Source organism: Cupressus sempervirens, chromosome 2, assembly GCF_028749045.1.
Source record: "Cupressus sempervirens isolate cs-2001-9-10 chromosome 2, ASM2874904v1, whole genome shotgun sequence".
Lineage (NCBI taxonomy): Eukaryota > Viridiplantae > Streptophyta > Pinopsida > Cupressales > Cupressaceae > Cupressus > Cupressus sempervirens.
The window spans coordinates 303,485,445-303,629,623 of NC_143119.1; the positions used below are offsets into that span (position 1 = coordinate 303,485,445).

Here is a 144,179-nt window from a genome sequence, read left to right on the forward strand (position 1 = left end):
GGACTAAAATTTTTAACCTTCAACACACCTAACCATTAGGAAATCTATTTCTATTAACATATATTAATAGTTTAATACTGTATTGTCAAAGGTTTACATTTCAAAACTAATTGTTATTGTACCAGAGATAGTTATATCACCCTACATCACACAGAAATATGAACCCTAAACAAACTTGAAGGCCTACTATATAAGCCCTTAATATCTAGGAGCAAAACAATAGTCTAATAGTAGGAAACCAAAACTTATATACAATTCTACTATTTCCATGAAACCATAATCACTTCTAGAACAGAGTCTAGAGCATCCATAACCACATTGGGAGGGAGTACGTAATCAACCCTGAGTCTGCTCAAATTTTTTGCGTTAAAGATGCAGAATTCCAAGGCATTGAGGTCATTGAAAACTACTCTTGGGCTCACATAGGATTTAAACAGATTGACATACTTGACCACCCACTCTAGATTCTCTTTTGTCCTAATCCCACGCCAGTTCAAAAGGAAATTCACATTTGCTTCCATACGTGGCCATGCCCTAAGAAAGGCCAAATTATCCCTAACCATTAGACATTATCGTCGAGGGGTAGTCTTTAACTCCTCCACACCTAGAGGGAGGCTCATGTATTTATCAGGGTGAGGGATTCTGCCCTTGTCATCTATATTGAGTATAGCCTTCTCTAACCCTCTCCTCTAGACTAGATTGAAAATATCCAAATAAAGCCTAACAATCTCTTCTCTTTCAATTGTTTCCCTTACCATCAACCCAATGAATGATCCAATAATGGAGCTATTGGTTCTCCAGGTCACCCTATAGTCAAAAGCATCTTCCCCTATCACCCTACTCACAGAAAAATGTGTCGTATCGTCTGCATTTCTTAGGAGATGACTCCATCTTCCTGGTTTTACCTTCCCAAGGAAGGCCATCTTTCTATTCTCTGTCACATGGAATACAGTCACATTAGTTTCCATCATTACGATGAGCAATCACAAAGAAATGATAAAATGTATCCCTCTTAGTCAATTATTCCCCTCAGCACTGATTTCCATTTAACAGAGGAAATCCATCATCATTCAACCTAGCCTATGTAACCCTTAATCGAGGATACATACTTAAGATTAGTAGTGACCTCAGCTGCTCACACTCGACAATGAATGTTTGATCACATGTTGCATAATCTTACCTTTGTAATCCAAGTGGCAAATTTTGGACTCCCTCCATCCTAAACTCATAAGCATTACTTAATAATGACCACTCTCTGGACCTAAATTTGTAATAATTACCAAGATCTACGTCTAAATGATAGTTGGAAAACATGACACAACGAACTAAATAGGAGGTGGGTTAGGTTAGGTTCAATTTAGTAGATAATCTCTATATCTTTCTAAATTAGAAATACCAAATGCGTTATTCACTTGGAGAATCTTTATACTAAATCAGTCCATCAATCTTAAAGGAGGACAATAATGAAAGATTTTGGAGTAACTCCTCCGTAGTTGCCGTAGGATTCTAATCTAGGGGACTTTAAATGGGTAGAAAATCTCCGGAATGAAAGAAATATTAGTACAACTACAAATATTTTAATAATGGAAGGAATTATTAAATATTAATAATAAGGATTAGAAATGAATTGTTCAAATATATCTTAAATACTTCTCCTATCTATCTTTATCTTTCTTACTTTATATTAAATTATTAAGTATCAAATAATTTATAATTTATAATTTTGTAAACATAAATTCTAGAAAAATCTTAATATAATTTATATCTATATATACAAATGTATATATATATATATATATATATATATATATATATATATATATATATATATATATATATATATATATATATATATATATATATATATATATATATATATATATATATATATATATATATGAGTCTGCATACTTATGTAAATATACATTAATATGTAAATATATATATTAATAATGAAATATATGAATGAATCTGAATGAAAAAACCCTCAAGAGACTACAAGGGAGGAGGAGACTCTAAGTTGTATATCAGTACCGATTCTCCATCTGCACCCCTATTTGCAAGTCTGTCAGCAAATGTGTTACCTTCTCGATAAATATGGGTGATCAAGACATCCTCAAAATTTTCCAATAATAGCAACATTTCTTGGAGTTTTTAATTCAAGGCCCAATTAGGTGTCTTTTTTTTCCTAATGGCATTAAGGACTACTTGAGAGTCACCTTCAATGACTGCTTTAGGAAGACCTAATTTATGGCAGAGTTGCAGCCCTTTCTCCAGCACTTCAAATTCTGCTACATTGTTTGAAACTAGGGGTAGAGGCAAGGCTAACTTAGCTATCCACCAACAATCCTCATCATTGATGATACATCCTATACCAGATATACTGGGATTCCCTCTCGAAGCTCCATCAAAATTCAATTTATGCCATCTTAGGGGGGGAGGAGCCCATTTGCAGTTGGCCCTTGCCTCCTTATTGTTGGTTGCATATATTAGAGGAGGGTTGATCAGGTTGGACCATTGTTTCTTCATAATACCATCCCAGAATGAAAAAGAGCCTTCTTCATGGAAAGATTTCCTTAGATTGGCATTCAAAACTTCAATAATAGATATTTCGAGTTTTAGCAGAAATCTGTCTAAATTTTGCTCTTTATTTTGGAAAATGTGATGATTTCTTTCTTTCCATAGTTCGCATACCACTAGGGATGGGAAAATATTCCAAATTTTTCTATATTACCCACAAACCAAATGTGTGGGCCAGGAACTGAGGAGCCCCTTAAGGGAATTCTGAAAAAGGGTTTGACCGCTTTAGTCAGGATTTAATCCATTCCCAGCAATTTTGAGCAAAAGGACAGTTAAGGAAGAGATGGTCTACATCTTCATAACTATGTTTACACATGACACACCAATTGGGACCCAAGATGTCAAATCTAGCTAATCTATCCGCAGTCAAAACTCTATTCTGAAGGGCCATCCATAAAAAGAAACCTGCCTTGGGAAGGCAAATTGAATCCGAGCACAATTTTAAGGGGATGTCCACAGTGTTCCATTGCTGCGAGTAAATAATAGATTGGTATCCAAGCTTTAAACTATAGATACCATCCTTTGATCCAGCCCATATGAGTTTATCTGACCTTTCAAATTTTTTTAATTTTTTATTCGAGATTATCTTTTTGAATGCTACAACTGAATCCGTTTCAAGTGCTAGATCATCGATAAAGTGCCATTTCCATCGCAAATTCCCATCCACTAACTCTTTAACTTTATAATCTTTGACCTTATTACCCCACAATGATTTCAACTTAGTCATGAGGTTCTCTAAGTTAGAGGATGAATGAATAGGAGATTGCCCATCCCAAGAGTCTTCCCAGAACAAAGCTTTATTCCTAGCCACCACATCCCAAGTTAGATATTTGCTAATGATTCCCCGGCATTTAGACATGAAATTCCAACATTCTGACCCTTTAGGTAATTTTTCCATCCTGAACACTGATTCTGGGTCTGTTGGATCTAGATATTTATAATATAAAATTTTGGCCCATTTATGTTCATTTTCTTGATATAACCTCCATACAAGTTTAGCTCCTAAAGCCTCATTTTGCCATTGCGATTTCTTAATTCCTAAACCCCCACATTCCTTGGGTTTGCATAAATTGTCTCACTTAATAAGAGCAAGTTTCTTTTCATTTTCCTTATCGTTCCACAAGAAATTTCTAAGTTTAGATTCAAAAATTTTGGACATCCAATTATTGAGAGGAAGGCATGCCATGGGAAAGATTGGAGTGGCTGTAAGGACTGCTTGGATCTTGGTAATCTTTCCTGCCTTAGAGAGCCACTTATTCTTCTAGCTGCCAATCCACTTCTCCACCTTATCGATTGTGTCCTTCCAAACTTTTTAATACCTTGAATTCTTCTCCAAGGAGATACCCAAATATTTGCATGGGAACACCAGAATTCTACATATCCTATTTTCCATTCCAAGAGTGGTATTTAAGAAAAAAAAAATTAGATTTTTCTTTATTCACCTTCTGACCTGAGGCATCCATATATTTTTTAATAATACTTTTGAAACCCATGGCCTCTAGGACTGAGCTCTTACCAGCTAAAATGGTATCATCAGCGTACTATTGATGTGTTATGTTAGGGAGATTCCTGGTAACCAAAACATCAGAGATCCTCCCTTCCTGATAAGAAAAGGAGACTACTCTCCTGAAGGCTTCAACCATTAAAATGAAGAGAAAGGGGGATAGTGGGTCTCCCTATCTAATACCCTTGGATATATCAAAAGAAACCCTCAGGTGTTCCATTTATGAGAATTAAGATCTTCAGAGTAGAAATAAATTTAAAAATTAAATTTACGCATTGGTGAGAAAAACCAAATGTTTCTAAGACTTTACAAAGAAAATGTGAATCTACCATGTCGTAAGCCTTTTGGATGTCTAGCTTCATAAACATACATGCTTCTTTATCTATGACAGTCGAGTGGATGGCTTCCTAAATTATAATTATACCATCCAAAATAGATCTTCCTGGAACAAAGCCTGTCTGCTCTTCTGAGATCAATTTTGGCATGATACCCTTGAGTCTATTAGCTATGACTTTTGAGAATATTTTATAGATAGTATTGCATAGGGCTATAGGATGGAAGTCTCCAGGGTGTTCCGTGCAATCCTTCTTAGGGATAAGTGTGAAGAAAGAATAATTAATTTCGGCCAACAAGGATCCACCATTCCTGGATGCTTCAATTGCTTTCCATAAATCTTCCCTTATTATATCCCAACATTTTTGAAAAAAGAAGGCTTGGAACCCATTTGGGCTTGGAGATTTCTCTGGACTCATATTAAAGACCATAGTCCGAACCTCTTCCAGAGTTATTGGTTTGTTTAAATTGTTGTTGTCTTCCGTAGTGACCAATTTTCATATAAATTTGAGCATTCGGGATTGTGCCTCCTTATTAGACCCTTCATAATTATTAAGTAGATTCTTAAAGTCAGAGACTATTGTGTCTACTATTTCAATTGGATTTTTCATGTAAGAGCCCTGTGGAGTCAAGATTTTAGTGATTTTCTTAAGTGATCGATCTAACATAGTCAAATTATGAAACAACTTTGTGTTCCGATCTCCCTCATCCAACCATTTCTCTCTAGACTTTTGTCTCCATAAGGTTTCTTCTTTGGATAAAATAACTTCTTGTTTCATGAGGAGATCTTTTTCTAAAGCATATTTCTCATAATTCATACCATATTTTATAACTTCCTCATTTAGGTTTTTCAGTTTTTCTTCAATTTCCAATTTTTCTTTAAAAATATTTTTGAAGTGTTCCCTTTTCCATTTCAAAATATTTTCTTTCAAAAATTTGAGTTTGGATATGAAAATGAACATTTTGGACCCCACGAAGTCTTCTTGAGTCCACCATGTCTTTACTAATTTCATGAATCTCGGATCTAAAAACCACATCTTCTCACACTTAAAAGGATTTATGGGCGGTTTAGATGGTTCCGTAATCTCCAAACATACAAGGAAGTGTTCTGATCCTACAAAAGGCAGAATGGAGGATTGAAAATCCTTGTTATAGGAAAAGAGATTTCCTACAATAAAGAATCCATCTAACTTTTTTGCAATATAATCATTATCCTTTCTTCTATTATTCCACGTAAATATTCCATTACTTGATGGAATTTCTAATAATCTGAGTTTGTTTATCCATATTTTGAAGTCTATAGATGAGAGCGACAGGTGTTCAGTACCCCCTATTTTCTCATCTAGACTTAGAATCGAATTAAAATATCCTCCTAATATGATTGGACTATCTTTGTATTTAGAAATAACCTTACTTAATTCGTCCCATACAATTTTTTTCCTAATATTACTGTTACGACCATACACATTAATAAGGATGAAATTCATCTCTGATTTTAGACTCTGTATACTAACACACAACCAATTATTATTATTTACCAAATATGTTAGAGTTACTTTCCTAGAATTCCAAATAATTCCTAATCCACTCGAGGCACCTAATGCCTCTATAAAGAGAGAATCCCACAATCCCAACATCTTGCTAAATTTATCTCCTTCTACCTTATTGAATTTTGTTTCTTGGATTAAAATTATTTCTGTGTTAAATTTTTTTAAATGTTATTTTAAGAACCTTTTCTTACTAGGAGCATTAAGGCGCCTAGCATTCCATGTTGTTATCCTCATGCTGCCTTAGGAAGGCACTTCCCCTTCCCTATGTTAATCAGCTCATCAATTTTCCTCTATTTCCTAGCTAGTCCTTCTGTTTCATGTAGTTCCTTCAGAGATCTCCTACCCCTTTTACCTATAAGCTTACCATAATTTGGATAGGTTATACCTTGCTGATTCATATGTATACCAAGTTCTTGCTAAAAGATACCCAATTCTTGCTCTATTAGTGCAACACCTTCCTTTTTTCTGTCAAATTCTTCCATCTCCAATTCCTTGCGAACCTGATTTTCGAGACTATCCTTCTCCAATTCTTTATTCTTTAATTCTGTCAGCTTTCCCAAGTTTTTTCTATCCATTTCTTGTTTGCCTTTTGAATTAAGCCCAATTTGTTTATCTTGCTTCAGTACACTGTCCTTCTTCTGTATCTCTAAAATGTCCCTTTGGAGATCCTCAACTGTATAGTCATCTCCTCCTAATTTGATGATTTTTTGTATCATCTCCACTTTTTGGGAGGTAGTACTCTTATCTATGTTATCATAGTTGAAGACCTGAATGAGTTCTTCTGCTAACTGTTCAAGTCTGTTATCTTCAAACTCTAACACTTTGGTCTTTGGTGTAAATTCTAGCTCCTCATTTAAAAAGTTCTGAATGTGTTTTACAATCAAAGCTTTTGGACTCTTTCCATTAATCCATGTTTGTGACTGATCCTCGATTGGGCTGAAAGGCAAGGAGGGTTGCCCACCTGGAGTTTGCCAAAATTTTGAAATTCTTCTGGTACCATCAAGTATCGGAGTGGTTGATTCTACTTCAGGGGGTCTTTTAGTATTCCTTTGCTGAATTTCCTATTCTTTTGATCCTGCAACTGCTTTTTCTGACCAACCCTTGGGTGAAGAGAAAAGCATATTATTTTTAGCTTCTTCAATCTCTGGTATCTTCACTGATTCTATAGTACTATTTTGTATCTCTTCATGTCATTCCTTTTCCTTATTTTCTTCAAGCTCCTTCTGATATATGTATAAAGAAGACCCCTTTATAGTTTTGGTTTCCCAATGATTCTCTTCCTTTCCATTTTCCATATTACTTCTTCCTTTGTACTCTATAATGGCCTCTTGTTTTTTTGTGTCTTGTTCTAGATCTTGGTTTATGGTTTTAGTGGAAATTGTTGCACTCTTTTTTGGGAGTTCTTTGTCTCTAGTTGCCAACTATTCTATTGAGGGATTAGACTTACAATTCTCCTTGTTATGTTCCACCATATCCTTTTTCTTTTTTCCTTTCTGTCTCTTAGAGCGATTTCCCTCCAATCCGAGATCTGAGTCCCTTTTAGGAATGGAGACTATAACTGATTTAAGTCTTCTATCATTAGGTACAACCTTGTCTGAGACTTTATGAATTTTCCTTTCTTCCTGCTTTTGGAATTCTACTGGATAAATATGATCTTCTTGTATTTTGTTCTTCATATCTCTCAACCAAGAAAGTTGACTGTTGATATCTGAGGTAAGGGGGAGGATTTTGGGCATGATTTTATGTAAATCATCAAATCTTAAAATGTCAACTATTCTTTTTTTATATGTCTGAAACTTGATATCATATGTTGTTTTGCTAGTTATAAATTTTTTTTTGAATTCCAAAGGATGATTAAACTTTACACTGATTAACACTTTGGCACTGTTACAACAATAGAAAGAAGCATCTATGCCTCTGACCTCTCCTACCTCCGACCCTATGGCTTTAATAATATCTTTGTGACAAAGCTCTGGTGGTAGGGATGGCAGGTCAAACCAAGAGGGCAACTTACAATCTAAATTTTCTAATTTAAAATTTTGTGACCAATCTATAAATTTAACACAGTGACCATTAAAAAAACCTTCAGACCATAATAAGAACTCATTTTTGATAGATTCATCCAAACATTGCAAAAAAAGTATGTTATCTGAAAAAGTGGAAATACTTACCTGGTTCTCGCATGACTCCTCCAACCAGTCGAGCAATAGAGGGAATTCATCCTGTGGACCATTCCATATAGCAAAAATACCTTTCTTTAATCACTTGTCCCATGATGATTCAATAGTTATGCTTGAAATTTTGGTTGGTTCATCTAGTGCATAGCTCAAAGATGACCCGGAGAATGGGCTAGGGTTCACAAGATGACAAGACTTTTGTGTTCTACGATGAGGGGGAATGTAGGATCCTGGAGAGATAGCATAGGGAAAAAAATTTCCTGCCTGAGGTGAAACTAGTTGATCTAGCTCCGGATCCTTAACTTTTTTTATCTTCGGATGAGCATATTTCGTAAAATTAAAAAATACGAATTTGATTATCCAGTTGTTCCACCATAAATATCTGATGAATCACATTTTTTCATACCTCAGAGCTAATCGAAGAGTTTTGCGATGGAGGGTTTTGGACATGAATCTCCTATTTTTTATTGCTTTTCCCCCATCTCTAGCTGCAAGGATCCTCTGCATCTCTTTTGAAAATCTCAAATCTATTTGCTGTGCTTACTGAATATCTTTGATCGTATGTATTTTGTGGCTTCTTCTGCTGCCAAATCGGCCCGACTCTTCTTGTGTTTTCTTTTTTTCGCAAGAATTTTTTTTGAGGTTTTGCAGGTAGATAAGGGTTCGATCTGTTCACAAAAGTAGAGCAGAGCACCATCTTTATTATTTTCTCTCTTTCTTTAATATTATTATTATTATTTAATATGATATATTATTTAATATTAATATTAAATAATATATCATATTAAATAATAATAATATTATTATTAATATTATTTAATATTATTATTATTATATTATAATCATATAATATTCTACTATAATAATAATATTATAATGTATTATATTACAATAATATAATATAATATTTAATATATTATAATATATAGTAATTTAATATTATATATATAAGATATAACAAAAAAGTATAATTTATTATAAATTATAATAATATAATATAATACACTATAATAATATAATATAATAATATTATTATTATATAATATAATATTTTATATTATAATATATAGTAAATTAATATAATATATATAAAATATAATATAGAAATATATAAAATGTAATATATATTATATGTTATATGTTATGTATTATATGTTATATTATATATATTATATGTCATTATATGTTATTGTGGCCATATCGGATATCTGATACCTGCGCATAGGATAAAATAAAATCACAGACCTGCGGACCCTCATTTCACGTTAATTTGGGGCTAGTATTACCATTATCCATCGGATATCAAATACAAGATCGGATATCAAATATTCAAGTATGTTTTTTTTTTCCCAACTCATTTTTAACCTAAATTCAATAGATTTTACAATGATTTTTTTTGTTTTAGTTGAATCTAGGGTTTTTTTGACAAAAATGGTTAAAATTTAGATTTTTTTTTAATATATATTACGTTTTGCAATTCAATAGGAATAGCTAATCAGAATGATGACACTGAGGCAGGGAATAATATTCCTCATAACCCACCACCAAATGATCCAGTACCCCCACAAAATCGTCCACCAAATGATCCTCTGCCTTCTCAAAACCCTCCTCAAATCGAGGATTTGATAAATGAAAATTTCACCGAGTTGAGAGGTTTGCATAGAACATATAATAATGTACCTGTAGTGGCTCCTATGTTATACATGTTAAACACCATAGTGGATAACATTGAAACCCTTACGAACCAACAAAATGTTGCTCTTCATTGGCATGATAAAATGCACCAGATGTTTGATGATGGTTTGGATTATGATGAGGTCGCGGCCCTCAACATAACCAAAGATGATTTGGCTAGCCTTTTTGCTAACCCAAAAATAGGTATACCAGTTGACCCAAAAAAATCTAAACTATCGATTAAATGGTGCACAAATGATGCCATACATGCAAATTTTTGGGATCGTTGGTGGATGGTCTTTGATATCCCTCCACATGGAAATTTAGACATAACATTTTATTTCCTTAGAAAATTATATGCAAAATTTGTGTTGAAACTTAAAGTGAACTATTGGAGCATGAAGCCCAACATGGGCTTAGGACTAGGAGCTCCTCAGGATAGACCCTCTTCCCAGTGGAAGAAACTTGGCACTTTTTTCCCCCCCACTGATATCTCTCCCCCTCCTCGAGTGCAGCATCCAGATATTATGGTAGAGGCTAGCTCTTAGACCTTCAGAGCCATTCATAGGCTGAGTAGCCTAATGATATCTTAGGCTAGGTCAGTCCTGCCTCCTCGTGTTGATGATGTTGTGCTAGTTCATCATTAGCTAGCTCATCACACATTTGTGTGCCTCACACTTGCATTAAATGCAAAAATATTTTCCTGGGTCCCATAGGTGATCTTCCTGAGTATCATTTTGTATTAGATGAGGATACACTAGACACACGTGTAGAGGCTATAGACCTTGATGCGAGAGAGGAGGGGAGTCCAGAGGCATGGACTCCTTCAGTGTCGGTACGTGTATACTTTTTTTGTTATGAAATATGAAATTTAAAGTTAATTTTTATAATAGAGTAATTTTAATTTTTAAGGCATACTGACTTTTACATGTATGTGATCTTATTCATGTTTAGTTGATGACTGAGGAGGAGCTCAGATAGATAGACAATGCTACACTCTTGGCCATTTCATTTGGCCTTGAGACATCTACGATACATTATGTTGTGTTTGCATTTTTTTTTCTATTTGATATTGTAGCATATATGGTTGCTAATCTTTCTTTTATCTTGCAGATACCAGCTTGCCCAGGGGGAGAAAGTGCTGGGGGTGAGCTAGCATGCACTGACAAAGGAAAGGTAATTAGATGTTTTCTATTTGATTAAATATTGATGCATTCTTGTAAAATGTTTGTGGTAATCCCATTAAATTACATTCTTTATTGTATATAGGGTGTGGCTACTAGTGATGAGCCTATACAGATTTGGCATCCTAGATCATCAGGGATTTCCATTCACACAGAGAGCCCCATTGTATGTATAAGTATCATTTATTTTTTATTTTTCTTATTGATGTAGAGGAAAGTATGATTGTTGCTCCATACAATTTCTGTGATTTTTTCCGTACCAATAATGATTCATGTCTTGCATATGTTCATTACAACTTAAATAGGCTTCTATGCACCTGTCCAACCAACCAAGTTGTTATTACAAAGGTTTATTTAATCAAACAAATACCAAATTACTACTTTCCCTCCAAAACTAATATGACCATTTGAATTTGAAATTAAAATTTCAAACTATAGTTTTTATGCATTCCCTAACTTTCTAAACTATTCCATTGACTCAAAATTGGTCATATGGATTTATTAAATGAAACTAAGTATGAAACTATCCTAAGACTACCCCATATGGCTCTTTTGGCCATTTTACATCATGTTGCCCTTAGGTCCTTACTAGGACTTTTATGACTTTTGTCTTTCAAAGTACATTGTTTATTACATGATTCCATTATTGGTTTTAATATATCCCAATTAACAATCAATGATGTCTTTGATCCTCTATCTTCATCTGGTACCAAGGCTCTCTTAGATGATTTAATAGGTGCCCCTGCACCAAACACCCCACCTTCAAAGAAACTCTTGTCCCAAGAGTTGAGGGGTACTATCTTCTTTCCTCCCATCCTTCTAGAGGGATGTTTGCAACTTTGCACCTACAATGTATTACCTTGCACACCTGTATACAAATCATTAGAAACAAAAAGCATTGGATCCTTGCTACCAATCATGGTAACCTTACTGTCTGCTAATTGTGAACAATCATGTTTTATCCTTGAAAAAGGCTGAATAACTTGTTGTCTGAGGTCATCCTGACCCTATCTCTTATCCTCCATGGATATGTTCACTTCTTTGTTCACTCTTGTCACCAAAGGACACCATACTATTCCTATCATCACTCCTTTTGTTGTCACTATCTACTTGTAAGTAGAATTCTGAGTTTTGTCTTGAACAATCTCATCGTTCATAACCAAAAGAGATGTAAAATGGCCAAAAGAGCCATATGGGGTAGATCTATCATATCATGTTTACTCTCCCTCTGCTCCTGCAAGTCCACAAACTCTTTCTTGCCAAAACAAATAACTCTTTCCTCATCATGACCAGTCAAAGGATTTAGCTTAAACTTCACACCATCTTTTTTGTACTATATAAACATTTGATGAGCCAAAATGAATAGTGTTCCTTGAGGCTTGCCAAGGCCTTCCAAGGATTACATGGCAGCATGTCATTAGAATGACATCATGTATAACTTGATCTTTATATTCTCCTATAGAGAAATACACTATTGCTTGCTCCCTTACAACAATATTTTGTGCATCACTGACCCAAGATGCCCTATATGGTCTATCAATAGGATACTTCTTCAATCCTAGTTTATTTACCATTTCATAGGACACTAAATTATCAAAGGAACCAGAGTCTATTATCATCTTACAAATCTTACCATGGCTCATGCAATTTGTCTTGAAAATGGATGGTCTGGTCTCCATTTACTGTTGCATTTGTGGTCCTCTTCTCACCATAAAAGATTCTCCTTCAAGTTCAGGGTCTACATTATCATACTTCTTTTCTTCCTCTTCTCCTTGGGTCAAGGTGACTCTCCTCTCCTCCTTCCTAAAATCCACACCTTTCCTAGGGTACTTGTAGGATTGATTGCCTACTCCTCCACATGTGAAGCATTTACCTATGAAAACACTATTACCTCTTCCACTTCCAAATCTTCCTCCCCTAAAACTTCCTCTTGTCTCAGATGTAATCTCTTTTCCTTTATCTTTGTCTTGATTGTTTGAAGTGTCAAACTAACTTCTTACACCTCTTCCTCTCATTGTTCCACCTCGTCTCTGATTTTCTTGCCTCTCATTCTTTCTTTTCAACTTCTCCTCTGCCTGGATTGCCAACTGAAAACATTCTCCAAGTGTCCTTGTTACATTCAATCCTATTTCATCTTGAATATTGTACTTGAGGCCATTAATGTATCTAGCCACCTTCTCATCTTCATCTTCTAGTCCTCCCCTAATACTCAGGGTGTGGAATTTCTTAGTAGAGGACATGACATCCATATCCCTTTGTTTCAAATTGTTCCTTCTTATCTTTATTTGGATTACTAAATCAGATGGCAAGAATTGATTTCTCACCTTGGTCTTCATTCTCTCCCAATTTGAAATCTTATTCAATTCCCTTTTCATGGAGAGTCTGCAGCAACTACCTTCCACAAGCCAATAAATGGCTATCACAATCCAACTTAGGATTCTAGGACTTCTCACAAGTCCTCTTACCCACTCCAGGTATACTCTACCTCCAAGCCAAACAAGTCAATCCCACTTCAAAAGCCTCACCAACTATCACCAAAAATGGAGACAATCATGGACATACTGTTCCAACCCAAAAGCATCAATTTGTTTGGTTCCACCAAACTCTCAACACACCTTTGCACTTCTAGGCCTACAAACCTTGTAGCCTTCCAATTATCTTCTTTGCACTTTTCTCCCAATATCCCTTAACAGCATAGGGACTTCTCCATAGGTCCAAACACCCTTCTTGGCACCTACTAAGAATCCAAAAGCTTTTGGGCTGATCTTGCTCTAGCACCCTCTGAACTGCTTCTTGATACCTAGGCCTAGTTGATCAAGTTAGGCTAGGGCTTCAAGGAAGAATGGGAAAGGTGGGTTCCCAAGACCCAAAACACTTAAGGCAATCTCCAACACACTCAATGCATCCAACTCCAGCACTCAAACTAATCAAAAGTGCTTGTAACCATGACTGTCACCAATTACCTTGCAAAAACCGGTCACATGGGCTTGCTTGACCTAGGGTCGACTTGGAAAAATAGTTTCCCTTCTCTCCAGTCCTCTAACCTCTTGCATTATGTTGCCTAGTCTCCTAACTTGCATATCCCTCAGTTTCAGAGGGTGCCTCCAGTGGGAATGCAAGTTAGGGATGCATTTGTCGAAGGGTCTAGGAAACAAGGCTTTTTAGACCACCTACTAAAATGCAAATAACTTTTAAACCCCAACTCCTTTTTGAGTTAAACCAAAACCAAAAGTTTCCTAACTCACCCTTGCAACTATTTCATACACTTAGCAATCAGAAAAGTTCCGTACAGATCTATACCAGCGTATTAGCCGAGCGATTACCAATAAATTTCCAAAAAATTGAAGTTTTTATTATTTTTTCTCCAAACCACCGTACACTCTGATCTCCCCCTTTCAAATGAGATCACATATGACATATATAAAGGTCTACATGACCATTGGAACAACCATATAGGCATTCCCAACCATAAAACAAACAAACAACCACTTTTTGCTAATACTGTTTAGATTCTAAATACCCTATTCTAAGGCCTTTTGGTCCCATGGAGTCACTTGGTTTATAACCACACCAAAATGCTTGTGGGCCTTACATGTGCATTTATTACAAAACATAGACCAACTTGTAAAATATGGACCAAACCTTTATTCCAACTTCCTAATCTACTTGAATCCTCACTTTCATGGAGTGGCAAGGTATCCCACAACATAGATACGTGTTCCCCCCTACCACATAGGTTAGGTGCCCTGCACCACCTTTCCTCTCTCTCATTCTAAACACTAGTCCACCAAGTGAGTGTTGTTCCTCTCAGTATTGCTTTTGCTACTTTTACCTTCTTATCTACCTCTATATCTTCAAGATCAAAGTAGTTCTCAAGGGCCTCTATCCACCATAGCACTTCTTCACTATCCATTTTACCCTGGTATATTGGAAAATCAATATGGTTCTTCCCACCATTACCTTGTACTACCTTAATGATTCTCATAAATCTCCTTTCTTCAGGATCATTTTTTGTCTCATGCTCTTGCCTTGCATTACCAACCTCTTCTTCTTCATGGTTCTCTCCATGATTTCTTCCTCTAAGCTCTTCTCCTCTAGGTTCTTCCCTTTCCTTTTCTAAGGATTATATCCTTGCAATAAGTTGCAGCCTCTCTCTTCTCATCGATCTTTCTACCCTCACTCTAGATGCTTCAAGTTCTCTCCTCTCTCTTTTCTCTCTTGCCAACTCTTCTCTCAATTCTTCAAGTACTCTAGCCATTTGATTTATAGGAGGCATTTTCACAACAAGTTTTCTTCCTTCCCAAGGGCCAACTCACTGATTCTTTGTCTTTCCTCACCAAGAAATCTCTAGACACCACTTATGTACCTTTCAACTCTGGGACACACAAGGAGGAATTAGACACTCCAAGGCTTCAACAAAGGGACTAGCACACTAAGGATGACAAAGACTCCTATGATGACGAAAACTACAACTTATCTACTCTGAAAAGACCTTGTTGATTCTTTGATACCATTTGATGTAGAGGATGGAGGATCTAACCACAAACTTGAAAATTCAAGCACAATATGGACCCAACCCCTATGTTTCAATGGTGTTCCCAAATGCACACAATGCAACCAAAGACTCCAAACTTGGATTTACATTCACCAAGTGTTCCCTCCACTTCTACACACCTTAAAAAAATTCAACCAACATGTTTGTAAGGTTTCCAAACCCACAAATCTTTAGTAGATACAAAAGAGACCGGTTTTGCCCTTTACTAGGCTATTCTCTTCTTTGGATCAGCAGACACTATTTTATTGATTTTTCTCCCAAACTTTCTAGAATACCAAGAAAATAAACTAGCTTTTCAGATACCCTTTTTTGAGTTTTATAACACATCCAAAAATCAGATATCACTCCTTTGGAAAGATTGTATGGAACAGGGCAGTTTGTCTCAGAATTAGGCCTAATTAGACCACTTTTACAAAGCAACTACCCTTCAAACTTGCAATCTGACTTAATCCTTTTTAATAGTCTCTATTAATGATCTAAATCAAATTATTTTCAAGATTATAGGTCTTGGTCACACTCCTAAACACCCAAACTTCAAAACCCTCCTTAAAATGGCTTAAAAACCAAGGCCTGCTTGTTCAAACCCCAAAACTCAATTCTAGAACTTCTCCTTCAGTATTCACCATGAATTTACATATCTAATATTATATTACCACTCATTCCAATATTAGAAAGCACTTAAAAAAAAAATGATTCTTTAAGTTGCTCTTGAAAACCAAGCACTTTCATTCAATTTTCTGAGATAGTCCGTAAAAATCTAACCCTCCAGGCCATACAATCACAATTTATAAGTTTCAAGGGATGGTTAGTAACCCCCTCAACCACCTCCAATTAGTTTCATTTGTTAACTCTTCATAAAATTTAAATTATGGAGTTCCCCTCCAAAAAACACAACCATTACTATTCAAATGTCTAACTATTAAACTATGCTTTTAATGGGCTTATTGAACGTTTTGACTTGTCTAATGACAATATATGATCATGACAACCTACATGAACCTATAAAATGACTCATCTACCATATGAAATCCTAAAATCCTATCTCATGCCCAATTACAACTTTTTCCAACATTATAACTTTTTATGCTTCCATGAGCCATAATTGGTGCAAGGATTGCCCAATTGACTTCAAGAGATGCTCCATGACCTTTGTAATGCCTTGGATCTTCAATGTTCCCCTGATGAGAATGGGATGCTCCTACATCACTTATCTTCATAAATAAATTCAAAACTAATTTATGTGATATTAACAACTACTATTTTGTATCTCATAGGAGACTCCTAGTGCACATGAGATCCGACAGGAGAGTTATGTAGATTTGATGATGCGGCCACTCTCTCCTTAGGTAGAGCCTACAATAGTAAGTTTTAGTTTGAATTCATGATTAAATATGTTATAAATTTAGCATTTATGAGTTATAATGTTATAGTTTAAATTGTAGATTGATCTGACAAACGTATTTGAACATATACAACACACAATCAGCAAGGTACCATCATTGCGGATGGCATATGAGAGGACTCCTAACTAGCATAGGAGGTCGATGAGAGAGGTATTTATTATGAAATTTTGATAGTATAAATCTGCATTACAAAAATGATCATTATGCATTTGAGTAATTCAATGTTAGATATAAAGAATCATATAAATTTAGTAGTCTAACTTTTGGTTTTCCTTTTTTGTTTATGTAGGAGGCATCCAATCCACCTAGTGCAGCGAAGAGGCTACATTTTGATCATCCACCAGCACCCTAGGATAGTATAGTTGTTGTAGGATGCATCATGAGACATTTTGAGATGCCATATGCCACATTGTATACAGAAACATTGATATTATACACATTTTGATGACATGATCAGCCACATTTTGTATATGGATCTATGTATTTTGATACATATTTGAGTACTTTGTCTATGGATACATGATCTTTCATATATATTTATGTAAAAAAATTTCTATGGATACATGTATTTTGATATATATTTTTTTCATTTATGTGCACAATGATATACATATTAATTTAGTATCTAGTAATGTTCAATTTATCGTGGATCATGTGCATTGTTCATGTTTATGGAATATCACTAATTTTGATTATGTTTGTTATATTGGATTCAAATGCAATAATTTTTGAATAACATTTTAACAACCTTTATTATCAAATTTGGATGCAATGTATAATTTGAAGTGCTATCATAACATAAACACACTTGTTAACATCCTACACAAGGTTCAGATAACCCCAAATCTGATTTTAAACTCCACCTTCAACCTTGAAACTAACTCTTGGCTTCAAATATAATCTCAACATAGTTAACGACTCCACTCCTCAACCATGGATTCTATTCTCAACTACCAAGTCATTCATAGATTCATAATCTTTGATAACTAGCACTTCACTTTGTTACTATCCTCATACTACAACTTTTCAATTTCAACAAAACCTCAAAATATATCAACTTAAGAGACTTGATTGGATGGTTCATTGATAGCCCTCATGAGCTTTGATTTATTTTAGGCCTCAACATCACCGTCCTGTAGCATTCAATGGTTCATCAATAGCCCTCACGAGCTCTTAGTTATGACCCTTGAAAGATTGACCTCAAAACACACTAAGAGCACCTTGGAGACTCCTTGGTATGGGATGCCTGCGGATGATGGATGGTCTCCGTGGCTAGAACAAGGCATCACAAGGGTTCACCCACCCACCTAGAGCTAATGGCATTGACGATTCGATGCCAAGATCAGCAGTATCAAAGTTACGTTGTGGTGCACCTATGAACTGAGGCACACTATGAGTTTTGGCATCGAACGAGATCACTGTGCCGAATCCAAACAAAATATGATCTCTCAAAAATTAGATAGGTTATTTTAGGTCTCAGCATCATCATCCTGTAGCATTTGACAGTTCATCAATAGCCCTCACGAGCTCCGAGTTATGACCCTCAGAAGATTGACCTCAAAACACACTTAGAGCACCTTGGAGACTCCTCAGTACGGGGTGCCCACAAACGATGGATGGTCTCCATGGTTGGAACAAGGGTGTCACTAGGGTTCACCCCCCCACCTAGAGCTAACGGTGCTGACAATTTGATGCCAAGATTAGTGGTTTCCAAGTTACGCTATGGTGCACCTATGAACTGAGGTACACTGTGAGTTTTGGCATCAAGCGAGATCACTGTGCTGACTCCAAATGGAATGTGATCTCTCAAAAATGAGATAGGTTATTTTAGGCCTCAGCATCACTGTCTTGTAGCATTCAATAGTTCATCAACAGCCCTCACGAGCTCTGAGTTATGACCCTTGGAAGATCGACCTTGAAACACACTTAGAGCACCTTAGAGACTCCTCGGTACGGGGTGCCTGCAAATGATGGATGGTCTCTATAGCCAAAACAAGGATGTCACTAGGGTTCACCCGCCCACCCGAAGATAATGGTGCACCTATGAACTGAGGCACACTGTGAGTTTTTGCATCAAGCGAGATTGCTGTGTCTAATCCAAATGGAATGTGATCTCTCAAAAATGAGATAGGTTATTTTAGGCCTTAGCATCACTATCTTGTAGAATTTTACAATTCATCGATAGCCCTCACGAGCTTCGAGTTATGACCCTCGGAAGATCGACCTCAAAATGCACTTAGAGCACCTTGGAGACTCCTCAGTACGGGGTGCCCATGGATGATGGATGGTCTCTGTGGCCAGAACAAGGGTGTCACTAGGGTTCATTCGCCCACTTGAAGCTAATGGCACTGACAATTCAAATGGTTCTAGCCATTAGAAGTTAGATTTTTAAAAGTTGTCAAGAAAATTGCAAAAGTTACTAAGCAACTTTTTGCAATTTTTGCACTATGACAAGTTTTATTACAAATTTGTTTGCAAATGGACTCTACAAACTCCTAGGGACCCTAATAATATTCTAAAAATCTAGACTTACCTAAAAACATGGAATTTATCAAAAATCCACTTTACTGGACAAATTGATGGCCAAGGCTTATAGTTGCACAATGGGGTCTTGTGTCCATTACAAATGTGGATGGTCACAGGGATATCATTAGATCTATCCCTAGACCTTATTACATCAAGACAAGAAAAATGATTAGGTGCTTTGCACTAGTGTTCCATGTATTGATGTGATAAAAAAGTTCATAGAATGGTTAGTGATTGTGCATACCTCATGTATGCGTTACTTGATTTATTTATTTATTATGAGATGTGGTTGGTATGTGATCGATTAACAAGCTTTTTGGTGTAGAGGATAGGGTGACGGACCCAAGTAACCACCCAAAATGAGCAAGATTGTGGTTGTGTTCCTAGTGACCCTTCTAGGTCCTTATAGGAAAATCCCACAAACAGTCAACTCTAGGATGTTTTTAGGCTTTAATAGGTTTGTTCTAGCCTATCTAACATGTTCCAAACATCATCTTCAAGTTTCAACACCTCTGGAGAAAAAATGCATAGCAAGCCAAAATTTTGTCAATGACAATTTTCAATTTCTATAACAGTAGCAAGGTAAATTGGAAAATATCTTTTGATTTTCCCAAGTGACTCTCTGAACCAATGACCTTTTCAAGTACCCTTTATCCTTATACAAAACATATGTCAAGATTGGATGGCTTCCTTTGGCAAAAATCAAAGTTTCTTCACAATGACCTTGTCTTTATTAATGGAACAACTAGTGCATTTACAAAGCAACATATAGCAATACTTAATGTATGGACTTCAAACTTTGTATAGGCTCATTAAATGCCTTCAATTAGACGATTACACAATCAATTTTAGTCTATGGCTTCATTAGCCCCAAAAGCCCCAAATCATGCATTCAAAATCGTTGTTTCTAGAGTATACTCAATCTCCCACGTATAATGCCTTACTTGACCAATTCAAGTTATAGACCTATATGTTTTAACACCATAAACAAGATTCAACTCTCAAACCCTGCCCTCATTAAGGCAAATCATTCCCACTATGACTGTCCCCTCAATTTCACTATGTTAGGGCTTGGTGGCCACCTTTTATTGTAGTTAGATGATGAATTCATGGGTAGAAATATTTATCCATGTCAGAGATAGTCCATACAATGATAAGGTACAGGTCGTACCAACACAAATTAGCCATAGGGGTAGATTAGAGATAGTTTCTTATTTAGATGCATTTAATTTGTGTACAACTAATCCATGGGATGGAACCTATAGTGCTAACATGTCTGATTAACCCTTAATATGCAAGAGGAATGAAGATCTATAGGTTAAAGCGAAGAATATGCAAGTTTGAGTGGTGAAAGGATTGATTTGGGTACTCAAATGAGTGCTAACTATTACACAACCGTACATTTGGCTAAATGAGGTATACTTTTTATTTGATAACCTTTGAAGATAAGTTGAATGAATGGTGAATCCTAAATTTTAGGTCTTGGAAGTGAGTGATTGACCTAGATTGATGATACCCTAGGATTTGAGGGTTTTAAGGCATGAAATTGGGGGTTTTGTATCAAAAGACCTTATAGAGAAAAATTGGTGGGTGATTTGTCTAATTGCGCATGAAATATGATGATTCCATGAATTTGGTGGAGTTTGGAGAGCTATTGTGCATAGTTGCTATGTAAAAGTGGCCTAATTAGGCCTAATTATGAGACAAACTGCCCTATTCCATATAATCTTTCCAAAGGAGTGATATATGATATCTAATCCATACAAGCCTATTTATTTTCTTAGTGTTTTGGAAAGTTTGGGAGAAAAATCAAGAAAACAGGGTTTGTTGATCCAAAAAAGAGAATAGCCTAATCAAGGAGGCTAACTTGGGGTTATGCATGAAATTGGTTTGGGGATTGTAAAACCTATTTAAACATGTCATTTTGAGTCTAGGAAAATGCTTTGTGGGGTTGGAATAGTTAGTTGAAGGTATATTCCAAAAGTCTACATGCGAAGCCATTAGGTGCCTTGAAGAAGCCTAGAAAACCTTGTGAAATCATTCAACTTTGTGAAGTTATTTTTGTTACCTCCTTGGCTTTACATTAGACTCCTTGACCATGGATGATGCAAAGATAGCACAATGGAAGAAAGGATCAAGCCAACTCCTACACAACCTCCAAGGAGATAGGAGAACTAGATACCAAACTAGGGTACACACACACCACACACAAAACAAAATAAGATACACACAAGAATATACACAAACCAAGAAATGTCATTTTCATTCCCAAGCCTCACAATGACCTACAATTGTCAATAATGCACTGCTTCAACAAAACAACAATAAACACCATTTTATCAAGCTTGCACAATAGACCACTCTAAGGGCCCAATAAATAGAATGAAGGTGTGCCAAACCCAAGTGGAGAAGCCAACAAATCACCAAGTATCATGCCTTCACAAGGCTTCAAATTCCAAAAAAACAATTCCATGCCTTCACAAGGCTTCAAGATGCACATATAATTATTTTCACAAATTCTCCCCTTATCACCCCAAATGTAAAATAAGTTGTGGCACATGGAGACCATACTTCGTTCTTTTTCCCTCTTCCCTCCAAGGGAAGATACTCTACACTTATGGGATGGCCCAACTAGCCCCTTCACTCATAAGGCCACTACTTCCCTCCCAAGGGTGAGTGACCCCTTGAACACCCATAAAAACACACAAAGAAGAAAACAACACCCATAACAATCGACAAGAAAAAAAAAAAACCACAACAACACATAAGGAAAAATAATGAGAAACAAATGTCATCCAAACTACCCATTATAGGAAAGCAACAACATTTAAAATACCAATTTTTTAGTAAGAACATCAATTACACAACATTAGAAGAGAACCAACCTTGGTCCAAGTTATGAAAAGATGGTTGATGAAGAGATCCCTTCCAATTCTCCAAAATTCTTTAACTCCTAAGCTTTTCTCCCAAAGTTGGAGAGTGGGCAATGATTTTTCCAACCATGGAGAAAACCCCTAAAAGAGATCCACACATTTCTTATAATCCTCTTGGTGAAAGCGTGAGATCTCATTGGTCACTCTTCCCAAACCCTTACAACTTCTAAGTTTAGAAACTAGAAAAATGGCTTTATAAAGGAAAAAAGTCTTTGCACAAAAATGAAAGGTTGTCTAACCAAGGTCATGCTTCCAAAAGTTGATTTTCGTCCATTTTGGAAAACCAACTTTAGGGAGACCTCTCAAGTCAACAAAGGGTTGTCCTGTTGTTAAAATTGACCCTTACCATAGGTATACCAAGTGGGCTTGGTAAAATAGGCCTAACTTAGCCCTAGGTGCTCATATGACCCTCCGAAAACCCAGCTAAAGTTTACATACAAATTTGTAGATATTTAACCCATCCTAAGGCTCTCTAACCAAGTGGATATCATATGGGAAGTCTAATAGGATAATATGGTCAAGGTAGGGTTCACATGTTTTTTTGGTGGACATGTCACACATACACATCACATATGTCAAGTGGCACCACAATTACACATCACAACACACATGGCATTGTCCACGTAGGAGTTACACATTTACAAATAATAATTAACAACTACACTAATTCAATAATACATGTAAGAATAAGACACTATTAAAAATGAGGTCTTGTCTCTCAATATACACAACCTTGGCTAACTATTTCACTTAAGTTTGGTTCTAATTCTCCTAATTTAATTCCATGGATTTCCCTGCACAACTCAACTCAAGTATCAGTATTCCAAGATGTTCTATATAAACTCTTTGGTACTTTCTAAAGATGACTTATAGCATTTTAGGTGCACATTTTTCCAATAGGACAAGGAATTGTACATGAGATTCTCCTTTTTCACTGGTGATGTCATGAGAATTGTTCACATGTCTGAGCAAAGTGACCTTGCTCATAGAAAAATGGGAGAGTCATGTGAATAAATAGATGACAATTTTAAGAACTCAAGGAGAGGATTTAGGGAGTGTTTGTAGCATGTAAAAAATTTCAAGGTTTCCCTATTTATGAAGGACATGAATATGGTTTTTGGGTGAGAATTTTGATAAGTTTTTTCTAGTAGGAGTAAAAAATTTGGTCACTCTTTCATCTGGGTTTTCTCTCCTTTTCTTTTTCTCCATCTAGATACGCTACTTTATGATTTCAATATTGTTTATTCCTTTGAATTTTAGTATAGAATATGATATGCCTCTTTTTTGGTGCTAATCATGAGCCCAATGGATTTTAGTATCTAGTAACTATTTAGGTTGGATACAAAGTAAGGTGAACATAAACTTGTAAAAGTCAATTATCCAGTAAAATCCTCATAACCTTTGCTATGCATCTCTTCCAAGATAGTCGAATTCATAAAATAGTAAAAGATTGTAATTTAACAATCAACAACTAATTTTATCATATCACGACTAACATAATGGTTCACTTGAAAAATTAAAAATCATACATAATTTCAACCATGGAACCACTTCTTGACCTAATAAAATTTGCATTTACTATTTTATTAATGCTTCTTTCATGTCCTAGAAACCATATGCATATAGCATGTATATATATGATGGTAAACATCAACTAGCAGATCTTAGCATTTTCTCACCACCTCTATTTTATCAATTCATAACTCACCCAATAGAATAAATTAACACCTTGCTAAGGAACTCCCACCTAAACTTACATGTACATGTAAGTGACTATTGAGTATCAATTTCTAATAACATTTTAGCATAAACATTTGGATTAAATACCTTCACAAAATTTCATGTTTCATCAACACATGACCCATAGTTCATTTTCACAAAATAAATTCCACATAATTTACCTATAAGATGAGTATATAACACCTGTCATAACATAATTTCCAATTTAAGATAGAGTCAAAGCTCAAATTGCATTCTCATAGGACCCAAAACACTACAAAAGGTTTCTAGACTTACCTTCCACAAGTACGACCCAAAACCACATGCACCCAATTCAATGCAAATATGACAACCTCCCTCAAAATGGGCATAATGAGGATTTTTCTGTTAGGAGTTACAATTTTTATTGCAAATTTGCTTTTAAATGGATTCCAAAAATGCGTAGGGACCCTACTATTGTTATAAACACCTAGACCGCCTAAAAAACATAAAGATAACAAAAAATCCACTTTATTGGACCAATTGATGCCCAAGGCTTATAGTTGCACCATGGGGTCTTGTATCCATTACAAAAGTAAAAATAATAAGTAAAATATACAAGGGAAACTTGACACCATAAAAAATAATGAAATGCATTGATAAGACTTGTAGTAAAAGGCTTACATGTACTTGTAATCATAAAATCACTTTTTCTTTCAATGCCTCATTGCGAATGAGTATTCAAACTTATTGACACATTCCCCAAATTATTTTTTAAGAAATCAAGCATTCTAATTGTTCATCTATTTCTTAGATTTTTCTTATTTGATTAGTTTGATAAAAATAGTTTTAATAATCATAATGTCACCTCTATGTCAAATAAGAAAAAAGCCAAACTTGTAATAAGATATCCGCAAGAAATTATCTTTCAAAGAGTTATAAATGCTCTTAAAATTGTCCTTATAGACTTGTATCACATGCAAATATGATTTGCAAGAACTTGTTCAATATCTTCCTCTTATAATTCCTTATAAAGAACCTACCAAAATACAAATTACAATGTGCAACTAATTTAACCTATCTTTTTTGTTATTACAAAAATCATATACAAAAAAAGTTCACATTTTACATCACAATACATCATAAATCTTATGAATTCTCCCAAACACTACCCCCCCCTCCCCAACTCTTCATGACGTACCTACATTTCAATATCATAAAAAAAATTAGTAACTTATTGTATTAAACAAGATAATCATCAATTCATTGAATCATTATGAAGAAAACAACACAAGAAGTAAATATACCTAGTCGAGTGTTCTAGTAGGGTCCTCTCTCTATTTTAGGGTCTCCAATAGGGCTTCATGATCAGCATTAGCAATAGTAAAAAGTTCTTTTACTTTTGGTCTTCCTTGATGCTTCAACAAATTTACATTTGTTGCTATAATAAGATATGAATATATGAGAATTATTTTGTGCTTTTGATAGTCTTCAAATGCAGGAATTTCTTTCTTTCTAAGCATGTATGTCCATAGCCATGTTCTAGTGACAACCATTGAACCAGTAGGATATGTGAATCCATCATCATCTATGATCGGTTGTGAAAGTTTTTGTTCACCTCTTACACAATGTGCTAACCAATAATCATATTTCTCATCATTCCCCTGTGGTGCAACCAATGCAAAGACATGTCCTAGCTGAAGTAGATCTGATAGATGGTTATGCTCAAGTGAACTTTCCATGTCATCATTTTTGATAGAGGGTATGATAGAAAATGGAGTAAGATAATGTGGAGCCCATATTTCCACCCACTCACTTGACTCACAATGATCCAAATCACACTGAAAACAACTAGGACAAAAGCAAGCTAGCTGTCATGTCCAAATGGTCCACGTACTAGAATCAGAGCTCCGGAATGAATGCATTTTTGATAAGTCTCTCACTATAGCACAATCTGATCTATTAACTATGGACCCTTCCTCAACCAACCAAAAGAACCTGTGTACCACTAAATCAAGTGTCCTCATCTGTGATAATGCTAAACTACACCAATCAACAATGCTACGAGCATCAAGAAGCTTTGCTACTAAAACATTCAGTTGCTCCTTAACTAGATCTCTCTTTACACATGCACCTACTCCATCATGTTCCCCTTTTCCATGGTCAGACTCAAAAAAACTCCAAATATGAGGCACCCCTCTCTCTACGTACATCCTACACAACCAATAAAACATGCAAGCATTCTTGAATTGACCTGTATAGTTATCTAACCAAATGATATGTCTATCCATAGCAATTGCATGCTCCTGTAAGAAATCAAAATAATTCTTGAAACAATGTTGCACAAACTCGTGAGAGTGAGATCTATCATCACTCATATAAAAATGATACTCTCTAATAATCTTTTGATTATATTCCACACTATCAGGGGCATGGCTATATGTTATGTGAACAAAAATAGCAATCTGAATGGAGTTGTAATACTGAGATTGTGTCTCATTTTGAGGTTGCAATGTGTAGTTCTCAGCAAAATCAACAACTGATACAATAGTGCGAATGGAAAAAGTATCCTTACACATTCTAAATTGTTGATCCAACCACTGAGACCTGTGACTATATCTTGCATACTTGTAGAAAAGATTTTCCTTGAAATCTGAAATAAAACTAGCCACACTGATATCTTTTCCAACCAATTCATATCTAGAGCTCTCACCCCCACTCTTCAATATGTATTTCACCATTTCATATACCTTCTTTTTCACTATTGTCTTTCCAAGATCTTGTTTGCACCCCTCATGGAAGTATGTGTCAAACTTGGATAAGCCACCACATTGTGAACACTTCTCATTTAAGTAAGTATTTTTATAAAAGAAACAACCATCAACTCTACGACATAAAAGTTGATCTAGAAAGTCTCTTGATGATTTTGGAAGCCCACTAGCCCCACAATCCTCCAACATTTCTTTAGTATGCAAAGTATAACAGATAGAGCGTAATAGTTCATGGTGCATAGAAAACTCAACATGATATTTGCAACAACATGTATTTTGAATTTTGAGTGGCACACAATAAAATGGCTTCAAAGATTCAAAATCCCTTTGTGATATGTGAAGACTTGGATGAATCTCTCTAAATTGTTTGAACAACATAGTTTGACTTACCTCCAAATACTATTTAGGATGTGGCGTGCAATCTCTGATGCCAATTCTCAACTTTAACACGTCTTTAGCATTGGGTGATACCCATGAGTTAGAGTGCCAAAACTATGTAATTTCTTCCTTCACATCATCGGATAGCCTCTTATCAATACGTGGAAGTCTCCCACCAAATGCCTTTGTTTCATTTTGAAGAGGATCATCAATTTTCTCTCGTCGACTAAGTGCTCTTCTCAAAGTAGTACAATTTAGATTCAAATCAATACAAGTTTGTCTCATATATCTACCCTTTCTCAAATGATGACTTACCAAAGAGGTTGTAATAACCCTTCGAGTAGCTCTGTTACCCTTCTACCTTCTATTTTTCTCAATGCTATTGACAGCACTAAAAAGATTCTTCACAATAATGGCCTTTCTTTCCAACTTTTTATTGACATGAATCTTCAATTTGGAAAGCACAGGTCTCATCTTTTGCATCTTTAATAAGTGCATGAAAAGCTGACAATGCTCCACCACTGTCTTGTTGCCAAAGAACATGTTATATAGTCTTGTAGCCCATAATGGAATGGTTCTTTCTGATTTTTTCCCTTCCAAACTGGTAATAATCGTTTCATCAATTTCAATTATCCATTTTGGTGTTCTAGAACCTTCATTTCGATTATAATTAGGAGATATGTAAGGTTCTTGTGCATTAGATTCCTATGCATTGTCATGTTCGACATGGTCAATTATGCAATTTGGATTATGACTTGGTAGCATTTCATCCTCAAAAATTTTATTCTCTAAATTGTCAATTTCGGTATTATTATTTTCAATAGGTACATTTTCATTCTCCAACTGTACATATTCATTATCTGACTCTATGATCTCACCTTTGACTAATTCATCGTCAAGTTGACTGATATTTATCATACCTTGTCTTTTTCTTTGGTGTCCTATTTTGTTCCATTCCCTATATGTTGTAATGTCTTCATTGGATAACTTCCTTTTGCATTTAGCCTTTCGACGACTGTTGCTCCCCATTCAGATGACAATATCAGACACCTAAGGTTGTATTTTCGAATTTTTTTCGATTGGTTAGGCCCCAAAACATGACTTTTTATAAAATTCATGAAAAAAAAGTCAAAAAGTGATGTTGTCGGGTTTGCAGGGACAGCGAATAAGTTGAAATTTGATGCCAGTAAAATCGGATATCCGATCCAAAATCGGATATCCGATATATCCAACACGAAATTTTGGAGGGAAAAATAGTTTGTGATAGTAATTAAATATTTTTATATATGTATTTATTAATATAAATACACATGTTTATGTATTTATATTTGCTTTATATAAATACATATATGTATTTATTTTTAAATTTATATTTATATTAAGAAATATATAAATATATTTATATATTTGTGGCTATATATATGTACACTTTTAACGTTGTTTATAATTTATATATGCTCTTTTTGCTTTAGTATATAGTAGTATATTATAGGATGTTTTTGTGCATCATATATATACATATATATACATACATACATATATATATATATATATATTTATATATATATATATATACATATATACATACATATATATATATGTATATATATATATATATGTATGTATATATGTATATATATATATATATATATATATATATGTATGTATATATATGTATATGTATATGTATGTATATATGTATATGTATATGTATGTATATATGTATATATATGTATATATATGTATATATGTATATATGTATGTATATATATATATTTATATATTTAAGTGGGTAATATATTTGTTCTTATATTTATATAGTATATAATTGCTTTATATACATAGTATATATTATATATATATACATGATATATTTTATATATATATATATAATGACGTTTAAAGGTAAAGATATAACATATTATCTATTAATATATAATAATAAATTATATTATTCTTATTATAATCTATAAATATAATTTATATTATTATTATTATGAGCTATGTTAATAATATATAATAATATATTATCTTATTAGTATTATAATCTATAAATGGGTCGAAGGGGGTCATAGGTCAACCTATGACCCCCTTTGACCCATAAGAACAATTCTGATATGTCCCTAGGGGCCCTAGGACCTCTAGGGACATGTCATATTTAAATAGGTCAAAGGGGGTCATAGCTCAACCTATGACCCCCTTTGACCTATAAGAATGATTCTAATATCTCCCTAGGGGCCCTAGGACCCCTAGGGACATATGTCGTCATTAAATAGGTTGAAGGGGATCATAAGTTGACCTATGACCCTCTTTGACACATAAGAATGATTTTGATATGTCCCTAAGACCCCTAGAGACATATTTCACCATTAAATGGATCAAAGGGGGTCATAGATCAACCTATGACCCCCTTTGACTCATATGAATGATTCAAATACATCCCTAAGGGTCCTAGGACCCCTAGGGACATATGTCGTCATGTAATTTGTCGAAGGGGGTCATAGGCCAACCTTTGACCCTCTTTGACCCATATGAACGATCTAAATACGTTTCTAGGGGCCCTAAGACCCCTAAGGACATATGTCATTCTTAAATGGGTTGAAAGGGGTCATAGGTCAACCTATGACCCCTTTTGACCAATACGAATGATTTGAATATGTCCCTAGGGGCCCTAGGACTCCTAGGGACATATGTCATCCTTAAATGGATTGAAGGACCTATGACCCCCTTTGACCCATATGAAAGATTTGAATACATTCCTAGGGGCCCTAGACCCCTAAGGACTTATGTCATTATGTAATGGGTTGAAGGGGGTCATAGGTCAACCTATGACCCCCTTTGACCCATGTGAATGATTCAAATACGTCTCTATGGGTCCAAGGACCCCTTAGGACATATGTCATCATGTAATGAGTCAAAGGGGGTCATAGGTCAACCTATGATGCCCTTTGACCCATATGAACGATTTGAATATGTCCTTAGGGATCCTAGAACCCCTAGCGACATATGTCATCATTTAATGGGTCAAAGCGGGTCATAGGTCACCCTATGACCCCCTTTGACTCATATGAACAATTCAAATATGTCCCTAGGGGTTCTAGGACCCTGTGACCCCCTTCGACCCATATTACACATTCGAATATGTCCCTAGTGGTCCTAGGACCCTTAGAGACATATGTCATCATTTAATGGGTCAAATGGGGTCATAGGTCACCCTATGACCCCCTTTGACCCATATTACCCATTGGAATATGTCCCTAGTTGTCTAAGGACCCCTAAAGACAAATGTCATCGTTTAATAGGTCAAAGCGGGTCATAGGTCACCCTATGACACCTTTTGACCCATATGAACGATTTGAATATGTCCTTAGGGGTCCTAGGACCCCTAGCAACATATGTCATCGTTTAATGGGTCAAAGGGGGTCATAGGTCACCCTATAACCCCGTTTGACTCATATGAATGATTTGAATATGTCCCTTGCGGTTCTAGCACTCCTAGATACATATGTCATCATTTAATGGGTCAAAAGGGATTATAGGTCAGCCTGTGACCCCCTTTGACCCATATTATCCATTTGAATATGTCCCTAGGGGTCCTAGGACCCCTAGGGACATATGTTGTAGTTTAATGGGTCTCCTATGACCCCCTTTGACTCATATTACCCGTTCGAATATGTCTCTAATGGTCCCTAGGGGTCAAAGGACCCCTAGAGACATATGTCATCATTTAATGGGTCAAAGAGGGTCATAGGTCACACTATGATCCCCTTTGACTCATATGAACGATCTGAATATGTCCCTAGGGGTCCTAGGACACCAAGAGACATATGTAATCGTTTAATGGATCAAAATGGGTCATAGGTCACCCTATGACCCCCTTTGACCCATATGACCCATTCGAATATGTCCCTAGGACCCCTAGGAACATATGTCATCATTTAATGGGTCAAAGGGAGTCATAGTTCACCCTATGACCCCCTCTGACCCATATGAATGATTTGAATATGTTCATAGGGGTCCTAGGAATCCTAGGGACATATGTTATCATTTAATGGATCAAAGGGGGTCATAGGGTGACCTATGACCCCCTTTGACCATATGAACAATTGAAATATGTCCCTAAGAGTCATAGGACCCCAAGGGACATATGTTGTTGTTTAATGGGTCAAAGGGGGTTATAGGTCACCCTATGACCCCCTTTGACCCATATTACCCATTTGAATATGTCCCTAGGGGTCCTAGGACCTCTAGAGACATATGCCATCATTTAATGGGTCAAAGAGGGTCATAGGTCACCTTATGACCCCCTTTGACCCATATGAACAATTTGAATATGTCCCTAGGGATCTTAAGACCCTTTGCGACATATGTCATCATTTAATGGATCAAAGGCGGTCATAGGTCGCCTTATGACTCCTTTTGACTCATATGAATGATTCGAATATGTCCTTAGGGGTTCTAAGACCCTTAGAGACATTTGTCATTGTTTAATGCGCCAAAGGGGGTCATAGGTCACCCTATGATCCCCTTTGACCTATATTGACCATTTGAATATGTCCCTAGGGGTCCTAGGACCCCCAGGGACATATGTCATCATTTAGTGGGTCAAAGGGGGTCATAGGTCACCCTATGATCCCTTTTGACCTATATTACCCATTCAAATATTTCCTTAGGGGTCCGAGGACCTCTTGAGACATATGACATCATTTAATGGGTCAAAGACGGTCATAGGTCACCCTATGACCCCTTTTAACCCATATGAACAATTTGAATATGTCTCTAGGGGTCCTAGGACCCCTAAAGACATATGTCATTATTTAATGGGTCAAAGGTGGTCATAGGTCACCTTATGACCCCCTTTGACCATATGAACGATTCGAATATGTCCCCAGTGGTCCTAGGACCTCAAGGGACATATGTCATCATTTAATGTGTCAAAGGGAGTCATAGGTCACTCTATGACCTACTTTGACCCATATTACCCATTCAAATATGTCCCTAGGGGTCTGAGGACCCCTAGCGACATATGTCATTGTTTAAAGGGTCAAAGAGGGTCATAGGTCACCCTATGACTCCCTTTGACCCATATGAACGATTTGAATATGTGCCTAGGGGTCCTCGGACCCCTAGCAACATATGTCATCATTTAATGGGTCAAAGGGAGTCATAGGTCACCCTATGACCCCCTTTGACTCATGTCCCTAGGGGTTCTAGGACCCCTAGAGACATGTCATTATTTAATGGATCAAAGGGGACCTGTGACCTCTTTTGACCCATATTACCCATTCGAATATGTCCCTGAAAAAATTTTGTCATTTAATGGGTCAAAGGGGGTCATAGGTCAACCTATGAACCCCTTTGACTCATATTACCCATTCAAATATGTCCCTAGGGGTCTGAGGACCCCTAGAGATATATTTCATCATTTAATGAATTAAAGAGGGTTATAGATCACCCTATGACCCTCTTTGACCCATATGAACGATTTGAATATGTCCCTAGGGGTCCTAGGACCTCTAGAGGCATATGTCGTCGTTTAATAGGTCACCTGTGACCCCCTTTGATCCATATGACCCATTCAAATATGTCTCTTGGAATCTTAGGACCCCTAAGGACATATGTCATCATTTAATAGGTCAAAGGGGGTTATAAGTCACCCTATGACCCCTTTTGACACATATGAATGATTTGAATATGTTCCTAGGGGTCCTAGTAACCCTAGGGACATATGTCATCATTTAATGGCTCAAAGGGGGTCATAAGGTGACCTATCATCCCTTTTGACCCATATTACCGATTCAAATATGTCTCTAGGGATCTTGTGACCCCTACAGACATATGTCATCATTTAATGGGTCAAAAGGTGTCATAGATCACCCTGTAACCCCTTTTGAGCCATATGAAAAATTTGAATATATCCCTAGGGGTCCTAGGACCCCTAGGGACATATGTCATCATTTAATGGGTCAAAGGGGGTCATAGGGTGACATATGACCACCTTTGACCCATATTATCCATTCAAATATTTTTCTAGGGGACCTAGGACCCCTAGATATATATTTCATCATTTAATGGGTCAAAGAGGGTCATAGGTCACCCTAACGACATATGTCGTCATTTAATGGGTCAAATGTTTGATCCATATGAATGATTCCAATATGTCCATAGGGGTTCTAGGACCCTGGAGACATATGTTGTTGTTTAATGGGTCAAAGGGGGTCATAGGTCACCTATGAACCCGTTTGACCCATATGAACAATTTCAATATGTCTTTAGGCATTATAGGACCCCTCGAGACATATGTCATTGTTTAATGGGTCAAAGGGGGTCATAGGTCACCTATAACCCCCTTTGACCCATATGAATGGTTCAAATATGTCCTTAGAGGTCTTAGGACCCTTAGAGACAGATGTCATCGTTTAATGGATCAAAGGGGGTCATAGGTCAGCCTATGAGACCTTTTGACTCATATGACCCATTCGAATATGTCCCTAGGGTTCCTAGGACCGCTAGGGACATATGTCATCATTTAATGGGTCAAAGAGGGTCATAAGTCACCCTATGACCCCCTTTGACCCATATTACCCATTTGAATATGTCCCTAGGGGTCTTAGGACCCCTAGTGACATATTTCATGATTTAATGGGTCAAAAGGGGTCATAAGGTGACCTATGACCCCCTTTGACCCATATGAAAGATTCAAATATGTGCCTAGGGGTCCTAGGACCCCCAGGGACATATGTCATCTTTTAATGGGTCAAATGGGTTATAGGTCACCCTATGGCCCCCTTTGACCTATATGAATAATTCGAATATGTTCTTAGGGGTCCTAGGACTCTTAGGGACATATGTCGTCATTTAATTTGTCAAAGGGGGTCATAGGTCACCCTATGATGCCCTTTGACCTATATTACCCATTCAAATATGTCCCTAGGGGTTCTTGGACCCCTAGAGACATATGTCATCGTTTAATGAGTCAAAGAGGGTGATAGGTCACCGTGTGACTCCCTTTGACCCATATTACCCATTGGAATATGTTCCTAGGGATCCTATGAACCCTACTGACATATGTCATCATTTAATGAGTCAAAGGAACCTATGACCCCCTTTGACCCATATTATCGATTCGAATATGTCCCTAGGGTCCTAGGACCCCTAGAGGCATATGTCATTTTTTAATGGGTCAAAGGGGTCATAGGTCACCCTACGACCCCCTTTGACCTATGTGAACGATTCAAATATGTCCCTTTGGGTCTTAATACCCATAGGGACATATGTTCTCATTTAATGGGTCAAAAGGTGACCTATGATCCCCTTTGACTCATATATATTAATAATACTCACACACACACACACACACAATGTTATTATATTTAATAAAAATATTACATTATTATATATATTAATAACATATATATATATATGTATTATGTTATTATATATATATTAATAACATACATATTAATATAATAATATATAATACATATTAGATTTAATGAAAATATTATGTTATTATATATATATATTAATAACATACATATTAATATAATAATATATATAATACATATTATATATTTATATTTAATATATTACGTTATTATATATAGTAAAAATAATAATACTATAAATTATATTTATAGATTGTAATAAGATTAATATAATATATTATTATATATTACTAGATTATATCTTATATCTTTACATTACGTTATTATATATATAATATATTAAAATACGTCTTTACATAGTAATATAAGTGAAATAATTTATAAATAATAAGTTATAATTTTTAAACCCAATTTTTCCTCCAAAATGGATTGGGATTTAAAATTTTTTGCCCGCAGCATATCGGATATCCGATTTGAGATCGGATATCTAATTAGGTTTGGTATTTACCAAGCCTACCCGATCAATCCAAAAGATGTGTTTGAAGAGGGTTTTAGTGATACTTCAACTTCGGGTAGCCGTCTAATAATTTTATTTTGATCGAAATTGAATGAAACAAAAAATGTTTTTTAATATCGCTCTCTAGATTCCATCAATATAATTTCTGTCAAATTCTGAGTTCGATAAGTATTTCTTAGTTAATTATCAATGAAGATTATTATAAAGTGTTGATTGACATACTGATTGAAAAATAGCTATAACTTTCAAATGGTATAACAATTTTTAAATCTAAAAGTTGCATCACATTCTATGCTTCACTAGTATAAGAAAAAAAAAAATTAAATTTGGTAAAATTTTCTATTAGTTAGGGTGGTCAGACACGAGAGACCTTTTTTTCCGAAAAAGATTTGGTAGAAAATTGATATTTAATTATTTCTTTGAAATAAAAATACAAAAAAATATGCATCACATACAGGCATGAGTCTAATTTTCATATCTATAATTATATTTAAAAAATATTATGATTTGATTTTGATTAAGGTGGTCAGACATACACCTACTTTTTATTTTTGCACTAAAATTTTCTTATTACTGCATTAAAATTCAAACTTTTGACCAATTAATTATTTTTTTCTCCTGATAAGGCCTAGTAGTTTAGAAACTACATTCAATTTCTTACAGATTATTTTCGTACAACTTTTTGATATAAATTCCATAACCACTTCAAAATTATGTGTCAAGTTGACATAAACCTGATTTGTTGATTTTTCACTACCACTTAAGGCCATAGTTTGGTACACCATGATCTTGCACATACTTGAGTGTCAACACACTTAGGTTATTTACTTAGTTCATGCCGAACAAGTAACATATACAAAACAAAACATAGATCATGTCAAGTCATAGTGTGTGTTGAGCCACTCATGTGCTAAGTCACTCAAGTGTCAACTAGATAGTATATGTTGAGTGACAAAAGAGCTAAGTAAGCAATGGATGCTGACCAATGTAGGTGCTGAGTCATAATAGAAAAATTAGTACATGCCAAGCATTAGAGACTTCAGATGTCAAGTAACACAGTCTTGCCATTTTTTTTGTAATGTCACAAACAACTATGTAAACCTTTTTTGAGCTCACATAAAATTAAAATTTGATATTTTGGAGATAAGGATGAATCTCAAGTTGGATTCCCTATGAAATTACATACAACCAATAAAAAAATGAGAAGGATTAAGTGGCAAAAAAGGATGAATCTCAATCATATATTCATACCTAACCTTAATTCACTAAGTCTTCTTAAGGAGGACAAAACCCTAAACTTACTATGAGTGTGTAAGGAATTAGAGTGAAGAGAAATTTTTGCATGAAAAATTAGAGAATTCATGGTTGTTTAGTAGTTATGAAGTGAGATTGAATTGCAAAATTAGTTAGAGAAAAATAGAGCATAGAAAAGAGTATTTAGCATAGAGACATCCGATCAAGAAGCATCAAGAAGACATTGTTTAGAGGTGATCTATTATCAGGAAAGCATTGTGCTAACTATAGGATCAATGTTGAAAAATTCTAACACGTGATTTCAATCAAAATCTCTTAATAGAACTTAGTCCTAATAGGCTACATGAAATCCTTTAATAGGGTACTTAATTAATTGTATGTTAAAGTCTTTTAACAAGGCACAATTCTAACAAGGTGTCAAAATCCTCTAACAAGGTGAGACCTAATAGTCTTTGTAAGCCTTAAATAGGGTAGACCTTTCATAGCGTAGATCATGACTCATGATCAAAATAGTGTAACCTTAATTGGATACACTTTATTACTACAATAGTGAATATTTGTGGGTATCATCACCACCTTAGTTTTACCTTCTCACTTGGAAGATTTATGGGTAATCATATTTGGTGTTATTTGTGTGAATACTTACATGCTTACATGATTTAGATGTATATAATTTACATGTTATTTTTAGTTTACTCATTGAAAGTATAAAATAGATGTGTGGTGAAAGTTTTATAGGTCCAAGTTTAGACTATTGATTCACTCCCCCGCCCCCCTCTTAGAAGTTCACCTTTCTTATTGTATTTCCAACAATTGGTATCAAAGTCTTGTTCTCTAAAAGAAAAATTTTACAACTTTGAGGAAAGATCTTGAAATGGAAGTCTAAAAGTTGGAAAAGACTATTGAGAACTAGGAGATTAGAATACATCTCATACTACATCAACTAAATCAACTGATAGAAGACCTAAAAATTTATTTGAAGAGAAGGAAAGAAATTGGCATTGCATAGAATGACACACAATACAAAGAGATAGACACTACTAAGCTATTTGCAAATGGAGAGGCCAATTAATTTGATGTAGCAGTTGCAGATCTAATGGAAAAGAATAGAGCCCAAGCTAAGGAAATTAGAAATCTCAAATTAGAGCAAGAATCACAATCTATACTACTATTGGAAATGGTTGAACAAAAGAAGAAAGCCATGGAATACAAAGCCATGATTGAAGAAGACAAAAAGGTTTTGGCCAACAAACTGGATGAGAAATCATCTCAACTAACCAAGATTTCCAACATGTAATTGCATACTCTAAGTCAAATGATGAATGCCAACTATGAATTGTCAAGGACATTGAGGTAACTACATTGAAGTTGCAGAATGAACAATTGTAGAGTGACCTCAAGAGGGAAAATAAATTTTCTAAAAGTTTTAAAAAAACCAAATGAAGCCATCAAATAGTTTGAAAAATTATTGAGATCCAATAGTGATACATATGGACTGGGTTACACAAGCAATAAAGAAGGAGAATCATCCAAAAGTGCAAAAGAAAGGAACAATAAAGGTAAGAACTCCAAAGCTACTTGTCATAATTATTGTAAGAAAGGAAAAACTACTAATGTGTGTAGGAGCAAGACTACAAATCAAAATGTCAATCATAAGAGCATGGTTCACTACCGTAAGTGCAACAAGAAAGGTCATTAGGCACTTGAATGTAGAACCAAGATCATGCATACACAAAGATTTGAAGGATATAGCTAAAACTATCAAAAGTGTGGACATGGAGCTTTTTAATGTAGATCAAAACCCATGTGGTCATCAAATAGGCAAACAAAGGTAAGGAACAATGGAAACTCTTATAACTAGGATTACAATACAAGATATAGTTGTCATTATTTTCAATAACATGGACATGTTCCTAAGAATTTTATTAGGACACACTTCAGTGGTAACTATCAAAGGTGGTTAAGTCAAACTACATGTTTCAACTATTTGAAAACTAGTCACATCAATACGTACTGTCCAACTAGGTCAAAGACACCAAGCTATGAATTTGATAAAGGCAAAGGCAAGGTAGATGTTGAACACATCGAAGATGAAATGAAGAAGACATGGAAGAGAAAGGATGATTGTAGCACATCAAATGGAGAAGGGATCACTTCACCTAATGGGTCAGGTGATCACACCTCATCAAACTAGGCAATCAAAAGATATGTGGAACTAATATTTAAAGGTTATATCATACATCAATTCCAAAATTACTTAGCAATAAAAAGACTACATCAACATGAATAAAGATGCAAGATATTAGAAATTCAAGATGAATCTTTGAGTTTTTCATGTTGTTGATGAGCATGAAATATTTCCTATGTGTGCTAAGTAAAAATAGAAGATGCCAAGCTAGTAATCTGGCTAGTTGACACTAAGCTCATAGTAGTTGTCAAATGATGGAAATGTCAATGGATGTTAAGTTAGCCTAAAATTGGTTGATGTTGAGCTTACAATTTTGTAAGCATTCAACATTAATTTCAAGATTTTCAAAGGGTATTTGATCAATTTTTTCTTATTTTCCATCATTTCAAATTTGAGAAGGATCAAGCAAGGCAGAAGGTGATCTAAAAATCCATCCAAGTAGTTGTAAAAAGATCTAAGTAGTGATTCTATGTCAGTTTCTTAGATTTCACAAGGTATTTATCAAGAGCCAAGCTATGGAGTTTAAAATTTCTTAAACCCTAGTTTCTCATTGTGGCATCTAGTTTGAAGAATGTAGAAGGGAAGAATGTTTTGAATGTTTAGTTAGTAAGTAATGTGGTAAAGCTACCCAATTTCAAATCCATTCCTTACATTGCGTATAAGCAAGACCCTTCTACTGCAAGATGTAAGAAAATGTTACAACTGCAAGATTGGTATCATTGGTGACATGGAGATTAGGGAGGCATATAACAAACTTTGTGATAATGGTGTTTTGAAGGAAGAGTTCAAAATTGTTGAGAGAAAGTGATTAACATGAGCCCTAGATTTTCCAAATGTATTCAAGATAAAGTGGATTAGGATAGTGCTTAGCTGAATCCATGATGGTTCATTATGGTTGGATAATGGACCTATTAAAATAACTAAGAGAATAATCCATAGGGTTATTGATTTCCCAACCCTACATCAGCCTAAGATAATAAGAAGTGATTCTAAGGAGGTGATTGAGAAGAACACTATAGCTATCTAAAACAAGAGAGGCATAACAATTAATACAATCACTAATCCATTGATTGATTTTGTTGTAAGAGTAATATCAAACAAGTTCTGTCAACCTAGTAGATTAAATAGTGTGTCCTATATAGTTTTGGATGTGGAATATAAGATTTTAAAGAAAGATCATACATATGATCTAGTAGAGCTAAAAGTGCAATAATTGATGGAGAACCTTGGAGCAATCAGGAAAACCAAGAGTTCATAATGAAAATTTGGTTCAATTTTGATTTATATATTCTTCTATGTGCAAAACACGTGCCCCCTCATTTGACACTATGGTATGGAGTGTAGAACAAGAATTAGTATGCAAAGAACATTAACAAATAAAGTAAACATTCACAAACCAAAAACTAAATTCACATATATGCTTAGACAAAGAAAGCAAACAAGAAGTGCACACCTCACAAGAGAAAACACTCCATGCTTTCTTGATTCTATAGATGTGTCCTTTTGCTGTAGATGTATGCTCAAGATGCTCAAAAGCTGCTTCAATGGAGATGGGTAATGGAAAATTGGTAGCTTTGTGAGCTCTCAATTTGGCATTATAAGGGTAATATTGATGGCTTTGGTTCTCAAAATAGCATGGTAATTTTAGTTCAAAGATTGTTGATGAAATGGCTTGGGATGGGATTCAATTTATAGGCTAAGGGGTAGAGAGATGGAGGGCTTAGATGCAAGGATGGATGAAGGCTTAAGGAGGGCTAAGATGCACTCAAAGGGGAGAACATGGATTGTGCTTGTTTAGCACCAATGGGAAGGTGACACTTGTCACAAGGAGGATGAGTGTGCGAGGGTAGGGTAAAGGGTTGGTTAAAGTCATGATGAGTGGGGTTGAGTATGTAAGAGGGATGTAAGAGGAATGAGTGTGGAAGAGGGAAGAGTGTGGAAGATGGGTGTAAGAGTCATGAGTGGGCTTGTAAGAGTCTTTCATGTTTTGTAAGAGCACTCATGACTTAGTGGTTGGGTTTTTTGAGGGGAGACTTTGGTTTGGATTAGGAAAGTCTTAAACTTGTTTAAGGAATGTGACAACATTAGGGGGTGGATTAGGCTTGGGTTTAGGATTATATTAGGGATGTTAGAGATGTGCAAGTGGATGGCATTAATGAGGGTGGGTGAGTTAGTGGCTAAGTTTGGTTAGTATGGGTGGATGGGGTGGATTAGGCTAAATGGAGGATTAGAGATAGGTTAGGGGTTTTTGAATTTGAGGATTACATTTATCAAATAGATTTATTTAATAAATGGGGATTTTTGGAATTAGATAGAAGAATAGGATTTAATTGATAAATAATAGATTATTTGATTTATCAATTAGGACTATAGATGATTAATTAAATTAATCAACTAGGGGATGACAAAGGATTAATTAAATAGAAATTTAATTAATAATGCCCTTTTTAGATAACTAAATAGGATTACTAAAATAGTGTAATCAAATTTAGGTGTCTACATTTTGCCCCTCTTTGACATAGTGTTGAGATAACAATATTTCAAAGAAGTTTGAATGAAGATGGCACGAGGAAGACGTTTTAGCAACAAGGTTGCCCCAGTCTCGGATAAGAAGATGAGAGACTAGACTTAGATGATGCCCCCTCAAGAAGGTGGCGGGGAGAGAAATAAGGGTTGAAGACTTCTCGAAAAGTACAAGAAATTGAGATGAGCTAAGACATAGGTTGGCAAAGAGAAGGGGTTGAATTAGCTCAAACTCTCACTACGGGAGAATGATAAAGGGAAATCAGGGGCACAATAGTAAAGCAAGCTTAAGACTTTTCAGGATTGGGGGGGGGGAGATGGAGGAGCGGAGCGCTATAAAAGGAATCCATGGTAGGGAGATGGATGATAGAATGATAAAGCTGATGCAACAGGATTTCAAAGAGTCAGATTGGCAGAAGATGGGTTTCGGAGATCCCTAGGACTAGGATTGTGGATCCCTAAAGCTAAGCGTGAGGAGTTATTCAAAGAGATACTGATGCATAAGATGGGGTAGGAGCGATAGATGTAGGATATGGATGGGGGATAATGGAGATGAAGGGAATCCATTGAAGCTTTTTGAGCGGGGGGATACTTCAAAGAGAAGTACCACCATGTAGTTGAGCACTAGATTTGCTATAGGACTATTGGTTAATTGCCAAGGTTACCAAGAACATCAAGGCTTTTTCACCAACCGTCCAAAGGACTAACGAACTGACTCAAAACAAACACACAGGGATTGCCCCAATATCACACATGAATTCAAGAGGAAGCAGTGTGGAAACGACACTAGGTAACCCACAAGCAGAAAAAGAAAACAAGCAAAAGACCTGATCAAGAGCTTACGCTCTAATTGCCCCATTCACAGCATACCATGATATGGAAGATCATGGCAACCTTGAGGAGGGAACAAGGAGATTGCTTGGAAAAGATATTTCAAGACCCAAAAGGGAAGATCCCAAATCAAAAGAAAGCGAAAATCCAAAAGAGAACTGTTTGCCAACGAGATGGATAGGATGAGGTACTAACGAACCAAGATCAGACATGAGGAAAGCTATATCCTGCAAGGATCTATCAGAGAGCATAACACTTTGGTGATAGGAGATCTAGCTAAAGGATGCATTGGAATATCTAACCAAAGTGTGCGATGTGTGCAAGATGTTGACCAAGGATGAACTAACACGAAAGCCGGATAGATACAATGATACTAAGCTAAAGAGGATGTACAAGCTGACGGACCAAGATATGTTACAAATGTACAAGTTTGTTCATGTTTTGGTTTTTTGTGAGATGGAAATGTTTGTGAAGGATGGGATGTCTATAATAGTTGATAGGTGGATAGGTAGATGGTTTGTGAAAAGCTTAAGGAAAATGGGATTCTGTGTGTGCATGTGATAGGATACAGGCTAGGATACAAGATTATTTACAAGCTGGAATATGGTACAAGATTTGGACAAGATTCGAATATATACAAGGTATGGTACAAAATTTACAAGGTATAATACAAGCTTTGGTACAAGATTTACAAGCTGCACAGGAGGTATTGACAAGCTCCATCAGATTTTGGATATTTGATTGGAACACCAAGGGAACAAGCAGGTGTTTTATGGGATGGTGGGTGGATGGATGAGGGATATGATAGTGATAGATAATGGATTAGTCTTTAGCACACAAGGTGCCTGAATTACAAGGTTTTCACCAAGGTACCTATCCAAGGCGCTTGAATTGCCAAGTTTTCACCATTGGACGCTTATTTCTCTTTACTATTTTTTTTTTCTTGTATTTTTCAAAAGCTGGGTATACCAAGGATCTTCAAGCATAGAACTTCTTGAGATGAATGATGTTAGTGGGATCATTCAAGAGTTCTCCTTCCGGTGTAGATAATTGATAGGCTTCAGAGCCAAAGGAGGCAATAACCACATAGGGACCAAGCCATGTAGGTTCAAACTTGCCTTTCTTTTCTCGATCTGCTTGGACTTTCATATTTTCTTTGAGGACCATGTCACCTAGCTAAAAGTGTCGTGGGAGCACCTTCTTGTTGAAATTCCTTTTGAGACGAGTTTGATAGACTATGAGATGGTCATAGGCTTGTTGTCTCTTCTCATCTAAGAGATCTAGCTGGGTGAGTCGAGCTACTCTGTATTCTTCATCTGAGATTTGCCCTCGCAAAGATATGCGTAGTGAGGTAAGTTCAACTTCTATAGGTAATACCACTTTGGCACCATAGACTAGGGAGTATGGAGTTGTGCCTGTGGATGTATGGAAGGAAGTTCGATAGGCCCATAGAGCCGGATTTATTTGAAGGTGCCAATCACGGCCGGAATCATTGACAACTTTCTTTAGGATTTTGAGGAGGGTTTTATTAGTTGCCTCTGCCTGGCCGTTACCTTGTGGGAAACATGGGCTAGAAAAGTGGTGATGGATGCGGAGGGAAGTGCATAATTCTTCCATGTTGAGATTTTCAAAGTTACCTCCATGTTCCGTGAAGATGGTGGATGGGATGCTGAAGCGGCAAACAATGTGGTACAAGATAAACTTGGAGACTTGGACTCCTGTAGCTGAGACTAGGGGGACTGCTTCCACCCACTTAGTGAAATAGTCTGTAGCTATTATTATCCACTTATGTCCATCAGATGAGAGAGGTGTGATAGTTCCAACTAGATCAAGGCCCCAACAAGCAAAAGGCCAAGGTGGTGCAATAGGTTATAGATCCTGTGCTGGAGCATGCACAAGATTTGCATGCTGCTAACATGGGAGACACTTTCTGACAAAGTCACAAGAGTCTTCTTCAATGGTAGGCCAATAGTAGCCTGCTCTAAGGATTTGTCGTGTTAGGACAATACCACTCGTGTGGGCACCACAAAGTCCAGAATGTACTTCTTTTAATGCCATCGCGGCCTCATTTTCATCTAAACATCGAGAGAGAGTATCGTGATAACCCCGACGATATAGGGTATTTGCTATGATAACATAGCGGGATGATTTTTGGATGAGGTTCTGGCGTTGGGTACGTGTGAGGTGAGGGGATATGATACCATCATTAAGGTAAGCGTGAATTTCATGGTACCAAGGGGATTGGGGACCAACCAAGATACAAACACGGTTTGAATCCTCATTCGCATAGGCAGGTGTGAGGAGCTGCTCAACTAAAAACTCATACTGCATAGCTTCTTGGGGAATTTCCAAGAGCGAGCCGATAGTGGCCATGGCATCTGCTGCCTTGTTCTACATTCGAGGCACTTGTGTAAACTGAAGCTTTGTAAAATGCGGGGTCAGCTGATCAACTAGCTCTTTGTAGGGTAATAGCTTTTCATCTTTGGTTTGATATTCATTTAAGACTTGTTTGATGATGAGTTGGGAATCACCAAAGATTTGTAACTTAGTGATATTCCATTCTATAGCTATCTTTAATCCTACTACAAGAGCTTCATATTCTGCTATATTGTTGGTGCTAGGGAATTGTAGCTTGAAGGCTTTTGGAATGTAATCTCCTTGAGGTGTAACTAATAACATTCCTACCCCTGATCCATGAGAGGTGTATGAGCCATCAAAATAAAGCTTCCATGGGGGTTGTTCTTCAATTTGGCAGATATGCTCATCTGGAAATTTTGTGAGCAAAGGATATGCATCTACTAGAGGTGCATCAGCTAGGTGATCTGCTATAGCTTGCCCTTTGATTGCCTTTCTGTCCACATACTGGATGTCAAAATCACTTAGTAGCATAACCCATTTGGCCAAATGGCCTGTAAGTGCTATTCTGGAGAGCATATACTTGAGAGGGTCAATCTTGGAGACTAGTTGGATGGTATGACTTAGCATGTAGTGGCGAAGCTTTTGAGTTGAGAAAACAACTGCCAAACAAGCTTTTTCCATAGGAGTGTAATTGAGTTCATAGCCAACTAGGGTTCTACTGATATAGTAGATGGCTCTCTCTCTGCTATAATCATCATGTTGTGCTAGAAGTGCCCCTAGAGCAGTAGGTGTTGCTGATATATACAAGATCAAGGGATGACCAGGAACTGGTGGAACCAAGATAGGGGGATTGGTGAGGTACTGCTTGAGCTGATCGAAGCTGCGCTGACATAAAAGATCCCACTTGAAGTTCTCATTCTTCTTTAGCAAGTGTGAAAACAGTGTACACTTATCTGCAAGTTGGGAGATGAAGCGCCAGACAGATTGAAGTTTTCCCTGAAGAGAGCGAAGCTGTCGCAGTGTTTGGGGAGGAGGCATGTTTAAGATAGCCTTGACCTTTTTGGGGTCGATCTCTATACCTCGTTTAGAAACTATGAAGCCTAGAAGCTTGCCAGATGTGACCCCAAAGACACACTTCTTGGGATTTAGCATGAGATGATATTGGGCCAACCTATCAAAGACTTTCTCCAGGTCAGCAAGATGATCCATGAAGGTGTGATATTTGACTAGGATATCGTCCACATAATCCTCCAAAATGCTATGGATAAGATCATGGAAAATGGCTGTCATAGCTCTTTGATAGGTAGCCCTAGCATTCTTTAGGCCAAAAGGCATCATGGTGTAGCAAAAGGTTCCCCAAGGGGTAGTGAATGTTGTCTTATGCTGGTCCTCTTCGGCAATCTTGATCTGATTATACCCAAAAAATCCATCCATAAGGGACAGAATTTCATGTCCAGCTGTAAGATCTACAATCATATCCATGTTGGGCAAGGGAAAATCATCCTTTGGACAAGCTTTGTTAAGATCTTTAAAATTAGTACAGATTCTAATGTCACTGGAAGGCTTAGTGACAGGTACCATGTTGGAGATCCATTCTGAGTAGTCGATAGGTCGGATAACCTTAGCAGCTAACATTCTTTCTAGTTCAGCTTTGACTAGTAATGCCACCTTGGGGTGCATTTTTCTAAGCTTTTTTCTGACGGGCTTGATCTTTGGATCGACTGCAAGATGATGAACTACAAGCTTTGGATCAAGTCCTGGCTTGTCCTGATATGACCATGCAAATCGGCCAATGTTCTCTCGTAAAACCTCAAAGAGGAGGTCAGCTTGGTCTTGTGATAGGGATGCAGCAATGTGAACAATTCTAGGGATCTCTGAAGAACCAATGTTGACTTCTCTAGTATCCTCTATTAGAATAGAAGACAGCTCTGGTCGATTATCTTGAGGAGGCAATACTAAATCCTCATGTTCTGCTTGTGGCTCTGGATTTTCTTGCTGGGGGGTTCTCTTCGCTGCCTTAGCTAGTCCCAGATTTACCTTAGTTCCAGTTTTGGGTGTATCGAAACTAGGTTGGGAATTTTCTCCAAAATACCCCTTGGGATCTAGCTTGTAGATGTAGGCAGAATCTGGCTTTGTCTTCTTATGAGGAGTTTTAGCTCCCATGAATCTTAGAAGTGCTTCCTCTGATGTGAACTCATCAATATGTATGACACTTGGTTGGTCCCAATCTATGAGTTGTGGATGAGCAAGTGGTAGGTCAATGAGATGGATGGATAGTTCTCAGAGAACAGAGTCTCTTAGGAAGATTTGGTCTGGGATATCGTCGTAGGCTCTCTTTTCAACTTCCTCAGGAATGTCTTCGATTTTGACAAGGTTGCGGTGGATGTTCGAAAAAGCATGACCGTTCTCGTTGGTGCCCCCAGTTGTGGGTATGCCAAAGCCAAGTCCTGAATTCGTTTCCCAATTATGTGCTTCGATGGGACATTGCATGCCCCTTTCTTCTGGTCCTAGTCCACCTCCTTGATAGTTCTATTTTTCAGTGATGAGCTTATGTTGCTGGGGATACTTTTGGATGAAGTGATCAAGGCGTGCTTGATTTTTTGGAGGTGCATCCTTATGTAACCAATTGTTGATATCTGGAGTGAGCTCTTCATGAAGAGGGGTTTTTGAGGACATAAAGGTGGTTGGGCCAAACTGTTTGTATCGAGGAGGTGGAATCTCCCTAGCTTTGTGATATGTTAGTCATCCATGGGTATGTGGATCAAGTGGGATTGCTCCAACAGCAAATGCATCTGACAGACTATATTCTCCACAACCTTTGTTGTTGATCTTTACGGTAGATAGGGTGGAGGCGAGGATGGTTTCTGCGTCATTACAAGTGTGGGATGAGCTGGTGATGGCTGTGCCGATGTCTATTCTAGGGCAATGGTTTGTATATGAAGCTTCAACCATATTGCAGTAAGCAAAGGGTTCTGGATCGGCATGGATGGTTACCTCAGTGCTCTGATGCGGAAATTTGATGCACTGATGGTAGGTGGATGGAACGGCCTTCATAGCATGAATCCATGGGCGACCGAGGAGGATGTTAAATGGTACGTTTAGATCAACAACATGGCAAACTGTCTCTTGAATGACTGGCCCAACCTTGATTGGTAGCAAAATAGTCCCTTCTGTGGTGCTTTCCAAGTTGTCATAAGCTTTGATGGTGATAACCTCACTGATCATATCTGCCTCAGTATACCCAGCTTATTTTATAAATTTTAGGGTGCAAATGTTCAAGGCTGATCCATTATTTATCATTACTCTTTTCATGGCAAAACTGGATACCATGATGGCTATGCGAAGCGGAAGGGTGTGATCTGGCTCAACCGCGGGTATGTTGGTGGGTTTGAAAGATAGGGCACATGAGGATGAAAGGTGTCCAACAAGATTATGAAAATTAGTAGCATTGATATCAGAAGGAACACGGGATTCTATGAGAGCACTGTCAAGGATGTCTTTTTACACAGGACTAGTGTGGAGAAGGTCTAAAATGGATATTTGGGCTAGCATGTTCCCAAGGTGTTCCAAGATATTGTACCGGCTTTTTGATGGAGCTGATGGTGTTGATGAAACTGGTGGGCCTACGATGTTAAATTGCGCTATTCGAGTGGTGACCGCACACTCATTGTCTGGTCCTTGGATATTGATAACATTGACAAAAGGCTCTTTCTTAGATATACAACCTATAAGGCTACCATAGTCTATATAGGATGAAGTGTGGTCATTGTTCTTCCCATGCTGTTGGTTTGGCTGGCGGTTGTTGGTGTTGTTTTGGATAGGTGCTTTTCTAGGATTTTGGTTGTTGTGTGGAGGAAAAGCATTTTGATAAATCTGTAAGCCTGCATTGGGAGAGGTTTGGGCACCAACAGTGATTTCCTTCCGATCAATGAGGTCTTGCACATAGTCTTTCAATTTCATGCATCTGAGGGTGGTGTGACCGTTTACCCTATGGAACTTGCAATACTCATTGTCCTTGTACCATGCAGCTTTGGATTATCTTGGATCAATTTGCTGGGTAGGAGGAAATTTGATGAGGTTTTCCTTAGCCAATTTCTCAAAAGTAACATCCAATGGCTCACCAAGGGGTGTATAGTTTCTAGGTGCAGGTTGGAATCTGGGCTTTTGCCCTGCAGCTACATTGATGGCATTAGCTTGATTGTTAGACCCTTGAAAGTTGGGTTTTGTATTGTGGTTTTGATAGCTTTGGTTATTTCGTTGCTGGTAATTGATAGCTTGTAGGTTGTTTGTTTGATATGGTGGGTTAGACTGGTTTTGAGAAGGACCAACGATATTCACATGTCTGGTATCAGTAACCCCATCTGTTGCAACATGCTTGTTTTTGTTCCAATACCTAGACTTGTCATTAGGATGTGATTGATTTTGGTTGGCCTCTTTGTAAATCTTTACCACACCATCTTTGATGAGTCCTTGCTCAAGAATCATTCCTTTCTCTTTGATATCCTTATAGGTCTGTAAACAGTTCATGGTCATGTGGTGAGCCAAGCTGGGATGTGCATTATCAATAAAAAATTTCACCACATGGTGTTCTGGCAAGGTGCAGGATATGCGGGTGGTAAAGGTTTGCCATCTTTGCAGGTATTCGGCAAGGCTTTCTCCACCTTTTTTCTTGGTGTGGACAAGATCAACTATTGATAGCTCTGTTTCAACAAGATGAGCATATTGGGCTACAAATGCCTCAGATAATTCAGCAAAGTTTTTAATTGTGCCATAGGGGATTCTATAAAACCATTCAAGAGCTGGTCTAGCCAAGCTTTTGGGAAAAAGGCGCAAGAGGAAGACATCATTGTATGCCACGTCCTGGTAATGCATGTAAAATTCTTTGATATGTGTGACAGGGTCTCCTTTTCCTCTGAATTTGTCAAATTTAGGTACCTCAAAGTGTTTGGGAAATGGTGTCATGGTAATGGCTCTGTCAAATGGGTAAGGACACACATTCTCAAACTTGAATGTCTTTGGATCATTCCCTTCTTGGATGGCTTTCAGAGCTGTCTTCATTTGCGCCCACTCTGAATTGATAGGTGATGGTTGGGGTGCCCCCAATGTAGGAGTGCCTTGAGGTAGGTATGTGCTGGATGGGGCCACTGAATATGGATGGCTGTGAGGGATTTGCTGATAGGGATTGTACATTGTTTGGGCAGCTGCATGGTGGATGATGGGTTGTTGAGGGGGAGGTGGCGCATATTGCTGCATGTGCTACGAGGCTTGTTGTTGATATGGGATTTGAGGTTGGGATTGAGGAACATAAGCTGGCTGTGGGATAAATGGATTGCTTTGTGGAGGTAAGGTATAAGATGGTTGTGAGGCTTGGGGAAAGGATCGGAGGGCTTGTGGGGTTTGACCAATATATGTGGGTTGTGCCCCCATTTGGGATGGTATCTGCAAATAATTGGTGGTTGGCTGGGGTGGTGGATTACCTCCTAGAAGTGGCATTGAAAAGTAGTTGGTAATTGGAGGTAATGGATTAGTTGGTGGTGGAGGTGGTGGGAATTGAAAGCTTGGGAATGGAACTGATGGGGTTTGATAGCTTTGTGGCTGGATTTGGAAGCTTGGTAGAGTGGTGGTGGGAGCTGGGGTCACTTGGGAGCTTGGTAGAAGATTGGTAGTAGCTTGTGGGTTTTGATAGCTTTGTGGAGTGAAGGTAGTAGCTTGTGGATTTGTGGCTGGTGGTATTGAGCTCCCAAGACTTAATGGAAATGATGGGATTGTACTTTGGGCTGTGGTGAACAAGCTGGGGGCAATGAAAGGTTGATTACTTGGCCCCATGGGTGGCATCCCTATTGTATATTGCTGAGGTTGGCTAAAGATACTAGCACTGATTTGGGAGATGGGTGGATTTGGAAGGCTGGGTTGGGGAGTAGCAGCAATAGTGAAGGGGGTGAACGGTGAGGTGTTTTGAGTAAAGGGGGTTTGGAGTGGAGAGGTATGAACCAAGGATGGAGTGGTGGTGGCTGGGTTGGCTTGCAGCATGGAGATTTCAACTTGGGTGGATGATGGTATGTTTGGGTCTGTTGGGTCATATGGATTGGCTGGAGGCTCTTCTTTTGGAATATATTGAGGATAATTTGGATCATAAGAGCCTATGGGTGGTGGCAGCTGCCCAAACAATGGGTGAGATGGATCTGATAATGGAGGGGGTCTTCCAAAGTCAAAGGTTCCTACATTGTCCCTTCGAAAATTAGCCATGATTGTCTCTTTGTTTTTGTCTATAATGGCGTTTACCAATACTGCATTTCCTGGTTGGTTCATGAAAGCTTCAATGTCAGTAGGTGATGGCATAGCTTGCTCTGGGCTGAAGGATGGCTGAGTGCTCAAGGGGGGTGAGGTTGTTTGATCCAAATGATAGGGCTCCATTTTTTCTTTCTTCTTGGCTAAGCGAGTGATGGGTGGCATGAAAAATGCTCCTAGGGATGAGATACAATAATGTTGATGGATGCAAAAAGGGGGAAGGCTTTTCTATGCAAATGATTTCCTAGGTTGAGGCAAAGCTATATGACAAAACCTAAGGAGGATTGGGTTGGGGATTCTAACTTCAAAGATATGTTGTCAAAGCACAAAAGGTCTTCTTTCCTATGTGCAAGCTTGGTGGTGATTGTGTCAACTTAAGGATAGACTGATGATCCTTTAGGAAGAGCACGAGATTGACCACTTGTGGATCCCAACCTTTAGCTCAAGGTGATGAGGGATAACAAGTGACAAAGCTAGATTACCCTAGACAAAGCTCTGTCAAAGGGATAACCTTGGTGAGATTGGTGGATTTGGAAGATTTTAGGAATGGCAAACTTTTAGCAAGGTGACAAAAATTTTGAAAGCTTAGATGTGTAGATTTTTGATTGCTGGCTAGATGGTTTGATTCTAAATGAGATGGATGAGCTAATAATGCTTAAGGGGATAACCTAAGATGGCTAGCTTTTCTACAAAGATGACTCTAGAGTGAAGCTTATCCAAGAAGATGTGGAGAAACAAGGGTGTCTAATCATAGAAATCATGCCTAGTTGGTAAGGCATAAGCAGGATTAACTCCTGGATTTTGGCTAAATTTGATGGTGCGCTCTAACCAAGCCTCTTGACATGCTTCGTCGGTAGCTTTGTCCTCTGCTTTGTGGAGTTTGGAAATTCGTGGGCTTGGTGTTATTTCTTTTCTCTTGGCTAAAAGTTCTTGGTATGCTAGAGATGGCTTGAGTTTGACCTTGTGAAACTTCTATTTGGGTTTGGGTTGTTCCGACATAAATTCTTGATTTTGCTTGGCTTTGGGAAAAATCTCATTTGTTTTGCTTCAACTTGTTCAACTTCCAAAATAGGCAGTGACTACGCTAAGTGTGCCCTAAGCTAGGATTGACCAAGTTTGGCAAACATTCATTCAACAAGTAAAATAAAAACAAGCAATAGATAGGAACACCCAGATAGAAATTTGTGGTTCTCAGAATGTGATACTTGCACCAAGGAGTGTGTATGTTCTACAAATGTTTCGATCAGTCACTCCAAACACATTAACATCCTAGATGGTTTTCTGCAAGGCAGACAATTGGTTTAGCTAGGGAGTCCTCGATATACGCAAGGTACGTGAGGCCCAAATCCGTAGATGAGACCAAAAGGATGTCACATAGCTGAGAGGAGCGGTAACCCACTTCTCCTCTTTCACTTCTCAAGGGTATAAAGTTCCTTGAGGCTTAGCCCGAATGACAAAATCTCGATCCCAAGAGAGGTGTCTTTCGATTCACCTCCTGATTCTTATACTCCACCGAAACGCTGGAGTTGAGGTCGTCCAAGGGGTGATGAAATCCCCAAGCAGGCCTCCTAAAAAGAAACAAGGTTTTGGATCCTAATCTTATGCACCCAAGATGGCCTTGAAAGATAACAAGGGGAGAGAAGACTCGGATGACCTTGGGCTAAAAAACACGCTTGTTCTTTTACCAACTGACTCTTATGTGTGCTAATCTAGACTTTGCAAGCACTCATGTTTAAGAGATAATGTTCAATTCCAACTTGAAGCGCCAACAAAAGTAAATCAATCGAAGAATGCAGAAAATAAGAAGAGTTAGGGTCAACAAAAGCAAACTCGCGCGCTCGGAAGCCCTCCACGTCAAGTATCGATTAATTTTCTTTAAGGCATTCAAGATTGAGTGTGAGTTTGTTTTAAGCCCAAAACAAAAGTGTGTGAGATTCGATTTCAAGCGCGCGCCCGGAGGCTCTCCGCGTCAGTTGTTGTTCAATTTTAGTGACCAAACTTGAAGTGTGATCGATTTAATCTAGAGTTTTGGCCATTTAAGAATTTTGATAAAGTTAAAGCAAACATTCAAAGACCAAGTGAGTGAGTTAGCTTGTGGAACATTTAACACCTTTTTTAGGTAGACCCATCCCCATAAATGGTGCTGAGATTGCAACCAATGGTTAATATTTGATGGGTGATTAGAAAAGAGGTGAGTCCAAGGAACTACTCAAATTGATTTTTGTAAATTTGTATTTTAACTTAACAAAGTTTCTTAAATGTCCAAAAATCAAACTTTACCTAGATTGCATGTGAAAAAGAGATTTGTTTTGTTCAATTTTAGAAGCTCCAAATGAAGTGTTTGATATTGTAATGGTTAATTGATCCTTGGCATTCAAGATTGGATTTTTTGTTTTAAGCATGCATTCCAAGGAAAGTTGATTTTAATCCATGACATTCAAGAGTGTGTTTTGAGCAACATTCATTCAATGGAAAATGTGTTTTACCATTCAAGTTCATTTTTTTAGCAACATGCATTCAAAGACAAATGGTTAAACATTCAAGTTCATTTTTTAGCAACATGAAAACCTGCAAGAAACATGGTTAGTGGTTCCATATTTTCTCCAACCTGCAATGAGACAAAAAAAAAAAAGCAATTTAGTTAGTTAGCCAAAATTTTCAAAAATGAGAGCTTAACTATGGGAAAAAAATTTTAAACTTTTTTTGCTATTTTTTCTACGCGTAAAAATGCTTAAAATGGTCTAAATCCTACGGAACCACTAAATAATAAAGCAGAAATGCAACATAAGCAAGCAGAGAAGACAGTCTGTCAAAATATGAAGACGCTGAAATACAGAGACGCCAAAATACGAAGACGCTGAAATATAGAGACGCTAGTATTCGAAGAGGACAAAACAGATTTGTAGCACAGAACATAGGTGACAAGCAGAGACGTCGATTTGCGCAGATGCAAATTTTTGCAGACGCAGATTTTCGCAGATGTCGATTTTCGCAGACGCGGATTTTCGCAGACGTCGATTTGCGTAGACGTCGATTTTTGCAGATGCGGATTTTCACAGACAGAACAGGTTGCAGATGCCAAAACTGCACCAAAAAAGTTGAAAAACGTGAATTTTTTTTTTAGATGGTATTTCTTCTTCCTAAGTGCGTTCTTTAACCTGCAAGAACAAGCAAAACACCCTCACAACACACTCAAACAACAACACACATTAGATGGTCAAAAAAAAATGACATATAGATGAAAATAGATGATTAAATGACCCATAGTGGGGTCCCACCGGGCGTGCCAAAATGTAGAACAAGAATTAGTATGCAAAGAACATTAACAAATAAAGTAAACATTCACAAACCAAAAACTAAATTCACATATATGCTTAGACAAAGAAAGAAAACAAGAAGTGAAAACCTCACAAGAGAAAACACTCCATGCTTTCTTGATTCTGTAGATGTGTCGTTTTGCTGTGGATGTATGCTCAAGATGCTCAAAAGCTGCTTCAATGGAGATGGGTAATGGCAAATTGGTAGCTTTGTGAGCTCTCAATTTGGCATTATAAGGGTAATATTGATGGCTTTGGTTCTCAAAATAGCATGGTAACTTTAGCTCAAAGATTGTTGATGAAATGGCTTGGGATGGGATTCAATTTATAGGCTAAGGGGTAGAGAGATGGAGGGCTTAGATGCAAGGATGGATGAAGGCTTAAGGAGGGCTAAGATGCACTCAAAGGGGAGCACATGGATTGTGCTTGTTTAGCACCAATGAGAAGGTGACACTTGTCACAAGGAGGATGAGTGTGAGAGGGTAGGGTAAAGGGTTGGTTAAAGTCATGATGAGTGGGGCTGAGTATGTAAGAGGGATGTAAGAGGAATGAGTGTGGAAGAGGGAAGAGTGTGGAAGATGGGTGTAAGAGTCATGAGTGGGCTTGTAAGAGTCTTTTATGTTTTGTAAGAGCACTCATGACTTAGTGGTTGGGTTTTTTGAGGGGAGACTTTGGTTTGGATTAGGAAAGTCTTAAACTTGTTTAAGGAATGTGACAAAATTAGGGGGTGGATTAGGCTTGGGTTTAGGATTATATTAGGGATGTTAGAGATGTGCAAGTGGATGGCATTAATGAGGGTGGGTGAGTTAGTGGCTAAGCTTGGTTAGTATGGGTGGATGGGGTGGATTAGGCTAAATGGAGGATTAGAGATAGGTTAGGGGTTTTTGAATTTGAGGATTTCATTTATCAAATAGATTTATTTAATAAATGGGGATTTTTTGAATTAGATAGAAGAATAGGATTTAATTGATAAATAATAGATTATTTGATTTATCAATTAGGACTATAGATGATTAATTAAATTAATCAACTAGGGGATGACAAAGGATTAATTAAATAGAAATTTAATTAATAATGCCCTTTTTAGATAACTAAATAGGATTACTAAAATAGTGTAATCAAATTTAGGTGTCTACATTTTGCCCCTCTTTGACATAGTGTTGAGACAACACTATTTCAAAGAAGTTTGAATGAAGACGACACGAGGAAGATGTTTTAGCAACAAGGTTGCCCCAGTCTCGGATAAGAAGAGGAGGGACTAGACTTAGATTTAGGTGTCTACATGGAGAACCAAAAAATGAGTAGCAATGCAGATTGTTGAGCATATTGTGCAGTTAGGAGAGAATTTTGAGTCTCTAATGACAAGCTATTTTGAAGACTTCAAGAAGTCAATGAAGGAAAGATTAAGAATACCAATATCCTTAGTTGAGAAACACTATATAATGATGTATGTTTTCTTGTGGATGCTGACTATACATTTGTGCAAGCTACTATACCAAGAGTAAGATGATTGATGTCACTTGGTTATGAAATAAATGTGGATGAGGCCTCTGCAACCATCACAACTTTACTATCAAAAGAGGTGGATAAAAGTGCAAAGGTATTTGGAAACTAGGATATGGTAAACTCCAAAATTACCATGGAATTGAAGACTACTTTAGCTTTGAAGAAAAAGGAGAAGATAGTAAAGAAGTTGAAAGCTAAGTTTAGAGAGGGTGTTGAGGAGGAAGAAGCATAAGAGGATGAAGAGGACGAAGAAAGTCAAGCATAAGCACCTCTAGTTTTTGTATAAGCCATGGGAGAAGATCAAGAAGAGGAGGAGACTAAAGGTGCCAAGGGAGAAGAAGTTGAGGAAGCACCTACTCCTGCCGAGCCAAAAAAGAGGAAGGTCAGGGCACAACCTATGGCAAGGGCTAAGAACATTGTTAAACCAAGCCAAGCTAAGCCCACTACATATACTAAAAGAGCCAACATGCATGAAACTACACAAAAGGCCAAGGAAAAGACAAAACAAACTAACCAAGGAGGTCAAGAGAAAAAGAGATCAAGAAGAAAGTATGTGGCACAAGTAGAGTCTGATGCAGAGAAAATAGAATTAGATAACAACAACCAATTTGAGGTGGCAAGTCATAATCCTCTTTTAGATTTCAATAATTTACATGAAAATGTTAGAAATTTTGTAGACCTATCAAGATTTGGTCATGTTAATTTTGATAAATTGGGTAAAGTAGAGAAAAATCAAGTGGAAAAGGCTATATATGCCATGATGAAAAAATTCAAGACAACTCCACTAGAGATTTTCAACTCAATGCCTAAAAGTCTATATGACAAGGTTGAGCAAAAATAGCACTATTTCTAAACTTGGAAAAAAAAAAAGAGAAACATCTCTAGCTCAAGTGATGCCATAACTAACAAAGGCACAAATTTCTAAGGGTGTGAAGAAGTATGTAGTTAGGTTTATACCTAAATACAAAGCCTTCAACATTTTTCAAAACAACATTGAGGATGTTGTCAAGAAGACCACTCAGATATGGAAACTTACTTATGGGTTGATAATAGTTAAAGAAGGAGACAAAGAACCCATTGAAGTAAAGGATGATGAAGAAGATGGGAAAAGTGACAATTGGAGGGACAAAAATTCAAGAAGATGACAAGGCAATAGCTGAGCTAGAGTAGCAAGAAGAACATAGTATGCAAGACACACAATTTCCAACTGTCAGTCCTCCACATGTCATAAGTGAGACTACTAAGAAAATAAATGTCAAGGATGTTTTTAATCTATCAACTCAAAACATTAATCCCCTCACTAAAGATAATTTGAAGAAGATCTTAGATTAGTCTACACTGTAGGCCAAACTTTGTGACAATCCTATTTTAGTCAGTGTGGATGAGCTATAGAAGTCAGTGATTGATGTTGCAGGGGAAAAGGTGAGTCCACAAGAACCACCTTCTATCATCCCTCTAGTTACTAATGTACAACCTCTAGTAAAGATAATAGAAGTCATATCAAATAAGGTTGATACAATTGCCAAGATTGATATTTTAGAGAAGAGCACAATGGAAGCATAAGTTGCTACTATAGAAATAGGTTAGATAGACTTATCTACACCTACTACACAAGGACAAAGTGCAAGTTATATCATTTTGGTAGAACAAGGAAAGCTTGAAGAGAGTGAGATGACACCACAATTGAAGGAGGAAACTACCATCCAACCCCTAGTAACCTTACCAATATCTGACACTCCATCAAATCATACTCTTCAAAAGTTGAGCATAGATGCTACTCCATTTAAAATCTCAGTGCTGAGCTTGAGTTTGTCAAAGGCTAAAGAAGTAATTCAATATGTAGATGTGAGCCTTGATGAAGAGATGCTTTTACCAAAGTTTTATTTTTGATGCAATGGCAATAGAAAAAATGGGCATATTGTAGTAGGCCCTAGCAAAGAAAAAGCATCAAGAAATATGTAGAAGGGAGCATAGGCAGAAGTAGGCAATTCAAGAAATCAAATGCATCTATTTAGATGCATTTAGTCTACCAAATCTAGTTGAGACCAAGCCACTAATGGACCAATTGACAAATAAATTGGAGAAGGTCAGAAATGAAGACTTGGATACAAATTCCAGATTACTTGAATGGTTAGAAAACAAGTCCCAAAACAATGTGAATGAGAAAATATATGGTGATATAGCACTAACACAAGTTGCAATGGAAACTAAGATTGGAGATGTGAAGAAGGTACCTAAGAACATATTCTCATTGTACACAAAATTATGCAATGCAACACTCTTCACCTAAGAGACTAGGATTCACATTCTGAATCTAGAGAGCCAAATTTCTACATCATGTGCAAGATTACCAACAAATTTAGCTTAGAGTGAGAAGCATTTCAGGACATTGTTTCAAACATAGAGTCAGTCAGTTGTATTGATAGTAGATGAGGCCAACATAAGGGCTAAACTAACTAGTATCCAAGAAATCCTCACCCTACATATGGAAATATTACACAAGGAGCTAGGCTATGCTGAAACCATAATGAAGAAAACCCCAATATTTCTACCTTATATGGTCTAGTTCACCTTTCTGCCAATCTTGCAATCCAAATAAAGTTAATGGATGTAGCATGTGAGAACTAGAATGTAGCTCTTAAGCTGATATTAGAAGTCCATAAATCTTTTCTAGACAAACACACAATCAATTTATAGCCCATTGACATAAGTGTCAAAAAGAGGGAGATATATATTTTGGGGGGATAATAAGATAAAGAGGGAGACATATTTTTGAGAATGAAAATGACATAAGAGGGGCAAAGAAAAGCCAAAATTAGCTAAGGGAGAGCAAGCATCAAAATAAAAAAAGTATCAAATGAAAGAGAATTGGCATGAAGTCAAAGTGTATCAGTAGAGACACACTTACTCAATATGCGTACCCAATTTTGGATAGAAAATAGGCATATCAACTTAGGGGGAGTTATCAAATTTTAAGGTATCTAAGTTATTGCAAAAATTTTTAATTTTGATGTTTTGTATATAAGCCAAGTTAAGACATGTTATGCTCATAAGATTAAGGATGATAATGTATACTCAAGTGTTTTTGATGCTCATGTCAAAGGGAGAGATTGTTGATCTTAGATTGGTTTTGACAAGTGAGTGTCAACACACTTAAGTTATTTACTTAGTTCATGTCAAACAAGTAACATATGCTGAGAAAATAATAGATCATGTCGAGTCATAGTGAGTACTAAGGCACTCATGTGCCAAGAAAATAGTATATGTTAAGTGAAATATGAGCTAAGTAAATAGTGGATGTTGAGCAATGCAAGTGTCGAGTCACAATAGAAAGATTAGTTCATGCCAAGCATTAGAGACTTTAGATGTCAAGTAAAACAATCTTGACATATTTGTTTATAATGGCACAAACAACTATGTAAACCAATTTTGAGCTAACCTAAAATTGAATTTTGATATTTTGGAGATAAGGACAAATTTCAAGTTGGATTCCCTATACAATTACATGCAGCTAATCAAAAAATGGGAAGGATTAAGAAGCAAAATGGATGAATCTTAGCTTTACATTCATACCTAACCATAAGTCACTAAGTCTTCTGAAAGAGGACGAAACCCTAAACTTTCTATGAGTGTGTAAGGAATTAAAGGAGAAAAGAGAAAAGTTTGCATGCAAAAATAGAACATTCATGGTGGCCTAGAATTTATGAAGTAAGATTGAATTTCAAAATCAATTAGAGTAGAATATATGATAGAGAAGAGTATATAGCGTAGAGACATTTGATTGAGAAGGATCAAGAAGATATTTTTTAGAGGTGATCTATTATTCGGAAAGAAAGTGCTAACCATAGGATCAATGCTAAGACATTCTAATAGGTCATTTCAGTCAAAATCTCTTGACAGAGTAGTCCTAATAGACTGCATGAATTCTTTTAACAAGGTGCTTACTTAATTGTAAGTTAAAGTCCTTTAGCAAGGCACACTTCTAATAGGGTGTTGAAATCCTCTAATAAGGTGAGACCTAATACTCTTTGTAAGCCTTTAATAGTGAAAACCTTTCACAAGATAGATCATGACTCATGATCAAAACATTGTAACCTACAATGGATACACTTTATTACTATAGTAGTGAAGATTTGTGGGTGTCATCCACACCCCAGTTTTACCTTCTCACTTGGAGGGTTTCTAGGTAATCATATTTGGTGTTATTTGTGTGAATGCTTACATTCTTACATTATTTAGATGTATATTCTTTACATGTTATTTCATTTTACTCATTGAATGTATGCAATAGGGGTGTGGTGAAAGTTTTATGGGTCCAAGTTTAAACTACTGATTCACCCCGCCTTAGAAGTTTTCCTTTCCTATTATATTTCCAACTAAGGCACATTCTAATTTTGAGGCTAGTGTACATGAAAGAGATGTTGAGCTACCTATCAAAGATGTACATAGTGATTCAAAAGTTGAGAGACCAAGAGAAGAAATCAGAGCAAAACCAAGATTGTCTATGTCAAAAGGCATCACCCTGCTACAAAAATTATTGGAGATAAAAATACTAGACCAATGACAAGGAACAAGATGAGAAATGATACATATTTTCTAAGAAATCAAGAACCCCAAATAGTGAAAGATGACTTAGAGGATGTGGACTAGAGTAAATCCATGGAAGAAGAGATTGGACAAATTGAGAAAAATAAAATATGTAGTTTAGTTCCTAGACTAGAAGATAAAAATGTGATTATTACCAATTGGGTATTCAAAAGCAAGTTAGATGAAAATAGTGAAATCACAAGGAACAAGGAAATATTAGTTTGTAAATGATCTATGCAAGAAGAAGGGATTGACTATGGAGAAACATTTTCCCCTATTGTAGGATTGAAAGGAGTATGAACTCTACTTTCTTACTTTGCATAAAAAGGTTTCAAAGTGTACCAAATCAATGTTAAGTCTACATTTTTGAATGGTATATTAGAGAAAGAAGTTTATATAGAACATCCAAAAGGATTTTTTTATGAAAACAACAAGAACATTTTATGAAGATTACACAAAGCTTTATATGGTCTGAAGCAACAACCAAGAGCATGGTATGAAAAGATTCATAATTATTTTGTAAAGATTGGATTTGAGAGCACTGATGACAAAAAAATATGTACTCAAAGATAGAGAAAGCCAAAGCTATTTTACTTTCTAAAATTTTTTGTTGATGAGATTCAAAAGAAATTAAGAAAGAATTTGAGATGTCAATGTTTGGAGAGATCAAGTTCTTTGTGGCTTTGCAAGAACATTAGATGAAATGTGGTATATACATCACTCACTCAAAGTATGATAAGGAAGTATTAAATTTTTTTGGATTGGAGGTTTCTAAGCTAGTAACTACACCTTTGGTGACAAGACATAATTTGTCAAAGAATGATGATTCAACTAGTGTGAATCAAACATTATACAGGTCTACTATTGGCAAATTGCAAGATGTAGCAGATAAAAAACCTAATATTACATTATACATAGGGATAGTTGCAAGATTCTCTAAACCCCTAGGAGAATCATTTAATGGAAGTAAAGAGGATAATAAGATACTTGAAAGGAAAAGAAGACTATGGTCTATACTATAAGAAAAATGAGAAACTTGAATTGAGAGCTTACATTTATGCTGATTGGGCTAGAAATAATGATGAAAAAAAGAGAATTAGTGGAAGAGCATTTTCCTTAGGCAAAAGAATAGTTACATGGACTAGCAAGAAATAGAACTATATTCTCAATCTACTATTGAAGCTGAATATGTTGCTAGTGTAGTCAATTGTAAAAATATTGTATGGGTCAAATAGCTACTCAAAGGTATGAACAAGGAAATCATTGATAATACAAGTGTTATAAATATATCAAACAATTCTATGATGTTTACAAAGACTAAGAACATTGCAATCAAGTATTATTACTTGAGATAATTAGTTCAAGATGAAGAGGTGAAGATGGAATATGTTAACACAAAAGAGAAAATAGTTGATATCTTCACAAAAGAATTACCTAAGGATGCTCATGAGTATCTAAGAGGTAAACTAGTGGTGATTTTCCTATCAAAGACTATGTAAGAAGCATGAGGAGTGCCCTACATAAAAAAAGATTGATTGATATATGTTACACATTAATGCAGTGGATCTTACTTTAGGAGTGACCTGAAGTAATCAAAGAGCTAGAGTTGCAAATTAGTCACAAGCTAGATGATAGAGGGAGAAACTAAAAAATATTCATATCTGCATATAAAGATGACAAGTCTCTGACATTTTTATCAAAGAGGGAGATAAAGACATTCAAAGAAGTGGGAGATAGTTTACCAAAGGGAGATATTGTTGAGGGCGATGAGGGAGAAATCATGATCCTCCTGATTCTTTTGAAAGTGATAGAAGATACAGATAGAAGATATATGGAAGATCTACTCAGAGGGAGAAAGTGTACCTGTTGATTACATTTAGCTAGTAAGAGGGAGTTAATGTTAAAGGAGATATAAGAAGTGATCAAGAGGGAGTCATAATGATGAGTGGATTTTTTTCTGTTCATCAGAACAAAATTTTGTAAGATATCCAAAAGATGAAAGTTGTTGATAAAGGGAGAGATTTCAACACAAAGGATTATTTTCTTTATGGTATTTTGTTGTTTGCACTAATTAAGTTTTGTTAGATGGGTTTTCCATCAATTCCAAAGAGGGGGATTTTTGAAAATATATTGATACAAGGATGAATATATGTTTCATTCATTGTTTTGTCATTGATGTTAAACCTGCTATTTTCTTGTAAGGCAATTTATTACATGATTTGAGAACTATCATTTGTTTGATTGATCAAGAGGATTTGATCAAATAAGGAAACAATAGCACCTAGAGGAAAGGTTGAGTTGTTATATGGAAAAGGAGAACAAGGATTAGTTAGGATTTTGATATTATAATGGATTGATAATCTACTTAAAGTTGAAAAGAATGGTTACATTGATTATGTTAAGAAGAACAACTCAAACAAAGTTTGTCTACCAAGCTTAATAATTTGCATAGTATGTGTCAAGCAAGTTAGTGTAGCTGAAGCAGAAAATTAGTTGGAGCTAAGAAAAGACAATATCAGTGTAAGTTGAGTGACATAGTATAAGCTAAGTAAAGTCTAGTTGATGTCAAGTTCCAGTAAAGTTTAGATCATTCTAAGTGATTTGTTATTGGGTGCTGAGAAATGCAATATGTGTCGAGCATTAGAAGTCATTTAATGTTGAATGTTAGCATTATGAGAAAGACCAATAATTCAATGAATTTGAGTTGACAAGTTTGATTTCTTGGATTGTGTGAACTATGTGAAAGATAAGCTTGATGAGGTAGAGGCACAAAATTCATGGTAAACCATTTTGAGATGAATTCAAAGAGAATTGAGGGAGAAGCTTCTAGAAGGGGATGAAATGAAAAGAAGTTTAGATTCATTGAATCCTACATGATCTAACCTAACCCTAAAATGGATGATGGAGGATGAATGAAAAAAAATCTTAATTTTCTATTTATAGAGATGTCTTGTTAGAAGAAAAGGTTGTCAAGTGTGAGAACCTAGGGAAGACAAGGAATCTAGGGTATTGCTTCATTTAATGACCTAAGAGAAAAGACTATATTGGAAAGAAAAGCAAGAAGGCTAAAGGGTATGGATACTTGAAGGGTGAAAAAACTATTAGAGCTAAAGCATGTGAAAGCCAAGTAGAATGGAGGACTGAAAAAAAGATTTGTAATTTGCATGTGTGTTGTAAGTTATTTTTAGACTAAGCCTTACTGTTACTTTCTAATCATTGTATTGCTCTAGGGTAAATCCTTTGAATGAAGGTTGACCTAATAGTCATTTTTAAATCCTTTAACTGGTTGAAATTCCAAGTGAATGATCTAAAGTGCTCTAATAAGGCTCACTCCTAATATGATGATTGAAATCCTTTAACTGGGTCACATTTAAAAGTGTGCATTGTAACTTTTAATAGGGTTGGCCTTTCACATGACATTGCTTCAAAAGGGTGAGAATTGGTAGCATATTACTAGTGGTTTTTCCCAAATTGGGTTTCCACATTAAATCATTGTATTAAATGTGTTATTGAATCTGTTATGTTTCATGTTTACATTTTTGCAAGTTGATTTGACAGTAACCTACAAGTTTAAGTAATTTCATAATCTAATGGATGTATGCATGATGAAAACGTTTTATGGATATGGGTTCACTAGGTTGTGAAAAGTTTTAATTGTACATCTAGACTTTGGATAACTCATTCATCCTCCCTCTTAGTTATTCTAAATAATTTGAACAGTATGAAGCATTTGAAAGAATGGCTTTCTATGGGATTGCCTCAAATTATTTCTCTCTAAGGTATTCTATTGTTTCTATTTATTTGCAATCATGTTTGATTGAGTTGTTTATTTTGCATCAATGTCTTGGTTCACATTGTAAAATTCATCATATAAATAAGAGAAAGATATTAGAAAGCATGATCCAATGTAAATAACATAATTAAAGAATTTAGCTTGATTTCTTCTGAATTGCTTACAAAATTGATGTTTTTGGGATTTATCTCACTTCATCTTACTATTGGGCAAACAAGAATTGAAAAGATTTATATATTTGAGAGCTTAGGAGACTCTTTCCTTCCATATCCAAAGGAGGAGGCCTCAAAAGAAGGAGATAGTAGTGTTGAGGAGACTAAATTTTTTTTGATACATAGAAAGCTCATGTTTGTAGCTTCTCATGAGACACCATTAAAGAAGAGGTTGACAATAAATGACGTTGCAACTAGTCATTTTTCTTAAAAGGTAAAAAAAAAATCTTGCATATTCAAATGGAATAGAGCTATTTCTATAATGGAAAGAAAATTAATTGATCTTTTCCTTTCTTATTTTGATGTAGGGGAAGCTTCCTCTTATATCACAAGATGGACTTCATCAACTACATATCTTCATTTTTGTATCAGAAATTTCCCATGTCTTGTCTTGCATTGTAATTATGACACTAGGATGGAAAAAGGTATGAGTCACTAGGCTTTCCTCCTCCTATTGTTATACTTTCCATTTTCTCATTGAATCATTGCATTTGATAAATTTTGCTATAAATTGGGAGACATGAAGAAGAATTTGAATAGTGGAAAAAAATGATATTAGATCATTCTAAAGTATATATTGATTCATGATATATTTTTCAAAATTTTAAATGAATCTTGTCATACAAATTAACTTCATATGTGAGGAGGTAGTAGACTTAAAGTGAAAAAGAATCTTCTCGGGTATATGAATACACCATAATTTGCATGTTTGTGCATTCTATTTTTTCATGGTGTTCTCATGAACTCTTATCATTATTTCTTTTGAGTGTGGTGACATGTTGAATAAAATTACAAGGAGAAAGTAGAGGATCCTAAAGTCTAGTCAAAGATTTATCTCCAAAATATGGCCAAAATAGAAAAGGAGGCTACCACAATACACCTTTCACTTGAACCTATGTTTCATTTTTTTGATAGTGGAAAACACTAGTCCCTTTAGAATGGATTCAAACTATGCATTCTATATGACATGTAATGCTTAATGGAGAAAGCATGTAACATTTATAATTTCACAATTTATAATAGTTGTTTCAAATTACAATATGAAAAAGTTAAACTTCATTAGCTACATATTTAAATTGGTATATGGTGCCTATTGATTTGAATTTTGAATTTTACTTTCAAAATTGATGAAGGGTGCTCCCCTTACTACTATAAACCATAATAGAAAAGAAATAAACAACAACAAATGTGAGAAACAATTATGGACTTCTTATTTTCACCCACAAATGTGGAATTACAGAATTCACAAGTACAATATGCTAACCCACATGGGCGCCTTTAGTACAATAATCTACAAGACAAGTTGCAAACTATCACCCAGAGTTGTCCTAGACAATATTCAAGCCTTTCTTAAATAGGCAATTTTATGCGGCTTGAGAAGGTTCTAGACATTAAAAGTTAATACCTAGGACCAACAGACCCTAAAAATACATATAGAGTCAGCCAAATACATCTTTGACAATTACTTTAGAAATTTTGAGTAGCCCAACTTCAGAAAGCCATAACTCTAGGACTATTGCTACAATTGGCTATTATAACCATTTTTCAAAAATACTAGCTCCTGATCTATAGGCTCAAGATTGGGTAAGCACCCTTCTATTGAGTTTTTAGACCTAATTTAGAGACTTTAAGGTCTCCAACAATGAGCGTAAACATTTTTCTGTAAATTTTTCCATTGAAAATCCACAATAACTTCTCTGATACTTAAGCTAGAGAAATAGGATTTTTATGGAAGCCTTATAACTCTAAAATGAACCTTCATGTAAAAAATGAGGATATTACGAGCTCGTATTACAAACTTACTAAAAATAGTAAGTTCCTATAAATAGTAACCACCTTGTCTACTAGTCCTTATTAAAATTGAAAACACTGAAAAGAAAAAATAAAGTGGATGATGCAAGATTTCCCTTACACCTACAATGCTCCTACGTCAGACACCTTAGTCAATTTGAGAAGTGACTCCATCACATCTCAAGTGTTTAGAGGAAAATGATGATAGTTAACCTCCTCCCTTGCTAGCCATGATGAATCCTTTACTAGTCTCCCTTTCCATTTGACTAGGTATTCTTCATAAATCTTATTTCTTGTACTTTTTCCAATACAACTTTCTAGTATCTCCTTAATCTCCTTTGTAGCCAAACAAGCTACTAGAATACTCCACTGTGCTTTGGCAACTTCATCTTCGTTACCTCCTTCACAATACTTTATCAAATTTGAAATATTAAATACTAATGAAATATTCAATTCAGTCGGCAACTCCACTTCATAATCATTTTTAGAATCATTCCTATCACTATCTTGCATGGTCCAAACTTCTTCATCTTCAACTTATTATATGTACCCACTAGAAAACACTCCTTTCTCAAATGAACCATGACTTCATCTCCAATCTAAAATTCCTTATACCTCCATTTTGTATCTTCCTTAGCCTTGTACTATTTATTCATTTTTATGATGTGCTTCCTCGCCTCCTCATGGATGTTCTTCAAATGCTTAGGAATTTTTTTTTCTTTAGCACTACTTACCTCTCCTTTATCCAACTATTATAATTTAGAAGAATTTATGTCACTATTCCCATATATAATCTAAAATGGTGATTTACCAATACTCCTATTGATAGAATTATTATATGCAATTTTTTTCTATAGTAAAATTAGATTCCATCCTTTTGGCTTGTCTCCAACCAAACATCTCAACAAGTTTCCCAAAGTGTGATTCAAAACTTTTGTTTGTCCATTAGTCTGTGGATGATGTCATGAGTTGAACTTCAACTCTATCTTTAATTTATTCCACAATGTCTGCCAAAAATACCCAATAAATTTGGTATCTTGATCTAAAACTATACACTTGGGCAGACCATGTAGTCTCACAACTTCTCTAAAAAATAATTATGCCACGTGAACATCATCACTAGTCTTCTTGCAAGGAATAAAATGTGTCATATTTTAAAACCTTTCAACAACAACACAAATAGAATCATACCCTCAATCTATCCTCAGTAATCCAAGAAAAAAATCCATGTTGACATCCTCCCACAGTTTCTCTAGTATAGGTAATGGCTAATACAACCTCATATTCTTTTTTACTCCTTTTTCCATCTGACATACTCTACAACTCTATACAAACTTCTTCGCATCTTGCTGCAACTATGGCTAGTAATAATTCTTAGCAACCAAAGCTATAGTTTTATCTCTACCAAAATATCCAGCCAATCCTCCACTATGTTCTCCTTGATCAGATTCTCTCTCATTGAACTTCTAGGAATGCATAACTGGCTTCCTTTAAATAATATACTATCCTAGATTATGAAATCTAACCACTTTTTCATATCAAGTATAATCATTTTTGTACAAGCCTTCCATGATTCACCAAAATTAGGATCATCTGGATACAAAGCACTGAGCTCCTTGAACCAAACTACCTCTATCTACATTTCTGTCAGAAAAAGTTGTCTTCTACTAAGAGCATCTGCAACTCTATTAGACTTCCCACTCCTGTATTTTAAAATAAATGTATAACTCTAAAAGAACTCAACCCACTTCAAAGTCCTTTGGTTTAATTTTCCTAAAATATTCAAATATTGCAAAGCTTCATGATTAGTATACAAAAAAAACTCCTTAGGAAGAAGATATTGTCTCCACTTCTTGAATGCTTGAACTATAGGATAAAATTATTGATCATAAACAAAATATTTTCTTTTTGCATCATTCAACTTCTCACTAAAATAAGAAATAAGTCTACCTTATTAGCTCATTATAGCTCCTATTGTAGTACCACTAGCATCACAGTCTACTTGAAACACCTGGTTAAAATCAAGAAGTCCTAAAATAGGCTACTGAGTAACTTTCTATTTCAACAAATTAAAAATCTTACTACTCCTACAGTTCACTTAAATTCTTTCCTATTCCCTCTCATTGTTCTAGTCAAGGGTCCACAAATATTGCTAAAGCCTCTTATGAAATTTCTATAAAAACTAGCCAATCCATGAAAAGATCTTACCCCTATCACACTCCTTAGAGTAGGCCATTCAAGGATAGCCTATAATTTTTTTGGGTCCATTTTCAGACCTTCTACTGAGGCTAAAAATCCCAAGCACACCAACTCCTTTACAAAATTGCACTTCTGTAGGTTTATGAGAAAATTTTCTTCCCTCAACTTATCAAACACCTTGTGAATATGGATCAAATGCTACTCGAATGTCTCACTAAAGATCAAGATATCATCTAGGTAAATAATGACAAATCTACTTAGAAACTCCTTTAGTACCTCATTCATGAGCTACATGAAAGTGCTTGGTGCACTGGTTAGCCCAAAAAGCATGGCTAACCACTCATATAGTTCATCCCTTGTGTTGAAAGTAGTCTTCCACTCATCACCTTCTCTAATACAAATCTAATGGTACCCACTTTTCAGATCTATCTTTTCGAAATACTTAGCTCTACTCAAACATTCCATAATATCATCCATCCTTGGCAATGGAAATTTGTACTTGATTTTGATCTTGTTGATAGCATGAGAATCTATGCACATTCTCCATTCTTCTTTGGTGATAATACAAGTGGTACCACAGATGGACTCAGACTCCCTTGAATCAACCCCTTCTACAACAACATGTGAATTTTTCTATTCAACTCTTCACTTTCTGTTGGTGTCATTCTATGCGATGCCTTGTTTGACAAACTAGCTCTAGGAACCAAATCCATCTGGTGACTGATCTTCCTCATTACGAGAAAACCATCAGGTACATATTTGATACAATATCAAAAACTCTCCCAAATATCTATAACTTTTGTAAGAACCTCCTCTACTTCATCTTTAGTGTCTTTTGGAATTATAGAAAAACACATATGTTCACACTTTATACCATTGAGAAAATCTTTTCCATCAACAAAACATATTCTAGCAACACTACATACCTTTTTTTTCTTTATCTTTCAATGGCCTCAATGTATGCTTCACTCCATCCTTGGTTAGAGTGTAGGTATTTTCTCATCCATCATGTACAACATGCCTATCAAACTACCATAGCCTACCCAACAAAATATGACATATGTCCATAGGCATGATATCAAATAGTACCTCATCCTGGTAGCTACCAATCTTGAACTTTATTGAGAACTTCTCATTGACCATGACTTTGTGGTCATCTTGCACCCAAGCAATATGGTATGGATGTGGGTGTTTCTATCTTTTCAGCTTTAATTTTGTGACCATCATTTTTGACACTAGATTGTTAATATATTATATCAAATTTATTTCAAATTTTTCATTCTTTGAGAATGAGCACTTAGCCTATGCCTCTAGAGATATTTCAATTATAAACTTCCTTTTATTTATATTACAATCTCAATTTATCTCTCCAATCCTTGGGCACCACATGTCAAATCCCTATTGGTCAAACTACCTCTCGGGAGACCCACATCTTTTCAATCATAAGTTCAGAACCTTGGATCTCTAACTTCCCAAACTTATGATTCTCCTAACATCTTAACTCTCAAAATTAAACCTCCCAATGATATGTTATTTTTGTAACATCATAAGGATTAACCTCTCCACCTCCAACCATATAAACTAGTTCCAAAAATCGTAAGCTCTCCTCCTATGACTATACAAATTGGTTCTAGAATTTTCCATGTGTCACTACCCCTTTCTACATGTCACATTTTTGTGCCTTCAGGGCCTTAACCCTTAACTACACCTTAACCCAAGTGATCATGTGATTGACTCATTTTTGCATTGTTGGAGCTTTTCCTTGACTATAGGTTAACCAATGTGACCATGCAAAAAGGGCTAACTTAAGCTATTTTGCAACTTTGTTACCACTTTTCCTATGTTTGATCTATGACATTACACTTCCCTTTAATCACCACTTTGAAACTATGATTAGTTCTTTTTGTGCTCTATGGCTCCTTTTTAGTTGTTTAACATTTCAATTTACTAATTGGTGTGACCCAACAATGACCATGAAACTTACTACCTCACATCTTCATGGTGGTTTAGAACTTAACATTTATTTTACTTGTGATGTTGTGATGCCTTTATCTTTACCTTTCTCTCCCCTTCTTAACCATAAAACATGAGGATTTCTCTAATATTGTGATGTTATGATCACTATAATTCAGACTCCTATGACAACCATCTAAGGTTAATTGTTTTCTTTCATCGTAAAATCTCTACAATTTAAGACTTATCATTTCTTTTACTTAAAAAAATGCAATAACTCTTTCTTTACCTTTGTTGCCCCTTTGCAACTACCAAACACAAGGCTTTCTCTAATATTGTGTTGCTACAATCACTATTTTGATCAATCACCACTTTACTTTATAGATTCACAACCAAAGACCTTAACTTCAAATCAAACCTTGCAAAAGTACGATTAAATCATTTCACCACTATGCTACTTAGACTAGAGGTTGAATTTAACTCTTTACGATGCTATGACTACTTAGATCTTAACATGAAAATAACTTACCCCACCATATCCACATGTCATCACATCACTTTCCCACTTTAGCTAAAGTTTGAGCATCTTCAAAATGTGGGGAACCAATGATCATCAATCTTCTTTTGATCAACGATCCTAAAGATTCTTGTTATAGCTATATTTCCTCATGAATTGAGACCCACTAAGACACATGTTGAATGCTTTCATTCTTTCTTTGGTTATTCTTCAAGTAACTTTATCAATAGAGAATGCAACAGACAATAATATTTGAAGATCTAACAATTATGATCAAGAAATACTTTTCTTTATGCTTCACATTTGTAGAAAATTAAAATTATCCACTTGGAGCCTCTTATGGATAGCAACCTTAGGTAACTCATAGCATAGGTTGACCCTAGAGTTTTCATGTGTCTTTACTTCACTTTCTAGCTTTGGCTAATCTTGTGCATCTCTATAAACAGATAAAGTGATGATCATCAATTTGCATTTGATCAATGGTTTCTATAAAACTAAAGTTCTTGTGTCACCGTCAGTGCCTTTGACTAACCAAAACTTTCCATTCTAACAACTCATTTTGACATATTTTCTTTTTGGAGCCCATAGTTAAGTCTGCTCCCACCATGTTCATGTGTTGATCACTCACATTCTTTCTTTAGTTATTCTTCATGCAACTTCGAAAAGAGAGAAAGTGACAAATGTTGATATGTATTTAATGAATGGCTTTGAAGATGCACTATTTTTCCTTGTGGTAGAAACCAAAGAAGGGCCCACATGGATAAGTGTTAAGTGGTTGCTTTCTCACTTTAGTTAATCTTCATGCACCTTTGGAAAGTGATGATCATCGATCTACCTTTTATCTACAATCACAAAAGTTACTCTCCTTGGGTTAAGGACTTAACAATAAAACAAAGTGTAGTCTAACCACAAGCAAACCTAGGTCAAAGAAGAGTCAAGTACTAGGGTACGAGGATTTTCACAAAAATATATAAAAGATTTTGCAACAATTATTCAATAAAAGGATTTTCAAAGGTTTTAAGGCTTTATTTAAAAACCTTGCAGTACATATTTGAAAACATGAACAATGTAAACCAACTCTTAAGAACCTAGGGCACAAAAGACATTAAGGAAACAAAATTTAGGGATTTTTCTAGGGAATATTCAATCAAAAGATACAAAAACCCTTATTACACACTTTAATCTATATTTTTATAATATGTTCTTAGAGCATTTAATCATGGTGAAAATATAGCCCAACAATGGCTCTATCTAGAAATGCATGTCCCTTGTGGGCATGGGAAGGATTCATATCTCTGGAGGAAGTAGACCACTCCAAAACTTTGTGTTAAACAACTTTATTGAAAACAAGAAACCTACTCCTAAACTATACAAGTGATGGCCCTGGGCCACCAAAACCTCGACAAAATTTCTTAGCTCTGTCATATCTATAATTTTCATCTTCATTTTCATGAGGTAAGCTGGAAACATCATTCTCATCAGTTTCACTAGCAAAATCAACATTATCTATTAGTTATTTTGGAAAAAATGAATAACTCCCTTCAATCTCATATTGCATATACCAATTTAAATTGACTTCAATATCATGCTTACTATGAAAAAGTGAAACAAAATGCTCATATAAACTAGAATCAAATTGAAAAACTTCATCCACATATGACTAATGCATGCTATCAACCAGAAACATGAAGTTTTTGTATTCTACTTCAGTTAAAAAATTTCAAGTGTCAAGAGCTTGCAACTCACCTTGTGTAACCAAATATGAAGGGGATTTAAGAAAGTGTTCATAGCAATAGCACCTTGAGGAATGGTTGAGTTATGAAAAAGAAGCTACAATGGACATTTGATTAGATGAAGTTTGATGAGACAAGGTGATTTTTTATATCAAGAAAGTTAATCTAAGCTGAGAAATAGATTAAAAGGTTCAGGAATGTCAAGTGATGCTAGTGTCAACTGAGCCATAGTTAGAGCCAAGAAAATCTATTGTTGACCAAAAATCACTATCGACCAAGAAAGATAGTTGATTTTGAGCCAAAAGTTTTACAATAACTAAGTAATTTAGTGATGACTAAGTGTCAAGAATTAGTAATTTCCAAGTAACAGTGTTGAGAATGAATTTTAGGAAATCATGAATTCTAGCCAAATCAGTTGATTTATTGGGAGATGTAAACCATGTTAAAGATAATATTAATGATTTGGATTATTAAATTGAAGGTGAGGATTAGGTAAACAACAATATACAAATTCCAGATAATTTTTAGGAGGATGATCAAAAAGGTGGACGGATAAAATGAATCATGTTGAACCTAATTGTAAACTTGAAGATCTACGGTTATCATGAAAAATGACAAAGTAAGAATTTCTTATTTAAAGAGGTATAGAGATGAACTTAAGATGTGTGTGAGTGAGTGAGAGAGAGGAATGTATAGAGAAAATTGGATCATATTCATACAAGGTTGAACACAAGTGTGTGAGAGTGAATATGAAGATAAAGGAGATTGCTTGTGCAGATGCCATTGATATTGATAAGTGAATCTCAACAGATGGCTTAAGTTTTGTTGAAAGAAGAAGATTTGTTTCTTTGAGGGTTGCCAAGAGAAACAAGAACAAAGATGACAATGGGAATTCTATCAATGAATCAATACATGGATTGAAGAGTGATCCGAACCTACAAAGTGAGTTGTAATCATAAAAATCAAAACCATACTTTTTTATCTAATCATTGTAAATAGTTTGTATTGTACTTCATTTAATAGAGGTTGACCTAATAGTCATTTGAAAGATTTAATAGTCTATGTAAATCCTTTAACAAGGTGACATATTAAATGGAATCATCAAAATTCTTTGACAAGGCCAAACCTAATAGGGTGATTAAATCCTCTAACCAAGTCAGATTTAATAGTGTATATTGTAAACTTTTGATAGGGTTGGCTTCTAATAGAGCTCACTTTTAAAATGTGAAAAAGTGGTGACATGTTGCTAGTGGTTTTTCCTAAATTGGGCTTCTAGGTAAGATCCTATTGTCAAAATTATGTTGAATATTTTATATGCTTTCCATTTGATAAATTTTACATTCAACAAAGTATGTTGTTTTTGAGATAGTAATTTTGTTTATAATTCCAGTAAAGACCAATAAATAACATGATAAGAAGAACAGTGAATTTTTTATGTTTAATTGTTCAAAGGGTACTTATGTACATTGAATATGAAATTCACCCCCCCCCCCCAATTATTCTAAACATTTATAATATATATAAAATTTGAGAACTATTTTTTATAACAAAATCTCATTATTAACTGTTTCCATTTTTCTTTCAATTAAATATATCACTCCTATCAGCATTTTTTTTGCATGTGCAACAACGAATTATTTTTTAAAATATAAGAGGAGTAATTGAGAGGGTAGGGCTGAATTAGTTACCACAAAAATAAATCCCAGATCCCTTAAATGTCAAAATAAACTTTATTGAAAATACTAAATCTTTGTAAACACAAAGTCACTCAATTTACACTAGCAAATGTTGTAACTCAGAAAATAATGAAATAACTTAGAAATTTCTTAACATGAAAATCTTAAGACATTGTCTATTATTAATCTTACTTAATTCCATACACATAAAATAAATAGCATGAATACAAGTGATAAGAAGATTTGATGTCAAAACCCAATTTGGAAAAAACCACCAATTTCAACTAGTTACTGATTTTAACTTTTCTAAAGTGAGCCTTGTTAGGAGCCAACCCTATTAAAGGTTACAAAATACACTATTAGGTATGACCCTATTAGAGGATTTGATCAACCTATTAGGATTAGCCTTGTTCGAGGTATTTAGACACTTTAATCTAGAAATGTGACCTTGTTAGAGGATTTACAAATAGTTGTTAAGCCAACTCTATTAAGAGATTTAGATCACTGCTACAATGGTTAGAGAGCAACAACGAGATGAACTAATTTTTGATGCAACTAAATTTTTGATTATAGATCTCAATTCTTTCTTGTATACTTGATCTTTTCTGATCAAATGTATCTTTGTAGCTCAACAAGGATATTCTACTTATCCTTCTAATTTTCTTCCTCTAAGTATCTTCAAATCTTCTATTACTTTTTCACACTCAATTCATAACTTGACCTTATATTTATATCTTACACATTGTTAAGTCAGCTTGAATATAACTTAGAATAATTAATATTCATCTCCTCAGTCAATTAGAACTAACAAAAAAATCAATTGAACTTAATATGACAGAACAAGAAAATATTTTATTAGTTGACCCTACTCATTAGACACTAACTCAAAAATGATTTTCCTATGTTAACCAAGTAAAATTAGTCAACACTAGATATTCACATAATTCCTTTGGTAACTGAGTGAGTTTAGTTAACATCGGTTCCATCCAACATTTCCTTCATTAACTGAGTGAGCTCAATTAACACTCAACTTTTGTGAACTTGCCTTTGATGCCTGAGTGAACTTGGTAGATACTATCTTTTGAACTTGGTAAACTCTGAAATTCTTGGTAGACATAGGAAACTATCTTTATCACTCGAGTGAGCTTAACATACACTAACTAGCAATGATATGACATTTTATGTAACATCAAAGATAATAAACAATTATCCAATTGTTTTCAACAATCTCCCTCTTTGGCATTGGTGGCAACACAACATGTCATAATAAAATGAAATTTCAAAGAAAAAATAAATTAAGGAAAATATCCTTAGTTTGATTCTGATTCTCATCCATGAGAACTCCCTCTATCAATGTAAACTCACTTTGCCTTCAATTTCTTCCTCTATCAGCAAAACTATGTCTTCAACATTTTCTTCTAATGGAAAACTCTCCTTTGATATTAGACCAAGTTCTCCTTCTTTAACATCTCTAAAAATAATAATTCTTTTATAAATTTCTTTTTGAAATGTTTACTCTCCCTCTTTTATGAATCTTTTTGTGAGATTTGACTGTAAACTCTCCCTCTTTTACATCTCATGCAAAAGATAATATTTAGTGAATATCAATGTACCTTATGTAGTGATTCATTTGCAATGTGCCCTTGTCAATACTGCATGAACTGGTTGATCTTCAACATGTTCTAGTTTATGCATCACTAAACATCATTTATTGAGCTTCAGATAGGAGAATGACGTCTAACTTACCTCTTAGATCTACAAAAAAGAATCCTTAGGTAATGGCTTAGTGAATATGTATATAATTTGTTCTTTAGTATTCACATATTCCAATCTTACCTCTTTATCTTGTACCAATTCTTTCAAAAAATGATATTTTATATAAATATACTTGGTTCTAGGATGCATCATAGTGTTCTTTGATATATTAATTGCATAGGTGTTATCATAGAAGCTAACTACTAGATCCTTGATCTCTACCTTAATATGTACCAATAGTTTCATGAACCAATAAAAATTAATTTAGAGAGTGCTGACTAATTAGGAAAGTATTGTACATACTCCATAATTCCTCAACAAGGCCACAACTATTTGGGGGTTTGGGGGTGAAGCCTCTAAGAATTTTTTTTGGGCCAACATGTAATTACTAATTATAACCCTAAAGTAGTAAAAATACTTGTATAAGAGGGCTTAGGGTTAGGGATTGTTTTGCTGTGGGTGATGCAAAAATTGGTTCTTGTGGTGAAATTGAGTTGTAAGGGATTATGGATTGTAATTAGGTTGTAATCAATGGATCATAATAATATTGGACTTCTTTTTTGGTGGATGTAGCCCATGGATTGGGTGAACCACATTAAATCTTGGTGCATTGTGTTCTTTTCTATGTGAACTATTATTTTCTTATATTGGTTATATTTGCATGTAATTTTTATTTCTATCTCAAGTTTAAATCCTAACAAGTGGTATCAAAGTGTGGTTGCTTTTTAAGTTATCTTTTCCAAGAATGTCTCATGGTTGAGTGAAAATGATGGCAAATGAGGGTAAGTTGAGGGTTAACAATTTTAATGGGTAGAGCTTTTAGTTATGAAAGATGCAAATGGAAGACTATCTTTATCATAAAGATTTATGGAAGCCATTAGAAAGAAAAATCAAAAATCAAGAATCTGTGATAAATGACGAATGGGATCTTTTAGATAGAAAGGCAGTTGTAAGCATTCAATTATGCCTAGTACCATCAATGGCATTTAATATTGCAAAAGTAAAAATGACAAAAGAGTTAATGAAAACCCTAGAAAATTTGTATGAAAAGCCCTCCACTTTAAATAAGGTATTTCTTATGAAGCATTTATTTAATATAAAAATGACAGAAGGTGGATCTATTTTAGATCATTTAAACAAGTTTAATACTCTTACTAGTTAGTTATCTTCTATGGGTATTAATTTTGATGAAGAAATTAGGGCTATTTTGATTTTGTGTTCTTTTCCTGAAAGTTGGAATGGCTTGGTAATGGTTGTGAGTAATTCCATTTCTAGATCTAATACTCTAAAATATGATGATGTGATTGATGTTATTTTGAGTGAGAAAACTCATAAGAAATCCTTAGGTGGATCTACATTGTGAAGTTCTTTGAATCCACAAAGTTGAGGTAGAATAATTGAGAGAGGAAGTCATGAGAAATCAAGAGGAAATTCAAAAGGAAAGAGATCTCAATCGAGAGGACCAAATGACTATTGGTACTATGGGAAACTAGGACATAAGAAGAAAGATTGTTGGACTTAAAAAAAAATGAAAGGGAAAAGCAAGATGGAGAAAAGGAGGAAAATGTGGTAAGTAACAAATCCAAAGAGGATGCTTTCCTTCTATCTTTAGAAAGTGTTGATGATCCACGAGGTTTAGATTTTGGTGCTTCATTTCATGTTACACCTCATAGAGGTTATTTTATTGATTATGTCCAAGGGGATTTTGGGCTTGTTTATTTGGGGTATAATTAACCCTATCAAATTGTTAGAAAGGAAAAAAGTTAAGATTAAATTGCAAAATGAGAATCATTGGATACTACATGAGGTAAGACATGTTCCAATTCTGAGTAGAAATTTAATTTTAGTAGGGAAACTCGATGATGAGGGTTGTGTAGTTACTTTTAATGATAAAACTTGGTAGGTTTCAAAAGGTTCACTTATAGTATAAAAAGATGTGAAAGTAGGCACCTTTTATTTTAGAGAAAAATGAATATTTGGGAATAGTTGTTGTAGTTGAGCAAGGAGAACAAATAGCTATTGTAGATTCTAATACAACACTATGGCACAATAGACATGGGCACCTGAGTGAGAAAGGTATGGAAGCATTTCATTCAAAGAAAGTTTTACCATGTCTGAAATGTGTTAATATGGACTTCTATGAAAGTTGTGTGTATGAAAAACAAAAGAGAGTGAGTTTTATGAAAACTGAGAAGGAAAATAAAAGGGAGAAATTAGTACTTGTACATACAAATCTATGGGGACTAGCTTAGGTATCTTCCCTTGGTGGCTCTCATTATTATGTTACATTTATTGATGATGCAACTAGAAAAGTATGGGTTTATTTTCTTAGAAAAAAATATGATGTATTTAAAACTTTTAAGAAATGGAAATGCTTGCTTGAAAATGTGACTGGTAAGAAATTAAAATATCTTATATCTAATAATGGTTGTGAGACTATAGTCATGAATTTGAAGATTATTACTCTACTAATTGTATTGGTAGATAGAAAACTATTCCAAGGACTCCACAAGAAAATGGAGTGGCTAAATGCATGAATAGGACTATAATGGAGCATGCAAGGAGCATGTGGTTGAATGCAGGGTTGCCCTTAAACATGTGGGTGGAGGTTGTCAATATTGTTGTATATTTGATTAATAGAGGTCCATCTACTCCTTTGGGTTGTCATATTCTATAGGAAGCATGGACTAATAAGAAGGTGAGTTATTCTTTTGTCAAAACCTTTGGTTGTGAAGCATTTACCCATATAGATTCTGAAAATAGAACCAATTTGGAAGCTAAGTCAAAGAAATGTGTATTTTTTGGATATGGCATTAATGAATTTGGTTATAGGATTTGGGATTTTTAAAATTGTAAAATTGTAAGAAGCAGGGATGTCATATTCAATGAGAAAGTGTTGTACAAAGATATTTTGCAGCAACATGAGAAGAAAGAAGATGATTATGTAGTATTGGATGATACTCCAAAAGATGATGTTCCAACCATTCCTCATGATGTGCAACAACCACAACAAAAAATACAATACACACTAGTGAATGTTAGATGGTCAACAAGGCTAATTAGACCTCTAGAAAGATTTTCTCCTTCCTTGTATTCTATTTTACTTATTGATGCTGGTGGACCTAAATTTTATAATGAAGCTATGCATTTGAGTACTAAGGTTCATCGAGAGTCTGTAATGAAAGATGAAATGTACTCTTTGTTGAAAAATAAGACATGGGATTTATGCAAGCTTTTTGCAGGTAAAAGGGCTTTACAGAATAAGTGGGTTTATAGGATGAAAGAAGATAAGACATGGGATTTATGCAAGTTTCTTGCAGGTAAAAGGGCTTTATAGAATAAGTGAGTTTATAGGATGAAAGAAGAGGATGGAGGTAAGAAAGAATTTAAAGCCAACTTAGTTGTAAAAGGATTTGCGTAGAAAAAAGGCATTGATTTTCATGAGATATTCTATTTGGTTGTTAAAATGACATCTATCTATATTATTGTAAGCATTATGTCTACTAACGATTTGCATTTGGAGTAGCATGATGTTAAAATAGCCTTTCTTCATGGTGATTTGGATGAAGAGATATATATGGATTAGCCATAGGAATTTAAGGTCAAAGGTAAGGAGAAATTAGTCTACAAATTGAAAAAAATTTATATGGCTTGAAGCAAGCACCTCAACAATTGTATCTAGAATTTTACAGGTTTATGCATGAGGATGGATACAATAGGTGTCATTGAGATCATTTTTTTTATTTTAAGAGGTTGGAAGATGATAGCTACATTATTTTATGTTTATATATTAATGATATGCTTGTAGTTGGGTCTAACATGGATCACATTAAGGGGTTGAAATTCCAGTTAGTACATGTATTTGTTATGAAGATTTTGGGGGCAGAAAAACAAATTCTTGGTATGAAGATTTGCAAAGCTAGGAAGAAATATAAATTGATGCTATCTCAAGCTATTTATGTTGAAAAGGTGTTGTAAAATTTCTCTATGGAGAATGCTAAATCTGCCAGTGCACCTTTACCTAATCTTTTGAAGTTGGCTAAGGAGATGTGTCCCAAGACACAAGAAAAGGATAATATATCCAAGGTAACCTATGCTTTAGTTGTAGCAAGCTTGATGTATACTATAGCTTGTATAAGGCTAGATATTGCACATGTAGTGGGGGTCATTAGTAGGTATATGAGTCATCCAAGAATTGAGCATTGGAATGTAGTCAAATGGATTCATAGATATCTAAGAAGTACATCTAGTAAGTGTTTACACATTGAAGGCTCTACTATTAATTTGCAAGGATATGTTGCCTCAAATTTGGTAGGGGTTATTCATACTAGGTAGAGTACTATAGGCTACTTATTTATTGTTGCTAAGGCAATCGTAAGCTAGGTTTCTAGGTTATAGAAGGTTAATGATTTATTTGTTGCAGAGGTAGAGTATGTTGCTACTACAAAGGCAACGAAGAAGATGATATGGATTTAGTTCTTCTTGGAAGAATTGGGACACCCTTAGAGGGATAATTATTTGTTTACAGATAGTTAGAGTGCCATTCATCTTGCAAAGAATTCAGCTTTGCATTCAAAGACAAAACACATTTAGTTGCAGTACCATTTCATTTGGTTAGTTTTGGATGATGGATAGTTAAAGTTGGACAAGATACATATAGATGAAAATCCAGTAGATATTTTTACAAAGGTAGTAACAAGGGAGAAGTTGAACACCTCTTCAGCTTTGGTTGGTCTTCTAGACTAAAAAGGAATAAATGAACAATAGAGTCCAAGGTGGTTTAATCTAGTGAGAGCCTCATGGAGTAGTGGCATAGCTACAAGATTAGACTCTAAGTGGGAGATTTTATTTAGTGTGGAGCTTGATTAGTCCCCAAGTGAGAAATTGTTAGATTGTGGTGACTAAACAAGGAAGTACGATACATACTCCATTATTCATTAGTGAGGCCACAATTGTTCGAGGGTTCGGGAGTGGAGCCCCTAAGAAATTTCTTTTAGGCTGACATATAATTATTAATTATAACCCTAAAGTGGTCAAAATACTTGTATAAAAGGGCTTAGGGTTAGGGATTGTTTTATTTTGGGTGATGCAAAAATGGGTTCTTGTAGTGGTATTGAGCTATAATGGATTACGAATTGTAATCAGGTTGTAATCATTGGATCATAATAATATTGGGGTATGTGCAGGATCATGGTGTACCAAAAAGTGGCGATCTAAAAAATGTGTAGTTCTAAAATATCTCAAAACATTTCAAAATCTATTCCAACTTTTTTCCCATGCACCTTGATACTACATGAAAACAATTAATATCTTTATAAGGTCTACTATATCTTTTGATACCAAATCTATATGCTCAACTTTAAAAACATCCTTAAAATGTGCTTTTGGCCTGTTTTTATGTGAATTTTTACTTCAAGCATGTAGCTGAAAACTTTTTTTCACCAAAACTTGATGAATGAGAAGAGTTTCTTAAGAATGTTCTTATCTTTCCATAAATGTATGATTTGTCAAATTATGAGTTTAGTAAGTAATTATTATTTATTTTCTAATGGAGTTACATATAAACTATTGACACACTACTTGAAAAACAACTATAACTTTCAAATGGTACAACATTTTTTAAATCCAAAAGATGCATCACATTCTATGTTTCTTCTACTAAAAGGAAAAAAAATGAAAAATTGAATTTTACAGAGTTTTGAATTAGTTAAGGTGCTCAGACATGAGAATTTTTTTATTACAAAAATACTAAAGTCAAAAATTAATTATTTATTATTTATTTAGAATAAAAATATCCAAAAATATGTATCACATCCAAGCATGAGTCTACTACTTATATCTAGAATATTATTAAAAAATATTATCATTTGATTTTTATTAAGGTGGTCAGACATATGTCTACTTCTTATTTTTGTTCTGAAACTTTTGTTATATTGCATTAAAATTCAAAATTTTGACCAATCACTTTTTATTTTTTTGAAATAAGTCCTAGTAGTTTAAGAACTAGATTCATTTTGCTAGAGATTCTTTTCTCTCAACTTTTTGATATACAGCTAATAACGAGAAGAAAATTGCATGTCAAGTTGACATAACCTTGATTTTCTAATTTTGTATTGCCACTTAAGAGCATAGTTTGGTTGACCATGTTCCTACACATACCCATTGGACTTGTTGTTTTGTGGATGCAGCCCAAGGATTGGATGAACCAGATTAAATCTTGGTGCCTTGTGTTCTTGTCTATGTGGTTTATTATTTTTTGATATTGGTTATATTTGCATGTAATTGTTACTTCTATTTGAGGTTTAAATCCTAACACATTTGAACAATTAACTCTTGTTGTCACATATTGATGGGGATACAACCCAAGCATAGAATAGACACAACAGGAAAAGGGAAATTGTATTAACTGTGGAAATAAGCTAGTACATTCAGTATAGAGAAAATAGACTTCAAAACATGCCCTAAGAGCTTACAATAACATAAATCTGGAGATAATTTCTCCTTTCAGTACCTCCTCTCAAACTCCACTCCGAACTTCCTTTTACAATGCTAGAAATGTCCTTAAATAGACCCCAGAGGGTTAAGGACTAGGAATACATTCTAGAAAGTGCTAGTAGGAATCCACCGACCAAGTAGAAGGCTCCAGAAGCCACCTTAGAAGTTGGTACAAATCTAGAAGAATCCAAAAATGGTAACTAAACTTTTGGGAGGCATAACTTTTGAACCGTAACTCCGATTGATGAACTGTTTACATTTTCAGAAAGCTCTCGAAGTGCTCTATAGCCGTATGGACCAGCTTTTCTCATCCCCCATTTTTTGGCCCTTTTTGAGGTCATTTAATTCCCCTGACCTAAATTTGAAGCATTCTTAGGAGGTCTCCAAAACTCAAAAAACTGCGATAACTTTCAAACCATGAGGCCTTTTGACCTGATTCTTTTTTCGAAATGCTCTAAATTACAATTACATTCATCTAGCCAATTTATGCCTCCTAGTTCACCAAAATGATGTCTCAATTACATACTCCTATTTTCTCAACATTTACACATATCCCAAGGTGTTCAAATACTCTATCCTAGAACACTCATAGTGGAACTATGAGAGTTGGAACCTTTATTTGACCCAAATGGGTATCCAGAAATGAAAACACATGAAACAGAAACTAATTCTAAGTACTTTTTTTGGGTGACACAGGATTGCACTTATACCTCTAGATGCTCCTGCATCAGACACCTAGAGCAGATTGAAAGGTGACCCTATCACTTTATGAATGGTAGAGGAAATCCCAAATGGGAAGCCTCAGTTGCTGAAATCCAGGTTGAGTCCTCTATTGGCCGTCCTTTCCACTTGTCCAAATACATTTCATATTGCCTGTTTCTGGTACTTATACCCACACGATGATCTAGAATGTCTTTTATCTCCTCCTTAGAAGCGAGAATTGGACATTGCTCTAACACCAACTCCTCATCTGCACCATCATCATATACTATGTTAAGTCTGCAATGTTGAAAATAGGAGAAATATGAACACCATCTAGAAGCTCAACCTCATATGCATTTCCTAAGTCATGTTTCTTTAGAATTTTGCAGGGGCCAAATTTCTTCATTTTCAGCTTGTTGTAAGTACCGGCTGGAAATCTTTCTTTTCGTAAGTGTACCATGACTAAATCCCCTACATGGAATTTCTTATGTCTTCTCCTTTGATCAGCCTTAGCTTTATACTCTTGATTCATCTTGGTAATGTGTGCTTGAACCTCCTCATGTAGATGCTTGATATGTTCAACAAATTCTTCAGCTTCAGCACTTGTCCTCTCCCCTTGCTCTATCTTCGTCAATTCTAGTGTAGTCCTTTGGCTACTTCCATATACAATTTGGAATGGTGATTCTCCAGTACTCCTATTTATAGAGTTATTGTAAGAAAACTTTTCTTGTTGTAGAATCAAATCTCACCCCTTGGGCTTATCCCCAACTAAACATCTCAAAAAATAGCCTAGACTTCTATTCACCACTTCTGTTTGGCCGTCAGTCTATGGTTGATGTGTGGAACTGAATTTCAAGTCTGTTCTCAACTTCTTCCACAATGTTCTCCAGAAATAACCCACAAATTTAGTGTCTCTGTCAGAAACTATACTTCTTGGAAGACCATGTAGTCTTACCACCTCTCTGAAAAACAAGTCTGCAATATGGATAGCATCATGAGTTTTGTGGCATGGAATGAAATGTGCCATTTTGGAGAACCTATCAACCACCACAAATACTGAGTCTTTACCCCTTGGTGTCCTCGGCAATTCAAGAAAAAAATCCATACTTATGTCCTCCCATGGCTTTGATGGAATGGGTAATGGTTGATATAGTCGAGTATTGTGGCTAAATCCCTTGGCAACTTGAAAAACCTGGCAACTTTGTACAAACTTCTTCACATCTTGTGAAATTTGAGGCCAAAAATAATGTTCTCTAACAATGACAATGGTCTTATCTCTACCAAAATGTCCTGCCATGCCTCCGCTGTGTTTCTCCTTAATCAGATTTTCCCTCATGGAACTCCTTGGAATGCACAATTGACTACCCTTGAACAACATGCCATCCTAAATCAAATAGTCTAATGACTTGGTTCTATCTACAGAAATAGGCTCTTTACAAGCTTTCCATGCTTCAGCAAAATCAGGATCTTTAGGGTATAGATTCTTGAGTTCATCAAACCCAACTACTTCAACTTACATTACTGTAAGCAACAACTGTCTCCTGCTTAGTGCATCTGCAACTGTATTAGATTTTCAATTTCTATGTTTCAACACAAATGTATAGCTCTACAAGAACTCTACCCACTTCATATGCCTCTAATTCAATTTACCTTGGCTATTTAGGTATTGTAATGCCTAGTTATCAATAATCAAAACAAATTCATTTTGCAACAAATAATGCCTCCATTTCTTTAAGGCCTGAACTATTGCATAGAACTCTTGATCATAAATAGAATACTTCTTCTTTGCATCATTCATTTTTTCACTAAAATATGCAATAGGCTTACCTTCTTGGCTCAATACAGCCCCAATAGCACTGCCACTAGCATCACAATCCACCTGGAACACCTTTCTAAAATTTGGAAGTGCCAACACAGGTTGTTATGTCACCTTCTTCTTCAGTAATTCAAAACTTCTCGCAACTGTTGTAGTCCATTTGAACTTTTTTCTATCCCCTTTTATTGTGTCAGTTAGGGCTGGACATATGCCACTGAAATTCTTAATAAACTTCATGTAAAAACTAACCAGACCATGAAATGATCTTACCTCAGTAGCAGACCTTGGAGTAGGCCATTCCAAGATGGCTTTTACCTTCTCTGGATCCATTTTGAGACCTTCAGGTGATATAACAAGCCCCAAATAGACTAACTCCCTTTTTGCAAAGATACACTTCTTCATATTAATTAATAGTTTCTCTTCCCTCAACCTCTCAAGAACACTACGAATATGCAATGTTCTTCCAAAGTCATGCTGAAAAAAAATATATCATCCAAATAAACAATAACAAATTTTCTCAAGAACTTCTTAAGTACCTCATTCATAAGCCGCATGAAGGTGCTTGGGGCGTTTGTCAATCTAAAGGGCATGACTAACCACTCATAAAGACCCTCCTTGGTCTTGAAGGCCATTTTCCACTCATCTCCTTCTCGAATCCGTATCTGGTGATAACCACTCTTGAGATCTATCTTTGTGAAGTACTGAGCTCCACTCAAGCAGTCCTTAAGATCATCCATTCTCGCAAAAGGAAACTGATATTTGATGGTTATCCTATTTATAGCTCAAGAGTCTATACACATCCTCCACTCTCCATCCTTCTTTGGTGCCAATAATACAGGTACTGCACATGGACTCGAGCTCTCCCGAATCAAGCCCTTCCTCAATAGCTCCTGAACCTATCTATTTAATGACTGATTTTCCTTACTGGTGGAAATCTTTCTGGAACATTATCAAAGATAATATCTCCAAACTCACCTAGTAAATCTAAGATTCAAGTGGTATTTTACTACTACCTTCTTTTTCTTTCCTAGGAATCAAAGCATAGCACATACACCGATGTTTCATTCTATCTAAAAACTTTCTTCCATGAACAAGACAAATCCTAGCATTGCTACATACCCTTTCACCTTCCTTTTTCATGGGCTTCAGTTTGTGGTGAACTCCATCCTTTGTTAGAGAATATGTGTTTGCATGACCATCATGTACTGCATGTCTATCAAACTACCATGGTCTACCCAATAATAGATGTTAAACATCTATTGGAATAACATCACAGAGAACTTCATCATGGTAACTCCCAATTTTGAATTTCATGAGACATTGTTCACTTACCAAGACCTTATGATCATCTTTCACCCAAGCAATTTGATAGGGCTGAGGATGTCTCTCCCTCTTGAGCTTCAACTTAGAGACCATCTCTTCTGATACCAAGTTATCAGTGCTACTACCATCAATGATCACGTCACAACATTTATCCTCACACTTGCATCTGGTATAGAACAAACTTGTCCTTTGTCCTGGTTCAATCTCACCACTTAATAGGACCCTTTCATTCACCAAGGCCTCTCCTCTTTCTGCATCCTCTGAATTTGATGATTGTGCATCCTCATCTACATGAGAAAACCCTAGCTTAGCCCTCAGCTCTCCTATCTGTCCTTCCTTGTCATTGAGGGCATTCAAAGGCCCAATGACCGTCTTCATTGCAATGGAAATAGGTACCACGGAAGCCTCCTCTTCCTTGTCTATGTCCTCTACCTCTTCCTCTCTGATTTCCAAAGTCTTGATCATGGGAGCAGTTGAAACCCTGATTCCTCTGGTTCCTGCTAGTACCCACATCTTCATTTTTCTTTTGGGTTTCATTTCGACCTCCAGATGACCTACCACTTCCCCTTCCTCATTGACCATGCCCTCTTTGTCTCCCTTCAAACCTCTTATTCAGCTTCTCTTCAACTTGTAGGGCAAACTGATATGCCTCTTCAATGCTGGTGATTCTTACCAGACTTAATTCCTCCTAGATGTTAGGTCGTAACCAACTAATATAATGAGCAACGTTCTCCTTATTTGCTTCTGCATGCCCTACTCTAATCAAAAGTCGATAAAACTCCTTTTTATATTCTTGGACTGATCTTCCTGCTTGCTTTAGCCCATGCATCTTCTTGAATAAATCAAGCTCGTAATCTAGAGGAATCAACTGCTTCTTTAATTTGTCCACCATGCGATCCCACCTTGTGATCTTCTCCTTTCCTCTTCTATTTCTTTTCAATTGAACCTTTTGCCACTAGATTTTGGCATGGCCTTTTAGTTTGGCCTTTCACAACTTAACCCTATCTGGGTCCCTGATATCCTCATACTCAAAGTATTCTTCTAGTTCATTAATCCAGTCGATCAACTCATCTGGTTTCAGATTTCTTGAAAATACACCCACATCCATTGTAGGTCTTTTCTCAAATTTAGTAATGGCTCTAAAAAGCCTTTCCTCTATCTGATTCAAAACTTCCCTGTCAAATTCCCCTTCTGGTCTAATTTCTTCTTCTCCATTGTCATCCTCACTATCATCACCTATGGCAACATTTGTTCCTCTACGGAGCTCCTCCTACAATGCTTGTACCTGCCTTTGGAGGGCTCTAACCTCCTCAGGATTAATAGCTCCAGCCCTTCCACCACACTCTCTTCATGGAGGCATCTTCTTAACTCAAACCCACAACCACATAGTCCTGGTGCAAACTACCTCACAGTCGGCGCTCTTTGTACACACTCAAGAAAACCAGCTCTGATACCACCTGATGAGGACACAACCCAAGCACAGAATGGACACAACAAGAAAAGGGAAATTGTATTAACTGTGGAAATAAGCTAGTACATTCAGTACAGAGAAAATAAATTTCAAAACATGCCCTAAGGGCTTACAATAACATAAATTTGGAGATAATTTCTCCTTTCAGGACCTCCTCTCAAACTCCACTCCGAACTGCCTTTTACAATGCTAGAAATGTCCTTAAATAGACCCCAGAGGGTTAAGGACTAGGAATAAATTCTAGAAAGTGCTAGTAGGAATCCATCAACCAAATAGAAGGCTCCAGAAGTCACACTAGAAATCGGTGCAAATCTAGAAGAATCCAAAAATGGTAACCAAATTTTCGGGAGGCATAACTTTTGAACCGTAGCTCCGATTGAAGAATCGTTTACATTTCCAAAAAGCTCTCAAAGCCCTCTATAGCCCTACGGACTAGATTTGTTCATCCCCCATTTTTTGGCCATTTTCAAGGTCATTTAATGCCCCTAACTTGATTTTGAAGCATTCTTAGGAGGTCTCCAAAACTCGAAAAACTGCGATAACTTTCAAACCGTGGGGCCTTTTGACCTGATTCTTTTTCTGGAATGCTCTAAATTATAATTGCATTCATATGGAAAATTTACACCTCCTAGTTCACCAAAATGATGGCTCAATTACATACTCCTATTTTTTTGGCATTTGCACGTATCCCAAGGTGTTCAAATACTCTATCTTAGAACATTGATAGTGGAACTGTGAGAGTTGGAACCTTTATTTGACCCAAATGGGTATCCAAAAAATGAAAACAAATGAAACAAAAACTAAGTTTAAGTACATTTTTTTTGGTGACACAGGATTGCCCTTATACCTCTAGATGCTCCTACATTAGACACGCAGGGTAGATTGAAAAGTGACCCTGTCACTTTATGAATGGTAGAGGAAATCCCAAATGGGAAACCTCAGCTGCTAAAATCCAAGTTAAGTCCTCTATCATCTGTCCTTTCCACTTGAACAAATACTCTTCATACTGCCTGTTTCTAGTACTTCTACCCACATGATGATCTAGAATGTCTTCTATCTCCTCCTTCTTAGAAGCAGGAATTGGACATTGCTCTAACACCAGCTCCTCATCTGCACCATCATCATGATACTCTGTTAAGTTTGCAATGTTGAAAATAGGAGAAATGTGAACACCATCTAGTAGCTCCACCTCATATGCATTTCCTGATTCATGTTTCTTCAAAATTTTGCAGGGGCCAAATTTCGTCATTTTTAGCTTGTTGTAAGTACCGGCTGGAAATCTTTCTTTTCGTAACATGACTAGATCCCCTACTTGGAATTCCTTATATCTTCTCCTTTGATCAGCCCTAACTTTATACTCTTGATTCATCTTGGTAATGTGTGCTTGAACCTCCTCATGTAGACGCTTGATATTTTCAACAAATTCTTCAGCTTCAGCACTTGTCCTCTCCCCTTGCTCTATCTTCCTCAATTCTAGTGCAGTCCTTGCAATACTTCCATATACAATTTGGAATAATGATTTTCAAGTACTCCTATTTATAGAGCTATTGTAAGAAAACTCTGCTTGTTTTAGAATCAAATCCCACCCCTTGGACTTATCCCCAACAAAACATCTCAGCAAATTGTCCAGACTTCTATTCACCACTTCTATTTGGCCGTCAGTTTGTGGGTGATGTGTGGAACTGAATTTCAATTCTATTCTCAACTTCTTTCACAATGTTCTCGAGAAATACCCCACAAATTTAGTGTCTCTGTCAGAAACTATACTTCTTAGAAGACCATGTTGTCTTACCACCTCTCTGAAAAACAAGTCTGCAATATGGACAACATCATGAGTTTTGTGGCATGGAATGAAATGTTCCATTTTGGAGAACCTATCAACCACCACAAATACTAAGTCATTACCCCTTGGTGTCCTCAGCAATCCAAGAACAAAATCCATACTTATGTCCTCCCATGGCTTTGATGGAATGGGCAATGGTTGATATAGTCCAGTATTGTGGTTAAATCCCTTGGCAACTTGACAAATCTGGTAACTCTGTACAAACTTCTTCACATCTTGTGAAATTTGAGGCCAAACATAATGTTCTCTAAGAATGGCAATGGTCTTATCTAGACCAAAATTTCCTGCCATCCCTCCACTATATTTCTCCTTAATCAGATTCTCCCTCATGGAACTCCTTGGAATGCACAATTGACTACCCTTGAACAACATGCCATTCTGAATCAAATAGTCTAACCACTTGGTTCTATCTACAACAATAAGCCCTTTACAAGCTTTCCATGCTTCAGCAAAATCAAGATCTTCAGGGTACAGATTCTTGAGTTCATTAAACCCAACTACCTCAATCTACATTACTGTAAGCAACAACTGTCTCCTGCTTAGTGCATCTACAACCCTGTTAGATTTTCCACTTCTATGTTTCAACACAAATGTATAGCTCTACAAGAACTCTACTGACTTCATATGCCTCTGATTCAATTTACCTTGGCTATTTAGGTATTGTAATGCCTGGTGATCAGTATACAAAACAAATTCCTTTGGCAACAAATAATGCCTCCATTTCTTTAAAGCTTGAACTATTGCATAGAACTCTTGATCATAAATAGAATACTTCTTCCTTGCATCATTAAATTTTTCACTAAAATATGCAATAGGCTTACCTTCTTGGCTCAATACAGCCCCAATAGCACTACCACTAGCATCACAATCCACCTGGAACACCTTTCTAAAATCTGGAAGTGCCAACACAGGTTGTTCTATCACCTTCTTCTTCAACAATTCAAAACTTCTCATAGTTGTTGCAGTCCATTTGAACTCTTTTCTATCCCCTCTTATTGTGTCATTCAGGGGTGCACATATGCCACTGAAATTCTTAATAAACTTCTTGTAAAAACTAAGCACACCATGAAATGATCTTACCTCAGTAGCAGACCTTGGAGTAGGCCATTCCAAGATGGCTTTTACCTTGTCTGGATCCATTTTGAGACCTTCAGGTGATATAACAAACCCCAAATAGACTAACTCCCTTTTTGCAAAGATACACTTCTTCAAATTAATAACAGTTTCTCTTCCCTCAACCTCTCAAGAACACTATGAATATGCAATAAATTTTCTTCCAAAGTCTTGTTGAAAATTAAAATATCATCCAAACAAACAATAACAAATTTTCCCAAGAACTTGTTAAGTACCTCATGCATAAGCCGCATGAAGGTGCTTGGGGTGTTTGTCAATCCAAAGGGCATGACCAACCACTCATAAAGACCCTCCTTAGTCTTGAAGGCCATTTTCCACTCATCTCCTTCTTGAATCTATATCTGGTGATAACCACTCTTGAGATCTATCTTTGTGAAGTACTGAGCTCCACTCAAGGTGTCCATAAGATCATCAATTCTTGGCAAAGGAAATTGATATTTGATGATTATCCTATTTATAGCTCGAGAGTCTGTAAAAATCCTCCACTCTCCATCCTTCTTTGGTGCCAATACTGCAGGTACTACACATGGACTCAGGCTCTCCCGAATCAAGCCCTTCCTCAATAGCTCTTGAACCTATCTATTTAGCTCCTTTGTTTCAGTAGAAGTCATCCTGTGAGCAGCCTTGTTAGGCAAACTAGCTCTTGGAATTAGATCTATCTGATGACTAATTTTCCTTACTAGTGGCAATCCTTCTAGAATATTATCAGAGATAATATCTCCAAACTCACCTAGTAAATCTGAGACTTCAAGTGGTATTTCACTAGTACCTTCTTTTTCTTTCCTAGGAATCAAAGAATAGCACATATGCTGATGTTTTAGTCCTTCTAAAAACTTTCGTCCATCAACAAGACAAACCCTAGCACTACCACATACCCTTTCACCTTCTTTTCTCATGTGCTTTAGTTTGTGGCAAACTCCATCCTTTGTTAGAGAATATGTGTTTGCATGACCATCATGTACTGCATGTCTATCAAACTACCATGGTCTACCCAACAATAGATTGCAAATGTCCATTGGAATAACATCACAGAGAAAACTCCTCTGTATATTCTTGGACTAATCTTCCTGCTTGCTTTAGCCCATGCATCTTCTTAAACAAATCAAGCTCGTAGTCTACAGGAATGAACTCCTTCTTTAATTTGTCCACCATGTGATCCCACGTTGCGATCTTCTCCTTTCCTTTTCTATTTCTTTCCAATTGAACCTCTTGCCACTAGATTTTGGCATGGCCTTTTAGTTTGGCCTTTGTAAACTTAACCCTATCTAGGTCCCTGATATCCTCATTCTCAAAGTATTCTTCCAGTTCATTGATCTAGTCAATCAACTCTTCTGGTTTCAGATTTCTTGAAAATACACCCACATCAATTGTAGGTCTTTTCCCAAATTTAGTAATGGCCCTAAAAAGCCTTTCCACTACCTGATTTAGAACTTCCCTATCAAATTCCCCTTCTAGTCCAATTTCTTCTTGTTTATTTTCATCCTCACTATCATCACCTATGGCAACATTTGTTCCTCTACACAGCTCCTCTTGGAATGCTTGTACTTGGCTTTGGAGGGCTCTAACCTCCTCAGGATTAATAGCTCTGGCCCTTCCACCATGCTCTCTTCATGGAGGCATCTTTTGAACTCAAACCCACAACCACACAGTCCTAGTGCAAACTACGTTACAGTCGCTCCTCTGTCTACAAACTCAGGAAAACCAGCTCTGATACCACCTGATGGGGACACAACCCAAGCATAGAAGGGACACAACTGGAAAAGGGAAACTGTAGTAACTATGAAAATAAGCTAGTACATTCAGTATAGAGAAAATAAACTTCAAAACATGCCCTTAGGGCTTACAATAACATAAATTTGGAGATAATTTCTCCTTTCAGTACCTCCTCTCAAACTCCACTTCGAACGACCTTTTACAATGCTTGAAATATCCTTAAATAGACCTCGGGGGGTTAAGGACTATGAATACATTCTAGAAAGTGCTAGTAGGCATCCACTGATCAAGTAGAAGGCTCCAGAAAACATGTTAGAAGTTGGTGCAAATCTAAAAGAATCCAAAAATGGTAACCGAACTTCCGGGAGACATAACTTTTGAACCGTAGCTCCGATTGACGAACCATTTACATTTTTGAAAAGCTCTCCAAGCGCTCTATAGCCCTATGGACCAGCTTTTCTCATCCCCATTTTTCAGCCCTTTTTGAGGTCATTTAATGCCCCTAACCTGACTTTGAAGCATTCTTAGGAGGTCTTCAAAACTCGAAAAACTGTGATAACTTTCAAACCGTGGGGCCTTTTGACCTGATTCTTTTTTTGGAATTCTCTAAATTAAAATTAAATTCATCTGGCCAATTTACACCACCTAGTTCACCAAAATGATGGATCAATTAGATACTCCTATTTTTTTGGCATTTACACGTATCCCAAGGTGTTCAAATACTCTATCCTAAAACACTAATAGTGGAACTGTGAAAGTTGGAACCTTTATTTGACCCAAATGGGTATCCAAAAATGAAAACACATGAAACAAAAACTAAGTCTAAGTAATTTTTTTTGGGTGACACAAGATTGCCCTTATACCTCTGGATGCTCCTGCATCAGACACCTAGGGTAGATTGAAAAGTGACCCTGCACTTTATGAATTATAGAGGAAATCCCAAATGGGAAACGTCAGCTGCTAAAATCTAGGTTGAGTCCTCTATCGACCGTCCTTTCCACTTGACCAAATACTCTTCATCCTGCCTGTTTCTGTTACTTCTACCCACACGATGATCTAGAATGTCTTCTATCTCCTCCTTCTTAGAAGCGGGAATTGGACATTTCTCTAACACTAGCTCCTCATCTGCACCATCATCATGATACTCTTTTAAGTCTGCAATGTTGAAAATAGGAGAAATGTGAACACCATCTGGCAGCTCCCCCTCATATGCATTTCCTGAGTCATATTTTTTCAGAATTTGCAGGGACCAAATTTCTTCATTTTCAATTTGTTGTAAGTACTGGTTGGAAATCTTTCTTTTCGTAAGTGTACCATGACTAGATCCCCTACTTGAAATTTCTTATGTCTTCTCCTTTGATCATCCCTAGCTTTATACTCTTGATTCATCTTGGTAATGTGTGCTTGAACCTCCTTATGTAGACGCTTGATATGTTCAACAAATTCTTCAGCTTCAGCACTTATCCTCTCCCCTTCCTCTATCTTCCTCAATTCTGGTGTAGTTCTTGGGCTACTTCCATATACAATTTGGAATGGTGATTTTCCAGTACTCCTATTTATAGAGTTATTGTAAGAGAACTCTGCCTTTGGTAGAATCAAATCCCACCCCTTGGGCTTATCCCCAACTAAACATCTCAGCAAATTTCCCAGACTTCTATTCACGACTTCTGTTTGGCCATTAGTCTATGGGTGATGTGTGGAACTAAATTTCAAGTCTGTTCTCAATTTCTTCCACAATGTTCTCCAAAAATACCCCACAAATTTAGTGTCTCTGTCAGAAACTATACTTCTTGGAAGACCATGTAGTCTTACCACCTCTCTGAAAAACAAGTCTGCAATATGGACAGCATCATGAGTTTTGTGGCATGGAATGAAATGTGCCATTTTGGAGAACCTATCAACCACTACAAATACTAAGTCATTACCCCTTGGTGTCCTCGGAAATCCAAGAACAAAATCCATACTTATGTCCTCCCATGGCTTTGATGGAACAAGCAATGGCTGACAGAGTCCAGTATTGTGGCTAAATCCCTTGGCAACTTGACAAACTTGGCAACTCTGTAAACACTTCTTCACATCTTGTGAAATTTGATGCCAAAAATAATGTTCTCTAAGAATGGCAATGGTCTTATCTTGACCAAAATTTCCTGCCATCCCTCCATTGTGTTTTTTCTTAATCAGATTTTTTCTCATGGAACTCCTTGGAATGCACAATTGACTACCCTTGAACAACATGCCATCCTGAATCAAATAGTCTAACCACTTGGTTCTATCTATAGCAACAGGCTCTTTACAAGCTTTCAATGCTTCAGCAAAATCAGGATCTTCAGGGTACAGATTCTTGAGTTCATCAAACTCAACTACTTCAACTTGCATTACTATAAGCAACAACTATCTCCTGCTTAGTGCATCTGCAACCCTATTAGATTTTTCACTTCTATGTTTCAACACAAATGTATAGCTCTGCAAGAACTCTAACGACTTCATATGCCTCTGATTCAATTTACCTTGGCTATTTAAGTATTGTAATGCCTCGTGATCAGTATACAAAATGAATTCCTTTGGCAACAAATAATGAATCCATTTCTTTAAGGGCTGAACTATTGCATAGAACTCTTGATCATAAACAAAATACTTCTTCTTTGCATCATTCAATTTTTCACTAAAATATGCAATAGGCTTACCTTCTTGGCTCAATACAGCCCCAATAGCACTACCACTAGCATCACAATCCACCTGGAACACCTTTCTAAAATTTGGAAGTGCAAACACAGGTTATTTTGTCTCCTTCTTCTTCAGCAATTCAAAACTTCTCGCAGTTGTTGTAGTCCATTTGAACTCTTTTCTATCCCCTCTTATTGTGTCAGTTAGGGGTGCACATATGCCACTGAAATTCTTAATAAACTTCCTATAAAAGCTAACCAGACCATGAAATGATCTTACCTTAGTAGCAGACCTTGGAGTAGGCCATTCCAAGATGGATTTTACCTTCTCTAGATCCATTTTGAGACCTTAGGGTGATATAAAAAACCCCAAACAGACTAACTCCCTTTTTGCAAAGATACACTTCTTCAAATTAATTAATAGTTTCTCTTCCCTCAACCTCACAAGAACACTACGAATATGCAATAAATGTTCTTCCAAAGTCTTTCTGAAAACTAAAATATCATCCAAATAAACAATAACAAATTTTCCCAAGAACTTTTTAAGTACCTCATTCATAAGCCGCATGAAGGTGCTTGTGGCATTTGTCAATCCAAAGGGCATGACTAACCACTCATAAAGACCCTCCTTGGTCTTGAATGCCATTTTCCACTCATCTCCTTCTTGGATCCATATCTGGTGATAACCACTCTTGAGATCTATCTTTGTGAAGTACTAAGCTCCACTCAAGTAGTCCATAAGATCATCCATTCTTGGCAAAAGAAACTGATATTTGATGGTTATCCTATTTATAGCTCGAGAGTCTGTACACATCCTCCACTCTCCATCCTTCTTTGGTGCCAATACTATAGGTACTGCAGATGGACTCAGGCTCTCCCGAATCAAGCCCTTCCTCAATAGCTCCTGAACCTATTTATTTAGCTCCTCTATTTCAGTAGGAGTCATCCTGTGAGCATCCTTGTTAGGAAAACTAGCTCCCGGAATTAGATCTATCTGATGATTGATTTTCCTTACTGGTGGCAATCCTTCTAGAACATTATCAGAGATAATATCTCCAAACTCACCTAGTAAATCTGAGACGTCAAGTGGTATTTCACTACTACCTTCTTTTTCTTTCTTAGGAATCAAAGCATAGCACATACGCTGATGTTTCATTCCATCCAAAAACCTTCTTCCATCAACAAGACAAATCCTAGGACTGCTACATAACCTTTCACCTTCCTTTTTCATGGGCTTCAATTTGTGGCGAACTCCATCCTTTGTTAGAGAATATGTGTTTGCATGACCATCATGTACTGCATGTCTATCAAACTGCCATGGTCTACCCAACAATAAATGGCAAACATCCATTGGAATAACATCACAGAGAACTTCATCATGGTAACTCCCAATTTTGAATTTCCTGAGACATTGTTCACTTACCAGGACCTTATGATCATCTTTCACCCAAGCAATCCGATAGGGCTGAGGATGTCTCTCCCTCTTGAGCTTCAGCTTAGAGACCATCTCTTCTGATACCAAGTTATTAGTGCTACAACCATCAATGATTACGTCACAACATTTATCCTCACACTTGCATCTGGTACGAAACAAACTCCTCCTTTGTCCTGGTTCAATCTCACCACTTAGTAGGACCCTTTCATTCACCAAGGTCTCTCCTCTTTCTACATCATCTGAATGTGATGATTGTGCATCCTCATCCACATGAGCAATCTTAGCTTGGCCCTCAGCTCTCCTATCTATCCTTCCTTGTCATTGGGGGCATTCAAAGGCACGATGACCTTCTTCATTGCAATGGAAATAGGTACCACAGAAGCCTCCTCTTCCTTGTCCACGTCCTCTACCTCTTCCTCTCTAATTTCCAAAGTCTTGATCACGGAAGCGGTTAAAACCCTCATTCCTCTAGTTCCTTCTAGTACCCACATCTTCATTTTTCTTTTGGGTTTCATTTCGACCTCCAGATGACCTACCTCTTCCCCTTCCTCCTTGACCATGCCCTCTTTGTCTCCCTTCAAACCTCTTATTTAGCTTGTCTTCAACTCGTAGGGCAAACTGATATGCCTCTTCAACGCTGGTCATTCTTACCAGACTTAATTCCTCCTAGATGCTAGGTTGAAACCCATTGATATGATGAGTAACCTTCTCCTTATTTGCTTCTGCATGCCCTACTCTAATCAAAAGTTGATAAAACTCCTCTGTACATTCTTGGACTGATCTTTCTACTTGCTTTAGCCCATGCATCTTCTTAAACAAATCAAGCTCGTAGTCCATAGGAATGAACTGCTTCTTTAATTTGTCCACCATGCGATCCCACATTGTGATCTTCTCCTTTCCTCTTCTATTTCTTTCCAATTGAAACTCTTGCCACAAGATTTTGGAATGGCCTTTCATTTTGGCCTTTGCAAACTTAACCCTATCTGGGTCCCTGATATCCTCATACTCAAAGTATTCTTCTCGTTCATTGATCCAGTCGATCAACTCATCTGGTTTCAAATTTTCTGAAAATACACCCACATCAATTGTAGGTCTTTTCCCAAATTTAGTAATGGCCCTAAAAAGCCTTTCCTCTACCTAATTCAGAACTTCCCTATCAAATTCTCCTTCTGCTCCAATTTCTTCTTCTTCATTGTCATCCTCACTGTCATCACCTGCGGCAACATTTGTTCCTCTACGAAGCTCCTCTTGCAATGCTTATACTTGCCTTTGGAGGGCTCTAACCTCCTTAGGATTAATAGCTCCATCCCTTCCACCATGCTCTCTTTGTGGAGGCATCTTCTTAACTCAAACCCACAACCACACAGTCCTGGTACAAACTGCCTCATAGTGGGAGCTCTGTCTACACACTCTGGAAAACCAGCTCTGATATAACCTGATGGGGACACAACCCAAGCATAGAATAGACACAACAGGATAAAAGAAATTTTATTAACTATGGAAATAAGCTAATACATTCAGTATAGAGAAAATAGACTTCAAAACATGCCCTAAGGGCTTACAATAACATAAATCTGGAGATAATTTCTCCTTTCAGTACCTCCTCTCAAACTCCACTCCAAATTGCCTTTTACAATTCTAGAAATGTCCTTAAATAGACTTTGAAGGGTTAAGGACTAGGAATACATTCTAGAAAGTTCTAGTAGGCATCCACCGACCAAGTAGAAGGCTCCAAAACTCGCCTTAGAAGTTGGTGCAAATCTAGAAGAATCCAAAAATAGTATCTGAACTTCTAAGAGGCATAAGTTTTGAACCATAGCTTCGATTGATGAACCGTTTACATTTTCAGAAAGCTCTTAAAGCGCTCTATAGCCCTATGGACCAAATTTTCTTGTCCCCCATTTTTTGGCCCTCTTTGAGGTCATTTAATGCCCCTAACCTGACTTTGAAGCATTCTTAGGAGGTCTCCAAAACTCAAAAAACTGTGATAACTTTCAAATCGTGGGGCCTTTTGACCTGATTCTTTTTTCGGAATGCTCTAAATTACAATTACATTCATCTGGCCAATTACACCTCCTAGTTCACCAAAATGATTGCTCAATTACATACTCCTTTTTTTGACATTTACACGTATCCCAAGGTGTTCAAATACTCTATCCTAGAACACTGATAGTGGAACTGTGAGAGTTGGAACCTTTATTTGACCCAAATGGGTATCTAGAAATTAAAACACATGAAACATAAACTAAATCTAAGTACATTTTGTTGGGTGACATAGGATTGCCCTTATACCTCTAGATGCTCCTGCATCACATATTTTACCTCTGTTGTGAACTAAGAAATACAATTCTTCTTCTTGCTTGTCCAAGAAACTAGTGTTTTACTAAGAAAGAATATTCCACCACTGGTGCTCTTTTTTTCATCAACACTTCTTGTCCAATCAACATCTATGAAATCTTTCAAATCCAAATTGCCTCCTTTATCATACCATAATCCATAGTCTTCAGTACCCTTTAGATACCTTATGATTCTCTTGATTGCCATGATGTGATTCTCTTTGGGATTTGTTGAGAATATTGTCACCATACCAATTGCTAATGTAATATTAGGCCTTGTGTGCACTACATATTGCAATTTTTCAATCATTAATCTATATGTGATTTTATCTACCTCATTGGAATCATCATTTTTGAAAATCTTATGTCTAGTAGACATAGGTGTTCCAACTGGTCTTGAATCTTTTTCTTTAGTATCTCCTTCATATATTTGGATTGAGTAATATAGATATCATCCTTCTTCTACTATATGTGCAATCCAAAAAAGAATTTTATCACTCCAAACATGGACATCCCAAATTCTTTACTCAATTAAAAATTTCTTTCATAAGTCATCATTTCCTATAAATAAAGTTTCATCCACAAAGATTTAAGCCAACACAATCTTTTTGTCTAGTCCTTTGACATATAGATTGTTGTTATCACTTATTCTTTGAAAACCAATCTTTATCAAATAGCTATTAAGTCTTTCATACCAAGCTCTGGGATCTTTCTTGAGACCATACAATTCTTTGTGTAATTTACAAACCATATCCTTTTTGCTAGAATCAATAAAACCTTTAGGTTGTTCTATGTAAAGTTATTCTTCAAGAATTCCATTCAAGAAAGAAAATTTTACATACATTTGATAAACTTTAAATCCTTTATGGGTAGCATAAGTAGTTAAAGTTCTAACACCTTCTAATCTAGCAATAGGTGCAAAATTTTCATCATAATCAATACCTTCTTCTTGAGAATAAACTTTGTATACCAACTTTGCTTTGTTTCTGAAATCTTCTCCATCTTCATTCAACTTATTTTTGAAAACCCAATTTGGGCCAATTACATTTTTATCCCTAGGTTTAGTAACAAGAGTCCAAGACTTATTCCTCTCTATATATTATATTTCTTCATTCATATTCTCAATCCAACTTTCATTATTCGAAGCATCTTTCACTGATCTAGGTTCAAATTCAAAAAGAAAACATGTACCTTTCAATTTGTTTCTTGTCATTGTTCCATATAACTTGTCTCTAGTGATCTGATTAGGTGCATGGTGCCTTCTAACATATCTTGCTAACACATGTGTTTTGGATTTAGAACATATTTCATTAACTTCTTCATGATCTTCTTTATCAAGATTGGGTCCCACTATCTATGACTTAGATTCATCAGACTCAATTTTCTCTGGCAATAGCTTGCTAGCTTATGACTATGACTCAGGTTCTTCAGAGTATAACTTAGGTTGTATTGGTTGCAACTTGATACCTTTTGCATATGTGGGGAACTTGAAAGGTGAGGCCTCCCAACTTTTAACTAGATTTGACAATGTATTAGGTTCGTAGTAAAAAAAACTTATGTAATCCTCAAGTTCTTTGTTGCTCTCTTCTTTAGTCCTTTCTACAAACTCATTGGATAAATTCAAACACTTATATGCTTTAATTCTATAGGAGTATCATAGGAATATTCCTTCATCACCTTAGACATCAAATTTACCATTCCTAGATTTCTTTAAGCTATAACATTTTCTACCAAATATTTCCAAGTAACTTACATTAGGTTTATAGTCATACCATAGTTCATAAGGAGTTTTATTTGAGTCTTTATTCAATTATACTATGTTTAAGGTATGCACTATAGTATTGATTACTTTCTTCTAATATTTGATTGCATTACTCTTTTCTATTATTAAAGTTCTTGCACAATCCATGATGGATATGTTCCTTCTTTCAGCTATATCATTGTGTTTAGGTGTACCAAGTGTTGATACTTGTCTCTTAATTCCTCTTTCAATGCAGAATTCATTGAACTCATCAAAAATGACTTCACCACCTCTATCTAATCTCAAAAATTTTAGCTTCTTTCTAGTTTCTTTCTCTATTCTTGCTAGATACCACTTAAATTTTTGAAATTTTTTAGACTTTTCTTTCAAATACATTACAGTCATCTTTCTAGAATAATCATCAAAAAATAGAATAAAATACTTATCTGCATTGTAGCTCTCTATTCCAATAGGTTCACATAAATCTATATGAACCAGCTCCAAGACTTCTTCTGAATGATAGTCTTTTCTTTTGAAACTTGTCTTTCCCATCTTACCAATTTGACAATATTTGCATAGGCCCATATCAAGTTTTCTTAGACTATAAATATATCTTACTCTTTTCTTCTTACTTATTTTGATTAGATTATGAAAGTTCACATGACATAAAATTTTATGCCATAACCAACTTTCTTGTACTTGAGCAATAAAGCATGAACTTCCACTAAGATCTAGGTAGAATAGGTTACCTTTTGTTTTTTTGCTAGACTTGGAACCAAATTTCCTTTTCCATCTAGTAGCTTGGTCTTCCCATTCATTAATTCTACCTTGAATTGAATGTTGTTCAACTATGCCAGACTCAGTATATTATGCTTTATACATTCAAACCAAAAAGCATTATCGCATATAAGTTCATTGGTTCATTAGATACAACCTTTTCCCTTTATGCAATAAGGTTGATTGTATCCAAATTTCACACTTTGACCATAATAATGTTCCATATCTTCAAACTTTTTTTTGTCACCAGTCATATGATGTAAGAAGCCACTATCAATAATCCATGTGTCATTTTTTCTATCATGAGAAATAAGTTCCATTTTATCTCCTTCATCATTAGATTCATCTTTTACAGAAATATATACCATTTCATCATCTTTACTACTATCTAAATCTTTAGCCATAAAACAAGATTTCTTTCCTTCATCATTGTAGTCCTTAAAGTTCTAGAAATCCTTCTTGCCTTTGTACTTGTTGTGCTTCTTTTCATATTTGTCTTCTCTATTTGGGCACCTTGCAAAAATGTTTCCATCTTCTTCACAAGAGAAATAGATTAATGGGATTTTACTTTTATACTTTCCTTTACCTCTAGGATACCTTCTTGCAAGAAATGCTTCAATGGTTTCAAGATCACTATCAGAACTATCTTCTTCTTCACTTCCAAATTATCTTATTTTATATCTTTTAGCTTTTTTCTTGAGTGATACCTTGGCTTCAAATGTACACTCAAAATTGCTAGAACTAGGAGTATAATTATCATAATTATCTAGTTCAAATGCAGTCAATCTTCCAACTAGAGCATCCAATGTTATTTGGTTATTTGGATCATATCTCATTTCTTGAATAGTAGACACTCCGATTGTATAGATAGAAAGAAGGGTTTTGAGTACCTTTCTTACCACTGTTACGTCTTCAAATTTTCCTCTAGAGGCTTTGATGACACTGACACTAGCTTTACTTCTTTCTACATATTTCACAATGTTTTCATCTTCCCTCATGTTCATCTGATCAAACTGACCTCTCAAGATTTCTACCTTAGCTCTTTTCACATTATCATCACTTCCATAGATATTCTTTAGTTTGGTCCACATGTCATGAGAAGTAGCACATCCTTTGACCTCATCAAATTCAACATAGTTAAGAGCTGATGCCATGTCAATCAAAATGATATTACAATTTTTCTTTTCAGTAGTTTCTTCTATAGTCATTGTACTAGTAGGAGATTTGGAAGTTGTGTTTAAATATTTCAAAATTGAATCACTAATCGTTGCTAGATGTAACTTTATAAGTTCCTTCCATGCTTCAAAATTATATCTATTTAGCTTGGGAATATCTCTCCCATAAGACATCCTGATCTTTAGCGTCGCTCCTTGAAACCTTTCTCTACAAGAACCAAGAAGCTCTTATAGCAATTGTTAGAAATATAAGAGGAATAATTGAGACGGTAGGGGTGAATTAGTTACCACAAAAATAAATTCCAGATCCCTTAGATGTCAGAATAAAATTTACTAAAAATATTGAAGCTCGGTAAATACATAGTCACTTGGTTTACACTAGCAAATATTGCCACTCGCCAAACACTGAAATAACTTGGCAATTTCTTAACATGAAAATATTAATATATTATGTATGATTAATCTTACTTAACTTACTTGTATACACATAAAAGAAATAGCATGAACACAAGTGACACAAAGATTCAATGTGGAAACCCAATTTGGCAGAAACCACCAATTCCAACTAGTTACTAATTTTCACTCTTCTAAAGTGAGCCCTATTAGCATCCAACCATGTTAAAGGTTATAGAAAACACTGTTAAGTGTGACCTTGTTAGAAAATTTGATCACCCTATTAGGAGTGGCCTTGTTAGAGATCTTTAAACACTTCAATCTAGAAATGCCATCTTGTTAGAAGATTTAAAAATAGTTGTTAAGAAAACTCTATTAAGAGATTTAGATCAGTGCTACAATGGCTAGAGAGTAACAATGAGATGACCTTATTTCTGATGCAAATAAATTGTTGATTACATATCACAATTCTAGCTTGCTTACTTGATCCATTCTGATCAATTGTATCTTTGCATCTCAATAAGGATATTCTGCTTATCTGTCTAATTCACTTCTCTAAGAATCTTCAAATCTTCTATTACTTTTTCACACTCAATTCACAACTTGACCTATTATTTATATCTTATACATTGTCAATTCAGCTCTAATACAACTTAGAATACTTAATATTCATCTCCTAAGTTGCCTAGAACAAAAAAATAAAATCAATTGAACTCAATATGTCAAAACAAGAAAATACTCTAACTTATAAAATGAATCAAGGCTCAAAATATTAATTATTTTGTTATTTTCTTTTATGTTTTATATGTTTTCTACTCAGTAGACACTAACTCAGAAATGATTTTCCTATGTTAACCAAGCGAACTCAGTTAACACTACATATTCACATAATTCCTTTGGTAACTGAGTGAGATTGATTAACATTGGTTCCATCTAATATTTACTCAATTAATAGAGTGAGCTCGATTAACACTCAACTTCTATAAACATCCCTTTGATGCCTGAATGTACTTAGTAGACACTGTCTTATGCACATGACAAACCCTAGAATGCTCGACAGACATAGGAAATTGTCTTCATCACCCAAGTGAGCTTGACATACACTAACTAGAAATGATATGACATTTTGTGTAACATCAAAGAGAATACACAATTAACCAATTGTTTTCAATAGTTACACCATCTTTCCTTATATCTCCTATTTACAATATAACTCCCCCTTAGATTATAATTATTTAGTCTACTACAATTTTCTACACTACTCTGCCTTACATATATACATACAATTTATTTTATATCTCTTCCTTTTTGACATCAACGACAAAGGTGTCAATAGCTATATACATGTCAATATTTTTACTTATACATCTACCTTCATGGATGTTGACTGGAAATGTACAAGATGTAATCAACATTTGTACATATGATCATACATAATAACTTTCATCACAAAACATAGCATTACTTGTTGAGAGAATAGATTGAACACAATTCAAGAGAGAGATTGTTTGAGGGAGATTGTTGAGAATATACAAGTATGATCAATATATTTCAATCATTACTTTTTCACTGATTTCAAAACTACTATTTGCTAGTAAGACAACTACTTATATGATTTAAGTACTATAACTTATCTGATTGATGAAGAGGATTTGATCAAAAGATGTAAACATAGCACCTAGAGGAAAGGTTGAGTTATGATTATGTAAAAGAGTACAAGAATTAGTTTAGACAGTGATAACATGATGTATTGGTAATCTACTTAAGGTTACAAAGGTTGGTTACACTAAGAAAATTTAGAAGAATAAGATACACAAAGTTTGTCTACCCAGATTGACCGAGTAGATAGTAGGTGTTGATAAAAGTTAGTGCAAGCCAAGTAGAAAATCAACTAGAGTTGAGTAAAAGTCTATTCTAGTGTATGCCAAGTAGAATAGTGGATGCCGAGTAAATTTTAGTTGATTTTGAGCACCAATAAACTTTAGTTCATGTCGAGTGATTTTATAAAGGATGTCGAGCAATGTAGTATGTGTCGAGCATCAAATGCTAGATAATGCTGAGCTGCTACATTATTTTAAAGATCATGAATTTGATGGATCTAAGCCAAAAAGTTTTTTTTCTTGGACTAGAGGCACACAATTCAAGGTGAACCATTTTTAGGTGAATTCAAAGAGGATTCAAGGAGAATTTTTTAGAAGAGATATGGAATATGAGATAGATTCATTGTATCCTTGCTAATCCATCCAAACCCTAAATTGGACAATGGAGAAAGAGTGGCAAAAGATCTTAATTTTATATTTATGGGAATGACTGGTTAGAAGCAAAGGTTGTCATCTGCAAGAACCTAAGGAATTCAATGAGACAAGGTTTTTGCTTCATCAAGTGACCTAAGAGAAGAGTATGCAATATCATGTTAAGCAAGAAGGCTTAAGGATATGAATGCTTGAAGGGTGAACAAACTATTAGAGCTACAATGAGTGAAGACCAAGTACAATGGAGAACAGAAATAGAGATCTATAATTTGCAAATGGAGTTGTAAGTTGTTATCAGATCAAGCCTTACTATTACTATCTACTAATTGTATTAGTCTAGGGTAAATCCTTTGGATTAGGGTTGACCTAATAGTTATTTATAAATCCTTTAACTAGGTGACATTCCAAGTGAATGGTTTAAAGTCCTCTAAAAAGGATCACTCCTAAAAGGGTGATTGAAATCCTTTAACAAGGTCACATTTAATAGAGTGTATTGTAACCTTTAATAGGGTTGGCCTTTCACAAGGCATCACTTTAGAAGAGTGAAAGATTGTAGCATGTTATTGGTATTTTTTCCCAAATTGGGTTTCCACATAAATCATTATGTCAAGTGTGTTGATGAATCTGTTATGTTTTATATTTACATTTTTGCAACTTGATTTAATAGCAACCTACAAGTTTTAAGTGATTGCATAATCTTAAGAATGCATGCATGAAGTCAAATTTTTATGGGTTCATTAAGCTATGAAAAGTTTTATTTATACATTTGGACCTTAGATAACCAATTCAACCCCACCCCCCCCCCTCATTTATTCTAAAGTATTCCAACAATTGGTATCAGAGTCATCTACTTAAAAGAACTAGTTTGAAGGTAGTAGAAGCATAAAGATCAAAATGTCAAAAAGAGAAGTACCCAAGCTTAATAGAGATAACTTTCCTACATGGAAAATTTTGATGAAGCTATACCTTGGAGGACATGGAGATCATGCACAATCTACCATTTCCAATGAGCATGTTGATCCTATTGGTGCCCAACTATTGAGGATATGAAAATGAAGAAAGAACATAGCTAGGAAATGCTAGAGATTACCTCTACCCTAAGATATGTAGAATTTGATGATATCAAAGGTCTTGATCATGCAAAGAAAATGTGGGATTCCCCAACTACTATTTATGGAGAACATATAAATGTTCTAAGAGCCAAAGCTAAAAGTCTCAGAGATAAGTTTGTTGATATGAGAATCGAAGAAGGTGAAAATATTGCTCAATATGTTGAAAGGATAAAAGAAGTTGTTAATGCAATAAGAGGAGCTACTGGTAATATAGATGATGATACTGTACTAAGAAAATCTTTAAGGACATTGTTGCCTATATATGCTATTAGAGTTTCTGCAATATAAGAACTAAAATGCATACTCGTGAATAAACTATCACTTGAAGGTCTAGTAGGTAGACTTGCTACTTTTGTGCTATCTAAATTTGATAATTATAGATCTAATAATATTGAATCTACTTTCAAATCTAAGGTATCATTGAAGGAAATTGATGAAAAGAAAAAGAAGAAAAAGAAGAAGTATGTGTCTAGTGAGAATGATATAGATGAGGAGGATGTAGAACAACTTAAAGCACTACTAACAAGAAGATTTCACAAAGGTAAAGGTAAGGTCAAAGGTAAATTATCTATCATTTATTTCAATTGCAATGAGGTTGGTCAAATTACTACTAGATTCCCAAAGAAGAAGAATTACAGAGGTGGTGACAAATACAAGAGCTAAAGAGATGAAGACAACAAGGCCTACAAAGACAAAGGCAAAAAGTCATGCTACATTGCTAAAAAGGAAACAAGAGATGAATCTAATGAACATGATGATGAATTTCTATATGTTTCAATGAAGGATGAATCTAATGAAGATGAGGTAACTGCACTTGTGTGAGCAAGAATTATAGATGGACCATTGATAGGGGGTGTTCACATCACATGACTAGAGACAAAAGTAAGTTCATTATCCTGAATTGTTATGATGGAAATAGTGTAAGATTTGGTAATGATGCACCATGTTTGATAAAGGAAAATGCTCTATCAAACTCATAGATAAGATCTTATGTGATAATGTACTATGTTGAAGGACTTAACTATAATTTTTTGAGTGTATCCCAACTAATAATTTGAGATGTAAGGTTGATTTTGAAAACAAGATTGCTAAGATACATGACACAAATGGAAAACAGATTGAAAAGGGTGATCAAAGTAGGAGTAATTTAATCTATCATGATATAGAGGATGCTACTTGTTTAGTTGTAAAATTTGATGGTGTGTGGCTATGGCACAAAATTTTACATCATGTCAATTTTGATAACCTGGTCATTATCAGTAACATGAGAAAATTTAGAGGTTTGCCTATGTTAAGGAAGCCTGATAGTATAATGTGCAAACAATTTCAGTTAGGAAAAATGACAAACAAAATTTTTAAGAGTGAAACTTATACCTCTAAAGGAATACTAGAGATTGTTCATACTAACTTGTGTGGTCCAATTGATGTGCAAAGCTACAATGGAGATAAGTACATTATGTTGTTTGTTGATGACTATTCTAGAATGATGACGGTTATGTTTTTGAAATAGAAATTTGATGCTTTCCAAATGTTTAAGTGGTAATTAGCAAGAGTTGAGAAGGAAATAGGTAAAAGTCTAAAGTGTTTAAGATTTGACAGAGGAGGAGAATTCACATCACATGAGTTTGAGGTGTTCTCTAATGACAGAGAAATCAAAAGATAGACATTTGTACCTAGAACCCTTCCACAAAATGGAATTTTTGAAAGAAGGAATAAATCTATAATGGACTATGATAGAACACTCATGATGGAGAAAAATGTTTCTTTGAAATACTAGAGAGAAGTTATAAGTACAGCTATCTATACCTTGAACTGTGTACATGTCAAGAAAGGTACTCATTCAACACCTTTTGAATTATGGTATGGATAGTCACCCAATGTAAAATACTTCAAAGTATTTGGAAGCAAAATTTACATTCTTAAAGACTTTAGGAATGGTAAACTAGATGCAAAAGGTGAATAAGGTATATTCCTAGAATATCCCACAAGAAGTAAAACTAAGTATTTATATACTAACACTAATAAAGTTGTGGAAAGTGCAAATGTAAATTTTGATGAATGTACAATTTAGTAAATGAGGCTTAACTAATGAAAGAACTAGAAGAATACAAATCATTTGTATACTTTTATGAAGGTATCCCTACTAAAGAAGATGTTGCAAATCAAGCTACAAAACAACAACAAGTTTCAGTCACTGTCAAGTTAGAGACTATGAATGCCAAGTTGCATTCATAAATCAAGCTACATTTAGATGTCTAGTTATAGAATGAAGTTGAAGCACAGTTTGATTTTGGGATTAGTGTACATGAAAGAGATGATGAAATACTTGAAAAAAATGTACATAGTGACTCTGAAGCTAATAGACAAAATGAGGAAACTAGAGCTGAACCAAGATTGTCCAAATATGTTAAATGACATCATCTTGCTACACAAATTATTGAAGATAAAGATGCTAGGTGAATGACAAGAAACACATTGAGAAATGATAAAAAAAATTTTTGTATAAAGGAACCCAAATCAATGAGAGATGCTTTAGAAGATGTGGACTAGAGTAAAGCCATGGAAGAAGAGATTGAACAAATTGAGAAAAACAAAACATGGACTGTAGTTCCTAGACTAGAAGACAAAAATAAGCTAAATGGAAATGGTGAAGTCAAAAGGAATAAGGAAAGATTAGTTTGCAGTGGATATGCACAAGAGGAAGGAATTGGCAATGGAGAGACATTTTCTTCTATTGCCAGATTAGAAGGAAGAAAGAATATTACTTGCTTATTCTGCATACAAAAGTTTCAAAGTCTATCAAATGGATGCTAAATCTACATTTCTAAATGGCGTTTTAGAAGAAGAAGTTTACATAGAATAGCTAGAAGAATTTTTTGATGTTAACAACAAGAACATAGTATGTAGATTACATAAAGCTCTATATGATTTGAAACAAGCACCAAGAGTATGGTATGAGAAAGTTCATAATTATCTTGTAAAGATTGGATTTGAAAGGACTGGTGATAACAACAATCTATACATGAAGATAGAGAAAGGAAAAGATATTTTGTTATTTGAAATTTTTGTTGATGATATCATATTTGGAGGTCAAGATTCTTTATGAAAAGATTTTGTAAATCAAATGAAGCAAGAATTTGAAATGTCTATGTTTGGAGAGATCAAATTCTTTGTGGGTTTGCAAGTATATCAGTTGAAGTATGGTATATACATCACTTAGTCAAAGTATGTCAAAGGAATACTAAAAACTTTTGGATTGGAGGATTCCAAAGCCATAAGTACACCTATGGTAACAAGACACAAGTTGTCTAAGAATGATGATTTAGTTGAGGTGAATCAAATACTGTATAGGTCTATGATTGACAATTTGCAATATGTAGTACATAACAAACCTAAAATTGCATTATCTATAGGGATAGTGGCAAGATTCTCTACTAACCCTAGAGAGAATCACTTGATGGTTGTAAAGAGAATAATGAGATATAATAAAGGAATAGTGGAGTATGGTCTATACTATAAGAAGAATGAGAAATTTGAATTAAGAGCTTACACTAATGCTGATTGGGCTAGAAATATTGATGAAAGAAAGAACACTAGTGGAGGAGCATTTTTCTTAGGCAAGACACCAGTTGCATGGACTAGCAAGAAATAAAATTGCACTTCACAATCTACTATTGAAGCTTAATATGTCACTACTACTATAAATTGTACAAATATTGTATGGATCAAACAGTCACTCAAAGTTATGAAGGAAGAGATCACAAAACCAATGATACTTTATTGTGATAATACAAGTGCTATCAATATATCAAAGAATCTTATAATGCACATAAAAACTAAGCACATTGCAATCAAGTATCATTACTTGAAAGAATTAATTCAAAATAAAGAGGTGAAGATGGAATATGTTAACACTAAAGAGAAAATTGCTAATATCTTCACAAAAGCATTACCTAAGGATGCTCATGAGTATCTAAGAGGTAAACTAGGGGTGATACCCCTATCAAAAGCTATCTAAGTAAAAAGAGGTGTGCCCTACATCAAACAAGTTGATTTTCATATATTACACATTGATGTAGAGGATCTTGTTTTAGGAGCTGCCTAAAGTAATCAAAGAGCTAAAACTACAAATCAATCACAAGTAACATGACAAAGGCAGCAAATGAAGAATCTTATGTCTACATGTTAATATGATAAGTCTTTGGCATTGTTGTCAAAGAGGGAGAGTTTTACTAATCAAAGGAGAAATACATTAAAGGAAAGGTAATTTTTATATTAGTCAAAGGGAGATAGTTGTTGATCAGGAGAACACAAACAAAGAAATCCTTACATCTACCTAGTAAGAGGGAGATACAAGAAGAAATTTAGAGGGAGTTATAAGGAGGAATTTTGTAACCTATTAAAAAGATGAAAGTTGTTGATAGAGGGAGAGATTTCAATACAAGGAATTATTTTCTTTTTGGCATTGTCTTACTATTTTAACATAGTCAGTTTGGTTGATCAGATTGGCTTGCCATCAATGCCCAAGAGGGAGATTGTTGAGAATAGATTGAACACAATTCAAGAGAGAGGTTGTTTGAGGGAGATTGTTGAGAACATACAAGTATGATCAATATGTTTCAATCATTTTTTTGTCACTAATATCAAACCTCCTATTTGTTGGTAAGACAACTACTTATATGACTTAAGTACTATCACTTATTTGATTGATGAAGAGGTTTTAATCAAAAGATGTAACAATCACACCTAGAGGAAAGGTTGAGTTATGATTATGTGAAGGAGTACAAAAATTAGTTAAGATAGTTACAACATGATGTATTGATAATCTACTTAAGGTTACAAAGGCTGGTTATACTAAGAAAGTTTTGAAGAATAAGTTACACAAAGTTTTTCTACCAAGCTTGACTGAGTGGATAGTAGGTGTTGAGCAAAGTTAGTGCAAGTTGAGAAGAAAATCAGTTAGAGCCAAGTAAAAGTCTATTCTAGTATATGCCTAGTAGAACAGTGGATGTCGAGTAAAGTTTAGTTGATGTCGAGCACTAATAAACTTTAGTTCATGCTGAGTGATTTTATAGAGGATGTCAAGCAACACAGTATGTGTCAAGCATTAGACGCTAGATAATGCTGAGCTATTGCATTATTTTAAAGATAATGAATTTGATGGATCTAAGTGGACAAGTTTATTTTCTTGAATTATGTAAACTAGGTGGAAGATAAGATTGATGAGTTGGAGGCACAAAATTCAAGGTGAACCATTTTTAGGTGAATTCAAAGAGGATTCAAGGAGAAATTTCTAGAAGAGATATGGAATGTGGGATAGAATCATTGTATCCTACAAAATCCATCCAAAGCTAAATTGGATGATGGGGAATGAGCGGCAAAAGATCTTAATTTCCTAGTTATGGGAATGACTCATTAGAAACAAAGGTTGTCATGTGTAAGAACCTACAAAAATCAAGGAGACGAGGGTTATGCTTCATCAAGTTGCTAAGAGAAGACTCTACAATGGCATGTTAAGAAAGAAGGCTTAAGGATATGAATTCTTGAAGGCTGAACAAGTTATCAAAGCTACAATGAGTGAAGGCCAAGCAAAATGGAGGACTAAAACAAAGATCTATAATCTACAAATGGAGTTGTAAGTTGTTATTAGATCAAGCCTTACTGTTACTCTCTAATAATTGTATTAGTCTAGGGTAAATCCTTTGCATTAATGTTGACCTAATAGTCATTTGTAAATCCATTAACTAGGTGACATTCCAAGTGAATGGTCTAAATTTATTTAACAAGGATCACTCCTAATAAGGTGATTGGAATCCATTAACAGGGTCACATTTAATAGTATGTATTGTAATCTTTAACAGGGTTAGCCTTTCATAGGGCATCACTTCATAAGAGTGAAAAAGAGTAGCATGTTACTGGTGGTTTTTCCCAAATCGGGTTTCCATGTAAATCATTATGTCAACTATCTCAATGAATCTGTTATGTTTCATGTTTACATTTCTGCAAGTTGATTTAATAGTAACCTACAAGTTTTAAGTGATTACATAATCCTAAGGATGCATGCATGAAGTCAAATGTTTATGGGTTCATTAAGCTATGAAAAGTTTTATTTATACATTTGGACCTTGGATTACCGATTCACCACCTCCCGCCACCACAATTATTCAAAATTATTTCAACATTACTTACAAGTTTTCATACCAATTTGCACAACTTCTTATCCAAAATCTTTTCTTTGTACCATATTTCTTTAGCTGACATCATTCATGTCTTTGCACTCTTTCCAAAACACAAAATTAGATCTTACCCACTTAGGGTTAACATATAGACTATCATCCCCAATTAACTAAGTAATGATTTTGATAAATAAAATAATACGTTAATACAAAATACTTGATTACATATTTGTTTCCCTATTCTGTCTACTCAACATTGCCACTGAAAAACCAAAACATCTATGTTTGTACTCTCCATACAAAGATACAATTTTGTACATGTTATCCTTATAGTCTCTACTAGTTGTACCTAATTGGACATGTGTCATTATTGCTTCTATGAGGGTGAACCCACAATAATGGGCTCCACTTTTGTGGGATGAAGAAAATCCAAAAAATTGCAAAATCTACAAATCGCATTTACCAATTGTTCACCTAAACATATTAACCATTTTCATAGTGAACATATATTGTAATAATGTTTGCAGTAAACATATTTCACATATATTAGGCATTTTCACTGCGAACATACCTCATTAATATAGTTGAAAAACTTAAGAGTGTGTGTTTGCACGAACACATGTTCGGAGTGAACCCTTTATGTATGTTCATAGTGAATAGTATGTTCGTAGTGAACATGTCAAATTACAAATTTTTAACCCTCTTTTTTGAGAAAAATAAAATTTTCTATTTTCACACTCAAAATTGAAATTGAATGTTCTCCATGTGTAAAATAAAAAATGCTGATTCATGCTACTCAGAGCAAGCTTTCCAACAACTATAATTGTAATACATATTATATTCATTAAGACTTTCAAATATGAGTTTGACTCATTATAAGTTCATTACCAATTGAACATCAATTGACTTTGAAACTTCGGGAAAATTAGTAAATTAGGTCAATTTTTTTTTTGAAAAATATCTAGGAAATAGGTTATTGAGATACCTGTCTATTCAAAAAATAAATATAGATTTATGATAAATTGAGTTCAAGTTATTTGTGTCAAAATGAATGTATGTCTAAATTACGATTGGTGTCACTTTCAAACTTCATAAACTATACAATATTCAACCAAACTAAATCAAACCAAATGCGTCCTCTAGATATTGATGTTACAAATTGAACTCCAAAAGAATTCCCTCATTATCTTTTCTAGAAAAAAAGTTATGTGTGTCAAACAGACTATCACTCTTTAAAAATATTGAATTTTAATATGTACCACTTTTCGGAGGAGAAGAAAAAATTGACATAAATAATTTTCTTTTTAAACTAAAAAAATATGGTTACAAAGTAGGAACAAAGTATTAGAAATCACTAGTTTATGTCATCTTGAAATTATTCATAGTTTTAGAGATATAGTCATTTGAACGTGAGATTTTTTTCAAAAATATTGATTTCAATGTCACAATTGGTCAAAAAGTGGAACCCATTTTTGTGGGATCACCCATGAACTATGATAGATGTATTCTATGAAACTCAAAAATTTTCTAAGTTTAAATCCCAAATTATTATCTCTAAGAATTTCTAACTTAATTTGAGCTATATGTTGCCACAAATGATAACATCATGTCCTATTAACCTAGCCAACTTTTGAACAATCCTATGCTATCCTGCTAATGTGACTAAGATAAATAGGCTTATCTAGAATCATCCTAGTGTGCTTAATGAGGAGGATAATGAATTCATCATTGGTCAAGTGTTTGAGGAGAAAGTTAGGAGGATAGTGTTTTCAATGAAGGCATATAAAGACCCTAGACCTAATAGGTTTCTGTTGGGTTTCTTTCAACACTTTTAGATCATAAAGGTTGATTTTACTAGGGGTACTAGAGACTATTTTATAACTAGTAAATTACTAAATGGGATTAATAAGACTTTTATTGTCCTTGTCCTAAAGGTTTAAGATCCTAAAAGTTTTATTGATTTTAGACCTATTAGCTTATGCAATGCTATGTATAAAATCCCTTCTAAAATTTTGGTCAATAGAATAAAACCATTGTTGGAGAACTTTGTTAGCCCCATCCAAAGGGGTTTTTTCGAAGAAGATAGATTTTGAATGTGGTTATGACCATCCATGAGCTGATCCACTCAATTGATAAGAGAGAAAATTCTGGTATGGTTCACAAACTTGATATTTTAAAATCTTATGATAAAGTGGACTAGGAATTTCTTTCTAGGTTCTTCAGAGAATTAGGTTTACTATTAAAGTTTTGGAGTTGATTAAGACTATGGTGGAAGCTATCAATATTTTTATTATTCTTAATGGGATGTCATGGGGGTTATTTAAGGATGGTAGGGGCATTAGACAAGAAGCCATATTTCTCCTTATCGGTTTATCATGATAGATGAGGTTTTGGAAAGATCTTTATCTAAGCTTGTTGGTTCAGGAGCATTGACTTGTGTGAAATATACCACCACCATCCCTCTAGATGTCATTCAAAAGCAAAAATTATGACACCTTCTTATATGGATGTGCATGAGTTGTGGAAGAAATAATCTAGTGTAATCTATTAGATGATTCTGAGGAGAGCTCGGGCCAGAATGTAAACTTTCATAAGAGTAAAATATACTTCTTTAATATGGACCAAAATCTTTAGTTGTAGATAAAGAACACTCTTGGTTGTCATTTATCTAGTCTTGTAGACACTTACCTTGGTTTTTTTCTAATGGTGAATGAATTCTCTAACCAAGTTTGGAATACAATCCTGGAAAGAATACATAAAAAGATGGCTCAATGAAAGGGAAAGCTTTTGAGAAGTTTTGGGAAGCTTCAATTACTTACAACCTCATTATAAGGGGTTACCATGTGCTCACTTTCCTTATTAAAAATAACACATGCCATCGTGGAGAAGTTGGAAAAACTTCAACAAAATTTCCTATGGATGGAGAGTGAAGAAAGGAATAGACTTATCTTAGTGAATTGGGAAATAATGAGTAAACCTAAGGACAAAGGTGGATATGGTGTGAGAAGAATAATGGATTTAAATAAATCCCTCCTTTCCAAGACTCGTTAGAGACATACTAAGAACTAGGGAGGCTTTTGCAATATTATGAAGGCTAAACACTTTGCAATATCTCTCAAGTCTATTGTTTCTTGGAGAGCTACTAACCACGAAGCTCTAGGATGTATGGAATAATGTGATTCTAGGAGGATAATTTGTTAGAAGGGAGAGCCTTAGTTTATAGTTAATTCTTGTAGTTGGAGGAAGTGTTAAAAATAAACTTTGGAGATAAGTCAGTGACTACTTTTCTAGGTAGAGAAAGTGGAAAAATATTCTAGATGGGGTTGCCAACAACTTAAGCTCCTTAGTTGAGGAACTCAAAGAAAAAATCAAGGCCTACAATATTTCTCTCTTCATAGTGGAGGGAAAAAAAATTGTGCGAGAGAACCTCATATGGATAATTTTTGTGATATCTTCTTATCACATGTTATTTGATCTATTATGCAAACATTTGAAGTTTAATGGGTCTTTCATTTTGGCATACAATAGGTCATCCTAAATTAGGGCTGTCCTCTAAGAATCCTTTTCTCAAGTTCATGTGGAAATAATTCCTCCTCGTCTCTTGTAGGGAATCTAGAAAGCGAGGAACAATAAAATATTCAGGGAGATGGAGAAGAAGGAGGATATTGTGAGTGATATAATTGTCAGACTATTGAAGGAGAATTTGGAAAACAACAAATGGAAGTTGTTGCAAGACCTTCCATCTATAAGTTAGAAAAATATTTCTATATGGTGGAACTCCTGGAGGGCTTTAATAAGTTTGACAACACCAAAAAATTAAAGAGAAGAAATACTAAATGAAAACCTCTCACTTGTCCTAATGTGAAGCTCAATTTTGATGGTATTTCTAGTATCGCGGGGGGGGGGGGGGGGGGGGGGGGGGCGGGTGACTATGGGAGGTATTACCAAGGATTATGCTAATAGATAGCTCATGGCTTATGTGGGTAATCTTAGTAACACCTCTAATAATGCAATTGAAGCTATGACTCCTTTTATGTGCCTCAAGTTGGTTTTTAGCTTGTGGTAGAAAAACATCAGCATTGAAGGTGACTTTATGCTAGTAGTGGAGACAATTAAAGGAAATGATCACCTAGGGTGATCAATAATAGGCATCATAAGGGATATTCAACACCTTCTAGTAAAAGTTAAAAGATATGACCTGCATCACATTTACAGAGAAGGAAATACTGTGACAAATGCTATGTTGAGCCTTGGGTTGAATTTAAAGGGATTAAGGTGCTAGAGGAAAATGGAGGCCATCCCAATTAATATTCACACTCTAATTAATAAGCATCAAAATTTTATACAAGGTGAATGATGAATAAGTTAAATGTTAATTGTTTTTATTGGATATTGTGAGTGGAAACTTTACTAAAGCAAGACATAAGTTCAAATTTCATTTCAAACTATAAAAGTTCCAATGATTATTATTTTAATGTTTTTTTAAGGGGCTGAAAAAGGTATGTTGGGATAATAATAATATATAGTGCTCAAAAGGTGACACATATTTTTGAGATATGCTAGTATAAAAGATGCAATGAGTATTTATTATTCAAATATGAAACCTTCAAATGGCTTTTAGCTTGTATGATCACTAGAGGCTTAAGTGACAATTAGGGAATGAAGAGCACCAAAGTACACATGTGTTCGTCTACTATCTAAGGGATGAATTTTTAGAACATGTTCCATGTAATTATTATTGTAGCTTGGTTTATAAATTCCTTGTGAATAAAAACTATGCACATTTTATTTTGAAGCCATTTGAGTGAGAACCATGGTATTTCCGAACTTAGAAATCTAGAGATTTTAGGGAACTCTTAGTAGGGCTTGGATATGGGTGGGGGGATATGTTTCACATTGAGCCTTATAGAATTGAGTATCATGTAAGGAAATTGTGTACTTGAATGGCTTTGGTGTCGTATATGGAATCCATGGTGGGGTACGATGATAATATCTTGGTATAGTTTGGGGTCTATTATTTTTACCATTTCCCTTTGTTAAACAACTTCAGGTACCATGATGAAATTTCAATTCCACTTTTTTTTTTCTTGATCTAGAACCCATTGTAGCTAATGCTAGGGATAGGAGAAATAAGGGGAAAAGGTATGGGTAAAAGTACAAAGTTGTGTCACCTTTTAGGCTAAATTATTAGAACTACTAAATTTGAGTATTTCTATCTTTTTTTTTCAAATGTGATCTGGAAAAATTCATTCTAGTAGTTATATAATTTTTTACAATTTTCTAATTGGAAATGTCTATTACATGCATGTTTTATATCAATTTGTGTCCAATTACTAAAGACATAAAATTATTTCAAAAAAGTGACATTTCAATAACTCTTGCTCTAATTAACAATTTTTTTTAATAACATATAAACACCATTTTGTAGAGTCCAAAGTCATGAATATTCTCATATAGAGTCTATAGTATTTTAATTAGACATAGTATATTATAATTAAAAAATAATACAAGTATGTATTTTAACACTCAAGAAGATTTTCATTTTGAGAAAAAAATAGTAAATCATGTATTAAATATTTTTGAAAAGAATATGATGTTCTAGAGGAGGGATTCCTCTTCTAGAATGCATAATTTTTCTTTTGGTTAGAATAGACTTGTTATGATAAATCTGGTGGGAGATAAAAAGTATCCATTTTAGGTGAATTGAAATTTGACCTATTATGAAAGGAAAAAGGATAGGTTAAAAAAAAAAATTTATTTTTTATTGAGCTAGCTATATATGTCATCTATAACATAATATGAGATCAAAGGTTTAAAAAAATTTATTTCTATATAGTTTTATGGTGCGAACTAGACCCCTGATTTTCAATGTTTTTTAGTAACTAAAATATCATCATTAAAAATTAGAAAAATATATCAATTCTTAATCCAAGTAATCATTAAAAATAATAATCTTAATCTTCATCCATTTCTTTGCATTTCATTAGTTTACCTCATTCTCAAATTATAAATAATAATACCACTTTTATGTCATTCAAGTTGAACAATTATACTTTTGTTAGCATTTTCCTTTATAAAAAGGTGACACAGGTTTGTGCTTTGATACTATATTTCACTAGGGTTTAATCATGTGGCTTATGATTTCCACCGTGTCCTATACCATCCCCATTTTTTAATTTAACAATCAAGACCCACCTTATCCATATGGTGATGGTGGGGGTGTTTCTTTGGCCCCCACTCTTAAGCCATGCCCTTCGTCTACACCCTCATGAAACCCCAAAAATAATAGGAACCAAAAAGTGCAGAAGATAAAATTGGAAAAAATGAAGAAATTAACCAAGTAGATTTGGAGGATGAAAATGAGGGGGGTAGAAGGAGATTTGGGAGACTTGCTAGAAGTAGGGCTAGGATGAAACGAAAATCCTATAGGAATTAGGAGCTTAATGGTAAGACATGTTTGGAAGATAGTAAGAAAGAAGAGAAGAAAACAAAGGAAAGAATGGGGAAGGAGGAGGAGTTGGAGGGGATGGGGACTAAGGAGACTAGATTAGAATTGGAAGAAATTAAAACCAATTAGAAAAATAAGAAAAAGTTTATTCAAGACACAACCAATTTGTTGGCTAATTTTACTACAACTATGGTAGATTTCACTTCCTGTATAGTCCATTCTCTAGGAAAGCATAAAGATAATTCACTGATGATGGCTACTTCCCCTTTGTGTGTGTGTGTGTAGTGTCTACCCCTAGTTTACTCTTAGCTATTATTGCCGAACTCCTTTAGGTCAGTTTATGTTTATGCTTGATGATTACTAGTAGTATTTTCTAGATTATTGGATATTGTTTTCATACTCATTTGATTGCATGATGAGACAACTTGGTGCTAGTTACTTCCTGTATGCCCGATTACCCTTTGATGATGATTATTTATAGTTATTTCAGTTGTTTGATGATGTTAGTTAGATGGATTATTATACGTGTTTTCTTATGGATACTTACCCCATACTGCATGTGTATGGTGTGCATGTATGTTTTCTTTATGTGTGACATTTATGATGTAGTTAAGGAAGGAAGTCATAGTCACCTACTAGTAGGGATCTAAAGGATGCACCACTTCTTTCCATTTCTTATTTACCTTAGAATATATGTGTTTGTACATGTGTGAATTTTATGTAGATTGCAGGTACCGGGTATCAACTTCCCTAAATTGCCAGGATGAGCATACCCTATCATAATATCTCAATGGTAGGAGAGGGGAGATAAATTATTGAGTTCAAATCCTAACCTTTAAACCAATCATCTTAAAAAATTAGGACAAGTATATGAGATGATTACCCTTTCAAATTCATCGTATGATGTAAATTCATGATTATAACCCTTGAATTTGATTTTGTATGTGGTATTTTATGATGGCTTTTCACATTTAGTTGTGTAAGTCTTTTGGGACTTTTATGTTAATTAAGTCAAATTAAGAAAATTATTATGATAATTTCAATATTAATTAAATAAAAAGAATTAAATTTAAAGAGGAAATTATAGTTCTAATTTTAGAGTGTAATAATATTAATTTAATTTAATAATAATATATTTAGAAGATCATTTTTAAATATATGCTAAATATTATTATTACTTAACTTAATAAATATTATATTAAAAATGCTTCAAAAATTAATAAGGGAGAGTAAACAATTATTTAATAAAGTTTATTTTAGTTAAATTGCATAAAGCTTATGCATGAGATTAAAATATAATAAATTAATTAAAAAGAGAAAGCAAGTAAATTTAATAAAGATATTTTATACTGCAAAAAGCATGCATCAAAACATAAAAGAAAAATTAATAAAGAGTTAAAGGGTTGCGATCAAGGAGTTCACTCAGGTGATCACACAATTAGTGCTCCGAATTTAGGAGAAAACTCCTTATCAGCAACTGATGGTTCATTTTCCAAAAAAACAAGACCGATAATTTCGGAGAAGAGAATTTTTAGAGAGAAGCTTTTGAGAGAAGAGATTTCTCTCAAAATCTTCAAGTGATTGCAAATTAGGATCAGAACTAGGTAGAGCCTCATGTTTTATTCACCCAACAAACTATGTTCTTTGAATTTCCTATCTTCATTATGCTTGTTGAATTGTTTGTTTCAAATTTCATCTCAAATAAATATTTCAATCTCTCATTATGATTTATTGTTACTTATGTGAATTCTTCTATATTTGAGGATTGAAATTTAGGAAACCCTCATTCTATGAAGTGAATAATTGTTAATTGATTAGAGTTACTTTTGAAAAGAAATCATTTTAAAATTAAAAATTTGACTAGTTGATCTGGGTTTTCCTATTAGACTGAATTTGCAAATGTTTATAAAAAAATCTATTTTGGGGAGGGGAAATTTTAAAAACATTATAACAATTTTTTATTTTTTTTAAATTTAAAATTATATATATAAATTTTAGTGGGGAGGTGAGGCTACCAAACCCCCACCTCCCACCTTCCTTTCTCCACCCAATGGCACTAATGGCTATTGTTTCTCGTAGTGGGTGCTACGCATGTAGGCCACTACGGTAGCAACCATCTAGGCAGTCATACGACTATCTTTAATGATCAGTTGACAGGCCTAAAATGGTAATATTAATTGCGACTTTCCTTTTTAAATTTTGTTTTATAATTTTATTAAAAATTTAATTATTATTTTATTAATAATGTTAATTAATAAGTTTATTAATAGATTTTTATTAATTATTAAATTAATTAATTAAAGAATTTTAATATGGTTAATTTTAATTAGTTATTGATAATTTTATTAATAGTTTTGTTAATTATTAATTAATCAATAATTAATAAAATATTAATATAGTTTGTTTTATAATTATCAGTTGAATTTAATTAAATGAAGTATAATTTAATTTTTATTAATGATAGATATTATGGAATGAAGCTTAAATTTATTTATTTATTAAATTATTAAAATAATGAATTATTGATTATCTCATCAAATAAGGGCATTTGTGCATTACACTCAAATAGAAGAAATGAATTTGATAGTAAGGGTTAAAATGCAAATCTTGTGTACTCAAAAAATTAGTTTAAAACAAAAACTTGACCTTATTGTTGAACTCAAACTATGTGTTTTCAAAATCAAGTCAAACTATGAAATTACACTATTATCTATATGTTCGCTTATGTTTTGGGTTTGGGTTGACTAGAGTGTTGACTAGTCTTAGAACATCTACCAGAGGCTTGGGAGTTTTGTGTTTGTGATATTATGATGATGCTTTGATTCTGATCTTTTAAACTCAACCATGGTAATGTGTCTGGTATGCACTATGATGAGTTTTGGATTTGATGTTCATTATTGCTTTCAATGTTCTTATGTGAAACTAGGATGAATGGTATGACCTATTTGACTTAACCATTGCGAGTCTTCAATCAATTATTTTTGGAATGATTTACAATTGCTTATAAAGAATTGAGATGTTATTGTGAATTATCTTTTGATGCTTTCCAGTCACTTGTAGAGGGTTAAGGTGAAAATTGTGATTCTTTGTTTTGTACTTTTATGAGTCTAGGGTAGGTAATCTATATGTTAAGTTGGGAAGTGGTTTGCAATGGAGGCTAGGGCCCAAAGTGGCTACTAGGTTAACCCATTGTAAGTAGTTAATAAGTGAGAACACTACACTCAATGAGAGTAAAATGAACCTAATAAAAGTCATGTCTTTTCTTGCCCATGCCTCGAGTGCTAGTACAGACTAGGATGGGAGTAGAGAGGACACATGGTTGCAACCATGTATTGTTAGTATGCCTTGTCAATATGAAAGGATACTAGTGCTACATAAAGTCACTAGGGGGGCAGAGGAATAGAAGACTAGCTAGGTAACCCTAGAGTTGGTTTGTGCGATGACACGTGCCCACTAGCATTTCCTACATGTCTTTATTTGCCTCTGGGTTTAGATGTCAATTTATCTTGGAACCTTTGAGTTAGATTACTTTAGGATTTTCCTTGACCTAGATATTACTTTTGATTTTTTGGATTGATATCATGTTTGGGACTTAAGACTATCTCCTTAGCATGGTTGGAGTGGACCCTTTTGGGTTACCATGAGGTCAAGTGGTAGTGCTTTTTACTTTTACCATTGAGATCCATCCATTGATGTTGTGGATGGAGTTCTTTGTTTTACATTTCCTTTCATTCTATCTTAGTGTATTATGATGGATGGTTATATTTTTATGGTGGATGATTTTACTTATTGTATTGCATCTTGTTTCATTGATCTAAAAGGGATGATGTAATCTATTCTATAAATGTATATTCTTTCAACCTTTCATACCTTATGACATGTATAGTGGATGGTTGTACATTCTGAATTTTATTGCCAAGTGGCATTCAGAACAAATGTATATTATTTAAATGGACTTGGACTTGTAATTATTCTTTCATATGGTTGTGTAATTTATTTGAATTAGTATTATTTAAATTTAAATGTGATTCAACATCTTGGGATCCTTAAGGAATGTAATCTGTTATGTTTTCTTATGTATGATTGGATGTTATTGCTTCAACTACTTTGTGATCATTGTACATGTTATTCTTTAACAAAAAATAAATGTTTGTCAAACTTAGTAAACTTTAGGTTAGTTCTTTTGGATCCTTTGGTGGGGCATTATAGTGTGGACAAGAACATTAAGAAGATGGTTTCTAAAAACCCCATGTTGTTGCAAGTATAAAGTATAGAGGTTGGAAAAGGAAATTGTGTTGTTTACCAAGAATTGTCTAGCATTCTCAAGGAAATCAAGTAGGAGATGGTGACCCTCAATGAAAATTTTGAGTCTTTGGATGAGATTTTCACAACTCTATTCAAGTTCTCTCTTAAGATTTCTCATGTTATTTTTGTCACTCTCCATCCTTTATAGTAGGAGAATGAGGGAAACAACCTTGGTGTGGACAACTCTGCTAAGCTATATGACTTCCCAGTGGATGACTGAGCCAAATTCTTATTAGCCAAGAAAGGAAAGGAGAAGGCCAATGTATAGCCCTCGTGTCTTTTCATTTTTTCCATGTTAAAAATATGTTGTTAGTTTTGTCCAACTTCTACTTTTTCATGATTCCTTGTAAAATGTTTAATTTTATGGTTCAAACACTGCAAAAGATATGCTCATAGGTGCAAAAAATCGTTATTCGATATAGTAGATACTATGTTAGTTTTATTTCTTTACAATGCCCATTGGGAATTCAGTTTTTATTACTAGTAGTTATGTGAATATGCATGTTTGTACCTAGGCTAGGGTTACTAGGTGGGAATACTATGCTTTTTGATGTTATAGGCAAGTTGGGTTGTTGGTAGTCTTGTTGTTGTTAATGTGTTGCTAATGGTGTAACCATGGTTTTTTACTGAGTGCCAACCTCCTTGTTTTGGTTGTTATTAATATAAGTAACAAATCTTGACTATATTAAAAAACACTATCTGTTGTGTCTACCTAATAACTATTATGGCTGTCTTGCTGACGACATTGCTATAATATAATTATGTTAACAACTATTGACTCTATTAAAAACAATCATGTCGATCTAATAACTATTATGGGTGTATTGATAGAAATATTGCTATAATATAGTTATGTTAGCAACTCGTGACTATATTAAAAATAAATATTTTTTGTGTTTATTTAATAACTTTTATGGGTGCATTGATTACATTGTTTGGTTTGTATAGATTATTAGAAATTGAATTAAAATAAAAAAATGTGTGGTGGAGATTGAATCTTAAATTGGTTTGGAGAAAAGAGTGTTTAACTTGTCAAATTTTATTTCATACTTTAGTTCTATGAGTAGAAGATAGAATTTTACTTGTCAAATTTGGTTCCATGCATTAGTTCTATAAGTAGAGTGAGACTTGGTATTTTCCTTGAATTACAAATTATGTTTTTTTAGCTACACAAAATCTAATACATCGAATTTGAATTTTTAACTTTTTTGCATAATATAAAAATTAAAGTTTTCATTTCTCCAATTTACCCCACTTAAATGAGGTCATGAATTGTAATTTATATAAAATTTCAGAATAATAGTGATGAAAAGAGAATTTAAAATTATTAAAAATAAAATAAATTTATCAAAAAGTCAATGTTTGGTTAGAACAATTTTTTTATTAAATTTATAAGATATGATATTTTTCAATATAGAATTGAATGAAATCATCAATGTATAATACAGCACATTTGTTAATGATAAATTTCATGAAAGTCCTCATTAAAACAAACTATTTAAGATATGAGAAAACAATACAACATTTTTATCTTTAGAAAGAATGAACAAAATCATTTCCATGAGATAATTTAATATCCCAACCCCTTTATCTTTTGTGTGAATATGTACCTTTATTATTATTTTAATAAAGAGAAACTATTCATTTAAAAAAAACTCTTTAAGAATCAATAAACTTTCTCATAAAATACCTTGACCTTTAAAGCTCAACGCCTACAATTTTTAACACTCTAATCGGTAACATGTCTTGTTTGTAAAATGGAAATTTGTGGCAATTACATGTTGAGCATAATCTAAATCATATGGTCTACGTGAATGCACCATGTGTTGGGGTGCTTCTCCGTCAATTCATTGAAATTATTTAATCATTTGGAAGGTTAAATGAATCGTTTACCTTTTAAACATCAACGATAAGCCTCATCCTAGTCAGTCTAGGATAAATGCACGATATATTTGACTATAGTTTCCACCTCAATTATTCCCTCTACCCTACAATCTTAATCTTATTATTAGTGACTATAATTTCCACCTCAATTTTATCCATTAATCTTTTTCTTAAAAATTCTAAAAATAGTTTATAGTATATTATTTGCTAAAATATTTTATTAATATCTATTTTTTAATATTCTATACTTTTTTATAATTAGTTTTAAAAAAATTTCAAACAAAAAAATACTAAAATTTGACATGCATTGTTATTATTATTATAAAGTTTACTTGTTTTATATATGTAGGAGACAGACTATAGTTTATGCATTGTTAGTACTTTATGCCTTACATAAATGTCAGTACTTTTCCCTTTCATAAATTAGTATAGATATCTTAAATAAATCTATCTAAAGAAATGTTGATAGATATCCACTACAAAATAATTATAATTTAATATATTACATTTAAAAATATATATATTTCCTTTATCTTTATTTATTTATTTTTTACTAAGTTTTTTATTTTAATTTTTTTTTAAATGGATGATTTATAGTCCAAATATTATAATTTAAAATGATATTTTATGTAGTATTTATTAAATTACTTTTAAAAGTATATTCTATTTATAATAAGATTTAAACTTTTGACATGTAGATGGTTATCGAATTTAACCTAGAAGTGTAAAAGTTAACATTAACACGATCACACCATTCTGCCATTGTAGAATGCCTATCGACATTAATGATTCAAGTTTAGATAAATTTTAAATATAAATCAATGTACTTTTTTATCTCAGTTGAAAGTTTTAAATATCAATTAATGCATTCATTACCAAGTTAATTTCCAAGTTATTATGAAGTATTATCATTTTTTATTTTTTAATAAATTCTTCTTGAAAGTTATTATTTTTAAGAAATCAAAATTTTTAAAAACAAATTAAAGTTTAGATTTTTTAAAAGCATATATATATATATATATATATATATATATATATATATATATATATATATATATATTTCTAATAGTGATTTAAGATATAGTAATTTCAATGTTATATATTTTTAAATATTAATTATAGTAATGAATAAATAATAATAAAATTAATTCATTTTTTAAAATTAATCTAATTAATGTATGATATGTCATCCAATCATAAATTGCATAGTATATAATTTTGTCAATTTTTATTTTATTTTGAAATGAATGTATTCTATATAAAATAAATTTTTATGTTCAGAAAAAAATGTAAATAATTTATTAAATAAGATTTTATTTAAGATTTTAATTTTTTTTTAAATTAAAATTTTGTATTATTTTTAAAGTAAAATAAAAATTTAATTTTAATATATGAGATTAGTTAAAGGTGACAGTCAACTTATCCTGCAATAGTTCCATGATTAGAGATACAGATTAATTTCTCTCGACTTCAAGAATGTGGCAAGGAGGAATTCGGACACCAATAGTTATACATCTTATTTTTTAAAATCTTATATTGAGAAGGAAAAATTTTCACACAAACTTAAAAAAAGTCTACCTTTGCTATTTTGGTTTGTTTTTAGTGTATTGTTCGAGCATAGACTATGTCAATATTTTTATAGCTTTATTCATTGGTCTTGCATGGATAACACACACAAAGTAGCACATAGAGATATCTAAAATATCTACCAACCACATTAGAAAAATCACTTCGTTGTTACTATATTGTATAATATTATATAATAATCTTGGTTTGCAATTCTATTTCATTTTGACTCCTTCTTCAACCATAGACTATGGTTATAATCTTGTAGCCCAATTCATTACTCTTCTTGCTGCCACATCCATATTAAAATTGAAGGATCACGAAAACCTATTCTATCACATAACAAACAATGGAATCAACAAGTTAGATGCATGTCTATTAAATATTTTTCAACAAGTTAGATGCATGTCTATTAAATATTTTGTTGTCTGCATGTCTATTAAATATTTTTCAACAAGTTAGATGCATGTCTATTAAATATTTTGTTGTCGACTGACTCTTTAGCACTGAATCTTAAAAATTAACATTTATTTTCAATATTAGATAAATTTCTCTCGTTGAAATCATTTACTTGTTTATTCTACATTTTATCTTTCCCTCTATTTTATACTTTTATCTAAAGAAATAAGGTAGGGACTCCTGCTGTACAATCATCTTTTATCTTTCCCTCCACTTCATATTTATATCTAATTTCTTTAAATAAGACAGGGACTCCGGCTGGGACTCCTGCTGTACACAGGTCTTGTTATAATAATAATAATAAGTTCATGATTTAAAATTGAATCCCTCAAATCTAAATTTCTATAAACCTCTCTCTATATACAGGCATTTGTATTAAAGATTGGAATATTTTCAATTAATTCAACATAATTCGAGATCCACTTCATAAAGAGTTACATGTAATTCGACTTCATACAAAAACATACTCGTATGCAACTCAAATATCGTTTAATTATAGATCACCCAGCTCCTTGGGCAGAATATGTTTACAGAACTAAGAAGCAGAAGGAAATGTTTAATCCAATTATCATCCTTTACAATTACAAAAAGCCAAAAAGTAACACTAGAGTTGAAACCCATAAACTATCACATTCGCTTCTAATTTAACTTTTCCAATCACAACAATTCCCATATAATTAACCGCGTTCACATGACACAAGTAAATGTCTTATTTAGGCATCATCATCCTATTCACAAGGCCATAGTCATCATGCACCAGGACCAATGAAGATATTTTAAAAGAGGAAGATATTTATTTACACAATTTGAATAGTGACAATGATTCTTGAAGAAGCAACTCTTCTCCAAGAAGATATAATAATAATAATCTCTGATCTTCATGAATCCTTCTGAATGAGCGAATGTGAGGCGCCATGGGCACAATTGCTCAGAGGAAACCCACATGAAGGGAACTCAATGAAATCAGTGACAGGGAAAGAAGCAGAGAAGGAACCCACAAGGAAGACCAATGCATCTCCATCCCTCAAGACCTTATTAACACCGAGGTAGAAGAAGAAGATCTTAACGCTGATGCCATCCAACTCATGCAAGGAATTGAGGGCAATCTTACCACTCAACCTCTTGTTGTATTTGAGATGGTAGGAGTCGATCTGAAAGCTGCATGAAGTGGCCAAATTCACCACGAAGCTGCCATCGCTGGTATTGAAGCTGTAGCTTTCCACGTTGGTGGGCAAAAGGCCGATGGGAAACCCATGTTCTTCCAGCACTCTGTACGCCGTTGTGGGATCACAAGATTTGGGGGTAAACGTTAGAATCGCCATTAAAACTGTTGCAGATCTTTCAATAGAATGGAGAATAGAGAATAGAGGAAACAAAGGGCAAGTGTTGGTTATGATATGGGAACTTGTGGTTTGAGGTTAGAAGGAAGGTGACGCTACGTCATGATTCGTGTCGTGTTGTGCTTTACCAAGCCTACACTTGCCCCGTATATTCGTATAAGACGTGGCAAAACTACATTTTGATCCTTTCGTACCGTTTTTGGAGACTCGAGTTCAAGAAGACTTCTATTAACTTCTCGGCTTGGGTTAACACTCGGTCTTTGTTATCTTGTACGGTTCTAAAAGTAGGGTAGATTTTGTGATTTTTTAACTAATGAGTTCGTTAATGGATTGGTTTAGTGGTATATAACTCGTATTTTATAAAAGAGGTCATAAGTTGAAATGGCACCGGCAAGTAAGGTATCTCTACTTATGTCTTTTGTAAGAGAGTTGGTGTAATGTTGCATGGGAATCTTTAAACATGAAGGATTGAAGTATTCATTTCTTATCTACCTAGATGATTAACATATATAAGGTTCATTCTATAAACTACCATAATTGCATCTGATACAAAGCTCATTTTAATGGTCAAGTACAAGTTTCTAAATGGGCAAGTTAATTTCCAATTTAAAATGTAAAAGTAAAGAGATGGCATATTGAACTATCCCAAGAAGGGCTTGATAATCGATATGTTGTGGATTAAGAAAGTGCAACTCTCAAAAGGGTGCGTGAAACACTAATTTTCACCTTCTGACCATGAGTAAAAGTGATCATTATTTCCCAGATGATATTTTTGATAACTAGAGTCTTGTACAAATTTTTTCACCTAATCATACGACATATGGTCATCACAAACAATAATATACAAAATAATGTATTTTGTAACACAAGATTTTTCATTCAACTTAAACATGCCTTCATTCTGGAGGCGATAACTTTCACATCTAGACTCTTATTGACTTGGTTCAAAATGTGTCAAAAAACTCTTGACAAGCTCTACAATATGATGAAGCTAAAACTATCTCGGGCCATAAACATTTTTGACACCATAGCAAGGAAACTAGCATTGCCTAGATAGGTAATCATTGTTGCCAAAACATGCAAAATGAAGATGCTTTGAACAAAAAAAGAAAGGATATGTCAACACTAGTGTATGATGTAATGCCCCGCCAAGGGATCCAAAGAATTAACCTAGAATTTCACTAAGTTTGGTAGCATTTTTTTTTTTTTTTTTAAACATGAAAGTAAATACCACATATAACTTATACACAATAACGGAAGCAATAGCAATGTCCATCTAAAAGTAAACATAACTTACACAACAAATTACATTCTTTAAGGATCCCTTAACATTGAATTACATCTAAATCAACTAACATTATTGAATCCATCTAATACAACAACCACATGAAATAATAATGATAAGTCCAATGTTTATACATTACATTTCTAAATGCTCAATCATCCACTGTACATGACACGGGGTATGAAAAGCTTAAAAGAATATAGATATGTGAAACAAGGTACATCATCCTATTCTAATCCATGATACATCAATTAAAGATAATCACATGATACATCATCATAGAAGATAAATACATCCATCATAAAGATCAAACATAATAAACTAAGTGCACGGTTCCTCCCAACCGTAAATAGCATCATTAGACCATCGTGGGTCCTAGCCATCCCTCCATGCATAACGTTCCAAATCACCAAGGAGATCATCGGTGTTAACATAGTAGGAATGTCACTCCTAACATATACTATATCATATGCAGAAAGTAATCTAACATGCAAATATAAGCATAAGATAACATCATCTAACATATGTTAAGCATCAGTGAAAGGATACATATCCACCATCATGAAGGACGCATCAGCCACAATGTCTCAAATGGATCTCAAATGATAAGAGTGGAAAAATACTACCACCTGACCATGTGGTACCTAAGTGGTCCACTCCCACCGTGGTGAGGAGATAATCTCAAGTCCTAAACAGGCTATCCAAAACACATAGTATGAGAATACTCTCTAGGTCTTGAAATCCTAGAAGTATACTAACTCAAAGGTTCCATCACACAAAAATCGACATCTAATCCCAGAGGCACACAATGACATGTAGGAACCTACTATGCAAGCGGGAAAGTGTCATCACATATATCATGTAGAAGTTACCCTGGCAGTTAGCTAAACTCCATGGGTCCCTACTGATCCTCATGCGGCCACTAGTATCCTCTCATACTGACAAGGCATACTATGGAACGCAAGGTCGCAACCATGCGTTCTCTCTACTCCAATCCTAGTCTATACAAGCACTCGAGGCATGGGCAAAAACAAAACAATTATCTTTTTAGGTTCATTTAGTCAGTATTAGGTGTGAATGTTTTCACTTAATAAACAACTTACAATGAGTTGCCCTGGTAGCCTCTTAGGGCCCCGACCCCCATTGCAAGCCACTTCCGAACACTACAAGCAGATAACCTACCCTAAGCTCATGGAATCATAAATCACCCCAATCCTATACAAGCGACTAGAAAGAAATACCAAAAGATAATCCAAAATAAGAGCATCAAATCTCCATGAGCAAGCATCCATAGAAAATCATGACCACAATAGCTCTTTATTGGCAATTGAAGCATTACTGATAATCAAAAGTATCCATTGGTTCTCATTAACCAAAATATAACTCAAATCACACTGATCGAAGACTCCAAAATGGTTGAGTCAAAACATGTCACAACATGACATCATAAAATAACATTTCAGTCCCATCATGGTGACTTGAAAATAACCCAAGGATAACTGATCGATGACTCAGAAATGATTAGGTCAAGTGTCTCATACATAAGAGTCTCAACTAACACAATCAATAATTACAAACATTATATATAGCATTCCATCACATAACTATGGTTGGGTTTATAAAGATCGGAAATAAAACATCATCATGACATCACAATCATAACTCCCAAAGCCTCTAGTAGACGTCCTATAACTGGTCAACACTAGTTAACCCAAAACCCAAAACAAAAGCATAAAGAAATACACAATGCAAATACATGTTTTGGTTTTGCTAAAATTACATATTTGAATAGAGTGTGAAGGTATCATTTTTTGTTTCCAAATTTAGGTATTCAGTAGAGAAATTGCACGTTTTACCTAACACATGTATTGTTTTGTATGGATAAAAGTTTCTCTCCCAAAACCCTTAGATTCAATTTTCTAATTATATTGTTTATATAAACATTGTTCAAAATTGACTCCTATCTAGTTCCAATAATTAATTCAATAAATTGCATAATTAAAACTTTGATTTAACCTTAATTAAACTAAGTTTAATTAAGCTAACTTATTAATATCTTTCCCTTTTAAATAATATTTGACAAGATATTTTAAATCATTTATCTTTTAAAAGAATGACCCATTAATCTAACCTTTTAAATATAATAATTATTATTCATAACTATATATACATATATACTTACACACACACACACACACACACACACATACATATACATAAATATATGTATATATATATTAATAATATCAACATTTATAAAAATCAGAAACGAATCACAAAACATGTATTATCAAAGTCGATACCACATATGTTAAAAATGCCACCGCAACTGGAGGTACCGTGCGCGCCTACTGTCGTAGGCCTACGACAATAGTTGCAGAGCCTACAGCAACAGTGCTATCGGCCACTGCCATAGCGCAGAGGTGGGGGTATGGGCTCGGCCCTCCCCACCCACCTATTATATGCAAATCATTTTTTTTAAATATAAAAATTTATACATTTTTTCAAAAACGTAAATCACAATGTGATTAGACATTCGGTCCTCCAATAAATATATATATATATGTTTTTATGTATTTATATATATTTATATGTGTGTGTGTGTGTGTATATATATATATAAATATGCAAAGATTAAGCATTATATATATATATATATATATATATATTTGCAGATTTGAATTAGCATGTTCATATCAATACAATTTTCTAAAGGTTTTCAATTTAAATGAAACCATGAAATATTTTCCTCTCCAAATTTACTCAATAAGTTTGCTAATAGATTTTACTATAATTTAAACCCTAGCCTCGTGTTCTCTTCAGATCTATGCATATAAAATTTTCTCAAATAAATCTTAACTACCCATATTGAGAAAGCACACAACTAAAATATGAAATTCCTCAGAAAACATATGGAAGATACGAAGAAGATAGGAAGTGCAAGATGCAAAAATAGCATAAGAAAAATCACAAGAGTCTACCTAGATTCTGATGCTAATTCGCTCTTCCTTGAAAAACCCACAGAGCAAGCTCCTCCCTTCTCCAAAGTTCTCGAGTCCTCCAATGCTCCAAAACACTCTCCGAAAGCTGTGTCTAAGCTTCTAGGAATGTCTGAATATAAAGGCTTCTCAGGAAGCACCTAGAATGTCTCTAGAAACAACTAGAATGTGTCACGAACTAAGCATGAGCTTTTTCCAACCTTCTAGATGAGTCATAAGGTTGTAGACACCATGTGCTTAATTGGTGCACTAACCCCCGCATTGTTGACATATGAGAATTCAAAAAGGTGCATTAACTCCTAAGCAAGCTTATAACTCCTTATTTAATTTTTATAACTTCTATCTAAATTTTATAACTTTCATTATTATTTTTATAAATTTTATTATTATTATTTATTTATTACTTTATTATTATTTTATAATTATTATTAATTTTAATTTTTAATTTTCTTTTATTTAATTCTTTTTCTCAATTAATTCTCATTTAATTAATTATAATCAAAATATCAAAGATCATGATATTATATTAATTTTCTCGAAATAATTAATTTATTAATTAAATCTATTTATTAAGACTTAATTAATAGAAAATTCACCATAGACCTCCAAGATAAAATATAAAAACCCATCATAGAACAATTCACACAAAATCAGTCTAAAGGGTTAAAAATCATGAAATATGTCATCCGACACATTCAGTGGGTAAAATATCCAGATACTTGTCCTACCTCACTAGGACAAATGGTTTAAGGGTTTGGGGTTTCGACTTGAGAATTTATCTCCCTTCTCTTATCATTGAGATAGTGTAATAGGGTATGCTCATCCTGGCAATTCAGGCAAGTCGATACCCAGTACCTACAACCTACATAAAAACCACACATGTACATACAATATATATAATGCTAAGCTAAACAGGCAATGGCAGGAAGTGGTGCATCATGTAAATCCCAACTAGCAGGTGACTACGACTCCCTTCCTTAACCACATCAGAAATGCAATACAATAAGAGCAAATGCACACACCATACACATGCAAGTATGGGGTAAGTATCCATAATAAAACACATGAGATAATAAACCATCTAACTAATCATTATTAATAACTGAAAGCAATGTAATGATCATCATGCATACATGAAATGTAAAGTCTAAATGATCTCATCATATATCAATTGAATTCATAACATAATATCTGATAGTCTCAAAACAATACTACTAATCCATCAACATAAAACTAGTCTAACATAGTCTGATAATAATAGCAACAATGTCCAGAAAAATGTGAACGAGGGCAGGCACTACATATGACATAAAATAAAAGCTAAATCCATACTCTAAAGTACCAAAAACATGTATATTGAGGATGTAGACACTAGATTACAATAATTTAAAACATATTGTAAGCTAGTATCTCAATCATCTCACATCTCAAGTCAACATTCTAATTAAATCTAAGAGAGTAAGAATAATCAATGAAGTACATATGCATGTATTGTTGGAATTATGATATATTTGTCATTAGTTACAACACTTATTCGATTCTGAATGCTTACCAAGCTCATCACTCAGTCTACAAGTTTATACCAAGCATTCCTTTGGAAATCGAGCATATGGGCAGTTCAGCAGTGTTTGCCAAGTTCATAGTGGTTACTGAGCATAACACTGTTCTCTAAGCAGTTAGTGGTCACCGAGCTTCGCAGTGTTTACCGATTGATCAAGGTAAATGAAAGACTTAGTGTTTACTGAGTGATCAAGGTAAATGAAGAAACTTAGTGTTTACCGAGTGATCAAGGAAAATGAAGAAACTTATTGTTTATTGAGTGATCAAGGTAAACGAAGAAACTTAGTGTTTATCGAGTGTTCAAGGTAAATGAAGAACTTAGTGATTATCGAGTAAACTACATAAATGAAAGAATCAGTGTTTACCAAGTAAAGAAGGTTATCAATGGATTCAATTTTTACCAAGTGACACAATATTTACCGAGTCACCAATGGTTACCGAGTTCCAAGCTACTTAGAATGATTAGTATGGACCGTGCCTCTACTCTTACCAAGTGCATGATGATGAAGTGTATTGTAGTGGATGTCGATTATTAGAAGGTCACCAAGTCAGTTTGAGGAACCCAAGTTTTCTACTATCTGACCGACTTAGTAAAGATTTGTTCACTTGTGTTTGGCCGACCTTGCTAGTGTAAATATTGGAATGGTATATATCACTTGAAGAGAAGCAATGTTGTATGTCATTGTTGGTAATATATTGCAATATTTTTGAGAAGAAGGAATGCGAATCAGTAGCAGAATAGAGGAATACATCAAGGTCAACATAGATACAGAAAACTTATATCTATCACATCAGGTGATCAGAGCATAAAGGATCTTATCAACAATCAGTTGTAACTAGATCAATTGCTTCATTCTAATAGGTGAATTAGTTTGTAAACCCTTTTACAGGGTAGACTTAACAATCTTTTGTAAATCTCCTAATAGAGTGCATACTTCATTATATGTTTGTAAATCCTCTAACAAGGTGGATCTAGCAATCCTACTTGCTCCTAACAGGGTAGATCATCAGAAGTGATCATTGTAAGCCTTAACAAGCCAACTTTATACTACAGTATTGAAGTTTTGTGGGCATCATCCCCACTCCATTTTTACTTTCTAATTGGAAGGTTTCTGGGTCACCAAATCAGTGTGTTCATGTGTTATAAATGTTTATCTTTTCATGCATATAGTAGATTAGATGGATGAATGGTGAATATGTTATTATGCAGAATTAATTTAAAGTTTTAGAGTTACTGATTCACCCCTCCCCTCTCAGTAACCTTGTTATTCTTGATTATTTTCAACAATTGGTATCAGAGCTTTGTGGTTCTCAGGATAAAGTTTGACAGATTGAGCAAAGATCAAGGACAATGGAGATATTTAGACTTGACAAATCCATTGAGAATGAAAAGCTAGATCTGGAAATGGCCATGGCTCAACTCAAAGAAGCAAAGGAGCATCTTTCTCAATCTCTGAAAAGAAGGAAGGAACTTGCAAGACAAATGAATGATCATCAGTATATTGAAGAAAAGATTGAAGACCTTTTACCATCAAACAGTTCAAATAAAGCTAATGAAGCAATCAAGGAACTCCTAGCAAAGAATGGTTCTCTGCAAGAAGAAGTATGAAAGCTCAAAAGAGAACAAGAAATCCAATCCATTAGGCTATGTGAAGTTTTGGAACAGAGAAACAAGGCAAATAAAGACTTAGAGGTAAGAAATAATCAATCCCTTCAGCATGAAGATCTTGTAGGTCAACTATCTAATGCAAATGAAGAAATTATGAATCTAAGATCCGAGAATGAAAGTTTGAGAAATGATTTAATCACTAAAAGACAAATCAATGCAAGCTTACAAAGTGATCTGAGATCTGAAAGACAAATCAATGAAAGTTTGGAAAATGACTTAAATGTTGAAAAGCAAGTCAATGAAAGGATGATAAAATCTCAAGCAAATATGGATCAATTGAATCAGCAAAATGAGCAGAATCTTCATAGACAAAAAGGTAAAGCTGGTCTTGGATACAAGGAAGAAGGTGAAACCTCCAAACAAGGTGCTCAAAGGAATCAAAGAACCACTTGCAATCACTGTGGCAAGATAGGACATACATCAAACAAATGTTGGAGCAATGGTAAAGGAAAATTCAATGGTAAATGCTACAACTGCAATCAGCATGGTCACAAAGGAAATGAATGCAAAGAGAAACCAAAATTTGAAGGCAAGTGTCACAAATGCAAGAAACAAGGTCACAAGGCATCTGAGTGCAGATCTAAATCATTCAATTCAGCAGAACAAATTGTCAATGCATTATTTGGTTGGGACTACAATACTTGGTGCAGATATCATTATTGTAGAGAATATGGACATATTGGAATTAACTATGCAAGGCATCACCTAAAGAAGAAAGATACTACTATAAGATGTTATACACGTACTAAACTTGGTCATATATCCAAGAATTGTATGAACATAGGAAGAATTAAAGATGAAAAAAAAGCTAGAGCTGACAGCATTCGAAAACAAATGAGACAACAGAGGATTCCTAAATCTACCGAGCTAGAAAGTTCAAATAATGGCAATGTCACTCAAGAAGTGGGTGACTCCACCATTTCTAATTAGACCCATCAAGGAAGATCAGGGACTGCATCTTCAAGCAATATCCTAAGAAGTTCTAGAATGAAGGAGTGCAAATGGCAAGTCAGTATATCAGATACAAGACATAGTTCACTGTGGTGCATCTACTGAGCAAGGTTGGTTTTAGACTTAACCGAGCTAGGTTGGGAATATGAAAAGTTTTGTTTGTTCACCGAGTTGCAAGGTTTATCGAGTAAGTCGGTGACTACCTAACAAACCCTAGGTCATCTCAGCTACCTTCGTACCTGAGCATTAATGGCAAATTTTTCATCAAAAGGGCAAAATTTGATCTCATTTTTCATCACGAATTTAGAATATACAGAGCGAAGAGATCTCCAAGAGCACGGAAGTGAGTTTAAGTGATTTGAAGTAATTTTCCAGTGAAGAATTTGTTTTATGAAATAATTCACTCACCAAGCAGCAATGGCATCCACAAGCACTAGCAGCAGAAAGACAAAGAGAGTCTCTGAAATGCTTGTGAATGGAGTGGAATGGAAAGCATCTAGCTTCAAGCTCATTCCCACCATAGCTTAATTGCTCGACCTGCATGGAGCCCAATCATAGATTCCACCAAAGGTACTACTTATAAATGGCATTCATACTCATTTCAAATGCACGATTCAAGAGATAGGGACACTAGATATGGATAATGCCCTAGCTGAGTTATGTGTGGATGGAACCCTCAAACCCGAGCACAAGCATCTGGAAACCAAAGGTTTGACCCATATCCCACACTTGCCAAGGAACTTTCAAATGAAATGGATAAGATACATTTTAAGTTGTGTGCATAATGGTCAGTTGTGGTTAGAGCAACCCGTCCTAATAACAAAGAAGATGATTCTTAAGATCACAAGTTTACCTATGTTGAGCAAATCCAAAACCACTAAAACCCTAAGTCGGGATTTCAGAAGTTAACCCTAGCTAAATGGGATGGCAAAGGATTGAAACTTAACAATGTATCTGATGCAAAGCTAAGATTTGAAATTCATTTAATTGCATATAAGATGTATAGTTCCAGCAGATTGAATAGTGTGCCCTGTGAGGCTATGGACTTAGCCTATAAGATTGTGAAGAAGAATATGGAGTTTGACCTGGCAGAGGAGCTGTTGAAACAACTGAATAAGAACATGGACAATATAAGGACCTCAAAAACCAACTCTTGCAAATTTGGTTCTTTGTTAGTTTGTTTATTTTTCTATGTACAAAAATTTTTCCCTTCTAAAGGTATAGTTGTATAGAGAAAAGATATTCTAATTTTGTATCAGATAAATGAGTTTATTGCAGAAATGGGTATAAATTTTGATAAGGTAATGGATAACTATTTTGAAGACTTCAAAGAGAGGATGAATAACAGATTCAAAATTCCTCCCAAGCTTGTTGAAGATTATAAGGATGATGTATGCTTCATGGTTGATTGTGACAAGGTATACATTCAAGCAGTCAGACCCCAAGTTGTATGGGTGAAACCTCTTCCCTATGAGGTGAATATTGATGAAGCCAGAGATATTATAGAAGCACTGGTAAATGAGCTAGTAGACCCAAGGCAACAAATTTTTGGAACCTGTGATGAAGCTAAGGCCAGAATTGAGCTTGAAATCAAGCTACCATAGGCCATAAGCAAGGGCAAGAGGAAAATAGCCAAATTGAAAACTTCAACTGGTCCTCTTATGCTCACCAAGGGAAAAGGTGAAGATGAAATAGGTGAAGAAGAAGGAGGAGGAGGAGAAGAATCTGCAGAAGAACAGCCAAAGAAGAAAGGTAAGGTAATCATTACCAAACCTAAGAAAAAGCCTACTACAGCATTTAGCAGAAGAACCAGAAAAGGTAAGCAGGAACCTATACTAGTTAGGCCTACACCCACATTTGAGCAAAGGCTCAAACAATTGGAAGAAAGAGATGGCATCACAAATTTCAAGGCATTGAAATTTGAAACTAGAACAGATGCTGAGAAAATGTAGATTGAAGAACTGGTACTCAATAAGATGCGTAAATGGAAATACTCCCCAGACCAGATTGCCCCTCAAATCTCAAAAGAACTACTGGAGAGATTGCAACTGAGATGGGAGTCAGCCACCCAAATAGTAAAAGATATTTATGAGCAATCCTTGAAGAATCTTCGACCAAGTCTCACTAGAGTAAAAGTAAAAACTAAAATGAAAAGCCATGAAGGTAAAATGATGATCAGATTCCACACCTATTTTATTTTGATTAAAGACATTGAACATGTTATAAATGATGCTACAAACATGTGGAAAAACATCTATCATCTACATAAGCCCAATGAAGGCCTAGTAGAAATCAAAGATGATGATAGCAACAATGATGATGAGTTTGAGAGCACTCCATCCATCATAGTCTCACCAGGAGAGTTGCATGCACTGATGGAAGATAAAGAGGAAGAAGACAAGGAGGAAGAAACTAAAGAGAAAGATAAGGAGGAAGATGATCCAGTGAAAATTGCAGCAGCAGTGATTGCATCCCTTCCTCACTCTCCACCTAAAACTATGATGTCATCAAGGTTGGAGTCAGCTTCAGTAGGCTTGATAACATCTACATCAAATTTATCATCTGCACCTGCCACATCTCAGCTCCAGGTATTAACAATGGAAGTGTCTACCACTTCATCTACCAAGCTGCATCCCTCTTCTTCAGCTATTGAGCTAGCCTCCTCAGCTCCATCATCATCAGTCGGTATAGCAGTAAGTTCCACAATTTTGTCAATTCCAATTTGTTCTACAATTTTGTCATCATTATCTGCATCTACTTTAGACCCAGTTAGTTCAAATACTGCATTATTGAGTGTATCACCATTTTTGGCAAGTACTCTAGTTTTTGATCCAATATATACTCCTATTGGCACTCAACCCCCAAGAATCCTAGTTTTCACTGCTCATCCTTCCATCTCTACTATTGTGTCTATTCCTAAGGTCAAACTAGTCATCACAGAAGTCAAACAAAAGCAACTATTAAGACTTATGATCACTGGAAAGGAAATTCCTAAAGATATTGACTTAGACACAGAGATAGTAATCCCAAAGATTGACTATGAAAATGCTACCATTGAAGAAATGAGGTATGCTAGTCAACTAATTGAGATGAAGGCTACACAGAAGCAACTAAGGTCTGAAAGGGATAAGGAATATAGAATAATTGAGAATGCCCAGAATATAATTACAGAAGCTATAGATGTTGAAGTTGATACTTCTCAACACATTTTGATACAATTAGAAGAGGCAGTCAATAAATTTAATGAGGATACCTCTAGTCAAGAAAAGTTGATGGAGAAGGCAGAAAATGTTAGAGTAAATAATTAATATTTAATTATTTATTCTATTGCTTAAGTTTACTTAGGTCATGCATTTATTTAATATTTCATATTTAATGCATGTTGTGACAACACGGGAGTTTGTTCCCTTCTAGTTGTCACACTTATCTTCTAGCTTGTTCTACAAGCTTCCATGAGCTCTTTATATTCGGGCTCTCTCTCATTGTAATATCAAGCCATTTTCTTATTGTAAATACATTTCTTATTGTGTTTGCATTTTTGGCTCTCATGTCCGTTTAGGGTTTTTGCCCGTGCTCCATGCTCTTCCCTTCTATGGCTTCTCTTTGACAGGTTCGCATGCAGGTGATCTTGGCGTCTTCGGAGTTGGCTTTTCTCAACTCCAACATGGTATCAGAGCCTTCCTGCTGCAGCTTCGTTGAAGAAATTTTGAAGCCGTGATTTGAAGTTAAAAACCCTAGTTTGTTTGTGCATTTTTTTCTTCAAATCAGGGGATCAGCGATTTATCGGAGCACTTTCAGACCGAACGGACATCACCATTGGATCCGGAAGGCCGTTTGTAGTCAGGATTCATATAAAACTTGTCGTTTTCGGAGACAGGGCAATTTTGGCAATTTTTTGAGGCTTCCAGGGTCGCTACCGTATGGATCGTACGGACGCAGAGCGCAAAAAAATTTTTAAAAAAAGATTTTCGGCAGCGCCACCGCCGGGCCACCACCGCGCCACCTGCGCACAATCCGCAGCGGCCGCAGCAGGCAGCGCCGCCCGTCCGCCGCCCTCCGCCGGCGGCTCCTCTGCCTCCGCCGCCCCTGCGGCCACCTCCACCAGTTCTCCACTCACCGCTTCGACAGCTCCGCCCGCCAGTTGTGCAGCACAGTCAGCGAGACGTGGCGTTTCCTGCCGCGTTCTGTGACTGACACGTGGCAGGCGTGCCACGTGGCACATTGCCACGTGGCCCCTGCCACATCATCTTCCATACTGCCACGTGGCAATGCCACGTGGCACTCTTTTTTGCTGCGACGGCCACCAAACCGTCAAATTTAATTGCATGACTTGCTGACGTCAGCACTGCATCAGCCCTTGCATGCACCTCTCCTGATTCACTTTTGGACCTACTTGTGGTTTTTTGGCCATAACTCTTGCATACGGAGGTATTTTTCCGATCCGAAAGAAGCACCGGAAAGCTAGTTCCGAGACGGAGATTTTGGTGCAGGTATTTTTTGGCTTTGATGCATTTTTACTGCTCTTTTTTTCTGTTGAAGTCCAAAGTCATATTTTTGACTCCGGCATGCATATCTTTTGCGTCCCATGCCTATTTTTTGAAAACTTTATATTTTTGGAAAGCTGATTCTGTGTTCTTTTCAGAAATATAGTCCTTTTTCTTTTCTTTTGGCCTCTTCTCTTTCTATCATAGTTTTGGCATTTTTTCTCTATGGTGGATATTTTGAGTGTTTTAGGCCCGAGGATCGTTTTCCTAGCATGGTTTGCTTTCTTTTCGGCTGTACTTTCTTTTGGTTCAGCTCTTTTTCAGTTTTGATCATTGTAGCTATCCTTTTGAAGCACTTTTCTATTTTGCACTGAGATAAATTGTCACTTTTGCATTCTGGGAGTCATGAACGTTGTTTTGAGTCAGGTGTACTTGCACTATTTTTATAAAGCACCATGGGGGGGATTATTTGTTTGCTGTTTTAGGCATTCTCCCTTTGTCAAGTGAGTGTCCCTTCCACGAAATTAGCCCATGCAGAGTCAGTTAGACCGTGTCTTTATCAGTGTCTATACCTCTTTTCCTCTTTCCTCGTTCTTGGTTCGTTTGCAGAAGATTTTGGCTCACCTTCTTAGTTGCCTGTCATCACACCCTGTCTGCATTAAGGGGGGATTATGCTATGTTCTAATGCATCCGTGGTTCGATGGTTCGATAGTGTGAACTATGTATTTAGTGGTTGATCCTATATACAAGGCGATTGCAGTGGCTGGCTACCTATGCATTTCGGTGAGATGGATCATCTACCATATAGACATGCTCAGTTCGTGCCTTCTTCTTCCATGGAGGTTTCTTCAGATCAGCAGTTTTGATAGATTTGCGGTTCTTCATGCTTCAGTGATGCTGCTTCTTCATGATCATTCCTTGTTCCTATTTTAGGGGACAATTTCCCTAGTTGGAGACTTCTTCAGTTCTTCACTGGGTTCTTACCTCTTTTTGGGGGAGGGTTTTTCCCATGTGGTTTTCTCTCTTTCCTCACTTACAGAGGTTGCATTCTTCTTGCATTGTACATGGGTACCTAACATGGCCTCGTTGCCGGGACCCATTATGCATTCATCTTAGCTTTGTGAGCTTAAGGCATTTCCCTAAGTTGCACTTAAGGGGGGGTGTTAGAGTAAATAATTAATATTTAATTATTTATTCTATTGCTTAAGTTTACTTAGGTCATGCATTTATTTAATATTTCATATTTAATGCATGTTGTGACAACACGGGAGTTTGTTCCCTTCTAGTTGTCACACTTATCTTCTAGCTTGTTCTACAAGCTTCCATCAGCTCTTTATATTCGGGCTCTCTCTCATTGTAATATCAAGCCATTTTCTTATTGTAAATATATTTCTTATTGTGTTTGCATTTTTGGCTCTCATGTCTGTTTAGGGTTTTTGCCCGTGCTTCATGCTCTTCCCTTCTATGGCTTCTCTTTGACAGGTTCGCATGCAGGTGATCTTGGCGTCTTCGGAGTTGGCTTTCCTCAACTCCAACAGAAAAGAAGTTTGATAATAAGGTGCTTGAGCACATTGCTCAACATATAGCAATAGAATAGGTTGAATTAACCATAGTTTTGGCCAACATTGAAAATTCTTTTAATAATGTAACATCTATTTTTGCTAAGCTTTGTGATGTTATCAGGTATACTAAGGAGATAAGAGAGAAATTGAATAAGATAGATGAGGATCTGAAGGCAAGCGTACAAAAACTAAAGCTTGACCCCAGTTCAAGCTCATCTCATCACCTCAAGATCAATTTTTTGTCAAAAAAGCAGGCAGAATTGTTGAGAGAAGAGGCAAGGATTCGATCTACATTGTTAGATATTCAGAATACGATCCTTCCCATCATGGACACAATGTAGAAGCACATTGCACATTCATAAAAATTGATCCACGACAACAATTTCTCTATTGCAGAACATGTGATTGAATTCTCTACAGAAGTTCAAGTAGCTCTATCCACATGCAAAATCTTGCAAAAGAATTGGGATAAAACTTTGCAACTCATTCTCTAGGTACATTCTGAGTTTATCTCACATTTTGGTGTCTCTATGTAAATACATTATTTTATTCTTTGGCATTATTGTCAAAAAGGGGGAGAAAGAGATACACATGAAGAAATATTGGTGAGACAAATGTACAAAAGGTATAAAGAGATACTGTAAATAAAAGTCATATAGCTCAGGTAAATACCTTGTGTATATTGTATGGGGGAGTTATATGTAAGGAAGCCATGTATATTTAGCTGAATCAGTTGTCAGTATGTCAGATATTGTATATAAGTTTTGGCTAATAAGTGTTTTTGGTCACTAATGCCAAAGGGGGAGATTGTTGGAATTATGATATATTTGTCATTAGTTACAACACTTATTCGATTCTGAATGGTTACCGAGCTCATCACTCAGTCTACAAGTTTATACCGAGCATTCCTTTGGAAAATGAGCATATGGGTAGTTCAGCAGTGTTTGCCAAGTTCATAGTGGTTACCAAGTAGAATAGTGTTCTCCAAGCAGTTAGTGGTCATCGAGCTTCGCAGTGTTTATTGAGTGATCAAGATAAATGAAGGACTTAGTGTTTACTGAGTGATCAAGGTAAATGAAGGACTTAGTGTTTACCGAGTGATCAAGGTAAACGAAGAAACTTAGTGTTTACCGAGTGATCAAGGTAAACGAAGAAACTTAGTGTTTACCGAGTGATCAAGGTAAATGAAGAAACTTAGTGTTTACCGAGTGTTCAAGGTAAATGAAGAACTTAGTGTTTATCGAGTAAACTAGGTAAATGAAGGAATCAATGTTTACCAAGTGAAGAAGGTTATCAATGGATTCAATTTTTACCGAGTGACACAATATTCACCGAGTCACCAATGGTTACCGAGTTCCAAGCTACTTAGAATGATTAGTATGGACCCTGCCTCTACTCTTACCAAGTGCATGATGATGCAATGTGTTGTAGTGGATGCCGAGTATCAGAAGGTCACCA

General features: G+C 35.1%; 1 protein-coding gene across 1 annotated transcript; it reads right to left on the bottom strand.

Annotated features, from left to right (window-relative positions):
* Positions 1 to 127,481: 127,481 nt before the first annotated feature.
* On the bottom strand, positions 127,482 to 128,249 carry LOC149572281 (uncharacterized). Its single transcript, XM_089811007.1, has one exon. The coding sequence runs from the start codon at positions 128,191 to 128,193 to the stop codon at positions 127,750 to 127,752; it is 444 nt and encodes a 147-aa protein (XP_089667133.1). The 5' UTR covers positions 128,194 to 128,249; the 3' UTR covers positions 127,482 to 127,749.
* Between the last annotated feature and the right edge of the window lie 15,930 nt (positions 128,250 to 144,179).

Excerpts from the sequence above, each read along its gene's own strand:
- LOC149572281 (XM_089811007.1), bottom strand. The coding sequence starts at position 128,193 with ATGGCGATTCTAACGTTTACCCCCAAATCTTGTGATCCCACAACGGCG.